Genomic DNA, 144,179 nt, shown 5'->3' on the forward strand with positions numbered 1-144,179 from the left:
TTGGCCTCATATTCCATATTCTCAACTTCCATTGCAATATATTTCTCTCACTGCAACAAGAAAGCTTTAATTGCACCTGCAATTAAACGTAAGCCAATATCTCTGAACAAAATCCTCTTTAGTTGGTATAATACAGGTATCTTAATGCCTGTATAGAGGAGGAGGAGGTGGAGAAAAGTAGGATTTAATGAGGCAGAGATGATTAGAGTTATTTCTCATGAAAAAACCTCATAGATTTAACACTTGTCTCTTTGTCCGTCTCTCCAAGTCTCCCTTTTCATGGCTTCTTTTGTCTGTATTTCTATTGCTGATTTTTTTTCTCCCCATATAATTGTATCTTTGCTTTCTGCATTGTCTAACTGCTACACAAATCCTTATATTTGGTATATAATAATGAACATTTATTGGAACAACAGACACTACCATTCTTGGGCAGGAGACAAAATGTGTAGTCTTCCTGTTCCATATTTTATTACCCTGAGAAGTTAATGCACTAACATACATGTGCCCTCCATAATAATGTTAAGTGTTCAGTTAATTCTACAAGACTAAGAAGAAGAAGAGTTCTGGCTAAGAAGGCTAGACAGCAATTTCCAATTCTGTAACTCTCATTATTCAGGCTTAATAGAAATATATATATATTTTTCCCATTTTCATATCAGCACCAAGCTAAATTACACCACAGATTAAACCCAGAACAGAGTATGAGGTCATAAGAAATAGGTCAGCTCTGTTTACCCTATTAAACCAATAGGCAATTGCATCATTGATTTTAGATTTTTAACTTCTGCTGGGGGGGATGTGACTGTCACAGGGCAATAAACTACTGTACTCAAAAAGGGACTAAATTAAATATTAGACAAAAATAACGCAAGTAAACACACAAAAAAAAAACAGTTTCTAAGTGAAGGTGTTTTTCTTATTAAGGGGGAAAAATCCAACCCTACATGTCCCTGTGTGAAAAAGCAATTGCCCTCTGGACCAACTGACTGGTTGGACCACCCTTAGCAGCAACAACTGCAATCAAGTATTTGCAATAACTGGCAATGATAAAAAATAAAAATAAAAAAAAAAAAAATTAAAAAACAGCAGTACTGGAAGAGATTCAGGGTCCAGTAAAGCAGAAATTGGTGAAATGTAAATTAGTTACATGTAGTTACAATATGGGTGTCTAAAGGAGTCTATGCATTCAAAATCAATACAACTAAGTCTTACTAACAGCACGTATCCTCTAAGGTACACTTGTACTTGCACATATTTTTTCAAGTCATTAGCAGTTAGGTTTTTCAGAAATCTAAGAGAAGTTGCCTCTTTCTCTTTTTTTCTACAGGACTGAATTTGTCTCAGTCTTAATGTAAATCCACATCAATTTAGGTGAAGTCAAGTCTTTTTTTTTATCTCTTTCTAGACTAGTAATTCTCTTTTTCTCTGAAGATAGTTCTTCGAGTCCCTAGTTATATGTTTTGGGTCGGTGACTTTTTTTGGGAATGACTGGACATCATCTGCTTGTCAAACGATGCCATGTTGATAAGCTCCTATAGTGTGCATTAATCCTGTTGTATTTTTAAAGTGTCGCATTGCTGTGTATCTTGTTTTATTTCATATAAACAATCCCCTAAAATCCCCTAAAACTGATCATTATTGTATTCTCTATCTTTTTATTACCACTATTCCTCTGCAGCACACCTTTAAGCTTAGTTCTTAAATTCTTACAGTGTAGCTACAGCCCATGGGTTCATGGTTTGCCAGAAACCAAATATTTGAAAGGTTTAGAAAAGAGTCACTCCAAGGCTAACTAAGATCTCAATGGTAACATGAAGCTTGGGATCTGGAATTTCTTAAATTGAGTCATCCAAACCACAAAGCAGCATATTAATGACTAACCTTGTGTTTTGGATGAATCATCTCAGATTTCTCTTGATTGATGTTAAGTCCGTTGTCAGTGTCCTTTCCCTGCCATATGACTACATTTGTTTCTGCCCAGTCTCGTGTTGACTTTTATTAAGAGGAAAAAAGTTTATCCTTATCCTCCATCTTCGCTCTGCTAAAGTCTTTATATTAACCTAACCATAGCTCTGTAGGTAGCCATGGGGTTCCACACCATTATATGCCTACTGATCGTCTTTACCATGTTTCATTATTGTCCACAGACCACTTATTGTTGTTAAGTCCTTCAGCTAATACATTACCTTCCTTAAAGGGCAACCTGGATTTTATTCTGTTTTTTTTTTATTCATATATAATATATATATAATATTTCTTGGAAATGAATGTTTGAAAAGCTGATGGATGATTTATGTTTAAGAGAAGAAGGCTAAAATTCAGATGACAAATTGAATTGCGGCTCTCTTAAAAACACAATACACATCACACTGTGTTAAGTAACTGAGAAGACTCTATGCTCTCTGTCTCTGTCCAGTAGTAGATGGTAGTGAGTTTGAGTCCTGTTTTCTTTTTTTTTCAAGTATCTGTAAGTAATTGTGAGTAATAATTCATCACAATGAATTACTGTGTGTCCCAGTAGCACAAACTTGGGCCTTACAGAGCATTAAGTCTACAGCTTTTCATGACAGGAAGAAGAAGTTTTTTTTTTCATGCCCGGGTGAATTTTGTGCATGTGAGGTGATGGGAAACTGCTGCATCTGCCACAAACAAAACATGCGTGGTGCTCATTTTAGAAAGAAGGATTATGTTAGAGATATGATTGAGTTCTGGATGGGATCTCGGAGCAAGGACTGTGCAGCATTGATAGCTGGTGCTGTTTCTTCTCCTTCACTCATAATTGTAAAGCTGTGTGTCGTATGCATACTGATTTTTCAATCATCTTCAAGGTCAAAGCTACTGTTTGCCTCTATATTTCTACTATGTAACATTGACCTTGCACAGTTTCACTTTCTTTATGTAACCAGGTTCTAGGTTTTTGAGCAGGGGCTTTAACTTTGTCAGAAATACAGCTTTTATCTTGTTTAGATTAGATTAAAAAGAAAAACTTAATTGAGGAAAATTCACTTAGGATCTAACTAACTAAGATCTAAATAACTCCAGATTTTGAATTTTCAGTCCAAAGCAGCTGGTCCCATTTTCCACAACACGATTTGTGTGTGTTTCTTGGTTTTGCTGCCGTTGGTTATTAGGCTGCACAAAAGTCCTTTGTTAACCTCACTTCTCCAGACTTTATATAGTCCTAAACTGGATTTCCACAATTTACCCAACTCCAAGGACCGCTATCTAGCAAGTGGCCTGTTATCTTGCTGCTTCTTCAACAACAGAGCATATTTCACGATTTGCAAACAACAGTGCAATCCAAAATATTTTTGCTTACTGACAGAAAAGGTATGCAAATAACACACATATAGCAACAAATTTAAATACATCTACACAGCCATGATGCACAGTACGAATGTGGGTGTAACAACATGGAGAGTGGCAGGAAACTAAGTTCCCTACTGAGAGAAATAATGAACAGGTGTCCAATGTACAAGCTTCAATTAGTGTGTGTGCATGCGTGTTGGCATGTCTGCTTGTGTCTCTTCATATGGATGTTTTTTTAGTGTCCCAGCATTTGCTAACAAATTCTCCTCTCAAGTCTGAGGGAGTGCAGGCCTGTTGTATTGTTCTTGACAATGAGGCAGGATGACCTAAACTTCCCATTCACATTCCAAACATGATTAGTATGCAGTCAAAACAAAGGCAAATAGACTATAAAGACTGTCACAGAGTCAGAATTAACAACCAGTATGACAGAGCAGTCACCTAACAGTGGAAAGATTGACAGCCTTTGATTGCATTATTATGCATCAATCACATATTCATCTCCATACACAACTTATTCCAATGAAAAAGAGAGATATACATTCATACAAACACAAATGCTACACAACCTGGCACATGCACATACAATAAAAAGGACACTAAGCATCCACGTAACGTCAAATGCAAACACAATTATGCAGACTCAGTTGCTTTCATACTTCTGTGTCTCTGCCTTCTGCCTCTTGTACCTCCACCTATATTCTGTGATCAGCTAAGTTCTGATGCCAGAGTACTAGTAGTGGATTGGCAAAGTTCCCCAGTGCATCAGGCTAGAATTTAGCCAAATACTGACACCTGACAAATTGTTGTTGGCACTGGTACCAAGAGACTAAAAGAGAAAACTAATAGTGTCTGTAAATCAGTTTTTTGTGGGCCATTTTTGTGTATACACTTCAGTTTCTGTTAAATCTGCCAATATATGGTCTTTGAGTTTATATCTAAAGGTAAAAAACATGGAGGTGTATTTATGTAAGCCGTATAGGATGCAGGCATCATTATTACTGCTTCAGTCTGTATCTCTATAGCAATACATTTTTAATACCTATCCAGCTCTCAACAGGGATAAGATATGTAGGAAAGAGGATTATGAAATGGTGGTAAATTATAAATCAGGGATGTTCAAAGTCATCACATTACATTTTGTAATTACCTCTTTAATTATTTATTAAATCCAAGATTGTCCACACACACATGGACGAAACTGAACATGGGGGCGTTTTTGAAGTACTTAGCAAAGGGACAAATTGAGGTGACACGTTTTAAAAACACACTCAAACAGGCACATGGAGGCTCCTCTGGTCAAATTGAGATGTTGAACTATCTTGACAGAGAAAATAAATTGAAGAAGACTCAGAAATTATTTTGGAAAAAGTTTGTTGCAGGTCTCCATTTAATTACTCTCCCTTGGGATAATCTTGATAACCCATAACAAAATTAAATTACTTTTTCCAATTGACTTTGCCAGTTTGGATCTGGGGACTGATGTCCAGCAGTGAAAATGCATATTTAGTACAGAGTCTATTCAGTACCAGCTTAGGGGACTTCCTTGGTCTTGCTAAACTCCTGCAGTCGGCAGGTCTTCTTATATTAAAGGAAAGTTAATGTATGACTCTTTGCAACTGTGTGAACAGCTGTTCAGAGAGATTGCTTTTTTTGGCCTATATTGGACCTCGTGAAAAAATTCACTGAATTCCGATATAAAATGTATTGTGATCCAAGTTACCGTGTACTCTGTGTCTGCTTCCCATTAAACCCACAAGTTTTATTCTTTTAACCACCAGGATCCGACATTTTACACATTTCACTGGTTTACTCCTCTCATTAAGTTTTATAGCAATCATTTCAGTTAATAAGCTGTAAATCATGAAGCAATTTTCTGCTCCAATAGAAGAAAAAACAGAAAAAGGAGTGTGTTCCTCTCGTATCACAATGACGTTATGGGTGATGTCAAATTATCCGCATTATGTAGGTGTGTTGGAACAGACTTGATGGACTTTCATGAACTTTTGATTAAGAGCTTGAAAGTTCAGGTTACTGTATCTCCTTTTCTGAGCTATAGAGCATATCACTAATTCAGATTTTCCAGATACATATAAGGCATGGAATAAATTAAGACATGGGTCGTTAAAGAGGTGGATGTACTGTAGTTGGAAAGAGTCAAAGGTTTAATGGGTAAAGCGCTTAAGAAATGATAAAGTAAACCCAGGCTGGCTTTAATACATCCCAAAATGGAAGGCATCAAAAATGATAAAAATGTCACTTAATCAAGGTTTTCAGATGTTGCTCACCTTTAAGTTTTTCTTAAATCTTACTCCATTTATGGGGAATTAAAGAGTAAAAGTAACTGAGTATGTTAAAAGAGAAAAAAAAACTGTATGAAACCATTTGGATTTCTAAAGGAAGCTGCACAAATTCCAACAAATTGCCGGCCCCTAGGGAGTCACGGTTGGTTGAGACTGAAGAATACAAGTTGAAAAATGAATGAGAAATTTGGATGTGGAGTGAGAAAGAGGTGAGCTTACAAGCACACTACAGCCTACTCCTCATCTCTGCTTGAGGCCAACAGCTTCAGGCAACATTAGCCGCTACAAGCAGAAAAGCCCCAAATCTCTGACTCAAGTAGGATTGTGGGTAATGTACGTGGGATGTTTAGACAAGAAAAAATAATTAATGGTATGAAAAGATTTTTTATTTTATTTTGTCAGTCAGTTTTGATTTTTTATGCACAGTGTCACTGCTTCTTACACTACATCTGGCACTGATATAGAGCAATGCAAAATATTTTGTAATACACTGAATGAAATAGTTACAAAAGCACAATACAAAAACAATTCTGATTTCCAGTCTACTTAGTAAAGGTCTATATCTCCTATTTATTGATAACAACAGCATCACTAGTAGATGTACATTTACGTTTAAATAAAAAACAGGCATTACTTCTGCACACACAAAATAGTACTTTTGTTATTGGAGGGCAAATAGAGAAAAAACCCTAATAAGGAAAAAATACTATATGTTTTGCTATTGCAGCTAAAGTAGAATTACTAAAACAAGTCCAGAAGGACTTGAACAGCACTTTTCTTTTTTGTTGTTTTTAATACCAATTCCTAATGCAGTGCAGTACATTATTAGTTGGGCTATCATATTATCATGTTATGGGCGATCTGGCAGCATCCAAAATCCCATTTAATTTAATGAATTATGAGACAGATAACAACGTAACCAGTAGCTTCAAAACATCGTTAAAAATACCCTCAAATTACTTATTATTCAAAACAGTCTCTAACATATTTATTCATCTTCCTCTCTTGCCTCCTTTTTTACTGTCAATTTCTAGGAGTGAAATTATCTTTCCCATGTTGCTGTCTGTGTTTATTGTGCTATGGTGTGTTGATATCTGTGCATTCCCGTATTATCCTTCTGTGTTACACATTTCGATGTTTGTTTTTTTTCCTCGCTAGCCTGACCTGTCTCCCCAATGTGATGTTTGTGTATTGTATGTACGGTCGGCAAGGTCTGTCATCTCGGTTGTGGGTAAAAGACCTGCAACTGACAAATAAAGGCTATCTCATCTCATCTCATCATCCATTAACACATTCAATAATATACTCTACAGAAATACTGTACTTTGAAATGGCATCAGGTAAGCAGAAGTGTAGCACATGTTGGCACATGAAACCTAAACAAGAGCGTGAAGAATCTGCAACCGATGTCTCGAAGCATTCACTTCCAGAGAATAGACCCAGTTATTACTATCTTACAGTCTGAGGCTCATTTTCACCTCATTTTGTTTCAGCTTGTCACTCCACATGAACAGTCAAAACATAGGGTTTTCGGAGCTCATAATTTGTGGCAGATAACAGCTAGTGGCAGGTGGCTATTAGTCCTAATAAATTATGAATCAGCTTTATCACACTTACTGTCTGTCTCCCGCAGGAAATATTTCATTCTTGGGTGGCTGCGCCTTTAGACTGTACACATTTGTGTATGTAAAAGGTAATTTTTTATTCACTGAGTGATGGTATAATTGTGCATGTTTTTCCTGTCTGTTTGAATTCCTTTAAATCTTAAAGTGTGTTTGAAAAGTTGTCATTGTGAATGTTGGTGTTACACGTGTCATGAATCTAAACTGAAGGTTGCAGCTCGACCCGGCTGAAATTGCACGTGTATATCTGCATGCCTTTGTTAGGCTGAGAACCTAGACGGCAATGGCTGTCTCCTTGAGGGAAATTCTGATTGTGTATGATAAAGACAAATGAGCTGACAGCAAAGAGCTTTTCTCAAACCACTAGACAATATACACGCCTCCATCTATTCTCTAATACACACACACACATTATATATACACAAACACACACAAATGACACATTTACCTTGTGCTAACCAGAGTCCATGAGAGAAGAGCAAGGTGGGCTCATATAAAGGTCTAATTAGAAGACACAGTTAAAAGCACGGGGGGAAAGTACTACCACTGAATGTTAAACTTGTTTTCCACTGAGACCTTACTCCGTTTACTTTGTTTTTTTCCCTCAATGCCATTTTCATTTTTAATCAAAGTCAAAACAATATTTGTGGCATTGTAAATGCAGTGAAATGGTCTGTACAGATGTTTGTGCCTGCTGCATTTAATCTCAGAGACCTGACTTTGATATGTTCCATCAAATTTCATTTCGATGATCTGATACTTGCTCACATTCAGAAAACCACAGATGAACAAACAGGACAAGAAATATAATAACCAAAATGGGCATCAGCATGTTGGCATACACAGTGGAATTGCTGTATTATTAGAACAAAGTCAAAAGCATTAGTCAGATTCAAACACTGGCATAGGTGCCTCTACCTTTTTCTCCTCGATTCTACAATTTAATTTTTGAATAGATGTATTTTTTTCACCATCAAAGGTATTCTGGGGGTCCACAGGCCCACAGCTGTATTTTCACAGCTACAGTAGTTGGATAGAGGCTATTATGAGCTGAGAAAGAGGCAAATGGGAATTATGGAGATACATAAGAGTTCCCTCATGTAGGATGGAGCACATATGATGGCAGCAACAAAAAAAAGGCAATAGTGAAAGAGAGACAATGGCATCCCAGTCTTCTAAATATGCAGTCAGATTTTCTCTGGTACTGACTACGCTCAGCAGCGCTCAAACCTATGTCCATCACTCCTCTGTCCATTTGCCCGTTTGCCATTCTGTTTATTTTCTGATACACTGTGGGGAAAAATGTAGGTATCGAGTGGCATCAGATGATAATTCTACAGTTCAATGGCAAATGCTATCTGTCGGCTAAATTGATATCATCACTGGGGGGAAATTGCTATGGGAAGGTAGATACAGCTGCACAAAAATCGTCTCACAGAAATACGCACACACACATGGATTGAAGTGATTGCTCACTCAGCTCAACCCTGACCTCCGCAGTAATATCTGGTCCTCCTGCCGCCCACTTTCTCACCATGGAGACGTCAATCACAGGGTTGCATGGCGAGAAGGTTAGAGACTGTCTGTCAGTTCCACAACTTTAACTGCCTACAGGCACCAAGCGTGTACAGACATGCAATGTCGCTCACACCACCCAGCATGCTCACGTTGGCTTTTCCAGGGCCCAAATGCAAAATGTGCAGATTCCCAACCAAGACAGTGTATACAGTGCATGATTTTAACTCGCTACACCACCGTAGTGGCTTTCACATTAAACATTTATTGTATGGTTGAGTGCAGATTTTCAGCTTTAATTCAAGGGCTTTAACAAAAACATTTTATTTTGCTGTTTAGGAGTTAAAGCAGCAGGTTCAAAATTAATAAAACTAATAATATAATTTTATTGTATGGTTAAGTATGGTTTTTAATACATGGATGAAAATCCTTTGCAGTCAACGATTGCCTGAATATCACATTTCTTTATCTTGAGAAATTCTTGGGTTGCTTTTGCTGTATCCTTTGGGTCATTAACCCAATTGTGCAGCATTTGCCTGAATCTGAAAAGAGAGTATAGCCCTGTGTACATCAGATTTCTATCTGGAGCCACGTCATGAGTAAACACTAATGATTCAGTTCCTCAGGCTATTCATGCCACAACATTGTCTCCATTTTTGACAGATAATGTTTTGTCTGTCATGAGCTGTTCCTTTCTATCTCCCTATTTTGTTTCCCTCACCAATCTGTTAATCTTGTTACAGTTACTCTTTTCATCTATCCAAAAATTTTATTTTAAACTGGACACACTCCTTAGATGTTTTCTGACTTTTGGTAATGATATGCCTTCCTTCTTGAGAGTTTTCTTGACTTGGCTTTGTGTTGCGGAGGGTTTTTATTAAATACTTCTCAGTTATCCGTGCTAATTGTCTTGTATGGTCTTTGGTGCATTTTGGTGCTGCTGAGCTGCACAATGCATTGTTTCTTCTGACTTAAAAGAACTATATGTATACTTAGAACTAAGGATAATTAGTCTACCCGAGTATGAGCATTCTCATATTGCACGCTCTTCTGGTATAAATACCAGTTTATGTGTATAATGAATTCAGGCTTTTTGAGTGCACACATTATTTTTCTGTCTGGTGCTTGGTGTCCATGGTATGATTTTTCTGTCAGAAACAATTACAGAACTTCATAAAAAACTACATTACATACAAATAGCACTGAAACTACAAAACACTAAACTAAAGCTAAACATTTTCAAACTAAAAAAAAAAGCTAAATTGAAACACGAAACTCCACTCTGGAAACCAACTGAAACTAAACTAAATTAACAACGTGCAAAAAAAGTCCAAAATAAAAAAAAAAAAAAAAATTACAAAATACAAAACTCTAAATACCCATACAAACAAATGGAGATATTTCCTAATGTACAGAAAACGTTTGGGGCATTAAAAACAATTTTTAACTTTGAGTAATAAAGATTTTTTGTTTTTGCTTATTAAAAAGACATTGCAGTAACAATAAATATCTCATATCACACTTTGGAGACAGTATGGGTTCTTCTAGGTACACTTGAGGTACTCTTGCACACAGGTTTTCAACTTAGTTTGGTAGGTGCTATAACTCCCCCCCCCCCCCCCCCCCCCCCCCCCCTTTCTGGTATTAGGCCCTTGAGTTTACCTCTTTCCCTTCATAGAATCCCACACTGACTTCACAATGTTGAAATCAAGGCTTTTTGGAGACAGTATTTTACTTGTTTTGTTATGTTTTTTGCTGAACTCACTGACATGAGCTATATGACTCACCTCCCTCACTGTATTGCTGACTGATAAGAATTTAAACACCGACAAGGACAAATTCAACACAGCTGCATAAATACTTGAAATCATGCACACAGAGTTTCTTTAACCATTTTTTTTTAAAAAACTATTAGCATTTCTCTCAACCCCTCTGATATTTGCATGACTAACTAGTTATCCTCCCTCCACTTGTTCATTGTATCATGAGGATAATGGTGTTGTTATTATCTGCATCTTCACATCCTCTCATTTACTATGGACAGTCTTCTCTGTAGTTTGCACAGGAAAGTACTAAAATGGAAGAGAGCTTGCCAGAGGCAGTGTAGCTTTTGCAATTAACCCCCAGAACTGCAAAGTAAGTGAAATGAGACTTTACTTCAGCTTTAATTACAAAACAGCAGGAACTTCTGCATGCACGTGCTGATAATACACACATATTATACAAACAATGTGCACACATGGACAGGAAACACAAACGCTAATGCATTTATGCTGTGTTCATGTTGGCAAAAAAATAGTATGGCAAATATCCTATAAATAATTAAGCAGCTTTAATGCACAACATAGAAACACATTCCACCAAATCACTGTAATGTTTAATTTAAAATAATTTCTAATTTTTTTTTTCAACAAATTACTCAAAAATGGTGCTTCGGTGTAAGTCATAAGTCCCAGATAAATTTGCACAGATACATAATATATTCATTCTGAAATATTTCAGCTCCAAATGAGACACTGCAGTTTTAACAAATATTGGTATGCATATTTCATGTTTTGATTAAGGTCTTGGCAAGCTATATCTCAGCATCTTTCAAAGTCCTAAAATGCATAAATATTAATAAATGTAAGCCCACTGTCTTCGCTTTGCTCTTTTTGCATTGTGAATGACATCACATAACATTAGGTTGCTGGGTAATGATAAGAGAACAGCGGTGCTGGTTTGATGAGTTATGCATGAAAGGACTTCTTTCAACCCTCCCTAGTTTCAGTCTCAGCAAAGCTCGTTTGCTTAAAGCTATTTTGATGTGGGCCTTTGTGAGACCTTTGTGTGGGCCTTTTTGACTTTCCAAACTTCAATCTCACAAATTTGGAATGCATTTACTTAGAGCTTATTTTTGCTTGTGCCACGTCACTTCTGCTTAAGGATGCCATTCAGTGGTTTTGCATAGTACAGTGTTTTGCTTTGTTTGTTCGTTTGTTATGAATCTGTGAATTGGCACTCACTATCTTACTACTTTATATACGAATACATTCATATGGTAATGCTGAAGATGCTGAACACAAAGAATAGGACAATGTGGCTGTTTATACTAAAAGCACGTGGTGATGTGTGTGGTTGTTTGCCGACAGTTTTATTTTTGGCAGTGTGAAAAAGAAAGGGTCTGAGGAAGCATTCAGTTCACCACATAAACACTACAATTAAAGCCTTATGCCTAAATGCATTGGCATAAGGCCATAAATGCATCATATTATCAATCAATAAAACTAATTCTGATATAATGCCATGTTCTCTACATGACAGTGCAATGATTCAAATTTTCAAATATGAATATTTGTGCCAAGAAACTATGAATGCTAAAATCTTAGCACAGAAGGTCTATTACAGTCCCCGCATTTGCAAGGCTGGCATCAGTGATTACTACTACTAAATTAGTATCTAAACTCATGTGGAATCCATTCACAAGATATTTCTGAATAAAGGTCCAAATTACATTATAAAACATTATGATAGTGCAGTAAAGATCATTTTTAACCTTTTAAATATAATCATGAATTTATTCTGTTAGACATTTCCATGATTATAAGGGCCTAGCATGCCTGTAACATGTTTTTCTTACAGAGAAAACAGCTACCTCGACGCTTGACTGCATGTTTGAATCCATAGGTGAATGTTGGTTTCAGCTGTATTACAGTATATTACCTTCAATTACGAGGGTAATTGTACTGTCAAAGTGTCAGGAATACACAGTAAATTGCAAAGCAAATGCAATATCTATAATGGAAGAATAAGCAGAAATAAAATATTCATTCAATTTTAGTAATATTTTAGTCATTTAATCTGTTCTCTGATTTGCTTCCCCCTGCTGTGTGCCATGTCTGAATTTGTTCTTCTTCACTCCAAGTTAGTTAACTTCCTTTCAATACCCTAATTGATTTGATATACGCCACCATGAGTCATGAGGTAGTGATTCTGGATAAATGATATTCGTGGGGGAATCCATTTAAAGTGCCTGCATGTTTAGATAAATATTCTATCAATAACTGGTGCCAGTTTACCAATAATGTGTTACAAAAGGAAGCTCGCATGATATATTGTTGTGTTGATATTTCACACCACCTGTAATCACAAAGAGTCGTTTCTCCAATTTCTTCATCAACAGAGGCCTTAATTCACATCCTTTTGACTAATTATTATGATAAAATTACTCTCCTGCGTTTATTAATTGAGTCACAAATTAGAAAACTGATGGCAGAGAAAAAAAGTGCCTGATCACAATGTAACAAAATGAACATGCAAACAAAGAACATCTAATAGTGTGTTAGAATGTTTTTGTCTTTTATATATTGACAAGGATTTGACAAAGTTCATTATTCTGAGACAAAAATGCCATATCCTGAATTTGACATATCCTTCTTTAACCCTGTTTTAATTAAATTTGTATTATTATTATAGCAGTAGTAGCAGTCGTAGTAATACCAGTAGTGGTATCCTAGTAAAATAGTAATAATAATGGAAAGGTGGACTTTCTTGTGTCTATGAAATGCTGGTCCTCAGTCTCATGACCTTTAGATCACAATTTATTTCTGCCACCACAATAAGGGTCAACGTAGAGATTCTCTGTCTTCTCTAATTCACTCCTCTCTGTCTTCCTTCCTTCATTTACTACGACCTCAAATCCCAGACAGCTTATTCTATCCCTTTCTCTCTGTGTGCATCCGTCTGTCCTTCTCTTCTTCAGCCTTTCTTTCTGACCTCTGACCCTGACTTCTCAAAAGTTGTTAGAAGTTTCAACTCTCCACTTCCCTTGTCTTGTCAAAGAGAAGGACTCGGTGTAATTTTCTCTTAATCTCTTCATCCCATCCTCTCCGGAAAAGAGCTCTGTTACCTGCAGACGAAGAAGGAGAGGGGATGGAGGGAGTAGGAGGGGTGGGGGACGCGGAGAAGAAGGCAGGTAGAGGGACAGGAGGGTGGCCTGTGACTGCCCCTAATCAGGTTTCCCTTTCCGTTCTGTCTTTATGTTCTTTTTTCCATCCTTTGCTCTTTTGCTCCATCTTTCTCTTTTTATCTTGTTCACTGGATTTGGAGACTTTGCTTGGTCTTTGATTTGAAGTGCAGGGAAGATGCATTAGACATAAGAAACAGAAATTAAATGACATAAAACAGCCGCGGTTCATTAACGAGAGTCCTAGAAAGATTGATCTTCACCTTTTTAACTACATGTCAAATTAACTCCACTCTTTTCTTCTTCTTTTAACTTCAGATTAGCAACACTACCAAGTCTGACGAGGAGAAAATGAATATATATATAAGAACTGAGAGAGAAGAGAGAGTCAATATGATGGACATTAGCTGAAAAGTCTGGCCTTTCAGTAATTGTGCCTGCTGCGGAGCAGAGGTTAGAGGTAAATGCCACACATGAGTATGTCCTACTATAATGAGTGGAAGAGGGTATGACACATTCACAAACACATTACAGACACACACTCACACACGTGTCATTTTGTAGAGGTATTAGCATGCAAATGTATTCAACTACAAGCGCACAAACATGTTTTGCAACACACAGGACTGCCGAGGTTATTTTAGAGGTGCACACTATCACGGATACTAGTTACCTTATCAGGGCTGTAATCATTAATTTCCTCCAACACTGATAATATATTTTGATATCTGCCAGATATATATTGTGTATATTTGACTTTCTCTAATAAGTTCAAGTTATTGACTTACCTGAGCAATATGAAAGAGCAGTTTGTTATTAAAGACGGGATTTTTCTCAAATAGAGTAAACATGAAAAAAGCAGGAATAGTTGTTCGTCTATGCGTATATGTTCTCATAAATTATCAGCACAGGTTCAAAAATGGAAAAAGAAAACAAAAAGTCGCAGGAATTATATCACTGGTTTACACAGAGCATTCATTTCTGCCAGATTTTCTAAATTGATCAGCTCATAAGCTTAAAGAATGAGTAATTCTTGGTTTTGTCTTTGTCTATCATTTTACTATGTTACTCCAGTCATTCTTAGTTGACCTTTATGTTGCAGAAATACATTGTACAGAAATAAAAGTCAATTTCTCTTCAAAATAAAGTATATATTGTGACTGTGCAGGTCTAGGATATGATAAAGCTCAAAATCAACATGTTGTATTGGATTTTTAAGTATGGGACCAACAGCATATGCTTTAAATGTTTTCTCTCACACACGTCATGTGTTTACACATGCAGATTTTTTTTTTTACTTCACATGATCACATTCCCAATTTCTCTGTATTTTTGTCTGTAATGATTAGAACAGAACACATTTTTTTTTATTTGTTTGCTTTGCAGAACAAATAAATAAACATATAATGAAAAGCTGCATTCAGAGCACAGCAAGCATTACAGTGATGCAGAGTGATGCCTAATAATCTCTGACTTCCAAATGCAGCTGCACTTACTGCTACAGTATGTATATTATTCCATATTAATGAAGGTCAGATGAAAAAAATAATGCTGCTCACTGTCGATATTCATGCTGCACCACACATTCACCAACAATAAAGCTGGGAAATAACAGCAGACAAAATAAGGAAATTGTGTCTTTGACCACCAGACTGTTTAATAATGCATCCTGTCAATAGTAAGTCATATACATGCACTGATTCTTTATTTATGTGAGGAAGAATAATGTCAAAGAGAGTTAGCAGTGTTTATATACACACACACACACACACACACACACACACACACACACACACACACACACACACACACACTCGAGGGTGAAAAACAACTTTTTTGTATGAAAGTTAATCAAATAGAATATAGCAAGTGTTTATTTATTGTATTAATACCCCTGCCAGTGGAGAAGCAGTGTACATTTGCAGGTAAACATACTTTAAGTGTAAGTATCTAGGCAGCAAAAGGACACATGTTGGGTTATTCAATTCAGCTGAAAGACCCCAGAGACAAAGGCAGGTTTGCAAATTTTATTATCTGCAGCAAGGAACTCGAACACAAGAGCTTTGAGGCAGGCAAGTATTACTGTTGTAAGAGTGTCTTTTCAGGGACTGGGCAGCATTTCACCAGAGGACTGCCAGAGTGGAGAGGACAGGTTAGTAAAGAACTAATGTGATTTGCCGCTGTTATACAATTTGAGAGCAGATTTGTGTTCTTACTTGAATCTCTTCATGTAGCTGCTGATGGGGGAGACACGCAAGGATTTCCAGAGGGTGAGATTGGTGAAGAGTGGACTTGCAAGTAAGTAAAAGATTTCTTTGTTTGCAGGGTCCAACCAGGAATCAAGCCAGAAGAATAACTAGGAGATAGGCTGAGAGAACAGTCAGGGAACTGCAAAAGAGTGATGAGATCATAGTAACTGAGCCTGATTACTCCCACACAGGCGTCAACAATCTGGAGGAGAATGGAGGTTCCAGCCGGTCCTTAAATCCAGAGAAGTAATGAGTAGAGAGGAACAGGTGTACCCACTGGACCCATGAGGCAGGAGCAGCCTCACCCACTGTAAACCAGAGCCAGAGCCTCTCCCAAATGCCAACTGAAAAAAAGATAAAAAGTGAAAGAGACAGAGACAGAAAGATAAAAAAACAAGCGCAAGAGGGAGAGAGAAGCAACATCTGCCAGGACCATGACATGCTGACACGTTTTTTGATGAGGAAAAGCTAAATCACATCAGCAGTCTCTCTAGCCATGACTTTATTTTCAATTCCTCCTAATGCAAAATAACCGTCTTACAGTTCCTGTCGTCAACTCTGGTTGATGTAAACACTACTAGTATACAAACACATAGATGTAAACACAAATACCAGTTTAAACTGCAGCTGCAAAAGTCAGTAAGCTTAATCAGCATTTTGTTAGCTTGTCTGGCAAGCCACTGGCTGTAACAGACATTTATTGATATTTTTAAAAATTTCTTCAGTGCAGCGTAATAAAAAAAAAGAACTCGCACAGCAGTGACATGAACTGTTTGTCCACCCTCCAACTCTGAGTTTTTAGCTGACAGTCAAAAGCCCTCTCACTCTCTTTTCATGCTTTCTGCCTTTTATTGTGAAAATGCCAACTAGACTCAGGAGGTAGAGGTTGATGGGTCGAGTGACCCCAGTGGAAATGGCAGTTTCACAGATGCCAATGTGTTGTGGCAGGTTTAAAAATATGCATATTAGCATGCATGCGTGCCTGTCCACAGCATGTTTAGGGTTGCTTTGCCCCATTTTTGTTGTACCTATATAACTTCATATACAAATTTTAAAATCAGGTGCCAACATGAGCATTCATCTGTGCTTGGACTTTGTGTGTGGTCCAAACCCCCTGTTATTTTGCCAGATGCTACCTCCTCTTTATCCAATATGTTTCCTCCTTGGTGTCTTTTTTGTCACTCAGCTGCTACTTGTCATTTTTGTCTTTATATATATATGAAGACATTTATGAAAGCGATATATATATATATATAGGCAACCGTTCTACCCACTGAACATGATTGACATATAGTATGGTTATTTTCCGGGTTTGTTTTATTTGTGATGCTCCCTGCACATTGTGTAATGTAAAGGATGGATGGGTGTGTGCTATAATCAATCAATCCATGAACCATGGTTTATATTGCAAACCCTCCTGTTTCTGTGTGTTTTCATGTCAGAGCTCAGTGTTGCATATCCCGATGTTAGTAATTTAATTATACCCTGTGCACAGTTCATTCAGCAAATATTTAATTCAGCAGCAAGTATATAGAAGCTGAAAGATTCATTTATGCAGGTCACAGCAAGTATATGTCATCTTTCTTCCGTTTCTTCAAATTAACATTTAATTCCTAAATGTTGGTTCTAGTCTGTATAAAGTAATTATAATTTTGTCACACTTATATCTATAAAATGTAGACTTCTCAGCTTGTAAAATATGGGCACATATGCACACAGACACACCTCCGTTACAGACTTTGGTCAGAACAGCAATTATTGTCTCACCATACCATTTCATAGTTGTAATGATTATGTAGTACCAACTGTTCTCTAGCCCACACGGACTGAATCTTTGTTGCTATCAGACACAAAATGGCTACTCTCATATGGAGGTCAACTGATATGAGGGTAAGCATTCAGGCACAAAATGACCACTGTTGAAATGTGGATAAGTAGGCTGACCTTAGATAAATTTGCTCCCGGGCACTAGCTTTCTTAGAATATTTATCTGAGGATTGTGGAGGACACAAAACCTTGGTACAAAAACTCAGAGGCACCCAGCATAAGTGAAAACATTCAAATACCCATCCTACTAAATGTGTATAGGATGTATTACAACTGCTATTGTTATTCTGCCTGGCTCAGTTGGTATTTTTCAGTCATCCGTGGCAGCAATAGTTGGGGTTGGTACCCCACTGAGGACAACCTCAGTTCTCCAACCTGAATGACAAAATAAGCTGTCATTTCCTTCCAAAATGACCCATATGACCCATAATAACCAGTGCTGTCAAGTTTATTGTGTCCTCACCTGGGGAGTTAAATTGTAACCTTACTAAACAAGTGTCAACAGCTGCAGTTTGACTCAGGGGGATTGCAAATAAGTGCACTGATATACACTGGCAGGGAATTTATCCCCAGAACTAACTTGATCTGAGTCTGCATTTTTGTGCTGGCACACTTTTCCTGAAGTACTTCTTAGATTATGGTCCTGGAAGTCCACTTTTACTGAAATGACCTGAAATATGATGTCTTATTAGATGCCAAACCACTGCGGAATAAAGTTCACGTTACAAATATAACACAAGTGGTAGTTATATTTGATTGACCAACACAGCATGTTGGCAGATTACAGTGAATTTTGCAATGCACTGCTGCATGACAGACCAGATTCTACACAGCCAATGTGTTGGCTAATGAGAGGGCTGTGTCATGCAGTGCTGTTGTGTGAATCTAGCAAAAAACTGTTTTATTTATTTGGGTGTCAAAATAGTTTTTCTTGCCCTGGTGACAACAGTAGCTGGAGACATGTTTTTAGTTGGGTTGAGTCAGTGCTTCGAAGATTTCAGATTTTACTTTGAAAGTTGGGCGCTTGTTCAGTCAGTATTGCTACAGCTACTTTTCTTTTGGTTCACTGATGAAAGGCGGAAGGATACTCAACATGGTTTTGTGAAAGTATGGGAATGTTTTGGTAAGTGACCATGCAGACAGGTGATAAAATTATAATAGTCGGCCATTAATTGTCAGGATATGCTGAAGTTTAAGGGTAAAAGCTAAAATGCTGTGCACCAGTTTTACTGCCAAAGGAAATACAAGCCTGGTTCCTGCAAAGATAAGACTGTGTCTGTCTTTGGTTCGCCTTCATTACTACATAGTGAACCTAAACAGTAAAGGTTACTAATGAGCTAATGAGCAAGGCTAAGGAAGATTATGCAGAATTATGAAGTGTTGAAGAATTTTAGAAAGGTTACTGTAAATGCAAACTCTGTGAAGAAGTAGTAGATTATGATTCAACAACAACAAATAACAAATATTGAAAATTACTGAAAATGTGTAAGTTGAACAAAAAGTTTTTGAGAATTGTACGAATCTCAGCTGATTTTTTAAAATTATTATTTTATTATTTTTTAGCCTTTATCGAGAGAGGACAGTGTAGAAAGGAGAGTGAGAGAGAACAACAGGGGGAAGACATGCAGTAAAAAGCCTCAGGGCTGACTCAAACCCAGAACTTGTAATACAATATCCTACTCAATCCAGTACACTATACCATCACATTAGTGAAACTAACTTTCACATATATCAGCCCACATGCACTAAAGCGAGCCATGCTGTGTAGAGTTTGCATGTTCTCCCCATGTATGCATGGATTGTCTCCAGCTACTCCAGCTTCTTAACCCAGTCCAAATACATGCATGGGGTTAGATTAATAGCTGATTTTAAATTGGGTGTGAATTTGAGCATGAACCATTGTCACTTTGTGTTAGCACAATGATAGACTGGTAACCTGTCCAGGGTGGCCTGTGACTGATGGGATAGGTTCCAGCCCCCCTGCGACCTTGAGTTAGATAAGTGGATGAAGATGGTTGGATGAAAACGTGATATATGTGGTGTATACTACTGTATTGTGATCCACTGTGGAATTCCTACACCAGTTTATGAATTTGTTTCCCCCATGGTCATTAAAGTTGTTACATAAAGTGTAGAAATGAATCCTTGCTTTTTGAAATTTTTTTTAGATCTTACACTGATAATCTGTTAAACCTGTTTTACAACCTTTCATTCAGTTTCATCACTTAGTGAATGAGTCTTTCTGTATTCTCTCTTTTTGTTGGTTGGTTGATTGTTTGGCTGGTTTGCAGGAATGGAAAATAACTGGCATACATGTTGACGAAATGTGAGATAGATAGCATTTAATTTAATCTTCATCCGTTTTCTTCCGGTTAATTTTATCGATGCAATAAAATATCAGTTTCATCTAATTCCTAAGTTATCACTTGCGTCCAAATTAACCATTAAGCCTTATAAGTAAATATTTCATTTTTAGGCACGTGTATCGCCTTTGTTTGCAACATGATCAGATAAACTAACTGTGAAAAGAAGCAGACTTATTGATGTGAAAGAGTAATAAAGACTCTAAATGCCAATCATAGCTACAGATTACATCAACATCTGTTGTCTTTGGTCTGCTCTATAGTTGCACTCAATATAAGAAAAAACCTTCTGTTGCAACACTCTGAATGACCACTTCGTGTCATGTTCATAATCCAGTGAATTAGATTTAGCAAAAAGTATGTAAGATCAACCGGATAAAAGAGAAATATAAAATTAGAGTTTGGCTCAATAAATCAATTAAACAATAATAATAATAAATTGATCACTGATAAATCACAAATTGAATTTATAAATGTTACATGTTTTGTGTCACGTGTCCACAACAGGACCTCACTGTCACTCATGTGTATAGGAAAATAACGTGTACAATATCATCAATCCCATGTGCATTTTTTTCCCCGTTACTTTCAAGAAAAACAAAAGGAAGCACGTCTCTGACTTTCAATCAAATCAACTTTTAATGAAACTGTAAAGTTCAAAAGAAACAAGGGATTTTTTTTAAAGAGCAACTACATATCCATATCGTCTCGGAGCCGACTTAAACTCTATGCATGACTGCTCTTCTAAAATCTCAGAGGAGATATGGGTGAATGGGAACAAGTCTGGCTGACAGAATGGCGCAGTGTAAAGGAAAAGTGAAGTGTGTGTGTGTGTGACAGGGTAATGTAATTTGCTTTTGTTTAACCCTGAGCTGTAGGGTCTCTTGTTTTAATAGAGTAGTAGATTAGTTTTGCAAACTCACATAATTAGGTAAGTGATAAAGCATACTCTGGTATTTCTGTTCTGCCATTATAGTGCTGTCTCCCTCTCTCTGTCTTTCTCTCTCTCCCTCTCTCTGGCAGAAACACACAGATATTCATACTCTCGAAACACGTATATATTATATATATTCAGGAGATTATGGGAATAAATATATATTGTTCTTGCTTTGAGCCAAAATATCATCCTTTATCTCCCCCAGTATCCCATGATAAAGGCTGGGTGTTGTTTCTTGCTCATTAGTTTTCTTTGCTTCTTCCTGTACGTCCTTCTGCTCCATTCCTACATCAGTAAACAGTCTGGGCATAAATCCATCGTCCACAATGTCTACCGTTCACAGGCAGACAAATTCACATCTGCTTTTTTTAAAAGGAAATTGCAATTCTGAGAACATGCAAGTCTATCACACTTAAATTAAATACACATGCTATGCCTTGCATTAAATTCATTGAGGAGTAATGAGATTTGCCAAGTAATCAAATAAATGCTTATGTTGCAAATTTACCATAAGAAATGCACTCAAACAGACACAAATATGCTGTATGAGAGCGTTTAAGCATTTTATTCTACATTATTCATAGTACTGAAAAAGGTAATCACTTTAGAGAGAAAAGAAAATAAAAGAAAATGAAAGAGAGAGAGAAACAGAGATAACATTGCTATGGTTATTGCTGGTATTGCCCACAAGCACCATCTGCTAGAACACAGGGTCACAGCACACCTCCGCTTAGGTAGGCTCCCAAGGTGAAGTGTTTGTGTGTGTTCCCTTATATATTCACCTTGTGCATGTTTGGGCATCAGGGTTTACTTTACAAATCACTATGAAATTCATAAATATTGAGTTATTTAGTGCAGTGTTTCTCCATAATAAACAAAAATTAGCCAATGTAACTCTTCTAAAAAGAAGACAGGTTAAGGTAAGGTTAATTTCCCTAAATAGACCCAGATAGACATTAGTTTGATAACAATCAGGGATAACTTCAGAACTTACATTTACCAGTACCACAGAAGAAATTTCACTTGAATTTGTTTCAGATACCAGTATGGCAAGGTCATTTGCTAGTGTCATTGGCCATGTCATTTCCAGGCTTGCAATGTTGTCTGAAGTCCAACATAGTATTGGTAGTTATGTGGCTGCATCCATGTACGGAGAACGGGTACCGAGTAGGAACAGTTATGAGTAGCACAAACGGTTAATACCATAAGAGGCAGACAGTGAGAAAAGAAGAAAAAACAAAAGAACACAGTTTTGTCTTGTTAATACATAACTGACCTCTTTTCTTCCTGTTTGTGGCTCCATGCAGAACGAGGGTAGAGGGAAAATAACGGAAGAGAAGCAATGTATGATTAAAAATGGAAGATTTTTTTTTTTTTTTTTTAAAAACAGTGAAAAAAAGAACTGAGTGTGAAAAAGGGAGACCAACCAGGCTGGCAATCAGATAAAATGATGCAGGCTGCAAAATGACCGGTTTCAGATATATTCATAGTTCATCCAGTATATGGCATGCTTTCCAAGTTAAGTATAAACACAGCTGCAGAGATACGTATGTGTGCGCTTGTGTCTACATTTTTATGTGTCTGCGTGTCGCGTCGATGTGACAAGGTAAGCTGGGACATGAGAGACATGAGAGTCAGCAAGCTCAGCGGGGGTGTGTCAAGACATCCCTACTCAAAAATCAAATCTGTGTTTTAAAGGCATCAAGTACAAATGAGTTTGATGGAGGGGTCACAGCTGCATGAGCACATATGCATTCCTATACATGCCAGCACACAAAAACTGCACATTGATACAAACACACACATAGAGCTCATCTGCTGAAAGCTCGTGCAGCTGCACTCCAGACAGCAGTTTGCTGGAGAACAAGATCGGAGAAAACTTTATCTTATGTAAGTTGTCTGTGTTACTACACATTCATGGGCACACAAACCCTTGAGCTGAACTTGAAAATCATAAAATGCACTTGAAATGCTGTCAGTGTTAACAAATATCATAAAAAAGTTGGCTTTGGAAATTTGGCTTCAGAAAATCCCTAATCCATACTCTGCTGGCATTCTTTTCAAGTCATTTTAGAAGAGATATGCACCAGTGTGCCATGCCAACACATAGAAACGCAAGGACTTGGGGAAAAAAGCAACAACAAAGGAAAACAACCAATCCTATTTCTCACCTCATTTCTCACTATAATGCACCATGAAGATAACCTTGCAAGTTGCAAGCAATTGATGTTCATGTGAATAAGAGTGCCGTTCAAAGAGCAATTAATTTTCTCATGAGAAAATGGTTCTTAATTAGACTAGCAGTGTGTAGGCTTGGGTTATATAAAATTAACTTCACAAATATATTTCACTTTGCTAAAATAAAGTACTTTTAGCTAAACTATTGCTGAAGTATACTAAAGTAGGCCAGTGTTTCTTAGTCTACTTCTTGTCTCTTTTAGCCTCTAACTAGCTGTCTACCCATTTCTTATAAGGCTGTTATGTAGTTTTTCACTCTGGTTTCATTTCTTTCTCAGTTTGCTGAAGTAGCTAAAAAAAAGCACTTAAAGTTTTCACTGAGTGAAAATAGCCACTTATTGACAATTTCATCCAGCTAGCTGCTGCCTCGTGTCTTTCACATCCTTTTTAACAAATCCATGTTATTTTATTTCTGCTTCTCCTTAATACATAGCCCCCAGTTGTCACTTTTAATTTTGTCTTTTATCCTACTTTTGTCTTTTTCTTTTCTTTCACCGTCCGCATTGAACAGGAAACATGACTGTCCAGTGTTTCCAGAATTTCTTTCACGGTATTACAAGAGCGGCGTACCCTGACTTCAGTGTTAAATCCAGCTGAAAAAGAAGCGTAATCATATCAGTGCTGAGCAGCAAAGTGGGTTATTTGACAGCAGAAAGAGAGACTGAAAGGGACAAGAGCCAGCCTCATTGCTGCTACAGGGAAAAGCTAATTCTGCTCTTTCAAAGGGCATGAAAAGAACGACACAGGAGAAGAGAAGAGAGTCGGTGAACAGATCTGTTCAATTCCATCTTACAGTCTACACCGGACATGTGCAAGAGGGATTAACCAGGATAATAAAGGGTTGTAATGGTGGAAATTTTAGAGAATCAAAGCATGGGGCTGAGTGTGCCACAGAGGACAAATAGACTGAAAGGACAGGGAAGACAGACGGTTAAGAGTTTGACTATCCAGCTCGATCTTCTCTGCAACTCTTATTAAAAAGCTTGAGTAGGAAAGATTCTGGAGAGTAGAGCCCATTCTTCATTTTGCTGCAGTCTCAACTGAACGGCCTTCAGTACAACTGTGCCTCTAAGCCCTGATCCTTTGGTGAATAGACTGAATTTACAACAGCAGACATAATTAATACCCAGTTGAACTGACAGGAAAAAAATATTCTTGAAAGAAAAATAATAAAGGTAAGTAGAACGACATGAAGGATATAAGGTTGAAAAGTTGCATTCCAGTATGTTCTGCTGAGTTGCACACAGTCAGTGCAGTCTATTGATGGAAGGAGGAACGCTAACTAGCTCCATATCATCACTTTTTTAAATTTGAGGTCAGATACCTAGAGTTTGGGAAAATTGAGAAAAAAAAGTTGAACTACTGATTAGTGAGTCATATGTATAATTGAAAAAAAAAAACATGAGAATCCCAGTTCTAATTAATAGCATTAGCTGAAAATGTAAATAGATAGAACTAATCAATGGACAGAAAAATTGTTTAAAACAGCCTTGCATTGCGAATTTGGGAGCACAGATTGTTTATAAAAAATGGATGTTGCCTCAGGGCCTTGGAAGTAAAGCCAATGTGAAAAGTGTTGAATTGTATAAAACCCTATGAGAAAATTACTCTACTATTCAATTGATCTATGGCCCAGGTAACTTTTTGCTGATAAGTTTCAATTTTTTGTTTACTAGTTTGAACACAACTTGATCCTTTGTTCACTTATAAATTATCCCAATTGGAGTAAATTAGATAACAAAGCAGGAAATGATTATGACTGACAACCTTTTGGCATCCTGTTGTAACAGTAAAACAGGTGACACTCCAGACCTGTCACACACAAACACTGTGTCAACAGATTTTTAAAAAATTAATATGCACCTTTTTTTCTGTTTTACTGTAGTAAGAAACACTACAAGAAGATATTTGACACCGTCAAAATTATTTTTTAATCACTTTTAACCTTTGTTTTAACAACATTTCACCAAATTTACCTGTAAAGTAAGCACTCCTTAGATAATATATATCGTGTAATTGGATTCAGCGCTGTTAAATTTTCTGCCCCAACAGAACCCCTGAGCTGGGAAGAACTTGATGGGAAAGGCTGGAAGGGTTTCAGGGTTTGATATAATAAATCTACCACAAATTATCATTAGGGCTGGAAGGTTTTGCTTCAACACATGTTTTATTTACAAACACAGATGATGTAAATGAGCACATCTGCCAATGAATTAATTTGACTGACTGCAGACTGCCAATTAAGTCCTGATGGTGGACTATGTAAAACATTGCACATGTCTGGAAAGCCAAAGACTTCTTGGGATATATATATTTTTTTACTTGTTTTGTGGTTCTGTGTAGCTAAACTGTAAAGAGCATGTTTAATTCTTGCTCTCTGTGGTTTTAGTGTCATAACACTACAGAGGTTTCTTAAATTTCAGTGCCTGAACTCTAACTCTTGCCTTCTCTGTCTTTTTGTCTGATATAATGAAACAGTTATGTATACACAAACAGCTCCCCCCCACCCCCCACTAAAATCTCTTGGATTTCTGTCAGATAGTGTTGGCAACCCTAACTCCACCACACTAACAATGTCTGCTATGAATAGAAATAATTGCCATGCCTACAACAGTGCCACAAATTCTACACCTGCTTCTCCCACACCTTAAATCACAGATGCAATTACCTGTGCTACGGTGGTCGGTCAGCAAAGATATATCACTTTTAGCAGCCATGCATGCAAGTTTTGGTTTTCTTCTTCTATTTTTCACACAGGCACATCTAAAGCTAAAATGTTATGCATCTTTTGTTGGTTGTCTGTCATTTTTGGGTAATGTTTAACTTCACTATTAGGCTGCTATTTAATCAGATTTTATCATTTTATAGCTAGGCCTGAATCTACAGCAAAAAGAGATCAATAGATTTTTTTTTCATCTTCAAAGCAGGCAGGAGAATCTTTACAATGGTGTATCATCAACTTTTCAAAATATGACTATATGAAACTTGCATCATTTCATACTCATTACTGTTGAAAGAAGATATGAGAAGATGGATAGACTAAATTGTACAGGACACAAAGAAGATGTGATTTTTAACTATATTAGAAGTGACTTCAGAATAAATCTGAAACAAAAGGGGGAACTAATGCTATTTCTCAAAGAAGTCAACAGCGGGATGGATATTTCAGTAGTAATTATTTTACACATCTTTGCAGCTGATTCAGACACACAGAACAGAACACCATTACTGCACAAAATCTTTCACAAACCTGGGACAGAAGTTAATGACTTGCTTCTGGAAGAAGAGAGGGTTGGGTCTTTTCCTGAGACGGAGACATAAAGTGAGGAATGAGAATTATTAGGAAGGACATATTGAGCGAAACTGAAATGGCAGCAAGAAGGTGAAGCAGGGACACGAAAAAAGAAGAGGAACAGTGATAAACACATGAATTGTGGGAAAGAGACAGGAGAGACGGTCAAAGAGAATGATTATATATAGATGCAGTGAAGGGGCAGACAGGTTGGCAAAGGAAAAGACAAGAAAAGGAGACACAGTGAATGAGCGGTATGCCTTCTCCATGACAGAAACAAATATGTGGTGAAGAAAGCAGATGAACAGCAGACATCAAAAAGCTAGTTATGCAGGTGAAGATCTCTACTAATCATTAGAGTGCAGTCACTCTCACACACACAAAACAGCATCTCTATAACAAGCCCTGTATATACAAATCATTAGCATGTGTAAAATGGAAGAGAACGGGCGTTTAGGACAGAGAGAAAATACAGACGTGCATGTCAGGTCAGCTGTTTCATCATGCTCAGTGTTTAGTTTGAAAGCAAAAGAAACTAAAACTAAAACATTTGTTTTTATTACAGACAAAAGGACTGTACAGTAGCAGTCCCAATCTCACATGCTAGAACTTACTATTATTTATTTTTCATTTTGTTTTGTAGGCTTATATTTTCTTTGAATGTTGAACATTTAACTCGTAAAAAAATGACAAGGCTAATGCAGTGCTTATGTTATACTTTTGTGAGCTATTTGCAATGTTGTCCTTTCTGTTCTATTAGGTTCTCTGTTAAGCTCACGTGGAAGGTGACCCCTAGTGTTACCAGTCAGTTTTCAGAGAACCATTTTGAGGACGCTCCTCATTTGGTTAAATCAAATAAATGAATAGATGAATAAATAGGGTGTCATGGTCCTGAGTCTGAGGACTCAGTGTTTTGTGTTCCTTATGCTTTTGTTCATTCAGAGTGTGTATTCTGTTGTGATTTTGCCATTTGTTAGGTTTCTGTTCTTTGCCTGCCTGCTTCCACTTCTCTGTGTTCCCTCTGTCTGTCCATGGTGTTATTGTGTCTGCTCATGAGTCTGCCTGTCAAGTTCAGTGTCCGGTCTGGTTCTCTGTGTCTGTTAGTTTCCTGTTTTATTCTGAAAGTTCATGTCTCATGTCAGTGTGTTCAGTTTTACCTCTCCCCTGTCTCGTTAGCCTTATTGCTCCCAGCTGTGTCTCCCTCCTGTGGCCCATTCCCTGATTACTCCCCGTGTATTTAAGCCCTGTGTTTTCCTGTGCTCTCTGTTGCGTCGTCTGTTTAACTCCATGTCAGTCTGCATTATTCTGTTACCTGGTAGTCATTCTGCGTCTCTCTGCCATCTCTCTTTGTGCATTTCGCTCCTCCTCCCGTGAGTGTCTGGTTTAAGTTTTGTTCTTTAGTTTTCCCAGTTTAGGTTTGTTTACTCCCCGCTCTGCTCTTCCTGTTTTGTCACTTTATCACCTCTGCAAATAAATTTTCACTCGCACCCCAGTCAGTGCCTGCATCTTGGATCCTTTTCTCAATTCACCACACGACTGCTGTGCAGCCGTGACAGTACGACGCGACCACAAGATGGATCCAGCGGTCTTGGCCGGGGAGAGCGACCTCACACGTGCCCTACGCCTGGTGGACTGGGTAACCCACACCTCCAATGCACGAGCGAAAGTTGTGGGGATAAATGCCGTTGAGGCAATCCTGGCCGGAAATCCCTATCTCCACCAGGTCCGGGGATTTACAGACTTAATCGCTGAGCTGCATAAAGCCCAGGAAGCGGTGCAAGCTCGGGAAGTAGCCAATTGTGCCCAGCAACAATGGACTACGACCGCCACAAAGCATCAGTCTCAGATTCACCCACCAGAGGTTTCACGGCCCGACCCCCAAGAGGTTTTTCCCTGCCTGTCGGAGCCGTCAGCGGTGGGGAGGAAACATTCGCGCCACCGACGCTTCACCCCACAGCCGGATTCAGGGACTCCTGTGCGACCAGCTGTGGTGAGTTTTAAGGACGCTGGTGCTTCTGGGACTGTGTTTTCTGGGGCCGTTCATGGGGAGGGTAAAGACAGTACACGGCGTTTACCTACCTTCGTGGTAACTGACCTCTCACAAGTTGGCATTTTCAAAACATCCATAACAGTAGCTGACTGTGTTTCATCCACTCCACCACCAACTCCAGTCTCACTTCAACCAGTACATCAGCCTTTAGCCAGTTCATTAGCCCAGCCTGCATCTATGCCATTAGCCCGATCACCCGTTCCCTCCATACTGGAGGCTGTGTCTGTGCCACCCATTTTGAATCTCGTTCCTAGCACCCATTTTGAGCGGAGAGACAAATGCATTAAAACCACTCTAGTTTCTCAGAAACTGGCTAATTTAGAGACTGTTACTCGCCCCAGGGCCTCCCCAGAGGCTGGGTCTCAGCCCCCAGCAGACTCAGGACCCCTGGCGGTTAAGAAGCCAGCTGAGGACCACACCCGGCCGTCGCTGCCTGAGCAGACCCAATGCTCTGTGCAGCTGCAGTCTGCCATGTGTTTGCCAGAGGCCCGTGCGCCTGCTGGTTCTGTTGCGTCCCTGCCAGAGGCCCGTGCGCCTGCTGGTTCTTTTCTGTCTCTGCCAGAGGTCTCCGCACCTGCTGGTTCTGTCCTGTGTGTGCCAGGGGCTTTAGTGCCCACTGGTTCTGAGACTGTTTTTGCTGGGGGGCCCGAGGAGCCCGTCCAGCCTTCTGCCTCGTCAGCTGGGGGGCCCGAGGAGCCCGTCCAGCCATCTGCCTCGTCAGCTGGGGGGCCCGAGGAGCCCGTCCAGCCATCTGCCTCGTCAGCTGGGGGGCCCGAGGAGCCCGTCCAGCCCTCAGCTGCAGTCTCATCACCAGCTGCAGTCTCATCACCCTCGCCTGGTCCAGCTTCCGCTTCCTCATCAGCATCGCCTGGTCCAGCTTCCGCTTCCTCATCAGCATCGCCTGGTCCAGCATCCGCTTCAGCATCGCCTGGTCCAGCATCCGCTTCAGCATCGCCTGGTCCAGCATCCGCTTCAGCATCGCCTGGTCCAGCCACTGCTTCATCCTCATCAGCTGCTTCGTCTGGTCCAGCCACTGCTTCATCCTCATCAGCTGCTTCGTCTGGTCCAGCCACTGCTTCATCCTCATCAGCTGCTTCGTCTGGTCCAACCACTGCTTCATCCTCATCAGCTGCTTCGTCTGGTCCAGCCTCCGCCTCCGCCTCGTCTGGTCCAGCCTCCGCTTCGCCTGGGGCTGCAGGGGCCACGCAGCCTTCAGGTCCCCTACTACCACCTCCACATCGTCGGTCATCTGCCAGGCCGCTTGTTGGGCATCTCCGCCACTGTGGACGCCCTCCTGAACGCCCTCCTGAACGCCGCCACTACCTTCCACGTGGCCGGCCTCCGGACTTGTTTCCACACCGCTGTTGCCGTCCGCACGGTCGGCCCCCAGAGCTGTTTCCACGCCGCTGTTGCCGTCTGCACGGTCGGCCCCCAGAACTGTTTCCACACCACTGCCTACTGCGTGGCCGGCCTCCGGACCTGCCCCACTGCTGCTGCCTTTCACGCGGTCGGCCCCCGGAACTGAACTGTTTTGGCCTCCGGGTCGGCCCCCTGACCTTGTCCGTCTGGGCCTTTTCGGACTATGTCCCTCCGTCCTGGACCCCCACCGCCCGCCCTGGTCGGGTCGTTTTCTGTTTTTTGGTTCGTGGGGGGTTTTTTTGGCTTTGGTCCGTTTTTGTGTTTCTGTTGGGCTGTCTGGTGCCAGCCCTTGAGGGGGGGGGTACTGTCATGGTCCTGAGTCTGAGGACTCAGTGTTTTGTGTTCCTTATGCTTTTGTTCATTCAGAGTGTGTATTCTGTTGTGATTTTGCCATTTGTTAGGTTTCTGTTCTTTGCCTGCCTGCTTCCACTTCTCTGTGTTCCCTCTGTCTGTCCATGGTGTTATTGTGTCTGCTCATGAGTCTGCCTGTCAAGTTCAGTGTCCGGTCTGGTTCTCTGTGTCTGTTAGTTTCCTGTTTTATTCTGAAAGTTCATGTCTCATGTCAGTGTGTTCAGTTTTACCTCTCCCCTGTCTCGTTAGCCTTATTGCTCCCAGCTGTGTCTCCCTCCTGTGGCCCATTCCCTGATTACTCCCCGTGTATTTAAGCCCTGTGTTTTCCTGTGCTCTCTGTCGCGTCGTCTGTTTAACTCCATGTCAGTCTGCATTATTCTGTTACCTGGTAGTCATTCTGCGTCTCTCTGCCATCTCTCTTTGTGCATTTCGCTCCTCCTCCCGTGAGTGTCTGGTTTAAGTTTTGTTCTTTAGTTTTCCCAGTTTAGGTTTGTTTACTCCCCGCTCTGCTCTTCCTGTTTTGTCACTTTATCACCTCTGCAAATAAATTTTCACTCGCACCCCAGTCAGTGCCTGCATCTTGGATCCTTTTCTCAATTCACCACACGACTGCTGTGCAGCCGTGACATAGGGTCTATAGAACAAACTATTTTATCTTTCCTATGGGATTGTTAAAAAAGAGTGGGACATAACTTTAATTTTAAGGAATGGAGGCAGTATGTTTTCATATTTATATCCTGTATATGATAGTTGATTAGCATTCTGCAGTTTAATTATCCATTATCATTTATGTAATACATCAGACATCAATTCAATTCAGTTCAGTTCAATTTTATTTATATAGCACCAAGTCACAACAACAGTTGCCAAAAAGTGCACATCAATACACACAGACATATTTGCCACAAGACAAATGAGTACAGCATGTCTCAAAGCCATATGAATCTTGCCTTTTGACCATGAGACAAGGCCTTGGCACTTGTTCACAAAAGTTAATGAGCTTTAACCCACACTTCGTCAGGGCTTCATCAGCTAAATTTGTCTGTATTTTCAGGCTGTTTTTCTTCTCTAGCACCAAGGCTGACCTGTTCAAATAATTACTTAAGTGGTCATAGCACACCGACAGTCCAAAGACAATTCCCTTTTCAATTGTAAGAACAAAAGCTACAGGGACACACCAGAAAAAGTGTACAGTCTGGAATAGCCAAATCAAATCAAATCACTTTTTATTGTCACATCACATGTGCAGGCACACTGGCACAGCACATGCGAGTGAAATTCTTGTGTGCGAGCCCCACAAGCAACAGAGATGTGCAAACACAACAACACAAACGAGCAAAATACAAGAATGGCCAACCTGAAACTAATAAATATATGTACAATATATAATAGTGTATGCATTTCTGGATGTGTATACTAAATATTTTCCTGTGTGTGTGTGTGTGTGTGTGTATACACATTTTTACAAATTAAATAGTAAAAAAATAAAATAAAATAATAATAATAATAATAAAATATATAAAATATACAGAGTTGAATATGTGCAAAACAAGTGGCATTTATATACAGTGTGGAGTGCATAATGTTGAAGTTCCAGTAGTGAAGCTGAGGTGTCTATGACGTGTTCAGCAGTCTGATGGCCTGATGGAAAAAGCTGTCTCTCAGTCTGCTGGTTCGGGACCGGATGCTGCAGAACCTCCTTCCTGATGGAAGCAGTCTGAACAGTTTATGGCTGGGGTGACTGGAGTCCTTGATGATCCTCCCCGCTTTCCTCAGGCACCGCTTCCTGTAGATGTCTTGGAGGGAGGGAAGCTCACCTCCAATTATCTGTTCAGAGCACCGCACTACTCGCTGGAGAGCTTTGCAGTTGTAGGCGGTGCTGTTGCCATACCAGGTGGTGATGCATCCAGTGAGGATGCTCTCAATGGCACAGCGATAGAAGGTCCTGAGGATGTGGGGGCTCATGCCGAATCTTTTCAGTCTCCTGAGAAAGAAGAGGCGCTGCTGCGCCTTCTTCACTGTTTTGTTTGTGTGTACTGACCACGTAAGATCCTCAGCCAGGTGTACGCCAAGGAACCGGAAGCTGCTCACTCTCTCCACAGCAGCGCCGTTGATGGTGATGGGGGTGTGTACTTCTCTGCACCTCCGGAAGTCCACTATCAACTCCTTTGTCTTTGCGACGTTGAGGGTGAGATGGTTGTCTTGACACCAGTGGGTCAGGGCGCTGACCTCCTCCCTGTAAGCCGTCTCATCACCGTTGGTGATAAGACCCACCACTGTAGTGTCGTCCGCAAACTTCACAATGATGTTGGAGCTGTTAGTGGCTGTGCAGTCGTAGGTGTAGAGTGAGTACAGGAGAGGGCTCAGTACACACCCCTGTGGAGCACCAGTGTTCAGTGTGATGGGGGATGAGGTGATGCTGCCCAGTCTGACCACCTGGCGTCTGTCAGACAGGAAGCTAAGGATCCAGCTGCAGAGGGAGCTGCTCAGTCCTAGATCCTGCAGTTTCCTGTCCAGCTTCGAGGGAACGATGGTATTGAATGCTGAGCTGTAATCTACAAACAGCATCCTCACATACGTGTCTCTCTTCTCCAGGTGTGACAGGGCAGTGTGTAGTGTCAGGGCTATGGCATCATCAGTGGACCTGTTGTGGCGGTATGCAAACTGTAGAGGGTCCAGTGAGTCGGGTAGTGCAGAGCAGATGAAGTCCCTGACCAGCTTCTCGAAGCATTTGCTTACGATGGGGGTCAGGGCTACAGGTCGCCAAGCAATATAATCTTGTGATTAGTTTGATAATGTACTGTAGATGAATGAATTTTAAACTTTCCTAACAGTCCAATTCTGCAACAGAAACATATGTGAAATAGAAATAATTTCATTTTATATTAAAAAACAAATGATTAAAATTTAACTAAAACAGTTCGCATGAAATTCTCTCCAGTACTTGTCAGAGTTAGTACATGCACTACTCTTGTGGATGTTTGCATCAGACTGTATATGACTGTTTAATCAACATATTCCTACTGGTTTGCTTTCTAGACATGAATCATAATGTTTTTAAGTGACCTGGATTAAGGATTTTAGTTAGAAGGAATGATTTTAATTAATGCTAGTAAGAACTTCTGAACTTCTATAACAAGTGATAAGATTGATGAAGATCCTAAAAGAGTATGAATGTTGAAAATCCGGTTGCAACTACAACTAAGGAGAAACAAATATACAAATAGCTCAAACTGAGTGTTCATTCCAGTACCACTATTTCAGCCTCACTGTCTTGCCTGATTGTAACTCCATGCTCTACTTACCCATACAATTAAATCAGGATCAGTTCTCACCATTAAAAGCAAATAAACCTAAACCTAATTTAGTTTTTCCTGCACAGACAGTCTCCAGCAATTTAAATGTAACTGTACTGGACTGAAGCAGTGTGCAGGTTTAAAAATGTCACTGTAAAATATATCTACATTGTTAAGGCTCAAGGTCATTGCACAGACTCCCACGTGTCTATTTTGCAATCTAATTATTCTGTGTAGCCTGTTGCCTCAATTGACGCCTGTACTTGTCCTTCACCCTGAATTTCACCCCTGGATTGCTCCTCCTTTGCCCCACCGTTAGATACAATCAGTTGGACACATCTCCAGTTGTTTGCACCAACCAGCGTGCAACATTTTTTACCACAGCTGTTATGGTGATGAATGTCAATTTGTTATTTTTAGAATGACCAGCTCCCTGCTGTTTCTCTTCCTTGTGTTTTTCTGCCTAAAAGAAATAGCATTAATTGTGTTTGGCCTGTGACCTGGCTGGTTCACTCATGTTCATTTATTTAGACTTTGGTATTCTAATCGTGTAACAAACCTGTGACAAACAAGAGGTGCTTGTCTAAGTCTGGAGGCAAGTATAACTCACTGCACACACCGACTTTTGCAAAAACTTTAGGCTGTGACTAGATTTAGTAGCGCTACTCTTCTTTTCTTTGTTTTCTTTTTTTCTTATTTTCATGAAACATCAAAAAGTAATATTTCTAACTCTAATGGCATGTTTTATGTAATGTGTTTACTGGCTATGACTTCCAAAAAATAATCAGCATCCGCCCTTGACATGTGAAGTAAAAGTTCTTGTATTTATAACATATTTATTAATGTGGTGTAGCTACAAATCCCCTGGGGGTTGCTTTAGGATGGACATTCATTGAAAAAAGCTACCAAATCAAACATACAGAGCTACCCACTGTGGGGACGCTTTTGGAATAAGTGACCAGCTAAAAGCACCTTACTTTTTTCATTTAAGTTTTGTTAAGTTTTACAATTGTTCAGTTTCTGTTATTTTACATGATTACTAACTAAATGCTTGCACGATCTATACTGTTTCAAAATAGTCAATTTACATGAAGTCAAAACGAGTGAGCTCTCCCATCTACTTTACATTTGTACAAACTACACATTAATTAGTATGAGGAACCAAACCCTTTAAATGCTTTTAGATTCTACATACAGGGGCTACATTCATTAAGTTTCATAAGAAACAGTAAATCATAATTAATGTCAGGCTTATTTTGACTGCTTTATAACATATTCCTTAGTTCTGTTGGCAATATGCTGCACTAGGGATGGCACAAACGGTAGTAACCAGACCGAAAAGCAGCGCACATTTCGGTGCTTTATTTCGGTGCTTTTTTTCTCTGAGCTGTGATACACTTTAGATTCTAGCCAATCATTTTACGTTTCCGAGGATAGTAGGCGGGTCCAGGTACGTACGTTCTTTTAGAGCAGAGCTACAGATTAAAATGCCCCAGGCGAAGCGGTCAAAAGTCTGGCTGTACTTCACAGCAAAATATGCAAACTCAGCAGCCTGCAACAAGTGCTTTAAGCTGATACTGTGATTGTCACGGTTTGCCGGGGCAAGCCGTGTGGAGGTGGAGAAAGGACCCAAAAGGCGGCAGCTCTGGTGCAGGTGAGTATTTATTTACAGGAGTGGGTACAAACAGCAACGGGGTGTGAACATGAAACCGAAAACCTAAACTGGGTAAACTAACAACACAAACCAGGAATGACGGTGCAGGGAGATCTGGGGAAATACACATGAAGAGACGCAGGGAGACCGAGGGGAAACAACACAGACGAACCAGCAACTACCATGACAGAAGACAAACTTAAATACACTCAGAGAACACAGGGAGATTACACACAGGTGAGGAACACAGCTGAGAGTGATCACGTGACGAGAGTAGGGAGACAAACTGAAAACACTCACATAAGACGCAGACCTTCACAATAAAACAGGAAACACATACTAGCAATGACATAACACACCAACTTAACACAGACTGGGGGACACAGAACATATGAACATGAACTATGAAACAGAAGAGTATAAACACCCAAGGTGACCAAAACCACAGAATACTAATAAACTAAACATAAACACGGAGTCGCAGACTCCGGATCATGACAGTGATACTGTCAAAGGAGGTAACACCTCAAATCCGATGAAACACCTGGCGACGTATAGCATTTTTTTTAAAAGCCAAGAAATGCGCCGTATTTGATAGCTTGCTGTGAGACCTCACACCGAGCGCATCTACTGCGGGTGGGTTGCCTGTTATCGGACCCGGAGTTAGCAACATCCCCAAAAACCCGAAGAGTAGAGTCCTGGCCCCTAGCCCTGCCAGTGTAGCAGAAATGATGACGGATGATGATGGCAGCAGCAGCTGTTCTTCTCTGTGTGAGTAGCTTAATGTTGTTCGTGTGTAATTTACGTTGAGTAGGCTAACCACGTTATTACATTAATGCATGTAAGGTGAACTAGCAAACATCATCATAGCTACATGCGGCTGTCTTCTTGTTTGATGACAGATACTCCCTTCACTCTGGCCAAAGAGGCTAAAATGACCAAAGAAAAAGTGGAAAACAGTTAAACATGAGAGGTTTTTGGACAAAGTTTGTGTTTTTTCCATTGTTTAAGCACTGCTTCCAGCCAAGAGTGATACCATATATGCCCCATAGCGGCAGAAAAGGCTAACATTGTTATCTTTTTACAAAAAAACAGCTGAACATGAGAGGTTTTTGGACCAATTTTGTGTTCTCCATTCTTTAATCACCGGTTTGAGCACCGTTTAAGCACCGGCACCGTTTCAAAAGTACCGGTTTGGCACCGGTATCGGATAAAACCTAAACGATACCCATCCCTATGCTGCACTGATTACAATGAGAGAAAAACTGAAACAGTATCCCAGTACTGTGCTTTAATCAGTGCTAACTGCTCCAAATCTGACCCTGTTGACACCAAAACAATTCATCAACTTATTAACAGATGTATTTATAACCAGTAAGAAGGAAAATACAGTTTTCTCACATGACCTTAAAAACATACCATTATACAATATATGCTACCTCTAGTCCTCCTTTAAAACTGATTGTCAGTTGATCCGTGATGGACTGGCGACCTGCTTAGTGTGTCCTCTGCCTTTGGCCCGCTGTCAGTCCCCATGTAACTTTAACTGGATAAGCAGAAAATCCAGTTAAGAAAAGAAATTGATGGATGGGCGACTACTACTCTCAATATATGTATAGTATGTGTGGGTGTGTGAAGGTTCATGTGCATACGGACGATTCTAGAAGTATTTTATGGGCTTCATCCAACACAGCGAGTTCACTGTATAGGTTACTGAGGTTCAAGCTTATATCCTTGTTAAATGTTTTATGAGAAAGGCCGAGAAGTCACGCGTATCACCTTCACAATTCTGTGAGTAAGAAAGACTGAGCCATCTATTCAGCTGAAGATGGGTTCCAGTTTCTCTGGCTGCTTCTTCATTAGCCAGAATAACCTAAAAGACTATGCATTATTTGACTTTGCTTGTATCCATATTTTTTCATGTTTCAATTAATTGATAGGTTTGATAAAAAAAACAAAACAATCTTTTTATACCATTTTATCTACAGTTTCTACCGTAACAGAAAATACTGCACAAATGCATCAGCTGTAATGTTGGTAGTCCATCCATCCAGCCATCGTCCAGTATTCTGAATGCATAAATATAATGAATGTACTTGTTACTTTTTTAATTTTTTTAATTTAAATTTTTGTAAAACTTTTTTTGGGTTAGGGTGCTTTCTGTTCCATTAGCCCTGTGGGAGCCTAAGAGTTCAAATGCTTCTTTTATGTCCTGAAGAGTATAAATTTATTTTATTTCAAATTAAGGAAAAGTTGGAAAAAAGAAATTTTATTTTGATATTTTATTTAAAATGTATGAATTTTACTTTATTGTTTACAGAGACCCCAAGGTCCAGCAGGAGTTATACTGATCATGCCTCAAGTCTGCTGCAATTAAAATACCACCAAACCATTTACACAGTGAACATCACATGACTGCCCGTGCGCTTCTGCTAGTGACTCTGCTTACTCTTAAAGCACAGTGAGTGTTTTAGTATGCCAGATGCAGCCTATAGTCAGGCCACAGCCCTACAAACCTTTAAAACAAGTGAATGGCAAAAGAGCAAAAAGGAAATGGTTTTGTGAACAGTGAAATAGACCCGTATGAACAGAGTACTTGTCCCTCTCCCTGAAAGCTAACAAACACTGGTGTTGCTGTGTACCCAAACAGAGTCGAGTATACAGACATCAGTGCTCTTTTCCAAATCAGAAGAAATGTGATGCATCTCTTTGTGCAATTTTGACAGAAACTTAGTGAATCCTGATGAAGTTGGATTAAATAGATATCAAACAGCATTTACTGACTGTAACTAAAATTACTGCCTTGCATGAAACTGAAAAAAGCATTCAGAACCAACTAAGTCTAAACAGAGAAAATGTACACAAAAAATTAAAGACTTGTACATATTATACTTCGTTTAGAAAAGAAATCAAGAATCAATATCCCTTGGATATATTGATTTGTGTGTTTTCACTGCATTCTGCTACCAAGCTGGCCATTTACACTTGTTGTGGTCTACAGTGCACCATTTAGTAACACTCCTGGAGAGGTGCACGTCAGGCTAATTTGATTGGCACAGAATCAAATACATCTGAGACTGATTGATCTGCCACCGGTCATGGCCAATCACCTGAAAGCTGTCGGAGTGCAGTCACAAGCCAATTGATCTATATATGTCAATTTTATTTATTTATTTATTAGCATGGCTTCAATCCAGCTAACCCCGCAAAACATAAGCTAAACGATTATAAACACAAAGTAACATTATATAAAATAAGAATAAAATGATGACAATAAAAGTTAATGTATATGGATACATCCACAATGAAATGGAGAAAATGATGTGAAACATTTAAAGCGGAACATAAGAGAGAGTGAGACGGCTAGATTTTTTTTTTTTTTTTTGCAATAAGACCCATATGAGAAATTTCTTTTCTTGCCCTGTGTCCTTGGCTCATTAAAACATATCACTACTCTTGTCGTGGCGACCCAGTAGGAACACGTCTGTGGCCTATTCAGGTTAGTGACCATTAAAAATATTAAGCTAGAAGAAACGGGGGGATAAAGATTAGATGGATCAGAAAGGACAGAAGAGGCAGAAGGGATGTTGAGGCAGACATGCATTGGATGAGAAAGAAGTCTGCATTTTATTGCCGAGCCTCATCTATCTGCCTCCTTCAGTCTCCTCGATTCTTCTCCTCGTTTGCTGCCATAGGGGGTAATGTAGCATGAAATATGTACTTAAAGCCAAGCTCAGGTGCTGCCATAAAAAGAATAAGAGACTGTCTGGGTCCACGTGTCTGTGTCTGTGTGCGTGTGTGTGTGTGTAAGCAACTCTACTGTGTGTGTATATGCATATGTGTAAGCACTGTAGCATGTATCTAATTTCCTCACATGATTTGCATAAAGCCTGTGTGAACGTACTGCAGAGGATTCAGATGTAAGAAACAGCAGCAGTAGTTTTGCGTCTGTGTTTGCATATGCGCATGTATGTGTCCGAAAGCATATGAGAAAAAGACTCCCCCACCATTTCTCATCCACACGTTACTCCTCTGTGTTAACGAAAGATGTGAAGGCATTAACATAAACTGAAACACACATACTCGGGTGTGAAATTACCTGTTTTTATTGCAATTCAGTGAGGAAGGTGAAGACAAGCATTGGCACAAATTTATGTTCTGTCACCTTCTGTGAATAAATTGAATAAAGGTTTTTGCACTGCAATTGCAGCAAGTGTCAACCTTCTAAAATTAAGCCAAAATGGGTGTGCCAAAAACTGTAGTTCCTCAAACGGCCACTTGAGGCTGAGTGTAAAAGTGAGCAATCTACAAAGACACCAGTGTTAAAATGTAGTCATTATTTGGTACAAAAAGGTCTCTACATCTATTTTTTTTCTATTGTTAACTCTACTACCTTATTTTGTTTTTCTTTCTGAATACTTCTTCTTTCAGCGACTCCCTTTAGGGGATGCCACAGAGGATCAACTGTCTCCATCTTTCTATCCTTAGCATCCTCATCTGTCACACCGCCCCTGTACATGTGTTCTCTGTGGTCTTCATGTTTTCCTCCTGCTTGGTAGCTCCATATTCAACACCTTTTGTCCAATATATCCTCTGCAAGTGTTCAAATAATCTAAGCCTTTCCTTTCCAACTTTGTCTCCAAGCTGCTCAACCTGAGCTATCTCGCTGATGAACTTTTTTCTAATGCTGTCCCTCTTGGTCACTCCCGATGAAATTCTTACCGTCTTCACCTCTTCCTACTCTTTTTGTTAGTGCCACTTTCTCTAAACCATGTATAAACGTTCCTTTTCACTCTTGATGCTATCCTTCAGTCTACAATAACTCCTAACACTTGTCTCCACCTGCTTCACCTGTCCTCTCTTTGTCACTGCACTGCACTGTCCGCTGTCTTGGATGATCCCAGGTATTTAAATTTATTTGTTTTTAACTAACTCACCTATTTAAGGTTTGCATTATTATATTCATTGACACTTTGACTGACAAACAGATGCTGACATAGGCAGTTATAGCCAGGATATCTCTGTTAAGGGGCGTCCACAGAGGAAGTGATTCCCTCAGATGTATTTATTTACACCACTGTAATGTATCAGCACCTTTCACTCTCATTGATCACATTCCTTCCTGTTGAGAATAGTGTAACTCGGGACCTACCCACTTTGCATCGCCAGTCTGTCGTCACTTGAAATTGCTGAATGTTATTGACTTTCTAGACTTTGCCTCAAGCTTACTGGAGCCACTAAACTGAACCTTTTAACTTTTGGAGAATCCATCCATCTAGGGAGTTTAGAAACCATTGAATCTTACAACACGCCTTTGAAGTGCAGGAAAAAGTCAGATTACCTGAAGGAAGGAGACACGGAGAGAACAAATTCTACACAGAAAGGCCTTTGGTATGAGGTGACAGCACTCTATTTTTGGTACATTCATCTTTATATTTGAACAAATATTTGCAGCTATCTGTGTCTGCCCATGCACACATAGAGTCTATATATCTGCCTTGTTAACCAAGCATGCTAACGTTAGCTGATAATTTGACAATCCACCCCTTTGTCCAGATTCAGTTATTTCTACTGTACATTACAAAAAAAGATGGCGGTGGTTAAAATGATGATGGTTTGAGGCTTCAAAAACACACCATTACAAACGTGTGGGTGATGTCACGGCGACACACTAAACCTGAATGATCACTTTTAGCATCTTAACATTCACTCTGGATTGTGTTCCAATTTATATTTGACTTAAACAGATTTGTGAAAACAAAATTTTACCTTTTGTGGGGGGTTACATGTAACTATTATTGCTTGGCAACTACACTGTAATGACAAGATTTCCTAGTATTTCTGTTGGTTGCCTGGCAACTTCATAGAGGTAACTAGCTCCAGGATGTCAGTAGACATAGAGTGAAGAAAATATAGCACATAACTCCAGATAAAACCACAACATGTCATTTTCAGAGGTTTAGAGCTGCTTGCAGGCATATTTTTTTAGCTCTGCTGTGAGCCAGACTAGTTGTTTGTAACTGCTTTAAGACTGAAGCAAACTTAAGCTAATGATCTGCTAGTTCCACAAACATAACAGCGGTAAGCTTATTTATGTTCTCGTCTGTCTGGGCCAAAGCAAGAAAGACTTATTGCCAAAAAAATATCAAAGTTTACTTCACAAAAGAGTGTTCAGATACCTATACATAATCTAAAGTAATCTTAGACGTCACAAATGTTGTTTTTTTTTAATGTCCTCCTTTGGAAAGGCAAACAACCCATTCTTATGTAGAAATAACAGCACCTGTTGCAGCAAAACCATGCTCTGTGAAACTTTCTGTGAGAAAGTAAAGACTGACTCAGAATGACCCTAATTGAAGGTCAAATTCTCCAAGACATAGGTACACCTCCAATTCGCCCATCACCTTCCCACACCGCCACCCTACTTTGTCCTCCTCCCACATCCAGTTCCAGGAACTTCCTTTTAATAAACTGCTGCTGTCATTTATCTTTTCAGTTATCCATCCATCTATCCACTAATTTATCCAGTCCTCTTCTCCATCCTTGCCTCGTCTTCTCCATCCTTGCTATCTGATTTCCAGATAGCCTACCTCTTAGATTGCTCAGACTTGACTCATTCCAGCTACAAAGAGAAAAATCCAAATCACTATTGATTCTACTCTCATGAAAAATACATTTTGCGCATTAGGATTCAGTCTCGGCCCCCTCTTTCTGTATGCCCACTGCGTCTGGTCATATCCTAATCTCCACCCTCTATTCCTCTGCCCCTCCTATGCCCTCTTCACAGTAGGTGAGAGGTATATTTTCCTTCCATACATCTGCCGAGACTTCTGTCTTCTGATCGATCTCTAGCTTCAGCTCTCCAGGTCCATTAGGACAAGTGTTTATGCTGGAAATATCAATACTTTTACTCCTCTGTCTCCGTCTCTGTCTATCCCCCTATCCTTTTTATACTCAACTCTTTCCCTCCCACTTCTAAGTTCCCTACCCTCCCTGGTTATACCCCTCACCATCATGATTTAATTTTCCCACTTTGACACTCAGAATTTTATTTCGTCAAAATAGCTTTGCCTCTATTTCCCTATTTTTTCTTAATATTACTGTCTGTTTGTTTTCTCTGCTCTCATTCAGCCTAAATTGTCTAAAACTGTTAGTACTGAAATTGCTTTTCCCCACAAGGGGCTGAAAAAATAGATAGTGTAGCTTTTGTCACAAACTTTAACTCTTTCTATTGTAATCGAAGACTGACCAAACATTCATAAAAACACAAGCACAATACATATGCAGTTTTCTGTATCCCAGCAGCTGTTTAGGATGTATTTAGCCTGTCATTTCCATTGGATAAGCTTGTTTCTGTTTGCTAGCCAATTTGTCCTGGCTTTTGGTAGCTACATCCTGTCTCTATATCTTTATGACACTTCAATTTGCAGTGTTTTTCCAATTCCTGCATGACTCCTTCCAGAATACAGTCATACTGACTATTGCCTTTATAAATTCCACCTGCAAGCTCACCTATGACGAAGTAAAATCACATATTAAACATGAGAAGGAAGAGCAGTATAAGGAAAGAATACATATGAGCTCATATTAGAAATCTGCACATCCACACACAAAATTGCTGTCCACCAGTTTTTAATCGTCAGCATGTTCTTCCTCTAACATTCAGCTACTATTGCAGTCTTCAGGGTATAAAAAAGCAGTTTGTTAAGATAAAGATAGCTCCAAAAAAGACACAGAAAAAGAGCTACCAAAAAATTACAATAAATAAATAAAAATGGATGAATAGTACCTGAAAGTAATTTTGTAAAACTGTTCACTGAAGCCTCATCAGATATGGTCTCAGTGGTAGGATGGCTGTCAAGAAGCCATTCTTAAGGAAGGATAACAGAAAAGGCTGAGATGTGCGTAAAAACTGGACTGTCTTGGTTGGGGCTGCATTTCAGCCAGTTATATTGGAGATCTTGTTATAATTGATGGAATTATAAACTCAGAAAACTACTGTCAGATTTTGATCCACCATGCAGTACCATCTAAAAAACATCTGACTGGCAACAGCTTCATTTTTCAGCATGACAATAATTAGAAACACACTCCCAGTGCAGTAAAAGCGTGCCATATACAAACACACGATGGACTAGGCTCCCCAGAGCCCGGACCTCAACATTACTGAAGCAGCGTGGCATCATCTTGTGAAATTGTTCCTTTATACGCTTTGTAGATTTATCCAAATTCTGTTTGCACATTTTCAATAAATCACTGCATCCATTTCCCATTTTCCAAGAAAAACATAAAGACATGGGGATGGCTCAAAACTTTTGCACAGTGCTATAAATTGCAGTATGAAAACAATGATTAGTACAGTTTGCTCTAAATGTGGTTTAGGTAATAAATGTGACTTTTATGAAGCGACTATAATATCGCGTAAGAGCCAAGACGGAAAACATTAACAGAAACGTTCCTCAGTGTGTAAAGAGGTTCTTGTGGGATGTACTTGAAAGAAACTTTTGTTTGTTTGTTTGCTTGATTGTTTGTATATTTGTTTCTTTAGTTTGAGCCCTTGTAGCCTGCAATTTAAGGATAAGTGATAAGTGCCACAGATGGTTTAGACATGCACGTATTCTCCCAAACATACAATGGCCAACAACATTTATCTCTGTCAGAGTTTCTAATTGCAGTATTTATCATCTAATCACAGCAGGACATCAGGAAGTGACAGGGCTAGAAGCACAACAAAAAGCCCTCTTCTTTTGGCTCTATGTGTTTGCAGTCACACGTGATTTTGTTTGTACCGAGTGAGCAAATGCCGTAACAGCGCCTTCATTAAATATAATCGAAATGATCAGAGAACAGATTGAAAAAATTTACATGCAACCATAGGTGCCAAATATCATCTGAATGTAGATCATCTGGAGCTGTGGTGATGGAAAGGTTAAGAAGCCTGCTGGAATATCTAATCCAGCCCTTCCATTTTCTACCTATAAGTTTATGTTTCCAGTGCTTATCATGACATACATAAGGCTCCCCAATCCATCTATCGCTGCTGATATCGGCACACCATTTTACTATACAGAGATAGGATCAAGTCTTTTCTTTATATGTGTCCACATGTGCACAGACATGTGTTTTTGTGTTTTCCTGTTTACAACACATTTGGCTCCTCCAGTGTCAGACCTGTCCTTATCACTGACTGGAAAAACAACTCTACAATCCTTACAGTGTAATAGAAAGACAGACATCAGGCAATGCACAGGGAATAGTAAAGGGAAAAGACAAAGACTGAGAAGTAAAGAGACAAAATGAAGTTATTTCATTATGTCTCTGAAAGATTGCAGGGTATTTTTTTTTCTTGTTTCTTTTCTGTTTTTGTTTTGTTTGCCATTATCCTTTTCCTATCTAGCTCGCTGTGGATATTAAGGGCGGCTCTAAACCCCTGGACATGAATAAGGACATAATGTAACCCTGCTGTGGAAAATACATATTCTGTTGTAAATTGGCTATATATGAACATTTTCGTGGAAACATAGCTGCACAGGGAGCAAGTAAGAGAATGTGTGTTCTGCTGGCTGTGTGTGTGTGTGTGTGTGTGTGTGTGTGTGTGTGTGTGTGTGTGTGTGTGTGTGTGTGTGTGTGTGTGACTTCAGAAAAAGAGCGAGAGAGAAAAAGAGAGAGATAGAGTAGCTTTGTGACAAGGACAAATGCATCTACGTGGACTGACTTTTTTCACCTTTTTCTCGTTCCATTTATGACAATACAATACAATTTTATTTATATAGCACATTTAAAAAAACACAGGTATGCCAAAGTGCTTCACAGAACGCTGTGCATTGCCTGATGTCTGTCTGGTTTATATTGTTGATTGTCATTTATGCTTAGAAATATCTACTCATATATGCTTAGAAGTATATAATCATTTGTAGATTGAAAGAATGTCTCATCCTAGGAGGTCTGTAACAACCCTGTGTAGCATGAAGAGGGGGGTGCGTTCACTCCTCTCCAGAGTGTTCTGGCATAGATCACACACCTCTTGGGATCATGAGCAAGGTTGTATCTTTTCTTGCTGATATATGGTAAAGCAAACACATCTATATCTATTTTACGCTAAGTGCCATTTGTTTAGATGAACTGCTGGACTCCCCCCCCCCCCCCCCCCCCCCCCCACACACACACACACACACACACACACATACTTACACAACGCACAGGCAAGGTACTCTTTGTGTGTATGTATACGTCATATGTTAATGAACCTATGTATATTCATGTAACCTCAATAAAAGAGCAGTGTTACGGGGGAGCGGACGAGAGCAACTGGGGTCAAGCGAAGGAACGGCGTTTGTCCAGTTCTCTCCCGTGCACGAGAAACATAAAGAACTTTGCCTACTCGTGTCTTGCTTTGCTGTGTTGTTAAATTGTCTTGAACGTTCCAACAAATAGGTTTATGATACAAACCTATCAATAATATTCAATATCTATAAATTTAATGGGAAACGTCATTTTTGTCTCTATTTCCTAAGATCTCACAATCCTCCCCCCAGCTCCCTCCAAGGTTCTCTATCAAAATTCATCACCGACTACCGTCTACCTTTTCTACCTTCTCCCTGTAGATCTCCTTCTCCCTCCCCACAATCTGTTCTTGTGCTCTGTATCCACTCCCCCTCCCCTTCTGTTCTCCCAGTCTATAAGGCATAACCAGCCTCTTGTGTCAGGGTTGGCTTGGCTTTGGTGTTCTGCTACTTGTTTCTCCTCTTCCTTCTCCCACCGCCTGGGTTTTGTTCCCTCAGCCTCTAATCGGCTTTTCTGGGTTTGGGTTTGTCTCTTCCTAACTTTACCCTCTCTCGTTGCCACAGGATTATCCCTGTCAAAGTGGCTGGAGTTCCTGGCTTGACGAGTGAGTCTATCTGCGTGTGAGGGATATTCCTGCATGTGTATGTCCACACGCATATGCATCTTTGTTCTTCTTTTTTGTTGTTCTTGTTTGTGGGGGGATTTCCCCCCCCCCTTTTGCAACCCTGATCCTCTGTAATCACTGTGAGACAATCCTGTAATACCCCATAGGTTCAAAGGCTCATCTGTAAGTGTGTGAGAAATAGACTATGTGTGACAGAGATGTTTACTCTTTTAACTCTTTTGACTTTGAAGCACCCTTCAAACATATATTCCATTAAAAAGAAAGTATGCAGCCATGCTAGTGGCATCATGTCATAACCATCCTCATGTGGCGATGCTTTGAGATAAACACTAACGTAAACACCACTAAACTCTGGCAAACTCAGTTTACTAAGTTGGCTTACTATTTCCAAATTAGCACTGAACATAAAGTAAAGCTGGAGAGATAGAATGTCTACAGCCTTGCCGTCATTTAGGCATAAAACACAGCTTTAATTAAAACACTGACTTAGTGATGGCTGTAGATGAGAAGTTGGAGGATCATCAAATTTATTCCAATTAATCATCCAGGGAACAAGGCAACCATGATGCCCCTGCACTGTTGACACCATAATCAAAAGGTAATGCTTAAACTGAACAGACAAAGGGGTGGTCAAATAATTGTAGCAGTTTGATCTATGCAGCTGATCAACCACATGGCACTACAACTCTGAGCCGGAAGAAAACAGAAGGGTTGGCAGCCATTTGGGGACTGGCATTTAGTCTCCGCGTCTCCCTTCTTCTTTTGTTCCTCTCTTTCAGCTCATTTCCATCCCTCCATCCCCTCTTTATTTAACTGGCTGTCTGTAAAGGTCCTGCTGTCAGCCTCCACCTGTCCCTGTCACCATAAACAAAGACAACCAAGAGACACAGCACTCTCCCTGTTCTCTCTGGTGTCTGCTACCTTTTCTTCCCTGTCTTCTTCTCTAACTTTTATTTTCTCCTCTCTTGATTTTCTCTTCCCCTTCTCCCCTTCTTTGCCTTGCACCGCCCCTTACTCTTTATTACTGTCCCCTTGTTTCTCACTCATAAAAATATCATTTTTGGTTTTTCCTTCATCTTGGCCTTATGACAAATATATATATATATATATATATATATACACACACACACCCTGTCAACTGGCTGCTTTCAATATATAGGAAAAGCCGTTTCTGTTCACCTCCTTCTGTCCTGTTTATCTGTCTCTATTTGCAGTTACCAGACCCCCTGAATAATTCAACAAGTCCTTTTCTGTCCTTATAAGTTGTGAAACTGACCAAAAATATAATGAGCTTATATGTGCATAAAAGAAGACAACAGTGCATTCATCTCAGTCGTGCCCTTTTTCTGCTGTTAAGTCCAGATTTTTATATTCTGGCCTCCTTTACCACGTACAGAGCCTCAGCAGACTGCAAATGTCTGCATTATGCAAATCACTTCCTGCCCGCACAAACAAGCCGGGACCAATCAATGTCAATCCCCATTCCCTCGGCCAATCAATGTCATTCCCTCTCCTACAAAACTGGGTCTAATCGAAAGGCATTGTTCCTCAGGTCCTGCATGCTAAATTAGGAGGGCCAGCGTGTCTAAAATTCTCACATTCCACACTGTACCACATAACTTCAAGAGCCATCAGTGTATAACAGGAGCAGATGAGGGAGAACATGATGCCTTAAGACTCTGAGACAAGAGACAGCAATCCAGTTTTGGAACCTTTTTCAAATACTGGCAAGTAGGAAATTATACAAGGACATCCAGGGGACAACCTTTTTCCCTAGGGTGTTAATGACACTAGCACTGGTGTCAATCAAATCTATACTCCCAGCTCTATTGCATATATCACACAACTTTTGTAGTCAGGTGTTGATTTTGTGTATCAAAGTGCATTACGATTCATTACAGGCAATTCGTGTCTTACTCATCATTGCATCTTCTGTTTAAAGGTGTATCCTTCCAATTGAATCAAAGAGAGAAGACATATATGGTGTCTATTTACAAAACTCTACCACAAAGATTGCTTACTAACTTACAGTGTCAGGTCACCGGACATATTAACATTAGCTGTACCTCGTTATTCACACTCGACTTGAAAAAGACTGTATATAAGTACACTGCTGCCAATGAAAGAGAATGAAAGAGAGATCTCAATGTCAGTGAGATTACCTGTTTAGATTATGGATGTAATGTGATAATAAAAACTAATCATAATAACAAAAACAACCAAACATAATTTCTCCTTAAGCACAGATCCAGAAAATGCTGCTCAGACCCAAAGACACTATCAAAGAAGTAGGGAGAAATTATTAAATAAATTATTTTATGTATTATTGTTTCCCCTTGAACGTCCCATTTTTTTGTTTGTTTGCTTGCTTTGTTGTTAATGCCAGAAGGAAAATACGCAAAGGTTATGACAAACAAGGTCCCCTTTGCTAAAAGTCCAGCAAGGACATCCAAATAATGTTCATAATGAATATCCAGACGTTAAGAAAGTTGGAAATACTTTAATCTTTACTTTTATTTATCATCCGTATCTGTAACCGGAAGGTCGCCGGTTCGATTCCCGGGCTCTCTGTCCTGGTCGTTGTGTCCTTGGGCAAGACACTTTACCCTGCCGCCTACTGGTGTGGGCCAGAGGGGCCGATGGCGCGATATGGCAGCCTCGCTTCTGTCAGTCTGCCCCAGGGCAGCTGTGGCTACAACCGTAGCTGCCTCCACCAGTGTGTGAATGTGAGAGTGAATGAATAGTGGTGCTGTAAAGCGCTTTGGGTGACTTGAAAAGCGCTATATAAATGCAATCCATTATTATTATTATTATTATTATTATCTTCTTTTCTGCTTTTAATCAAAAAATATAGAACTGGATAAGATGAGTTTTCTTTAGACACTTAACTCTGAGGGTAAGACAGTGTATTAGACCATCCAAAGAGCAGCTACGTATATTAATTTAGAACATCTCTACTGGATTTTTTGACGGGCACAACTTTACTGGGAACGCAAGCCATTGCCATGTCACACACATATGTCTTACTAAGGCACTAATATTCCAACAACGGACAACATGGAAGTGACAAACACCGCAGTTCCTTAAATAGTTAGAAACAATCTTGAGAAATACCCACAGGCCCCTGTGCTAAATTGCCCAAATGTACAGCAGGAACATGTTTACAGCTTGGTACAAGAAACAGCTCTGGGCCCCATAGTTAGTTTCATTTGCAGTGCATTGCTTAAGTTACTGCCTATCTTGTAACAGCATATAATGAAGTATATTGCACAAGAACACTATTATATCCTTTTCCTTTCAATCAACCCAAGCATGGCTTTGCTCTAATTGGCTTCACGTTACGCAGTGTGCACAGACAATACATTATTTTGCAAGAAACATACCACCAAGCATGTACTGTACTCACCCTCAAAGCTCTCTCCCTTCTAAAACCTCATCTCACTTTCCATATTTTCTTTAATAGTCTTGGGGTCCTTTTATCTTGTAAAGTGGTGGAGCTCATGCAGTCTGTGTGGTGTCATTAAAGTCAGTGAAGCTGGTCTTAATTGTTGGCGAATTGGTCTTTTATGACTAATGAAACCTCTAGTATAGGCTGCTTGTACTATTTAATCAGTCATCATGTACTCTGTACCACCTACACACTCTGCACTGAGATAATGGGAGTGAGGGAGAAAGTGTGAACTGAAGTATGGGAAGGGGGATGGAGAGAGAGAAGCAGACAGAAGATAGATAGACAGATGGTCCTTTGGTACCTCTGACACACAGAGCTGCAGATTCACTCTGTTTCAGTGCAACTTACATTTTTAGCTTCAGAGGCTTATAAAAAGCTACTGAGACTCTCTGGCACCATGTTGTACCAGGTGTTGTGAATAAATAAGTTCCTAATACAGAAGAAAATAAAACAGTGTATATTCTTTTAACTGCATTGCATAGATGATCATTAATGACATAAAAATGTGTCGATCTCCTGGCCCACTGGCATAGTTCTTGTCCGAAAGGGGACTTTTTCCACTAAGGCATTTGTTTGTTTGTGTTTTAACTTATAATAATAATTTGAATTATTTCCTACCAAAGCTGTACATAAAATAACTGTTATTTTTTTAAATTTTATTATTAGGTGATGCAAAACTCACATACTGATTTCTTTTAGTGTAAACTCTCCAGCAAAACAACTAGTAACAATTCACTTCTTGCTTACAGTGTGTGTCGCTTTTTTGTCTTTATTTTCCATATTTTCCATCTCCATCTGCTGCATAATATACAGGAAAATGGAAATGTCATAAAAATGATTTTACAGTTTCAAATGAATAAAATTCAAAACTCTTGGGGCAGACGGTCACCTATATGGCAGTTCAGCATTTGCAGATCACTTCAGTGCACTTTATTGTTCTTATGGGAAGATACGATTACAGCAGTAATATAACTTCTGATTTTATAATTGCCTAACAAAAGTCAGGTCTTATTTGTTGAAAGTGTATCTCACATATTTTATAGTGAATGAAAAGTAGTCTGTTTTCACTCCTTGTGCACCCTAATTTGGTTTTGTTAAAGTCAATGGTGTCCTTTAGGCTGAGTTCTGTAATGGCCTGTATGCCACAGTAAGTCACTCCCAGCTCATCATATAAAAGTATGAAGACCTTTTTCAGCCGGCTGCTTTGCCAGCCGTGGACAGCTGGCAAGCTTCTACTGCAGTTTGCCTACAAACATTTGTGTACACACTACATTTTAATGTATTTGAACACTCAACAATAAATAAGGCATAAAAAATTGATATGTGGCTGCTTATTTCGCAGTATTTTACCTTCTTATCACTGAGTCACCTCATCTTCCTAAGTGTAAACTGTCAGTCTGCTGTTTACCTCACCTGTCAAAGTGCCAGATGTGAAGCATCCATGTGTATTTATTCTTGAAGAGGCTGTAAAAATTTGTGAAAGGGGTCTCATAGAGGTTGTTGAGTCAATGAAGCTCACTTCTGCCTGCTGACGGTGATCGTAATGTGACTTGTTGAGGATATCCTGAACTTTTCTGTCAATAAGCAGTGTTGTTTTTACAAGCAGACAATGGTGCACATTAAACCATGTGATAGTTCATGCTGACAAAGTGATGACGATTATTCCGACATAGGAAGTGCTTTGATTAGCTGATTAGGTTGACGAAGCATGTGTCTGGATTATAACGTTTTTGTTGTTGCATGTGCTTTGTACATGACTTCTGCAAACCCTTTACTGAAAGGAAACTGCGGACTGGGACCTGTTCAATACATTATATGCAAGTGGATCTCCTTCTTTGCAAAACTAATTATTGATATAAGTTATTAGGTTGCAATCCTACAGGGATTTAAAAACACAAACTGCAAAGGGACTGCATTCAGGCCTAGTTGGATGAATATTAGAAATATCCTGTCTCAGAGTGACGCTGAAAAACTAGTTCATGCATTTATTACTTCCAGGCTGGACTACTGTAATTCATTATTATCAGGATGTCCAAAAAACTCACTGAAAAGCCTTCAGCTAATCCAAAATGCTGCAGCAAGAGTACTGACAGGGACTAGAAAGAGAGAGCATATTTCTCCTGTTTTGGCTTCCCTTCATTGGCTTCCTGTTAAATCCAGAATTTAATTCAAAATCCTGCTCCTCACATACAAGGTCTTAAATAATCAGGCCCCATCTTATCTCAATGACCTTGTAGTACCATATCACCCTATTAGAGCACTTCGCTCTCGCACTGCATGCCTACTTGTTGTTCCTAGAGTATTTAAAAGTAGAATGGGAGGGAGACCCTTCAGTTTTCAGGCCCCTCTTCTGTGGAACCAGCTTCCAGTTTGGATTCGGGAGACAGACACTATCTCTGCTTTTAAGATTAGGCTTAAAACTTTCCTTTTTGCTAAAGCATATAGTTAGGGCTGGACCAGGTGACCCTGAATCCTCCCTTAGTTATGCTGCAATAGACATAGGCTGCCGGGGGATTCCCATGATGCATTGAGTTTTTCCTTTCCAGTCACCTTTCTCACTCACTATGTATTAACAGACCTCTCTGCATTGAATCATATCTGTTATTAACCTGTCTCTCTTCCACAGCATGTCTTTTATCCTGTCTTCCCAACCGGTCGCAGCAGATGGCCGCCCCTCCCTGAGCCTGGTTCTGCCAGAGGTTTCCTCCTGTTAAAAGGGAGTTTTTCCTTCCCACTGTTGCCAAAGTGCTTGCTCATAGGGGGTCATATGATTGTTGGGTTTTTTTCTCTGTATCTATGAAGCGCCTTGAGGCGACTTATGTTGTGATTTGGCGCTATATAAATAAAATTGAATTGACTATGGACTATTTTGGATTTGGATTCAGAGTCATACAGCACTACCTGTACATCCATCCATTATTCCAGACCTTCCCAAAGTGTGGTGCCCGCCCCCATTGCAGGGGGGCGTGGTATGAAAAAGGGGGGGGGGGGGGGGGGACAAAACGTTTGGACACTGCTAGCACAGGGCGCCCACAGAAATGCAAAGCAGGAGATGAAGCATAGCTGAATATGTTTCCAAACCAACTTCATTCTAAGCCAAAGACTAGAAAATATGGTGAAGCATATCTTCCCTTTGGCTTCACCTGCACAAGTGCCAAGGTAGGTCTCCCCTGCAGAATTGGTTTTCGCTGGGCTCTTCAAATCACGGACAAACAGTATCCCACATTCTTGATTTTTAGTTCAAACACTTGTTTAATGACTAACTACTCCTGACATTTTGGAGATGTTAGCTCTTTATACAGTAAAGTTACAGTGGGATACAAATAACATCAGGCTGATCCTGCCATGATTTGTTCCCCCTGTCTAAATCACGGACTAACAGTATCTCACAGTTGTTTATGTTTTTAAACCTATTTTGCACAGAGAGGCATTTTTTGAAAATGAATTGATAGCAATGCTGAATATTATTACACAGGAAAAAAAAAAACAACTACACGTAAAATAATCGCACCGTGACGCCTCAGCCTTTCTAGAGGGACAGTAGCTGCGTGTGTGTATGTAAGCCTGTAAAAACCGTAGATAGTCAGATTAACAGTATTTTGTCTCTATCTGCCATTCTGCAATTCATCTCATGTAAACAATAATGTGGCAGACAGCGTGACATGGAAAAAGGCACATACCTTTGACGTTGCATGACGAACTCTGTATTCCTCGTCCACACGTAAACGTAAAAAAGGAGTTTTAAAAAATCTTTGTTTTTGGTGATTCGAAACACCGTTTACGTGTGGACGAAACAGCTGCGTTGTCAAAAATACTTGTGTAGATGTGGATGTAGCATAAAAGAGTTAGTAGTTTATTTTATTACTACCTGTAATTTATTGCAGATTACTTGTATTTGCTTAATTGTATTCTAAATGTTTGAGTTGTGAAATAAACAGCAATGGAGCAAAATAAGGGTGTGTGTGGTTGGAGGATGTGTTTGTGCGTGTGCATGTGTGCGTGCACGTGCGGGGGGGGGCATTTTTCTTGTAAAACAAAGGGGGCCTAGCAAAAAAAGTTTGGGAACCACTGCATTAATCCATCTTCTATTGCTTATCCAGGGCCGAGTTGCTGGAGCAGTGGCCTAAACAGAGAAGCCCAGCCCTCCCTCTCCCTAACCAATTACTTCAGCTCATACACGAGAATACAGAGGTATTCCCAGTCAGCTGAGAGACATAATCTCTCTAGCGTGTACAGGGTTTACCCTAGGGCCTCCTCCTAGTAGGATATGCTCAGAACACCTTGCCCAGGAGGCTCCCTAATCAGATTCCTGAACCCTGTCAACTGGCTGCTTTCAATGCAGGAGAGTAGCAGCTCTACTCTGAGTCCCTCTGAATGACTGAACTTCTCATTGTGTATTGAGGCTGTCCTTCTCCCTGGAGTGGGCACTCCACCCTTTTCCTACTAAGAACCATTATCTCAGATTTGGAGGTGCTTATTCTCATTCCTGCTGCTTCACACTCATATATGAACCACTTCAGTTCAAGCTGGTGACCACCACCATGTGTAAAAAGCAGAGACAAGATCCTGAGGACACCTACTTACACCACCTGCCTCTAGTTAGAAATTCTGTCCATAAATATTATAAACAGAATTAATGACAGGGAAACTCTTGCGAAATTCAACACAATAAGCCAGATACCCCATGACATTGTAGAGGTGTGTCAACCAAGACAGCCCTACACTGAAAAAAGTGATATTGTCTCCTTTTAAATATAGCATATTATATTTTGGTATATCTTTTCAATTCAAATGAGTAATTCCTGTCTACATATATAATTCGAGTAACTCCAGAATACATTCCCTGCGTTTTAATCCAATAAATTTTAGTTAATTAAATGTAGCTCAAAATGCTTAAGTATGTTTTTCATAGCCTCCTGCTGGGCCATTTTGCGCATGCGTTAGGACAGGCCACCATTTTGCACGCGGACTGAAGAAGCGGACTCTTTGTGTGCTGCAAGCGGGCTCAAGTTAATCGCACAACTTCATATAAAGGTGGTCTAGCTTCGGTAAGTAAACCTTTTACGGTCGTTTTTGTTTTATTTTTTTACCTCAGTCAAAGCATGTTGACTCTTTAAGACGTGTGCACATGGAGAAAGAAGTCTAAGTAGTTGTACACCTCTGAACTTTGTCATGAATTTGACTTAAGCTAGCTATGTGCTCTATTAGCTACTGCTCTATTAAAAGAGTAATTGTATTGATGCGTTAAAATGTCATATGTTTTTAGCTTAGTTCTTGTGGCATACTTTGTACTAACAAATTATGGAACGAGGCAATTTCTCTGTAGTTAGCTGTAAAGTTCACTGTACAGTCGCCTGCAGTTTTAAGTGGAGAAATCGTCCCTCCCGCCACAACATTGGCATTAAGGAATAGTCGGGCGGGGGAGGGGGCTTCTGAACGCACCTGCACAGTCAGGGGTGCAGTAGGAAATAAGTAGGATTGGCGTTGCACAACGTCTTTTGTGCAGAAAAAAATAATGGTTGTAAACTGTGGAGGAGAATAACTCAGTGGTTGCCAAAAATGTGAGATCAAAAGGCACTGAGAGTGAGGTTTGTCAGAACTGAAATTAACTCAGAAAAGAAGTTGCTTCACTTGATAGAGCTGTTGAGTGCAAGACCTGTCAGCGGTCTGGTTTAGCATTTAAAGCCTCGCTACGTGCTTCCAAACCGCTGCATTTAATCTCAGAGAAAACTAACACAGAGAAGTAAAGCAAGTGTGTAAGTTCATCTCTTTATGTTTGCATAGTATTTCCATGTTGAGCTTAACAACCGATGTATGGAGCCACAGCTGGACTGGCTGTCGGAGTTTTGTATTGAGGGGGAAAGGAAGCGATTTGTTTTATACTTCAGCTAGAATGAAAAAAGACACAAAGCTGGAGTTATTCGGTGTCTTCATGCTGAACAGCTAAAACTTCTTCCCTCATTCTCCCCCCTCCCTCTCCTGTTGCTACTTCAATCATGAAACTGATCGATTATCAGGTGATCGGCTTTTCTGTCGCTAGTCTCTCTCATTTGTTAGTCACCCAGTTTGCGCTAGAAAGAGGAAAACGGCAGATAAACAACAGCAGCACGTTTAAGCTTGATAAGCTGTTACTAGAATTTTTTTAATATTACTTCTAGTATCCGCTTATGTTTTCTGGAGCCACAGCCGTAATAGCTGCTGGTCATGATAGTTTGGATATGTGGTGAGAAGGAAACATGAAGGTGAAACCAGGAGAAGTTTTTACTGAATCATTAGAGCTGAACAGGTAATGAAGAAACAGGTTTACATTTTAGGTCACATGAATGAGTTGAAGGGAAGTTATGAACTGTTTATGAGAGACAAATAACACCAGGATCCTTTTCTATGTAGCTGACATCTGGTAACTGTGCAGGGGCGGATCTAGCAAAGTTTTGCCAGGGGGCCAGGTAGGGCATTAACAGGGAAAGGGAGACACAAAGACATAATTTTCTTTCTTATTCTCATTTAAAATGTCTAGCTTTTAATAAATAATTATTCTAAATCTTACTACCAAAGTGGTGATCTGGTTAAATGTATAGAGATCCATTATTGTATGTAGTAAATATTAAGTCTAATATATGCCCTAGTAATAGTAGTACATATAGCACTTTTTCCTTTGGGAAGGTACGCTGTCTGCGCTGTCTGCAACTGTATTGAAGAAAAATGTTGAATCAAATTATTATAGAAAAATAATTGATTTCTGTGCATTAAAGTAGATTACGTCAATTAAGCATTATCAGGCGAAGGGTGCGGGGTGGTTTCCTAATATTTTTGCTGGGAGTTGGCAGTCCTATTAGTTAGTTTAATATTTCTATGTACTGTTTAGAATACCTGAATAAGGAGGATGGTGTAAGTTTTTTAGGTTGATCAGTATTGCTGAAGTATAAAATATTTTGGGTGCAGTGTATTTTTTGCATACAGGTATAACAGAATAGCTTTAATGTTTTGTTTTTAAAACTGAGTATGAACTTATACAAAATGCAGCAAAATATTTATAAAAACAGTTTTATTTATTATAAAATACACTATATCGGATTCATATCGGCATCGGCAGATAATCAAATTTATGATATCGGTATCGGACATAAAAAAGTGGTATCGTGCCATCTGTAGTTTGCACAGAGGCACAAGTAAGATTTGTTTTGTTACAAGGGAGTATCATGAAGTAATGCACTAATGGCTTGGAAACGGTAATTGTTTGTCTTTCTAAAGTTTTTTTTTTTTTATTTGTCTTCCTTTTCTGGCAGATTTTCTTCCCCTTATGTGTTACTGTTTATTCAAGAAGATGGTGTTATTTTGGTAAGTACATGCAAATTCCTTACATATTTATCACAACAGTATTTGTCACAGTATTGCAGGGACAAGTTTATCTATCTCATCTTAAGGGTTCTTGTGATTATTAATATTGATATTAATTAATATCAATTAATATATATGATTAAATTTCTTTTATCCAGGACAAAAGAAAAAAAAAAACTTGCGAAAGTGAAATGAAAAACAGGAATTTAGTTCTTGTGAGTTAAGAGGATGCAGAGCATAGGGTTAGATGGACGTGGATCATTCACTGTGGTGATCCCTGAAGGAAACAGCCAAGAGAAAAAGGATCAGATTGCAAAAAAAAATGTGGTTTGTTTGCATACATGAGTCTTTACGGTACCCACAGGACTCCTGAAGTATAAGTACTCTGAAGTTTGCAGAGCAATTTCAGAGATGTTTGGGGCTTACATGGCAAGCATGTTTTTAGTTGCACATCTAAATTTTCTCTGCTCTCTGTTGCTGATGGCAGAGTTCTGCCCCGCTGACCTCACAGGTGAGACACTCCCACCAGTGGACAAAGAGCACAGGAAAATGTGTTGCCAACCACCTGAAACAGACAAATATCTGCTTTTTAAAACCCTTTAAACCCGTTAAATGGACTGATGCCATTCATTTCTTCTTTGATTAACAGTAGTAACATCCTTCATGCACTGTATACTAACCCATATGATAATCATGCTTTATGAAGTGATGGCAATTGCATTGTAGCATTTAATGAAGAAGTAACAAAATAATCATACCAATGATTAAGCACCAGTCTTCTTTTTTTCTGTGTGTGTGTGTGTGTGTGTGTGTGTGTGTGTGTGTGTGTGTGTGTGTGAGATACAGGTAAATGCTGAATTCCAGTGTATTACAACACTTCAACTGGAGATGACCTTCGCGGCACAGTTAGACAGAATTACACCTCAGTTGATGACAGTTTTCCAGAAGAAGGGCGGTGTTTCTGGGCAGAAACTTGCCCACCACTTGCAGATCATGCAAGAGGTAAATCTGAATATTGCAAATTCTATTTGGATTTCTTTTGTCTTAAGTGGCAGGTCACTGGTGAGTCCAATAAGCCGTTTTAGGTGACCAGCCAAGCAATCTAAATTTTGAAATTTCATATATAAATTTTATTTACTATGTTTGAACTGACATATGATAAAATTTACTTATTGCGAATGTCAGACATTGTTCTTTTTTCCAAATTGGTTTAATCAGCAACTCTCTTTAAACAGGCTGAAAGTGATGTTAAAGTGAAAAGGGAAGCAGTTCTCAGGGCACTTTGCCTCTACCTTGGTGAAGAGGACGGAAGCCTTATTCGGGAGTTCTTTGTAAGTCATTTAAGTCATTGTAAGCAAGTCATCTATACACACACTTTTTAGATAGATATCTGTGTGTGTGTGTATTACACACACACACACACACACACACACACACAAACGACTAGATTGGAATTTAATTGTAGAGTTAATTGTTTTTTCTTTTACCTTTTTATTAAATGTTTAGGACATTGAAGGAGATGATATCCAGAGAGACCTGAAGAAGCACACCATGGGCATTTATGTCATCAACAGGGAGGATGGACAAAATGGACATTATGATGACATTGGAATATTTGTTGAAGGGGAGATAGTCATGGACAACATTGGATCTCTGGCGCAAGCTTGTGCATTGATGCTTGGAGTAATCTATGCACTAAACCTAGCCTTCCCCAAGGAATTGAAGGACTATTATGAATTCATTTAGAAAGTGTTGATGGGATTCGATGGTGAAAAGCTCTCCCCCAAAGTCTTTGGGCTGAAGAACAAAATTGCTACTGGATAGGAAGATTTCTAAAATAACACATCAAGAGAATGCTGTTATGTAAATTACCAATGACTGGTGCTCTTGTGAATAGGAGTGAAACTCTTGTACAACCATCATTTGTTCTGTGTTATGTTTCGATTGAACATTTTAACTTTCAATAATGAATGTTTCACGTGTGGTACATTTGAGTAGCTTGAAGAGCAACTTTGTAATTATTCAGTTATAGCTGCTGCCCTGCGTATAATCAGTGTTAACTCAACCGGATAAAAAAAACCCATTCATGATTACCACACTGCAGCACACTGGTAACACTTTAAAGACTATTAATTGTTTTGAAGCGAGTATGTTAGGTCAGAAAATATGTAAAACATTCAGAATCTTCAAGGAAGGACTAGAATGGAAAGACAGTGGTCAATAAGCAGTAAGGAAAACACAAGTTTAATTTTAAGTCTAATTACCTTATTAAAATGCAATTTCTAAATATGGATCGCAGAACAGCAAGTCTGAAACTGGTTAGTTTGTGGATGCATCAGTTTCTAATTGTGATACATTATACTGCTGGTAGTGTTTTATTCTTTTATGTAAGGAGTTTGTTTTTTTTTTTCTTTTTTAGAGGAAGAGAAACATTGGTTAACATTTCTCTTGTCTGTTGTTTCTGTTTTGTTTGAATACAGCTTTTTAAAGCTACTAGTTCATAGGCAAAAGTTTTGTAATTTGTATTATACAAATTGCAGCAATTTCCCTTAGAGATGTGGATTCTTATTCTGTTTGCAACAAATTTTGCATTAATAAATGATGTGAAAGAATGTTGTAGTTTTCATTATTGACGTTTTTAAAAACTACAAATCAGGGTAAGCAATATTTTTTAAGTAAACTTAACTTAATTGAAATAGAGAGAAATTAACAATTTGATTGATTTGAATATAAGTTTGGGACATAAGTGTAAAGGAAACAAATTATTCTGGTACATTTAACACGACCTTAGTTGGACTTACTAATAATATTTGACTAAGACGTATCCACAACAGTTAAGTTAAAGTAGCTTAAAAATATATGTTGGTTTTACTCGCTTAAATTAAATTCAGTGTACTTAAAAAATATTTCTGGATTCAAACAAATTTATTTCGTGCAACCACTTGTCATAAAAAAATTGAGTAAATTGAACAAAACATTTTTTTCAGTGTACAACTTCTAAAGCAAATCATCCACCCAAGGGGGCCTGTCACTGAGAAGTTTTAAGTACCTGACCTCATTCCCAGTGATGGCCGAGTTATCCCCTTCATCACCAGACTCTGAAAGGCATATAAGTGGGATTGAAGAGATCCTCAAAGTATTGAAGAGATTCCCAAAGGATGTGAGCTTCCCCTACAGTCCCACAAGCTAACCAAGCCCAATAGGACTCCTTCTTCAGCTACATGGCTCCCTTCATTTCCAGTGTCCATCATTCGGTTCGGTGCAACCACCTTGCAGTTCTGTGCAGCTGGTTCAACAATGACGGTGCATAACATGGTCCATTCATCGTCAGCGTCCTCAGAATGCTGTCAAAGACCTACTGGAGGTGGAAATGGATGATCTCACAGACTGGGGCAGCCCACTATCACTATACGTTTGGATGTTCCAGGCCTGTCCAGTGTCTTTCCCACCACCCAATCTAACTACCAGGTAATAGTCAGTGGACTCTTCTTCACCCAAGTATCCAAAACATATGACCAAAGATTTGATGATACAACTACAAAATGGATCAGCTTGCTACATAGGTTGTCTCAGTGCCAGGAGCCCAAAAGAACTCACTTATGCTTGAAGAAGGTGTTCTTTATGGATAGACTGTGGTTGACACAAAAGTCCAAAAACAGAACACCACTCAGATTAAGATCAGGTAGGCCATTCCTACTGATGACGCCACTCCAGGTCTCACTGCCATTGCCCATGTTGAAGTCTCCGACCAGTGACAATGGAGTCACAAGGTGGGGCACCCTCCAGCACCATAAGTAGTGACTCCAAGAAAGCTTAGTACTCTGAACTTTCATCTGGCACAAAAGTGCAGACAACCCTCTTGCCCAGTGGAAGAAACCCCAACATATAGGCAGTGACTGTGGGAATACAACAATCCACAGAAGGGTGGACCCATGTCACTTCTGGTTTGACCCCAGGCTGGCTCCCTTAAGCTAGAGCTCAGCAAACTGACACTCTCCCTCAAGCACTCTCCTGAAGCCAAGTTCAGTGGCAGGGCATAAGTAACTGTCCTGGGCAGAGTAAAAATGGTCTCTAGATGTTTTTCATTTTCCCATACGTGTAATGTGAATTGCCCTTTGTCTGGCTTATCACCACTTTGCCTTGTGAAACCCTACCTGAGGCATAAGCCCCCAGCAACATAACCCCAGGGATTATTGGGACACACACAAAAAAAACATGACAAGGTGGTGATTCACAGAAGGAAGCTCACAGACAGAAGGTGCCAGTTATTAGTTGCCACTTAAAACATCACAGCAAATAATGATGAACATGAGGTGTATCGAGGGCCATTAATGTCAGTAATGTCAAGGGTACATAGAATGGTGAAATGTATGTCTGGGGATTATGAGATTAAACCAAACCAAAGTGCAGAAATATTGATCCCAGGAGGGAGAGAAGGACTTGTTTGACCAGCTTTGCTTAAATTTATAGTAAAGTCATATGTAGGTGTGCACAAATCAAACTAGAAATTCATCTGGACTTATCATCACACAAAACAGCATGCTGTAAGGAGTTAAACCCATTCTTATTTTAACCAATTAAAACAACAATTAAAATATTTCCTTGGAACATTTTATAAATGTCACATGTACAGAACTGCTTAATGAAAGCAAGACTTATAGGCAAGCCCTTTATACAACATTTTATAATTGTATAATGAATACCCTGTATAAATGGCATTTACTTTGAGCTGGTAAGTTAAAGAAAAAAGAAAAAGTTACCATGTTAGTTATAGAGTTTTTTGGCCACTTGGGGCTCAGCACATTACTCCATTGCAACAACATATGACACGTGTGTCATCATCAGTTGTCATCATGAAATTACAGTAATCTTCAGGGTAACAAATACAGGTGTTTAATTTGCACTGACCTTTTGTGTATGTGCATACACCATCATCGCCTACCTGTGTTCATACTGCTTCAAAGTACACATTGATGGATTCACCTCTTCTCATAGAAAATCAATCAGTTACTGAGTGGAACCTAAACAAATAGAGCTGTTATGACTGAGTTTCCCATTACGGTCCTGTCTACAAATTCTAGCCTTGCTACACCTTGTTACACCTACACACAAAGACACACAGTAAACCATGACTGGTGAACCAACTAGGAAGTGGTTTCTACATTTGATAGAATGGGATAAAAAAGCAGAGCAAGGTCAAAGGGGAAGCTGAACACTAAAGCTGGTTACAGACCAATATAATTTCAGGTTAATTAACAGTAAGGTGTCACACACACACAGACACGCACACACGCATACTCAAACACTATGATGCTGAACATTAAAGGGAAAAAAAAGCCTTAAAAAAGCACAAGTTAATTTTGCTCAGATAGTTAATCTCTTTCTTTCTCCTTCTCTGAGACACACACACACACACACACAGTAGGCTCTCATACAGAAACCGTAAGACACTCTATCACAAGTCTCTCATCTTAGTAGGTACCGCTGTGTCTTTTTTCCATCTTGGTGTCCCTGCCTGTCTCTGTATTGCTCTCTTTGCCTCCCTTTCTGTTTCTCAGCAATTTCTGCTGTATCCTCTTTCACACCTTCATCCTCTCCCACTCACTCTGCACCTCTTTTTTTGCCTCTCATTCCCTCTAAGCAGTCTTTCCTAAAAACCCCTTTCATGCTTTCACCGCTCTCTCTCTCTGCACATTTTCCTCACTCTCTAAAGCCCGTTTTGATTCCCTCTCTCTCTCCCTCTCTCTCTCCCACCCACCCCCCCCTATCTCTGTCATATTCTTTTCTCTGCACCTGGCCATGACTCTTCCCCCATCACTGTGGTTTCCCCTCTCCACCTCTCTGACAGCTTCACATTAATCATTCCTATATCCCCAGGAAGACTCACCTTCTTCAACTCTAGCTCTTTCTCTCCTTTTTCTTCTGCATGTATCTTTGTCTCACTCGCTCTCCCGCTGTCACGTTTTCCCTACAAACTGCTTCTTTCATTCTTTTTTATCACTTCTCATCAAATCCCTATTTATGTACGTGCAACAAAAACGCTAGCACCCATCTCCCAGTTGTATTAACTTATCACATGTGGAATACGCTTCCCAAGTTTTGCATTCGCTGAAGCAGCAGCGGAATGGCAGTGTGTGTGTGGCAGAATGATTTATTCGAAGTAAGAGAATATTATGGGAAAGTCTTCAGACCAAAAATAGCACTGAGTTTAAAAAAAACAAAAAGAGAACACAAGTGGCTGCTTTGGTGTGGGTGTGTTGCCTCAAGTATTGGTGAGACAATGAAATATTATCCTTTTTAACTGGTGTGAGTGAAACATCCACAAGTTTTATGGCTCTTTGAGATGGCAGGACACTACACAGCTCTTTTTAAGACTCTGAAGACATAACAAGAGAACTTGTTACTGCGTTTCAAGATGGCACCTCATTAATTTCCAGTAAAAGTTGCTCAGCCAGCACATGCTGGCTTTCAGGCATTTTAACCCACTTAGCATGTGCAATGTTGTTCCTCTCCACCTGAGACAGTTGAGAACTGGTGTTTGGCATTCATGTGTTTTTAAGAAAAGTGTATCATTTGACTTTGCCAGTACCAAGTTGGGCTACTGTGCAAAAAACATTTGAAACATTTTTTCGTGAATGCATTTTAAAGACTATACTCAATCATTCTTGTTGCAAAGTAATTCACTGGAAATTTTCACTTGCTTGTAGCTGATTGACCGTTGCAGTTGGTTGCTTTACTACAATTTCATGTACACTACTTTTTTGACTTTAAACTGTGCTCTCATAAAAATGGATACAGCAGCCATACTGATAAAACAGCAGATACCATTCTCTGAAGCCAGTTCTCAATGCTGTGAACCCATTTATTGAATCAGTCGCTCCCTTTGGCAAACCTTGACAGCTTTCATCTACTTAGATGCAATTTGCAGATCTAATTTACTCTTTCTGCAAAACTTTAAACAAAGTCTCACTCGCTAAAACACATTTTCACTGTGCCACACTTGTGATGCACATTGGTAACCACAGGTGGCATAAGTTAAACACAATTACAGCACAGCTGTCACTGCTTACACAAAATGATGCAAAAGTGTTCACACCTGTTGGCAATGATGCAATTAAACCAATATATACTAGTTCAGAGTGCACAGGCAGCACCAGAAAGTTGAAGTTTAGTACAAAAATGGATGGAAACCATCTGGGGGACAGGAGGATGATGAGATTAATATAAGCATGTAGGAGTGCATGTGAATTTTGATGAGGAGAAAGAGGGCAACAAGAAGAGCAAGACCAATAATAGTAATTGCAGATAAAATTCAAGCAACTGTGATAGATAACGATCTCATCCATGGAATGGCAATGAGGTAAGAAGGACAAAGAGTACAACCCAGTCACAGCACACTCTCTGCGGCTACCATAATCAGAAGATTGAGAGAGAAAAAAACCTTTCTGTGTTCTTCTAACAGCAAATCAGTTGATGAAATAGTTACTGAGGACAATGTTAGTTTTGGAGGACTCGACAGTTCACTACGCAACAACACTGACTACCCTTGAGGAAGAGTCAAATAAAAGTTTACGTTATCCATTTAAATCAATTGAGGTAAATGCTTTTCATTTGCATTATATCTGTGCAATGCGTTATTTCTTACAATAATTAAAGTGTGCATTGTCTAATTGCCACTGTCAGTTTTTCAAGCAGTCTCTAATAAATGGCAGTATTGTTTTTCTTTAAGTTTCTTTGATCTGATGACATTGTTTGATGTTCATAAACATGTAGTTTAAAAAAAGGTGAGAGTTATCAAAAAAATTCTTTGCTTTACTATTTTCTTTTTCGTTTGTTTCAAAACACTTATGCAACGTTTCTGATGGTCACTGGCTGAAACGAATAGTCAAAATGGAAATGAAACTCGTAATAACTGAGAAATTGCAGGAAATCAAACACTGGCACTATCAAATGCCTAAGACAAAACATCAGACAGCCATTCATTTCCTTTCCTCATAGGCGTTTTCAACAGTCTCTTTCACACACATTTGTTTTATGGTTCTCTCTTATGCTCTTTAACACTGTCTAATCCCTGATTAGTAGAGGAAGAGGGCGTTTAATGCTTGTCTCCACTTGTCTGCTGCTGAACTGTGACACATAAAAATGCTTACAACTGCACAGGCATACACTCGACACACAGACTTGCTCTTGCACAAAAGGAAAACCAGGTTCACACGCACACAAACCTACTCTGCTCCTCACTAATGTTTCACGTCTCTTTCTCTCTTTTTGCCAAAACAGGTACTTGAAAAGAATTTAACAGTATCCAGTGAGTGCAACCCAACATTCAAACAATGCGTTTACCCAAGAGAGAAAACGCATGTTAAAAGAGAAGTCATCCCAACATAATTGTACTAATTCTTCCAGGGATGCTTTTGTCAAAGTTAAAATACGCTATAAACAAGCAGTGTAATTATGTTTAGTAGAATTACTGTGATGTGGAAATTCCCTCACCATGGGAGAAAATGGGATGAAGAAAGGCAGGGAGCAAGGCTATTGCCCAGAGCCTGAATTTGGCAAGGGATCATGCTTATAGAGTAGTGGCGCTTACGTTTTTTTTGCCCAACCTCACAGTCTTGCTTCACTTCCTAAAAATGTTCAAAAATTTGCAGCTGATCTTTCCTGAGAGGAGCGATAGAGTTCTTCCCAACTTGCTGGGGAAGAGCCAAGTCTAAAACAATCTGCTGGTAAATGGTCTACCATCAGGGAAGACAGAACAGAGACAGTGCCAGTTGGACTCAATTAAGGGTTGTTTTCACTGAGGAGGCCAACTATTTAGAGGAAAAGTGGGGGATTAACCCATGAAAAATCACTTCTCTCAGCATTTAGTCTGTTCTGAAACTGCATGACAGGCAGGCAGAACACATTAGCAATAAACGTGGTACATATACAGCAAAAACAGAAAAACGGATTGTTGAGAAGTACCAAACTGACATACAAAAAAAAGTTACACGTATTGAGCAAAGTAAAAACAGCGCTTGAAATGTCACTTGATGAGCAGTGATATTTTTCATTTCCCATATTGAATAAAGTAATTACAGTGGCGTCCAATCAGCAGAAGTGGTGGAGCACTGGAGAGCTGACAGATTGCTATCTGTTTGACAGAGGCAAGTCAACAACACCTCTATCTTCACTCACATTTCCCCTGATGCCACAACACTTTATCTCTTCATTAACAACTGATAGGAGATGGGCCATGACAGTTAATTGCATCACTGGGATATGTGAGTGTGCACGCGTATGTGTGTGAGTGTGTGTGCTTTAACAGGTCATCACCATCAACTGCTGTGGCGTGCAATTTTGTGCTACTGTATACATTTGGGATTTAGGATCAGATGTGCACGTTGCATGTGCAGGGCTTACCTGTGAGGATGAAATGTTTCTACCGGACTGTCTCCTCTCTTTTTCCTTTTATCAGTCCTCTTCCTCCCCTCATTATATCATTTCCACACCTCTCTCCTCCCCTCCAGTCCCTTTCGTCACTGCTATCGTAACCTGAGGGTGTCTACGTCCCACGATGCATTGCAATCCGTCGGCTCGCCTGGTGGGTGATGGAACTGCAGTGACATCTACTGAGAGGAGAGAAGAGGAGAGGAGAAAAGAGGAGAGGTAAAAATGGACAGATGAGCCACTGTATTATTGAAAATCCAAGAGAAGTCACAACTAAGCAACTCCCCCTTGAACCTTTACTGCCAAGTATTCAACTCGGTTATTTAATATCAGCACCTTTCTAAAAAAGGGGGGGAAACCAATTGAAATTTCCCCTCCTTTTTCCAGATTTTTGTTCCTCAGCCTACTTTTGTGTGCAGATAATTGCTTCTCTTTAGTAACAGCAGCTCAGAGATGATTTTTATTCTAGTCAGCACGCTTTGATACAGGCTGTCTGTGTGTTGTGTAATTATTGTCTTAGCCACTGGCTGTCAAACCCCATTACGTGAGGTCAAGCTTAAATGACTATCCTGAGCTGATGACAATAATTTGATGACAGACACACACACATTAGTGAGCAATGTACTTACCAAAGCACGCACAGATATGTTTATGCACAAAAACACACACTGACCAAATTCACGCTGAGCAACACAGACAAATGAACATGTACTCATGTGTGCTCGTTAATACAAATGAATGCACAGTGGGAAATTTACCTTTTGACAGGAACCTATACCATGAATAATTCAAGATGTAGTTTAAATAAACTATTTTATTGTCTACTGAGTCATACGTGAATTTGAAATACATTTGTATGTGCAGGCAGCCATCATGTAATTATAAGGGCAGAGTGCTATCCATACAAAGATACAGCTTGGGTGAAGTCTGTTTTAATTCTCATCCCCTTTTTGCAGATTAAATCCCAAAGGTTTTATGCAGTTTAAAACACGAAGTCAAAGGAGCTTGCAAAGAAAAGCGTCTGGACTTCTTTAAGTTACTTGAAGACGTTTCACCTCTCATTCGAGAAGCTTCTTCAGTTCTAAGGTCAAATGGTGGAGAGTCCCAGATATAAACCTAGTGGGAGTAACCCCCCACAGAGGGACAAAAGGACCCCTGATGATCCTCTAATCGCCTGAGCCAAGGTGTGAAACTGGGTGTGGGTCCCAATCAGCCAGAGTTTCGGGTGTGTTCATTGTGAAACCTGGCCCCACCTTATCATGCGAATTCCTGAGATCAGATGGTCCAGGATGTGAGTGGGCGTTAAGGCGTCTGGGAAGGGATCTCAAAACTGGATTATAGATGGCAGAGAGTTGGTGTCGTAAACCACCGCCTCTGTTCAAAGATGGTCGCTCACAGTGGAGATAGATGGCTTCTTTCACTCCTCTTTCAAACCATCTGTCCTCTCTGTCCAAAATGTGAACATTGGCATCCTCGAAAGAGTGTCCTTTATCCTTAAGATGCAGATGGACTGCTGAGTCTTGTCCTGTGGAGGTGGCTCTTCTGTGTTGTGCCATGCGCTTGTGAAGTGGCTGTTTGGTCTCTCCAATGTAGAGGTCTGGGCATTCCTCGCTGCACTGTACAGGATACACTGTACAGCATACACCACATTGTTAAGTCTGTGTTTTGGCGTTTTGTCTTTCGGGTGAACCAGTTTTTGTCTGAGCGTGTTGCTGGGTCTGAAATGCACTGGGATGTCATGCTTGGAGAAGCTTCTCGGATGAGAGGTGAAACGTCTTCAAGTAACTTAAAGAAGTCCAGACGCTTTTCTTTGCAAGCTCCTTTAACTACGATGACCTGGATGACTGAGAACCTTCACAGACATATTTAAAACACGAAACACTTTCTTGTCACTGTCTTGTCCTTTTGTGTGGCATGTGAGACTCTTAACTCCGTATTCAAGAGCAATCAGAAACATAAATGGTGAGAAGAAAAATGAAACAAAAATGTGTACTAAAAAAAGCAAAAAAAAAAAAGCAAATTGTCGAAGACATCAGCGGGAAGTACTGAATCTTGTGAATTCAACTATTTAAACTAACAGGTTTAGCGTAGTGAGACATATTAAATAAATACAAATCACAGTCAGTATAAAATGATCTGGCAATGAGCACTTAACATCAGAAAACACACACATCCTGAAAGAGACTGAAGTCGCCAGAATAGTCAACAGGTTTTGAAATTTTGATTTTTTTTTTTCCCCAAAACTGCTTTGTTAAAAAATTTCATATGCAAAGCAAAAATTCCATATGAGTCTCACAAATAATTTCTTTGCTGATTAACTGAATGTATAAAGAAGTGTAACATACATCCAGGTCCATTTCTGGACAATGACCATTTTCATATATTGCCTTAGTGGATCCACATGAGTGGATTTTAAATTACCCAAGATGTGATGTCAAGCACAGACTTTAAGATTTAATTCAAGGAGGTTAACAAAAATACTGCATTAAGATTTTAGGAATTAAAGCCATTCTTATTCATAGTCCCACATTTCCAGAGCCTTAATTTTTATTGAAAAATTGACTGAGCAAAAGGTGCAAGGCCAGGTAAGGTCTGTTCATTCACTATTCCACTTGGGAATAAGCAGAGAAAAGATCTGTAGATGTGTTAAACTGGCATTTGGTAGCTGTTTACTGGAACTCTCAATATGAGGTCTAAAGAGAAGTCAGTGCAAGCGAAGGAGGCCATCATTAGGCTGACAAACCAAAATAAACCTATCAGAGGGAGAAAGTGAAAATACAGTACTTTCGGAGGGGCCAAATCAACAATCTGGTAAATTCTTAAAAAAGAGGAATGCACTGGGCAACTCAGCAACACTAAAAGGTCTAAAAGACCACAGAAAACAACCGAAGTGGATCATTACAAATTCATAACAAGAACACTTGAGGAGGTTGTCAGAATGTACAATCAAGAGCCACCTTCATGAAAAAGAGTAAGTAGGCCAGATTACACTTTAGCAGTAAACAATGAATCTGCAGTATTCTTTAAAACATATATTTTGACAAATTTAACCACGATTAATTTGCACTAGATTGATGGGAAGAGAAAAGTATTGAAAGGAGAGAAACAGCTTATGACCTGTATCACAGCACCACATCATCTGTCAAACATTGTGCAGGCAATGGGGATGCATGGTTGTCAGTAGAATCGGGTCAACATATTTATTGATGATGTGACAGCTGATAGAAGCAGCAGGATGGATTTTGGCGTTTACAAGGCTGTTCTCTCTGTTTAGTGAAATACTGCAAAATTGATTAGACAGCAATTCACTGTGCAAATTGATAATTACCCAAAGCCAACTGCGAAAAGCACTCAAGAGTTTCTCAAGGCAAATAAATGCATATTCTTTAATGGGCAACCAATTTACCTGACCTAAACCCGACAGACCATGCTTTTCAGATACTGCAAAAAAAACTGAATGCAGAGAGACCCATAAACAAGCAGCAATAGAAGGAAGCTCCAGTAAAGGGCTTGCAGAGTATCTCAAGGGAGAAAACACAGCATTTGGTGATGGCATTGGTTCTTGACTTCAGGCAGGCATTGACTGCAATCCCTAAACAGTTAATGAAATATTTAAAAAAACAAAACAAAAAACTAAATAACAGCCAAAGAAAAAGGGAAAATTCAAAAGCTTTACTAGGAGGTGAATCTCCAAAATGCTATACTAATCCTCATTAACAATATTAATATGTAAACATTGAAGCAGAAAGAATGCAGTTTTGCCATGATTTTCACGCAGTCTAAGTTATAGCTAGCATGCCTATTCAATCTCGCATTTGCCACCAGGTTAAGATCCATAGAAACCTTAGCTGTGGTGAGTAACATTTCCATAGTACAAATGCTATTCTGAGTGCATCCACACCTATAGTACTCTGTGCATTAGGAGTTTATAGCATGCAATATAACAACAGTCTGATCTATATGTTAATATCTATTTCCGTCCTGAGGGGCCTGTTCATTTTACAAAGTGTCTGTAGCAGGTGTAGCCCTGTCTATCTGTGACCAATGACACCAGGACACATGTCAAATAAAACTATATTACCTTTGATATATTGGCAGGATTATAAGACACGGAGCAGAGATGGACAACCATGTCAGAGGTGGAATAAAAGGTAGGAAAGAGAGAGTCAGAGAGGAACATGTTGGTGTTGCACTGAGAAGGGAACAAAAAGGCATGACAGGAGAGGGGCAAACACAACAGTGGCAGTTGTAAAAGGGGAATGTCTTAATTTAAAAAGAATTCTGATGGATAATAGAGGACAATGTTGAGGTAGAATGAGAAGCAAAAAATTACATAGGAGATGTGAGAGAAAAACAACTTAGAAAGGGAAGAGTGTTTTTCATATAACAGAGAAGAGTGGACAGTAGCTGTTGGACCAGAATAGTCCATCATGTTGCCTTTTTATTCAGATACATACACACACACACACACACACACACACACACACACACACACACACACACACAGGAAAACACCCTGAGTACTTAAGGTCAAAGACTAAGTTAGACTTCTTGCATATACAATTATTTATGATTATGTCTTTAAAGAAAAGAAAAAAAAGGTATTGTCCAGCAATATATTAATTCCAATTTCAGAAAGTCGGAAGGAAAAACTCCTTTTTAACAGGAAGAAACCTACAGCAGAACCAGGCTCAGGGAGGAGCACCCATTTGCATATTATATTCATTATATTCAGCAAAATGAGTGTCAGAAAAAGTAAATCTATTCTCTCAGTGGTCTTCAGTCTTTTTTTCCAAGTAACGAGTAAAGTAAGGGGTTGCAAAAACGGTAATTAGATTACCGTTACTTTCCCGTAAGCACACTGCGTTACCGCGTTACTAAAACCGTGAATTTTTTTGCGAGAATGTCTCACGACAGTGACGTAAGCGAGTGCGATTTTAGTGACAAGAGCTGTGTGCAGATCAACAATGGATCAACAATATCGAGTGCGGGAGAGAGTATGAGCCTGCAGCGTTTAAAGCGTGGAAGTACTGACCTTACTTTGAGTTTGATTCCATAAAAAGTGACAAAAACATTAGTGTCCGTTGTGCGTGGGAAGAAAACTTCTTTTTACAGCAAAAAAACCCCTAAACTTCCAAGCAAGCACCGAGTGCGCTATGACCTAATGGAAAATTCACCTAGAAACTCCCGGATTCTTCCACTGACCATTGCGGCACACCTGCACCAGGGCAAACCTCCTATGGCGTTATTTTTGTGCCACTATTCTGAGCGCACGTAAAGAAAAATTGAGCGCACGTAAAAATAATTTGCAGTTGCAAGTGTTGCATTTTGAGGCGAAATTTATTTTGAGCAAAGAAAAGCTAAATTTGAGTGAACAAACTTCATTGCTGCGTGCAAAAAATGTATTTCAGTGTTTGCTATTATCCATACACACGCACAATAGCAGCCCCACTCGCTCAGTTTTTGCATTTGCGCTTGCTGGCAATGTGTTGCTTGCGCTCTCAACATTTCTGCCCGTGCGCGCTCAACTCTTTCTCTACACCGTTATATTTGTGCCACAAAACCAGCCAATCACAGACTTGGATTCAAAAAAATCTGATTGGCTGTTTTGGTCTCCAATCAGCTCGAAGTGACGAAATGCAATATTGCAGAATCTATTTAGTCCAAAACTCAAATGAGGCAGTGGCAGAGGAACACAGAGTGGCGGAGTTTGAAATATTACTCTTTCTGGGTCACAAAATAAACTTTTAAGATATTTTCATGCGTGAATGTTGCTTTGTAGTGATGGCCAAATGAAGCTTTCTGAAGCATTGAAGCTTGTATTGAAAAACGGTTCATTACTTGAAGCTTTTCAACACAGTCTTCTCTGGTGACATCTGGTGGCCAAAAATAAGAAGAGCAGCTTGAATCCACAATTAAAACCAACTGCTTCGTAATGATTGCCCACTCTACAGAATGGAATTCTGTCTGATATTGGGCCACCGTTGTGTTGCTTTAAACGTGTGTTTTTTGGGGTGACAAAAATGTTATTTATTTCTTTAATAAATAATTTTGACCAGTAAACTTTCCTTGTTTAAACATGCACCATGGTGTGGTCTTTCTTTGCTTGTGACGTCTTGATGTTGGTAAATACAATAAATGAAAAATACCACGTTACATATAATATACATATAATAATGTACAACACATTGGTCGTGTCCAAATTCATGGGCTGCATCCTACTGAGTCCGCATTTGTAGACCGATTACGTCACAGCAACGCGCCAAAGGCTGTCCAAATTTGTAGACTCCTCTGAATGCAGCCGACAAATGCGTCCTCCTTTTCCCCGAATTTGAAGGATGGGTTGGGTGTGTCCTTCGTGGCCTACCATATCCCAGAATTCATAGCGCGGCCCAGCCAAACTTCAGTTTCCAACAATGGCGGCCGCTACTAAGTTTTAAAATTACTCATACTAATTTTTCTGGGTCACAAAATAAACTTTTAACATATTTTCAGGCGAGAAAGTAGTTGTGTAAACATCAAATATCTGCTCGGTTTATCAAGATATCGCATATTTGCAAAAGTGCTTCGACGTTTTCGGAGACGTCTGCTACCCACCAGCTCCATAGCTAGCCGGGAGCTCGAGGATTACTGATGCGGCCAAGAACAGCACAACTCCCGGCACATCATTTTCAGATCACCGCGGACTGAGTTTATTAAACTCCACCGAGACAGCGGTGACGCTAATCAGAAGGCTAGACCGTCCAATTTCACGGTCGTTTACTTCCGGCCTACCCGACCTTCTGAGGTCCCGGCCCACGTAGACCGTGAAGGCCGGGTCCTCAGGAGGATGCAGCTCATGAATTTGGACACAACCATTATGGAGTATGCTTCTGCTGTGAGGTCCCGCCTCCATGTAGTTATGCAGTTAATCGCTAGATGGGTATTTTTATAAATAATATTACATTAGGGAAATTTTCCTATACATATTTTTGACCTGGGGGTAGAATTGATTGTGAACTGGAAAGGGAAAATGTTTATGAACTTGCAAATTAAAAACATGCATTTAAGGTAACCCTTTTCCATTTGTAGATTTTTGACATTTTAAGTTTTTCCCGTTGTCAGATAAAATAAACACGCACAAAACAAAAGCAAACAACAAGAACACAAAGCTGGAAAACCAAGCCGATTGACCAAAATCAACTCAAAATACTTCCACACAGCAGAAACTCCTCTATTCCTCGCTTGCTCCAAATCTCTTAGTAAAAATATCAGTAGTTTGCTATCTGTCACCATCAAACACTCCACAAATCCCGCGAATGATTCGCTTCCTTATAAACCATTGAATCAGATACCAAAGCAGTTAGGTTCTAAATGAAGCTTCGGACGTCACTGATCACCTGACTCTGGCCAAACGAATCAAGCTTCGACACAGTGCTTCTGAAGCAGTGTGTTGATTTTTTTGACACACGCACCAGAGCGTCAGCTTCAAGCAGGCCATCACTATTGCTGTGTAAACTTCAAATATCTGCTTGATTCATCAAGACATCACATGTTTGCACAAGTGCTCTAAACATTTTCAGAGATGCCTGTTACCCACCAGCTGACCGGGTGGTCACTCGGGTTAAACATAATATATAGTATATAATATATATAAGGCTGAACTGACAAAAGATCACCGACTACACCACCAGGTATTATAGGAAAAACCATAAAGCCTTTGAACTAAAACAAACGCTGTTGTGACAGTGACGTACACTGGCTTTATGGTATATATGTATGATTTGTATCACCTTCATGTTTCCTTCTCACCTCATATCCAAACCGATATCATGAGCAGCAGCTTTTACAGCTGTGGCTCCAGCAAACATCAGCTGATACTAGAAATTAATTTTAAATAAATTATAACAACAGCTTATCAAGCTTAAACGTGCTGCTGTTGTTTAGCGCAACATCCACTGGTTTCCTCTTTCTGGCACAAAGTGGGCGATAAACAAACAAGAGAGATGATCAGCTGATCATTGATCAGTTTCATGATTGAAGTAGCAACAGGAGAGAGAGGGAGAGAAAGAGAAGAAGAGGCAGCTGTGCAGCAAAGACAGAATAACTCCAGTTTTGTGTCTTTTTCATTGTAGCTGAAGTACAGGACTAATCGCGTTCCTTTCCCCCTCAATACGGATGTATTGTAATTGGTCCAGCCCACAGTTGATCATGACCAATTGGCTAATCCACCACCTTTCATTGTTTATACCGTTGCAAAATCCAAAACACGTACAAAATTCAAAACACGTACAAAATCCAAAACCCATTCAAACTCCAAAACACGTACGAACTCCAAAACATGTACGAACTCCAAAACACGTACAAACTCCAAAACACGTACAAAATCCAAAACACATGCAAACTCCAAAACACATGAAAAATCCAAAACACGTACAAACTCCAAAACACATGCAAACTCCAAAACACATGCAAATTCCAAAACACATGCAAAATCCAAACACGTACAAAATCCAAAACACATGCAAACTCCAAAACACGTGCAGAATCCAAAACACATGCAAACTCCAAAACACATGCAAAATCCAAAACACATGCAAACTCCAAATCACAACGGAAGTGCTCCAGGACGCTAGGGGCAGTGTTGAGCTCGATTTGCAAAATAAACGGCAAGTTTGTTGCAAACACATGGGCTGTATGGGACAGTCTAGTCTCCATCGCGCTTCCCAGGTTGCCTAGCAACCATGATACTAACCGCTGGAAACGTGTCATACAACTTTGTTTGACAGAAATGAAGAAGAACATATTTTGTTCATTTGTTTGTTTGTTTCTACAAGAGCTTTGTGAGATTTAATAAGTATCTGAGGCTGAGACCACAGGACAGTAAAACATGATTGTTGGGCTTCATTTCTGTACTGAACAGTCATTTAAGATTAGCTAGTAAATAACAATTAGCTAATGTTTTTCATGAGACTAAAGTCATATCACTTTGGTAATGTAATGTAATGTAATGTAATGCTTCTTCCCGCAGGCGATACGGTCTCTCAATCACACCACCACACAGTACTGACCCACACATACAGTTCTTACACACACTGGACATTCTGGACATTGTTTTCACTTCATTACTTAAATCACGCTGCTGTTATTGTGTATATGCTGCTGTTATTGTGTATATATTTATTTATATTTCTTCATACATTCTTATATAGTTCTATATTGTGTATTTTGTTGTACAGTTATTTTATTTTCAACTTTAATTTATATATTTTACCTTATTCTCCCAGTCAAATTTACCCTTCATTCTAATTTGTGTTGTACAGTTATTTCATTTTTAACCTTAATTTATATTTTATTCCTTCCTAGTTAAATTTACCCTTTTTAATTTTTCATATTTATTTCCTATCTTATTCATAGCCTTTTCCTTTTTTTGTTTTCTTTAGGTCACGAGCAGTTGTCCAAGCATTTCACTACATATCGTACTGTGTATGACTGTGTACGTGACAAATAAAATTTGAATTTGAATTTTTAAATATAATATGGCCAATATTATAGTTAATACATGAACATGAACTCTGTGTCAAATACTGAGCCTCAGTACAGATTCAAGTTGCAGTTATTTACATGTCTTCTCACCTAATTAAGTGTGCCTCTTGGCAGAGGCGCACTTAGTTAACTTTTGGCCCCCTAAAAACAGATTTCAAACTTCATTTGTGGTGTGTTGGCTCTCTCTAGTGGTATGTCGGGAGTGGTATGGCCTGTCTACCCGTATTTGGATTACCGTAATGACGAGAATATCAACGGCGCGCACAGCGTCGCTGCTTTAAGGAACCATTGGAATTTTTAAGGTTGCGCGAACCGTTGAATAGTTACGGTAACCGCAAGGGTGTATGCTTGGTGGAACACTCCATATCCCACAAGTCATGGCACGCCTCTACCGACTCAAACAATGGCGGCCACCATTTCGTTTTAATATGTATTTTATTAGTGTTTCTAGGTCGCAAAATAAACTTTTAAGATATTTTCAGGCGAGGATGTAGGTGTGTAAACTTCAAATATCTGCTCGTTTTATCAAGAGATCCCATATTAGCAACAGTTCTCAATTGTGGATCAGGGAAACCGAAGGCAGGAGAAGCAGGCGGCTGCCGGTCAGAGCGTGAGGTGAACTGAATTTCAGGTAAGAAGTTATGAACTGCGCACTCTATTTGTGTCAGATATAAACCGAGTTTAGGTGTAGTTTATTTTCGTTGTGTTGACTTTTTACAATAACTCGTACTGCGTGCTAGCTAGCACGACGGAGTTTCTATACAGCTGTGTGCGCGCTAAGTTACTGATGTTGAACTTTATGACATGCTCCCATGTCATTCTCTCGCCTGTTGAAACTTCAATCATGAAACTGATCAATGATCGGCTTTTCTCTCGTTTGTTTATTGTGCTAAACAACAGCAGCACGTTTAAGCTTGATCAGCTGTTGTTAGAATTCATTTGATTTTAATTTCTAGTATCAGCTGATGTTTGCTGGAGCCACAGCTGTAAAAAAGGGCTGGTCGAAACCAGGAGATGTCCTTACTGAATCATCAGAGCTGAACTGGTGATGGAGAAACAGGTTTACCTTTTAGGTGACATGAATGAGTTGAAGGGAAGTTATGAACTGTTTCTGAGAGACAACTAACACCAAGCTCCTTTTTTTGTGTAGCTGACAGCTGGTAACTGTGCAGGGGCGGATCTAGCAAAGCTTTTGCCAGGGGGCCAGGTAGGGCATTAACAGGGAAAGGGGGACACGAAGATATACTTTTCTTTCTTGCTCTCATATAAAATATTTAGCTTTTATTAAATAGTTATCTGAATCTTACAACCAAAGCTTGTATAATAATACACAAGATTGGCTGTAGACCATTGTTAATCATTCAGAACACTGTGTAAAATAACAAAAAACAAAAAGTGAATATAAAAGTGCATAAATATTTATTTTACCTGTTTGATGTGTGTGGCAGGGCGTGGTCTGCAGTGCTGCTGCAGGGGAGGTGGACCCACGGGCGTAAAGTCTGTGCTCTCTCGGCTGTTTTTTTGGTGTGTGTTGGGCTGTGCGTTGAAAAGCTACAGCTGGCTGTGTGGGTACACCAACCATGTGTGAAAAGTGGTCCATAACGTAATGCTTCAAAGCATGTTCATGCAAACATTGTCGGGTCTGCCGTGGTACAATGCGACTTCTGCTCATGAACCTCTGTGCACAGCGTCTGCAAATCAGGGCTGTACGAAGTCCCCTCATCGTTACACAAAACTGTAAGCTGTCATCTGTGAGGCGCGAGCGGTGTTTGTTTTTACCATAGTTCATGGTGGAGAATGGCTGCTCTGCTGAGTTTTGCTCTCTGTAGCCGTATGAAAGGCAAACTACACTGATTAGCAGCGGCATAGGCACTAGTGATGGGTCGTTCGCGAACGAAATGGCTCTTAGAGCCGACTCTTTGACGTGAACGACGCGAGCCGGCTCCTTATCGCGAGCCGTCACGTGGGGTTTTTTTTCTTTTTCTTTCTCTCACCCTCTCTCTCTCGCCTGCACGTGAGCCTTGTGCTTTACGCTGGGCAGAGGGGGGAGGGGCGGTAGTTACACTCAGTAGCAGGAACAGAGCCAGAGGGAGAGAGAGAGAGAGAGAAAGAGAGCCAGGGACAAAAACGTGACATTAGAAAGGTATAGTAATCATCCACAACTATTTTCGGTTGCAGATGATAAAGGATTCAGAAAGTTTATTCATCCAGGCCCATATGACAGAGAATATGCATGTTCTTTTTGTTTTGATATTTTAATTTATATTTAATTGGGTTGTGGTTTGCAGTGTTTTGTGTTGTTTTCACTTTAAATTTGTAAAAGGAAAAAGCTGAAAATTTAAATAGTTAAAAGTTGAAATGTGAATAGTTGATTTTTGTATTATATGATTTATTTATTACATTTTATGTGGAGTGAATAAATAAAAGTATATTTACGGTGGCCCCTACAGACAAAGCACATACAAACTTCAAATCACGTACGAACTCTCATGCATGTGCAAACTCCAAAACACGTACAAACTCCGAAGCATGTAAAAACTCAGAAGCACATAAAAACTCAAAACACGTACAAAAGACAACAGAAGTGCTCCAGGATGCTGGGCGCAGTGTGGAGCTTTTGGTATCTTGTGGCTACACAAGCCAGCAAGTACCAACAACCGGATTTGGTGTGTGGTAGTAACAGGTAAATGAACTTTTTTTTTTATTATTTGAATATATATGAGTGCCTGTGTATAAATACACAAACAATACACACATGCTTTCAATTGTGTAATTTAAGTGATCTAGTAGCTCTGCTTTGGAAGTTCAGTTCATGCTAGAAATGTTTTTCGGAGTTTGTACGTGTTTTGTCTCTAGGGGCCACCGCATATATTTATATATAAACATACCGGTATATAAATAAAACCACTTTGTTTTACGTTAGTAATTCTTTTTGTGCATAATTTTATATTATTGTTAATAATAAATTAATTAAAGCAACAAAACAACCTGAAGAGCCGGTTCGGAGCCGAAAGAGCCGGCTCTTTTTAGTGAGCCGAACCGAAAGAGCCGGATCTCTAAAAAGAGCCGGAAATCCCATCACTAATAGGCACACTTAAAATTTCTTCTGAAATTTTCGCTTTCTAGTATATATATATACACACACAATTTAACACATATTATACATGATTCTTTAAGAAAGGAAATAAAGGCCGTGTGCCCTGTGCTTCTGTCAGGGCTCTGTGTGCGGGCAGGCGGAGAGGAGGATCCAAACGCAGGACTCAGACACTAACGTGAAACTCAAAAACCTCAGCTTTATTGCTGGTATGAAAACAAAACATGAACTGACCACTGAAATCGGAGAACAGGAACACAGGCATAATCTGAGGGTACGACGCGACACCGAGCATGGGAAAACACAGGGCTTATATACACAGGGTAGTAACGGGGGAATCGGCAATAGCAGTTTCACGTACTTTGATAACGAGTCGGCATGCAAAGTAGAACAGTGCAACCACCCTGCCCCAGTTAAATATTCCATCTGAAAAGATCTCAGAGGCCACTCTCATAAAAACCTTTCTTGTGGGACAAAGCGAAGAGTTATTTATCATTCTAGGGAAAAAGATTGAATAATGGTAAGCAAATAATTTAGTTATTACAGTTATAGTTGAACAAACATGCATATCATAATACTCCACGCCTTTAAAGTTGCCTGAAGAGGCACACAGACAAGTTACCAACCTTTGGAGCTCTACATTTCCATCCAGCTCGTCTCCAATATGCTGCAGGCACTGAGCAAGCTTCTTATGTTTTGGGTCAGTCAGCTGGCTTCCATCAAGCTGTTCTCTCGTCACTGCACTATTGCCATCTCTTTGCCTCTGAACTCGCTCATAGATGAAACTATACAGCACAAATACACAACAGTAAGCCATCTTACACTTTCTCTAGTTCAACAGCAAGAAACCAAAGTGAAGGGGTTAAGATGACCTGGTTACCTAAGCTGGTTGTCATCATTGAACCTTGGCACATTAGCACTTTCAAAATGGACTGTTACTTATATATAGCACTTTACTACTCTCTTTGAGTGTCGAATGTGTTTTCTTACAACAAGCCTCGTTCACATATGATACATATTTTCTCTGTGCCAAAGCACTTTTAACCCAGCATTAGGACACTAGCACTCTGACGGATGTGCCAAGGTCAACATGAGATTCACTATTTATGTTGACATGCAACCTAGAAGATCAAACAAATAGCTTTGCAATTGGTAGGCGATCAGCTCTTCCTTCTGAAACAAGTCAACAAAGGCACTCAAACTCCTTACACCCAACCCCTTATATCAAGTTGATTTCCTTCACAAAAATGATATATTCCACATATAACTGCTACCCAAGAGTGTAGTGTGTACTCACTCCTGTAACAAAATAGTTCCGACTTCCAGTATCTGATCTCCGGAATTCCATGAAAGACAAAGGTAGACACTCATTAGATGACTCAAATGCTGATAAATAAGCATTGCGCCAAATTATTATGAGATCACTTTAGATGACAGAAAAATTATACGTCAATTCTCAGTTTCATCGTACGTATTTTTTTTCGTAACAATTAGTTTAAACACGTTTTTAAAACTATTGTTTTTGTAAATTATTTATATCTCCTGTTGAACTCAACTCTAGACACCTGTTTGTCCGTAACATATACAAAGGCAATACATCAAATTTGGTGTTAGTTATTTAGTTGATAGTATTAATTTAAGTTAATTCACGTTAAAAACTGCCGTAACTGCCCAGTCAACACACATATGTGGGGCCCAAATAGGGAGCAGCAGGGCTAATATTTGGGGCCCACTTGGGAAACCCAACTGGGGTCCAGCTAATTTTGTCCTCAGTTTCCATGGTGGCCCCAAATGTGTTTGCCCACATAGGTTAATGACGGGCCCTGGATGGGCCCCAAATCCGGCCCAGCGAATAAACAAGTGTGGGACCCAGATGGGTAGAAGTGGGTCTGATAGTTGGGGCCCACTTGGGTTACCCACCTGGGACCCAGCTACTTTTTCCTCAGTTTTCATGGTGGCCCCAAGTGTGTTTGCCCAGATGGGTTAATGATGGGCCCCGGATGGGTCCCAAATCAGGCCCAGCCAACAAACGAGTGTGAGGCCCAGATGGGTAGAAGCGGGTCTGATATTTGGGGCCCACCTGGGTTACCCACCTGGGACCCAGCTACTTTTGTCCTCAGTTTCCATGGCGGCCCCAAGTGTGTTTGCCCAGATGGGTTAATGGCGGGCCCTGGATGGGCCCCAAATCAGGCCCAGCCAATAAACAAGTGTGGGACCCAGATTGGTAGAAGCGGGTCTGATATTTGGGGCCCACCTGGGTTACCCACCTGGGACCCAGCTACTTTTTCCTCAGTTTCCATGGTGGCCCCAAATGTGTTTGCCCAGATGGGTTAATGATGGGCCCCAAATCAGATCCAACCAAAAAAAGATGTGTGGGGCCCATATGCATAGAAGCGGGTCTGATATTTGGGGCCCCCCTGGGTTACCCATCTGGGACCCAGCTACTTTTGTCCTCAGTTTCCATGGTGACCCCAAATGTGTTTGCCCAGATGGGTTAATAATGGGCCCCAAACCAGATCCAATCAAAAAAACATGTGTGGGGCCCATATGCATAGAAGCGGGTCTGATATTTGGGGCCCACACGGGTTACCCACCTGGGACCCAGCTATTTTTGTCCTCCATTTCCATGGTGGCCCCAAGTGTGCTTGCCCAGATGGGATTTTGGATAATACAGTAAGCTAAAATTTAAATCACCTGTACAACAAAGTCAGTTTATCTTTTTTATTAATACTGATTAATATGAAATTTTAAAACAGTATGCAGTATAACAGTAATTTTTTATATACTATACAAATATTTTTTTTTGTTTAGAGAACATTTTGACAAAAAAGGTCCCTAGTATACACAAAACAATAACAAATCAATGTTATACAGTTTAAAAGAAAAAGAAATGCACTGAAACACAGCTTCTCACTCATTCACTGATCCATTGGTCCTGAAAAAAAGTGCACTTTTTCACAAATAACATCAGATTTGCAATACTACTGGAGTTGTTTTGAAAGTTGTGCTGAACAAGTTGTTTGACCTCCTACATTGAACTCTTTGAAGACCATGAGTATCCATGGTAACAGAAAAGCTATTTACAAAAGGATTAACCAAGTAGGCACTCAAAAATCAAATTAAAAGACATCTACATAGTTACATTGATAAGTGTTGTGGGGTGTCTCAGTGATGGACAAAGCTTAGAACAGGCACGTGGTTAACCAGTTGCATGGTGCAGAAACAATCACCTCATAGTAAACACAAAACAGAATGGATGATTGTGGATTTCAGGGGGAACAGGAGTAAACAAAGCACGGTTTACATGCTGAGAGACGAGGGAGAAGACTGGAAATGTAACAACGACTACATCTACCAAGGAGAGAACAGATTCTACTTCTTGAGGTGTGTGCTGGATGGGCACCGAAGATTTTCATGTAAAACAAAAATAGGGCCATCAGATAAAGTTTGGGAACTACTACTTTAATGTCTGCACCAAGATGTGGAATATCTTCTACAAGTCTCTTGTGGAAATTCCAATCTGCTTCCCAGCCATTTGTTAGGGCAGCAGTATCAGAGTCTGTGAGTTTGAAGTCACACTGGTGACACACTGGTAAAGAAGGCTGGCGCTGGAGTTCCTGGAGCTGATTGTGCAAAGAAGAATATTGCACAAACTGCTAAACATAACTGGAAATTGTTCACATACCGTAACACAGTGAGGAACCAAAAAATGGTTTAGTGAGAGCCGTCTTCAAGTATGCTGCAAACCAGAGAGAAATATGTGGTCATTCCTGGCAGCAGCCATCACCCTCCAGAACAACCTGAGCTGATGAGCCCCCCCCCCAAAAAAAACAACCCAAACATAATTTCCCTCAATAATAAAGTATTTCTAATTAATTTCATCTCCACAGTCTATCTAAACCGAGTCACTAAGGTATACCTCTCTTGCACGCGACACTGTGCCCTTGCTAGGGCTGCTCGATTATGGCAAAAATGATAATCACGATTATTTTCACTGGAATTGAGATCTCGATTATTTGACGATATTTATTTAACCCTTTAAGACCTACTATAGAACCAAGTCCGCCAGAGCTTATATTATTTTTTTACATGTTGTAGTGCCATTTGTGGGAGCATTTTAATTTGCTATGCAACTGTTATAGCCCATATTTTAATAATATGTATGCATTAAGTCCATAGTAACTACATTAATTGCAAAAAAGTGCAATAAACTACAAAAAAAATTGAAAATCATTTTTGTTTTTTTTACATATATTTCTACTTGGAGAAATTTAAGAGGCTTATCCCTCAAAACTTTAAATACAAAAAAGTTGCAAAAAATAGTTTACAACAACAGGAAATTTATTTTGAGTGTCTTCATAGTTTTATTTTGGAGATACAGCAATTTTTATATACTGCAGGAAAAACGAAAAAACAATCCTATGATGCAAATTTGCAAAGAAAACAGCATGTGCATCAAAATAAACTATTTCCAGCAGTGCAATTCGAGTTCTAAGCATCTCAGAAACTATTCAGAAAAGTCAAACATGACCAGTATAGGCTTTTAAGGCCTACGAGTAAAAAATGACGTCACTTCCGGTTTCGGGCAGGAAATGGCGGATATGCGGTAGTTCGCGCTGACCTCTGTTTCAATGTGGGAAGTGTTACGAATAGCTGATCGGATCGGCAAAGCGTGTTTCTGGAATATTGTGTTTTTGTTGCTGCAAGCGCTTTTTATGCAGTTTTTGCAAAGCTTTATGTGGAAGGAAACCGTGACCGAGGACAAGCTGATGGCATCAGATGTAAGTACAACTCCTCCGGGTTATTGCGCTAGCTTACACGGTTCCGGTCCTACAGGGATTTAAAAATAGTTACACAAAACGGAGCGTGCTGCTCGACCGGCTTTAAAGGGTTAACAATGACTTTAAAAAATAATATAAAATAGTGTGCAACACCACTGAAGTTTTTTTTTTACCTCTCTTTTCAGCCAACGGCAGTCACTCTCTCCTCTCCAAATAACTTCTGCTTAGCTTTCCGAGCTTCCCTCGGGTCCTCTTAATCAGCGGTCTCCAACCTTTTTTGCGCCACGGACCAGTTTATGCCCGACAATATTTTCACGGACCGGCCTTTAAGGTGTCGCGGATAAATGAGGGAGGGGCTAATAATCGGCTCCGTCATTTTTAATGATCGTTGAAAGCCCAGATCGTAATCGTGATTAAAATTCGATTAATTGAGCAGCCCTAGCCCTTGCCATGCGATTTCCTCCTCTATCTCTTGTACCAATAAACCACTTAGATGCTGCCTTTTCTGCCTCTTTTCTGGTAATCTGGCTTGTAAGAGCATTTTTTTTCAAGCTGCCTGTAAAGCACAGATATTGACCACAAGAAAGTGAGACTTTATTACTGAATCTAGACACAGCTGTAATTCTCTTTTTTTTGTTACATACTTATATTTATACTGTGACACAGCATAAGATGTCACATAAATGTTGAACCAAAGTATAAAAACCTTAAGTCAGTGATTAAATTGATTGGAAGACTGACTACAGCTGAAGTGAGCATCTGTTATTCAAACATCAACAAAATATCTTACAAACTAATGAGCTTACCATATAGCACTTCAAAAATTTTAAGCCCTCGAAATTCCCGCTTTCCATGGTGCCCAACGAAGTTATATTGCCTGGATAGAGCATTGTCCATAATGAAAGCCATCATTCTTCTGGTGGCTTCATCAACAGTGCTCCCTCCGATCTCTGCCACAACAGCAACCTTAGGACACACAAGGACAATAATTTTACTGACAGTAGTACCATCAGTCACACCTAAAAGAAAACCTGCATAGCTACACAGTAATTAGGCTTAAATGCAAAGAGCTAAATGACTGATCCACCAAAAGTATTTTCTTAAGGTTTGGCGTGGCACAACTTGTAAAGTACAACTTATTTTATTTTCAAAAACAGCAACTTTTGTGAAGCTCACCTTCCACTACTTCATTGAACTGACCATGTTTGAACAAACACCAACTTTCCTTGATCATGGTAAATGGCCTGTATTTATATAGCGCTTTACTAGTCCCTAAGGACCCCAAAGCGCTTTACATATCCAGTCATCCACCCATTCACACACACATTCACACACTGGTGATGGCAAGCTACATTGTAGCCACAGCCACCCTGGGGCGCACTGACAGAGGCGAGGCTGCCACTGGGCCCTCTGACCACCACCAGTAGGCAACGGGTTAAGTGTCTTACCCAAGGACACAATGACCGAGACTGTCCAAGACGGGGCTCGAACCGGCAACCTTCCGATTACAAGGCGAACTCCCAACTCTTGAGCCACGATCGCCCGTCATAACTGCTAGCATAAAACGCAGATTGAGGCATTAATCAATGACTATTGTTATTACATCATTATTATTTACCACTTCTTTCAGGAAGACAGGGTCTATCAGTTTTTGCTCCACTACTTCCACGTCTGCGACTGTCCGGAGAGGAAAAACAGCACCCTCGGGTAATACTGCAGCAACTGGTCCATCACGTTGTTTGAGGAGAGACTGTAGCATTCGACTTTGGATCCTCTGAGTCTCCTTAATGTCTTCCAGGAGGGTTAGAACACGTACAAACATGCTGGTATTGGTGGCTTGTACAAGTTGTCTTGGAACTGGTTGTGAAACCACAGGTGAAGGAGTTGAGGGTGGTGGTAGCTAAACAAATGGATGAGTGATGTTCTGGTGGGGAGTTTCACTTGAATGTCTATTCTCCATTGCTGATGGTGATGAGGTCTCTGGCTGTTCCGCAGCGTTGTCCCAATCCTCATCCGAGCTTGACTGGATCACTGGCCTTAAAATGAATTTTAAAAAATATTAAAAAACCCCACAAACAATTTAGTTACTGGTTAGTCCTACAAACTAAAAACATTAATGTATAGTCCGGCATCAAAAGGAGTCTAAAACTGATTTTTAAAAGTCAAAAAGTTACAAAGTGCTATTTTAAGATCATATCTAAATCTGGTGAGCAGCAATGGTCTGCTAAAGACACTGTCAATTTTTTTTTGTTTTTCTTATAATCACCACGATAAATTGTTGCTTTTAAGGCGTTTTTAAGAAACATAATTACCTCCTTTTCCGCTTCCCTTTTCCCAATCTGCTTCCAGAATCCGACTCAGTCTGCAGATCAGAGGTTGCTTCAGACCTCCGCAGTTTCACCCTGGCATTTTCATAGTTTTCTGTAAATTTTTGACATACATCAACAAAATGTTGTTAGTGAAATTACAGGGAAATTTTTTGTTCTGTCTTTAATGACAGAATATTTGGTAGCATTAAATAAAAATGCTTCTTACCAGCTTTCCCCACGGTGTGAACTCTGTACTGTGACCAGTTTGTATCTGGAGTAACTCCATCCTTTACAGCCTTATTGATATTGACTCTCCCTGGTGGCCAGAAACAAGAATCTTCCGCTGGTCCTGTAAACCACTTGCAAGGAATTATGGATACACCTCCACCATCCAGAAAATCAACAACTGCAAATGGTAGCATGCTGGTGAGAAAGCAAAAAGAAGCCAACTAGTACAGCAGTGGCAATGCCATATATCCAGACTTCACTGGCAAAAGCACCATTTTCTGTTTTAATTCATCAAGTAATACAAGATGCATTTGTTTAGACAGATTTGAAACAAAGTAAATTCCAAGGCATGTTGAGTCCAATGGATAGCTGAAAAAGGCATTACAGTTTTCAAAGATAGATATTTTTCTTTAGATATTTAGAAGTCAATGTGGGCAAAGATCTACTTCTATATAATAAGCTCTAGTACATCAATCTTTATTATTTTCAGCTCATGATTTATTTCCATTTTTCAGCAAAGCAGCCTTTGAACTATACACAGCACCTGCAAAGGGAGTTTTTCCTTCCCATTGTCACCAAAGTGCTTGCTCATAGGGGGTCATATGATTGTTGGATTTTTCTCTGTATGTATTATTGTAGGGTCTACCTTACAGTATAAAACACCTTGAGGCGACTGATGTTGTGATTTAGTGCCGTATAAATAAAACTGAATTGAATTGAACCATCTCACAAGCTTACTCACAATTAGGGGTAGGTTTCAATAACTGATTTTCCGATTAAAATCGATTTTAGTTTGAATTAAGTGCTATGGATTCATTAAAATCCTGAATTGACTTTTAAATTTAAATGTACTTTGCCAGAAACGCCAGAATCTCAGGCTACGTCCACACGAACATGGGTATTTTTGAAAACGCAGATAGTTTCTATGCGTTTGGGCCTTTCCTCCACATGTAAACGGCGTTTTGGGTCACTGAAAACAGAGATTTTTAAAAACTCCTGCCAGGGTGGAGATTTTCGAAAACTCAGTTTTTGTGTTTAAGTATGGATGAGGAAAACGCAGATTTAGTCACGCAACGTCAAAGATGTGTGCCGTTTTTGACGTCACGCTGTGCGCCACATTATTGTTTACATGAGATTAATTTCTACAATAAATAAATACTGTTGCTGTTAATCTTACCATCTGCAGTGTTCACACGCTTACATATACACATGCAGTTACTGTCCCTGCATTTAGAAAGACAGAGGCGTCAGAGTGAACTTCTACATTGAACACAGACGCTCTCACAACCCAAAATCCCGACATCAGTTTTGAATAAATGTTTTTTTTTTTTTTAATTAAACTACTTATGCTGTATGCATTTTGTTCATTCCTAAGTTGCGAGTCTACATCAGCCAAAATATTGTCTTTAGCTAATAACATTTGAAATGATGAAGGCACTTGAAAAGTAACACAAAATTAGCTGCCTTTTCAGAAAAATACAAAAACTTTTCAGAAGTACTTAAAGTTTTGTGAGGGCACAAAACCCTGTTTACTCTTTCCCTCCTAGGCTTCTAGACTTCTGATTGGCCAACATTTAGTTTTTAGCGTTTACATGTGGACGGAGATATTTGTTCAAAACTGCACGTGTGGACTGGACTTTTTGTTTGTTTGTTTGTTTTTAAACAAAAAGGTAAAATCTCTGTTTTCAAAAAGACCCCTGTACATGTGGACATACAGTGGGGTAAAAAAGTATTTAGTCATCCACCGATTGTGCAAGTTCCCCCACTTAAAATGATGACAGAGGTCAGTAATTTGCACCAGAGGTACACTTCAACTGTGAGAGACAGAATGTGGAAAAAAAAATCCATGAATCCACATGGTAGGATTTGTAAAGAATTTATTCGTAAATCAGGGTGGAAAATAAGTATTTGGTCAATAATAAAAATACAACTCAATACTTTGTAACATAACCTTTGTTGGCAATAACAGAGGTCAAATGTTTACTATAGGTCTTTACCAGGTTTGCACACACAGTAGCTGGTATTTTGGCCCATTCCTCCATGCAGATCTTCCCGAGAGCAGTGATGTTTTGGGGCTGTCGCCGAGCAACACGGACTTTCAACTCCCACCACAGATTTTCTATGGGGTTGAGGTCTGGAGACTGGCTAGGCCACTCCAGGACTTTCAAATGCTTCTTATGGAGCCACTCCTTTGTTGCCTGGGCGGTGTGTTTTGGATCATTGTCATGTTGGAAGACCCAGCCTCGTTTCATCTTCAAAGTTCTCACTGATGGAAGGAGGTTTTGGCTCAAAATCTCACGATACATGGCCCCATTCATTCTGTCCTTAACACGGATCAGTCGTCCTGTCCCCTTGGCAGAAAAACAGCCCCATAGCATGATGTGTCCACCCCCATGCTTCACAGTAGGTATGGTGTTCTTGGGATGCAACTCAGTATTCTTCTTCCTCCAAACACGACGAGTTGAGTTTATACCAAAAAGTTCTACTTTGGTTTCATCTGACCACATGACATTCTCCCAATCCTCTGCTGTATCATCCATGTGCTCTCTGGCAAACTTCAGACGGGCCTGGACATGCACTGGCTTCAGCAGCGGAACACGTCTGGCACTGCGGGATTTGATTCCCTGCCGTTGTAGTGTGTTACTGATGGTGACCTTTGTTACTTTGGTCCCAGCTCTCTGCAGGTCATTCACCAGGTCCCCCCGTGTGGTTCTGGGATCTTTGCTCACCGTTCTCATGATCATTTTGACCCCACGGGATGAGATCTTGCGTGGAGCCCCAGATCGAGGGAGATTATCAGTGGTCTTTCTGATGATTGCTCCCACAGTTGATTTTTTCACACCAAGCTGCTTGCCTATTGTAGATTCACTCTTCCCAGTCTGGAACAAATCAACAACACCTCAAATCAAGAACACCTATATTTTATTTGCTTTTTCTGGAAAAATGAGAACAATGGCAAGAAAAATGATGATGTCTTCTACAGAAATAGAGTGCTCACTGATCTGCCTCTCTGACTGCTGTGCATGCTCCTAACACAGGGACAAAAGCTGAGGAATGAAGCTAATAAAGACAACACCAAAGCAGTTTTGGTTGCTCTGATAGTGAAAATACCCTCCCGTATTCCTCTTAAAAAATTAGAACTTCGTTAATTTGGTCTAATACAGTCCTTTATTAATACTAATCATAGAGAAAAACCAAGATAATGTTTAAGTACAACTTGATGTTAAGTACACGCAGTAATTAATTTTGGTGCTAGTTAAGCAGTATACAGGACACCAGACAATGCTTTCAAACTGTGAAAATTGGCTAAATCCAACATTACGTAAAAATTTCAACTAGCTTAGCCTTGCTTGAGTGCTAGGAAAAAGTTCGCCAGCACTTGTGCCATACATTACTTTGCAGCATCATAACTTTGTAAACATTTCATTTATACTCATTCAAATTAAGTCAAAAAAGTTCTTACCCTTAGTGCAGATAAGTCCGTAGCTCAAAGATTAGTGATGTGCGATACCACTGATTTCCTTTCCGATCCGATACCAAGTAATATTCAGGGTGGTATCGACGATACTGATCCGATACCGAAATTATAGCATCATAATGATTACAGGACATCAGATTACTTGTTCTTATCACTTAATACATTCATAATACATTCATAATCTTCATACATTCTTATATATTTCTATACTGTGTATTTTGTTGTACAGTTATTTTATTTTCAACTTTAATTTATATATTTTATCTTGTTCTTTCCCAGTTAAATTTACCCTTCATTCTAATTTGTTGTTGTACAGTTATTTCATTTTTAACTTTCATTTTTATATTTTATTTTATTCCTTCCTAGTTAAATTGACCCTTTTTAATTTTCATATTTATTTCCTATCTTATTCATAGCCTTTTTTTTTTCTTTAGGTCACGAGCAGTTGTGTAAGCATTTCACTGCATATCATACTGTGTATGACTGTGTATGTGACAAATAAAATTTGAATTTGAATTTAATAATGTAGGGTTCATCATATAGAAATAAAAAAAAAAATGAAGTTGTGTGCTATTTGAAATGTTGCCTGCCTGCAGCACTAAAGGACCCGTGAGAGACGTCTGTCTCGCCCTAGCAGCACCTGTCCCTCTCCTCCTCTTCAGTTCATCTCAACATACTGTAACAGCCGTTATGGTGTGGTGTCCCTTTAAGACACCCAAGTCGAGGGTTGATGGTGTCATCAGTGTGTGCCACTGCTCTCTCGCTCTCTCTCTCTGTGATTATGAGGACACGTGCCTTCACGCTCGTGCTTAACGAGGGACGGACTTATGTTTTCTTTTCGAGACCCTTTTTTTTGTTTTGTTTGCAGCGCTTGGGTTGTATGAACGCTGGGCATTTTGTTGTTGAGCCGCAGCCGTTCAGCCGGGCTTTTATACGGTTGCTGAAGAATGCGTATTAAAGAACCACCGTGGATTACTGATACCAGTGTGGGTGTGTATCCTTCCGCCTAGCCTGCTAGGTGTTTTGCCGCCTCTTCTCAACCACACAACACAACCCAACGTTACAATACGCTCGTCATATTCTGTGATATGGTTTACTCTGAGGTGTTTGACAAGGTTAGTGATTTTGCCACAATTGTGGCATACATGCCAACCCTCCCAATTTTTCCGGGAGAATCCCAAATTTCAGTGCCCCTCCCGAAAATCTCCCTTAGCCACCATTCTCCCGGATTTCTCCCGATTTTCCACCCGGACAACAAAATTGAAAAACCATATCGCAGAATTCATAGCGTGGCCCAGCCAATTCCAGTTTCCAACAACGGCGGCAGCGACTTAGTTTTAATATTACTCTTATTTGTCTTTCTGGGTCGCAAAAAAACTTTTAACATGTTTTCAGGTGAGAATGTAGCTGTGTAAACTTCAAATATCTAAGCTGACTCACACATTGTTTTCAAACCCCCGCGGTCTTTCACTACTCGGGTTAAACATAAGTCACTTTGATAACTTAAAAATGTTATTGTTTGGCTTTTTCAGTGTTTTATTTGTTCGTGAGTAAATCGGTTTGGATGAGATTAAAGTTATTAGATTAGATTAAATAAAATTTAACTTTATTAATCCCTCGGGAGGGTTCCTCCGGGGTTTTCACACAGCTGAATAAACGCCAAACAGAAAACTAATTAAACAAAGTGAAACGGTCGAGAGTTTACGTCAGTGCCCAGTTATATTTTAGATAGCAAGGAGCAGACGGCAGAGTTTCACTCCACCGAGGGAGCTCGTGACGTACTACCCAGCTTTCTTTAGACCGCGAAGGCCGGGTCCTCAGGTAGAAGCAGCCTCTGAATTTGGACACCCCGCTGTTTCCGGACATTTAACGTATTTTATCCGATAAATAAACACTGTAAAATGTATTTATCCCCCCCCAACAGCCCTTTTGAATATCTCCATAGTGTGGCCACAACACCTCATGTTTTTGCCACATGTATCGCAAACCACGTCTCAGCTTTTGTGGAGGTAAAATACGTTCGCACATGACTCCAATTATGCTCAGCCATTGTTGTGAGTGCGCGCGCCAAGGGGCTGCGAGACATTTATACAGCCGTATTACGCACATGACTATGAAAGGCGGAAGAGAAAGTAGTTCTTTTGAATGTAGACAATCCGAATGTTATAGTTTCTTTCCACTGTGTTCCTGTTAATGATAAACTACAAATTTACTCTAAATTACTAAAATATCGATATTCTAATGTGAGAATCGATTCTAGAACATAAATGATTGGTATCGGAGGAATCGATATTTCAGGATCGATCCGCACATCACTATCAAAGATGCACTTAATCCAAAAATTGCCAGCTTAACTGTCAGCTTTGTCCAAGGGCGCGAAATGAAGAATGTTCCAGAATGGGGGTGACGGGTTTAAGAAAACCTCGTGATATTTCATTAAATAACGCGAGATTTCGAAAAGCACTCCTACATAGAGTGAATTTTTTTTCCCATTTAAATGTAAAACCATTTATTTTATTTTATTAAGCGTCTTTATTAAGTCACATCTGTTCTTTGTGTTTCACTTATATTAATATGTTTTATATGTATATTTTGTTATTAATTAAATATACATATGCTGCCTCTGGCATAATTTATTATCAGTTATTTCATCTTAATTCATGTTTATATTTACACATGACTAATAATTATACTTACCTAAGGTCGTTAAACTCAGTTGCCTGTTCATGCAACTTCCCATATATTACCCATATGGTGCCCATAGAACATAGCCCATCTGGGCTGTCTCAGATGGGTCCTACTTGGTTAACCCAGGTGGGTCCCAGATGGATGCCCATTGTAAGCCCATCCCCACTTGGAACCCCCATAGCCCATGTGGGGCCCACATACTGGTGTTTACTGGGTGAGGCAATTTGCCATTTTTTTAATGTCAAACGAATGCTGTTTCCAAATGTGTACCTTTCGCTTTTGGTCAAACGCGTTTGCTTACTCTTTGTAACGCGAACATCTACACAACGCAGTGCTAACGCAAAGCTAACGTTTAGCTACTTTTGCTAAGCTAAGCCCTATCCATGTTAACGATACACTTAGCAAGCAATAAAGCAGCAAACTGAATGTTAACTGTTAAAGCGCCACATTATCTGTGTCTATTGGACTCCCACCGACTCTGTCAGAGTCGAAATATATATATTTTATTTGTTGACGATAGCTGCTACTACCTTGATCACATCCTCCTGGGTGTGATGCCATCTTGTTTTCTGTTTGGGTCGTTTCTGGTTCCCGTGCAATCACGTGATAACAGTTATTTGTTCGTACCAGTGGGCGGCACTTGTCACCCTCACTTTTTCACCCTCTAGTTTAATTTACAAATATACAAATAGAACTATAGGCAACAGAAATAGGGAAAAACTATAATGTCCCCTACCGAACGTAAAGTGGTACGATAACTCTGTAATTTTAGTCCAAAAAAAGTCTGTTATATCTTTTTTTAGCCTCGCCTAAATGAACGTCATTTCCCGTACCTCGGTGTCTTCCGTCCGTCGCGCGCATACACAGGCCTCTTTACGACTCGGCTGGCAAAGATGGCGGATGCACAAGTATGTTCAGCAAAACGGCGTGGTGACTTTAAATCGACATATTTACACTTTAATAAACCTTTTACTCATCTAGAATTAAGTATATGTCATTATAGTGTTCTTATATTTGTTCCTGAGTCACTTCAAACTACATTTACGTGCTTATAGTCAACATTTTTTGCTCCTCTGTACTCCCTCGTGCAGCACTCAAGTAGCCGGAATGGTAGCTTGGTTAGCTTAGCGTGCTATTACTTACCATTCCCTGTTGATACGGCTTCCACTCTTTGCATGTTGTGCGTGTTAAGTCTTAGCGTGTAGGCACGTCTTCTGTAACTTGTTAGGCTGCATGTCATATTAACCACATATATTTATATATAAACATATATAAATAAAACCACTTTTTTTTTACGTTAGTAATTCCTTTTGTGCATAATTTTATATTACTGTTAATAATAAATTAATTAAAGCAACAAAACAACCTGAAGAGCCGGTTCGGAGCAGAAAGAGCCGGCTCTTTTTAGTGAGCCGAACCGAAAGAGCCGGATCTCTAAAAAGAGCCGGAAATCCCATCACTAGTCCTAAGCATCCCAGAAACAATACAGAAAGTCATAAAGTCAAACATAACTTTTATAAACACCAGTGTAGGCTCATGAGGCCCTGATGGTAAAAAACTACATTTCCACGAAAATGACGTCACTTCCGGTTTCAGGCAGGTCATGGTGGACATGCGAGAGTTCGCGCTGACGTCTATTCCAACGTAGGAAGTGTTATGAACAGCTGATCGGATCGGCAAAGCGTGTTTCTGGAATATTATGTTTTTGTTATTTTTGAAATACACCAATTTTTATATACTGCAGGAAAAACGAAAATAAATATTATAATGCAAATTTGCACAAAAAACAACATATGCATCAAAATAAACTATTTCCAGCAGTGCAATATGAGTCCTAAGCATCCCAGAAACGACACAGAAAGTCATAAACTCAAACATAACTTTTAAAAACACCACTATAGGCTCATAAGGCCCTGATGGTAAAATACTATATTTCCGCAAAATGACGTCACTTCCGGTTTCGGGCAGGACATGGAGGACATGCGATAGTTCGCGCTGATGGACGTAGGAAGTGTTACAAACAGCTGATCGGATCGGCAAAGCGCGTTTCTGGAATATTATGTTTTTGTTGCTGCAAGTGCTTTTTATCCAGTTTTTGCAAAGCTATATGTGGAAGGAAACTGTGACTTAGGACAAGCTGATGGCATAAGATGTAAGTACAACTCCTCTGGTTTCATATGCAAAAAAAATTATTGCGCTAGCTTACGTGGTTGCAGTGCTACCGGGATTTAAAAATAGTTGCGCAAAACAGAGCGTGCCTGCTCCCACCGGCTTTAAAGGGTTAAAGTCCGTTTGGCTCGACACCACCGAACAGAGGCAGCAATATAACATATCTAACATTAACAGTGCAGTGAATCCTGCTTGTGCCGTGATATTCAGGACTGCAAACCGAGCAGCATCACTGACTTTCAGTTTGTTGTGTTTGTGAAATATATGACTGACTTTAATTATTCACAAAATCATCACATTCTCTGTAAGATTAAAGTCAACTATTGAACGGGCGTATATTTTGAAGTAAAGGCCTTAAAACCAAGTTAGTACAAACATCACTAATGTCACATAACTTTCCCGACATGTGGCCAACAGTAATGTTTTAATATTCTTCATTATAAAAACATTTGCGCATAAATAAGTGACATAATATTCAGTACTTACTTCTGAAAGTTTACTCTTCGTCCGCTCCACTTCCGCCGTTTTTTTTTGGGTTTTTTCGACAAAATTATCCACACCACTGCCGCGCTATGAAGTCTGGGATATGTCGGGCCATGAAGGCTACACCGACCCATCCTTAAAATTCAGGGAAATTAAGGACGCATTTGAGGGACGCATTTTCAGCAGCCTTTGAATTGGGACAGCCTTTGTTGTATCACTGTGACGTAATCGGCTTAAAATGAAGACCCCAAATCCGGTCATTGGTACTTCCTGGCTTGTGTAGTTACTGGGTAACAAAAGCTCAACACTGCCCCTAATGTCCTGGAGCACTTCTGTTGTGTTTTGGAATTTGCATGTGTTTCGGATTTTGCACGTGTTTTGGAGTTTGCATGTGTTTTGGAATTTGCACGTGTTTTGGGGTTTGCACGTGTTTTGGATTTTGCACGTGTTTTGGATTTTGCATGTGTTTTGGAGTTTGTACGTGCTTTGTCTCTAGGGGCCACCGTAAATATGTGACGTCTTGATGAATCGAGCAGATATTTGAAGTTTACACAGCACCATTCACGCATGAAAATATCTTAAAAGTTTATTTTGTGACCCAGAAAGAGTAATATTTCAAACTCCACCACTCTGTGTTCCTCCACCACTGCCTCCTTTAGTGATGCGCGAATCATGAACGAATCGTTCAATACTCGAGAATCACTTTACTGACTCATGAATCACGATTCACGAGCCCAACTGACTCACTGACTCATCCCTGTTGATAATATATCTAGCTAATAATTAAAATTGTGGAGAAAAACACAACATCCAGTATCTTAACAAAAACATTTCTGCTCTGAACTGGAAGAAAAAACCCTGAGTAGAAGCTCACATCAAGACAATAGCTCCTCAGTTCACAGTAGCATCGATCTGCTAACATGCTAACAGCACATTTCAGACCGCTAGTCTTTGATTTTATTTATTTTCTGCTGTGTTTTACTTGCATCTATTTGAAGGAGTGAGTGTAAACACAAAATATTTTTTTATTTTATGTGCTGGAATGTGCAGGTTTAAATAGGTTTAAATGTTAAACAAATTTCTTCCAGTCAGAGAATGTTGCATATAATTACATTTTTTAAAAGATTAAAACTAATAAAACAAGTTTTATCACCTATTCAGGTTGTAATTCGTGTTTTTAAAAAGTAACTAAGTAATTAATTACTTTTGAAAATAAGTAATCAGTAAAGTAACTGGATTACTTTTTGGGGGAAGTAATTAGTTACTGATTACTTTTTTCAAGTAACTTGACCAACACTGGTGGTCTTAATGCATCATACACAAGTATAGATGAAAGTATACTTTGGAACTGACAGAAGAACAGACGTTGATCTTATAAGCACAAGAACATTTGTGGCTGGAACTTTGTACATGTCTGATGCTAGTTTACAGACATTAAAGAAAATCGTATTTTCACATTTTTATCCAAGTGGATTGATAAGTAAGCATGAAGGAAATAATACATTGAATCCATTTGCTTTGTTTTCAGTTGTGAAAAAATAGCCTGAAGTGCAGCTGCTGAGACACTCCTTCATATCAAAGCCTTGCCAAGTTCACATTTGGCTATTTTGACCCCATTTAGCCTATACATTGATTATTTTCTTCCCAAGGATAGATAATCCCAGAATCAATTCACTGCACCTTCACTAAGAAGAATACTGTATACCTTAAGAGGTCACATGCATTAAAAAATAAACTAAGAATGCATTATCCTTCTAGCATGTAAATGTTATTATTTCCCATAGCCTTGCCCCTTGGAGTGATTGAGGTGTTTACTCCGGTGCATATGTTTTATAAATCAGCAGTGGGTGAGCACCTGCTTAGTGTCCCATTCTTCCTTATTATGCCTGGCAGGGTGATAGAGCACATAGCAATAGATCAATATTCACCCTCACACACGCACACACACACCAAACAGGACACTCAGGCTCAAACAATGTGGATGCCACACCTTCCCACAGCTATGCATGGGGGGATGCACGTGAACATTAATAAACATGCACAAATAAATGCACAAGCACATTTGCATAAGGGGTTGTGCCTATTTGCCCATTTTCCAGGTTATGAGATGATTACCATCCCATTAACAACAGTTTTCCTGCCCTGCACAAACCCTCTTTATGCCATAGGTGCTATGGGGATGATGAAGCATTGTTATCAGGGGCCATGAATCATCCTCTTCTACAAATTAAACATGCAACGTCATAAACACATTATGGCAAACCTGCAGTTCAGGATAGATGTGTAGACAGGATTATGTGTGAAGGTGTCTGGGTGTATGTGTGAGTGTGGGTGTGTTTGACTGAGTGCCTAGTGTCCCAGTTAAGTGTAATAAAGCACAGGGCTAAAATAATGTGATGAGTTAAATGAGCAGACCATCCATGCATTCAAATCCCTCAATTCCCCACCCGCCATCCACCGTCTCCCTCTGTCTCTGGCTCACGGACCCTCTCTCTCGCTCTCACTTTCTCTCACACATGTATGTGTGTGTTGGGCGGGGAGTTTGGAGTTGGGCTTGGAGGTAATGTGATTCGACTGGAACGATTAATCTTGCTCAGGTGAGAGTGCGTTGGGAGAAACAGGGAGGGCAATAGGGAAAAGAGAGATGGGCAGCGATGGTAGTTTAAATATAAGTGGGGAAAGAAAAGAGAAGAGAGGGAAGCAGATGACGTATGGCTGGTGATTTCTTGTCTCCCACTCCCTTTCTGCCTCTATCTTTCTTCATAAGTTTACTACTCTTTTTTTACTCAGATCTAATCATTTCCTCCATCCTTTGATTCCATGTTACCTTTTTTCATATGCTTTTGTACAAAGGCCTGCAGTAATCAGTAGACCAACCAAATGGCAGCAACAAAATCATTTCACCTGGTAGACCTGCATACAATGCGCAGGCTTGTGCAAATACTGTAAAAGCACATTCAGGTGCACTTTATTCAAACTTTGAAGAATTTATGTGTTCAAATGCACAAAGACGCGCCATACATAGGTTTGTAAAGGCCACACTAATGTAGGGAAAGTAGAGATGTTTCAATAGGTTTAACAATGAAATCAAAAAGAGGCATTTTTATTGCTTTTCTGATTTTATTCAAGGGCAGTTTCAGTCTGTGATTTTAATTCATTTTCAGTCAAACAAGAACTTTAATTATGGCTGCTGCAAGCATTGCAAGTCCATCACTATGCATTCACCCTTTATTATTAAAGCAGGACTTCCAAAACAATTAGTATTTGAGGTTGAATAGAGAGGGGGGGAAATTAGAACACAAAAGGGAAGAGGCACTGACACACTGACCAGTTTAACAAGATTCTTTAGGTAAAAGTTCTTTTTTTTTTTTTATTTAATCAAAACTTAAGAGTTTACTTACATTTGGCAAAGTTAAGGTAATCCATAAGTATTAGAATCCCTGAGTTTAGTGGATGGAATGAAGATGAAATCTAAACTAAGAGCTAATGGTATTACTGGCTAGGGTACAGTGTTGGATCTGTGCTAATTTCTTAATTTGATTTCCCTCCTCAAATAGAGCGAGTAATTTGTTTAGGCGACCAGAATTTGCCTAATTTAGCTGGTAAGCTCCTTGGCAGCAGTAATGGGGATAAACAGCTAGAAGAAACTGCAGCCTAATCATAGTGCGTCTGTCTAAATCTTTCATTTGCACACACACATACACACACCGACACACACAAATAAACTCATGTATATTTTTTTTAGTTCCTCCCCTGTCTCTACATTCCACCATAATTATCTAGTTTAAAAATTACAGCTTCATAAGGCTCAATAGCTTGCCAACTAACCTGTTAGCCAAGTCAATTTGTACAGACAAACTCACACTATGGAATTATTGGCTTTTCAAGTTTTGCAACCCATACCAATACGATATCAGTTTGATATAATGAAATCATGTAGTAGTGCTCAATCAGCCAGATAGAGTTCTTCTAGAAAAGTACAGAAAAAAAAATCTCTTTCCTCACATAAGACAATGGCCGTTATCCAACAGCTATAATAACTTTGGTGTGTCAAGAGATAATCTCTATTAATACTGTAGCCGATGCTTTCTAAGAGGGCAAGTACACAGAGTGCACGGCATCCAATTTCGGAGCAAAGCCAGGCGATTTGAAATTGAAAGAGAAGCGGTATGTACTTTATAATGGAATACAAATGAAGGCGAATGGAAACAAGCTACAGATATAGTCCTCATAGTGATTTTATAGTTGGGATAGTACAAACACACACACACCTATACGCCCACATCACTTACTCGTGTGTGGATTGATTATACACTTACAATGGGTGAAAACATATGTAGCTATATGATGAGGCAGTTTAATGTGAGTGCAGAAACATTTAATGCATTCCAGCCTCATAAACACACAAGGGTTTCTAACTGGTTGCTTGGACTCTACACACAAACACACACAGACACACAAACTCTCTCCTGTACTGCACCAGAATGTTTCTGAGCATGTTTCCCAAGATAGAGATGTGTTATATAAATACAGGCATGCTGCTAAAATCAACATTCAATAGCGCACACACGCATGCACACACTCCAACCTGCTCTCCACATTTGTGTACACATTTGCACAAACAATCAATCCCTGTATCCAGGGAGAGGAAATGCGTGTATTAAATTTAGAGATCTCCCATATGGAAAAGAAATAGTAAAAACTTATATGTGATTATTCATGAAAGTGGCCACTTTCGCATTACTTTCATACATTGTTTTAGTAAGTATCCAAAACATACAAGTTTCATTATATAATTTTTCAAGGGATCTTATATCTGTTTTCACTCTTATATGCTTTTCATACAAGTTTCACACAAGACAGATACAAACTTTATAATATTTATATATATCTTTTCCATATGGGCTGCATCAAGGCAGTATATGGTTAATAAGCTAGTTCCCCATTACAATGTGTAAGTAAAGCACTTTGAGGCATCTCTTGTTGTAATTTGGTACTGTATAAAATAAAACTTGATTGAATTGCATTGAACTGATTGTCTAAATGTGTGTTTATACTCGCTCTGCTCTGTGCTCAGGTGCTTATGTTTTCTTAGGGGAATGCCGAGCTTTCTCTCAATTACCATCCTATATCTTTCTCATCCCTCTGCTCTTCTCTGCTTCCTACCCCAATGGATTCTCCCTTTTCCTGAAGCTCCTCCATCCTTCTCTCTAGCTCCTAATACTTTTCAATAAGTGCGCTATTTTAGCTGTTAGCACGCTGATTCACCTTCATCTATACAAGCAACATGCCCAGCAGGATGTTCACACACGTATGTGGCACTTCGTGTTTTGCATCTCACAGACAAAAAGTGTGGGCGGGATGACTGACATCTAAGTTTGATTGACATATACTGTAGCCCCAAGACAGAGCAAGCCAAAGAATCCTTTCATCCTTGGTAGGCCATTCTCAGAGTTTCTGCTTTTTATCTCCATGTTCACTCTGTGCTTTCATCAAATAATGAACTCTTTCACGTTCCCTTCACTTCTCTCTCAACTGCCTGTTATTTATAGCCTTTTGTTATCTGACTTGGTGCTCTCATTTACTCTCACATATGATTTTGCTCTACACAAACTTTTCCGTCACTGTTTTAGCCTCAACACCCCCCCACACACACACTCACACACACTTTCCCTCCTACGCCAGGTTCACGACCATACTGTTCCTCTCGAACGTTCCCTCTGTCATCTATTCATCATTATCACAAGTGATGGGTAAGCTGCAGCGGTACAATTCATAGTTGCAGAGCTGAGTGACAGCGTGTTGGCACTATTTGTGACATTCACGCGTGCAAGCGGTTGATAACACGTTGCCTACCCCTTTATTTAACTGGCCACGGTTGAATGAGAAGTGGGGTTTCATTTTCACAGCGGTAACACTAAGTGGAGTTGTGGAGGAGGGAGGGCGTGTACACAAACACACACACATTACACACACGTGCGCAAACATAAATGCATGCATGAGCGAAAACTCACACATTCAATTAAACTTACATGTGCACATTTCTGGGGAGCTGTGACGCACCTGTCTTCTAGTGAGTGTATTAGTGCACACTACCTCAAAGTTAAAGGAGAGATTGCTGCTGAAAAGAATGAAACTGAACAAAGCTGGGATTTTAACAGCATTGTTCTTGTCTGAACCCCCCTAAAGAAACCTCTGGCTCTTCCTGACATGGGTTTTGCTTAAAGCAAAAAGTCAAATGTTTTTGAACTCCGGTTGAACTTTGGAACTGAGTTTCCCTTAGCTTCCGTAACCCCAAAGGTAAGGAAAATAGCTCTGTGTTGCTTTAATGTCATAAATATTCAATGAGTCTTTTTTTTCCTTCATCTGCAGATCTCTGACTTTCATGTGACTTTTTCCTTTGTGTATTTCACAGGGGAGAGTTTTCAATTCTCAGCCAAAACCCGTTTGCTAAGGACATTTCTAGTGTAGAGGAAGATCAGCACCATGGATAGTTCCACACTCGCAAACAACTACAAATACTCGATTTGCTTCATGGTTTGCGACTCGTTTCTGGCACCTGACATATTGGGAATGAAAGAATTTTGCATCACATGGATTTCATTTTTTTAGACCTCTTACAGGTGATTATTTGAAGTGAGTTTGTCTGCATACTTTGTTTTATTGGTCATATATTTTCTCCTGCTGTCTTTTGTTTTCATGCCCCTTTTTCAGACCTCTCCTGCCTATTAATTTACCTTCCAGCATTTGAGCTCAATGTTGCCCCTGTGTTTCATCACTGATTTGATTAAAGTTTTTAGGCAGGTATAAAGAAGAGCTTATGCTTCAGTCACACTGAGTAAAAACAGGACGGCACCTCTTTGCAGCTAGGAAAAACCAGCGGTTGCTCCGTGATTACACTGATTTTTTTCATGCTTGATGACAAATTGCAAGTAGCTGCGACATCCAGTTCGTCACCCAGAGGTTGAGCATGCAAACACTATCTACCTCTGGGTGAACATTTTCAGTCGCAAGGGAACTGCACAGGTTGCCTGGTGGGAGGCAACGTGTCTCCAACAATCTCCTACTTGGACTGACTGAAGTCACTCTCAGACAGAACCTGCCCACGGTGTGTCCCTTTGCAGCTCAGCTGTTTGGTATCTGGCTGTGTTCTGGTTATATTCCTGCATAAAAGCAGAGCTGGCGAGCCCCTATGTTATGTTAAACTGTCATCCTACAGCAATTACGTGACTGTTTATGGGGGTCAGAATTTCTAATTCAAACCTATGAGGTTCTGACTGGAGTCTGGTCCCCATCTTCGAAGCAATAAAGGGAATGAGATCGCAAATTCAGTGCACACGGTTGCTGTCTCCAACCACTGTTTTCCCTAGTGAGACTGTAGCTTTATACAAACCTTTGTGCATGTGCATGACTAGCACAGCTGTGTGTGTTCGTGTGTAAATGTGACACCAGAAGAGTTTTTATGGCTTCAAATGATTAATTTGAAAAGCCCCCACCCACCCCCACCCTCCATCAATTCAGAGCCCATGTCACAAGTGAAAATGATACAAATTAACGGATGAAAAGGACCTTGACAAAAGCGCTACAGTTGGTGGCCATATTTTTCTATGCGTGATGTAGACTGATTGAGGTGAAAAAGAGCAACAGCGATTGATGAGGGATGACAAGAAATGACAGATGTTGAGCTACTTGTTTATTTTTGTCATTTTATTTTGGGGCTTAATTTAAAGGTCTGTGTCAATGCAGCATTATAATATTTGGGGGGGGTTTTTCTTTTCAAAAGACGAAGTTTTACCCAACTCCTAAAACATCACACGATGTGTTTTAGGACTAATGTTACTTGGGTGCACAAACTCACTGCCATCTGATTCACTGAGCACCCGACGGATATGTTTATGTGTGTAAGAGTAAGAAGCTAAGCAGTTTCAGTATGATTTATGATAAGGCAGGGACTTGAGTTTCCCCTGATTTGTTTACTTTCTAACATGCCCGATCTGCCAAAACACACACACACGGTCGGACACACATGCAAATTAACACTGTCACTTTCAGAAATGAGATTGATGCGCAAGTAAACTTATTCTGAGTTGCCAACTAAATACTCTCACTGAGGATTTCAGTTAGTCTGTGGAGAAACGGAATTTATGGCTTCTTGTTAAATGCTACATGTATGAACACATGCACACTATGACTAGGCACCCTCTAACTGTAATCTTTCACCCTTTAACCTTTGAACTCAGCCAAAGTTCTCATTAGACTCAGGCAATGTTACTTTTATTAGCTCCTCTTTTCCACATATCCTCGTGAGTCATGGTGAATGCACATGAATTCTAAGAGTGAAAAAAGATCAGCGGCGAGGAAACACACACACACACAGCGAGACATCATGTTTAAAGCCATCTGGTTGCGCCAGCAGGACACAGAAGCCGCTCCTGTGTTTTCTCTCAAAGACAGACTATCTGTTTACAAGATAATATCTCTGTGTGTCCCCGTGCTATACATGCAATTCATGTACAATGGTTTAGTCTGTTTTTAAACCAGGCAATTGCCGGTCATTCTTGACAACTGCGTTATATCTTTCTAGTGTGTCTCAAATTCTCAGTAGGCATCCTTGTCTTCAATGACTTGCGTTAACCCTTTAAAACATATATGTAAAAAATATTTTAAAAAAATACAGAAAAGACTAACAACAGGAACTAGTAGAATGAGATTTCACTGATGTTTATTCACACTTTTCAAGGTATTTCTGCTTTATTCATTTCTATAGCTTGAAAGATAGTAAAAACCAGAGGAGAGATGATGGATTGCACAATATTAATTATCGACTGCAACAATAATAGGAGTAATAAACATAAAATGTGGCTACTAAAGTCACAGGTCTTCCTGTAAAATGAAAGATATTGACTTAATTTTTATTGCTTTTCATGCGTGTGCACTATTTTGTTACTAAGCACCACGTATAAGACAGGTTTTAGTTATTCAGCTGCATCTGTATTGGGCCCTAACACTCCTCCTTTACCACCTGCTCGCCTTAATCCAAACTGCTGCTACTCTGCTGCTGAACTGCTCCACATATTGTAAATCATTCTGGATCTGAGCACCTGCTAAATTTCCCCTGTGTTATTGTTAAACAGGTTGTGAAAGACAATGCCAAGTCTTATTTTTGTGCATCTCATATACTTGAAGTTGTGCAGTCGGTGAAAAACTTTGGAGAGTCACTCTGACAGATCTTCTAAAGAAATGATTACATTCGACACCAGAGCCCCTGTAAGATTATTATCATGAATAAATCATTTGAAAATATAAAATATTACACTATGTTAATCATTTTTTGGGGGATAGAAAAGACAGAAAATCCAGAGTACATGGAACACAAAGGATTTAATGTTACAATCCTTTGTGCAATCATCCAGACACTGCATTCACATACTGAATCCTAATTCAGATTTTCAGGGAATGATGTACTTACTCCCAGATGGTGACTATAGAGGACATCACACAGCCACTATAAATCCACAAGACCATCAGGAAGCCCTATTCACCAGACGTCTTATCTGAATGTTACAGCACTGAGTGTGTTAAGTCCCACACTTAAGCTCCTACACACCAGGGTTATAGGGCTGGCACTTCCCGTCACATGTTGTGTTAAATTAGACCCATGACACCTGCAGGAGGTTCTGCAGTGGCTTCTGGCATCCCAGACCGAAACTTACAGTTAAAGGGTAAAAACTGGTCAGGGTATTTCAGGAAGATTAAATTTTATTTTAAGCCTTAAAATGTTTTGTGCTTTATTTTAGGTCTGAATCTACAGTACTAATAATTATAATAAAGAGGTTTATGGATTATATTGCGTGGGTGTGTAAAAATATGAAGATGATTATGACAGGGTAATACTGCTTCAAAGTTAACCTCTTCTGTTAACTCTTTTATATTCCTGTCCCTGTAGATACATCTTGATTTAGATAGCATATATACCAGTGAATAAAAGGTGTCAGAAGATATATAGTGAAAGAGAATGATGAGAAGCAACAGCGGAGCTTTTTATTTCTGGCTTAAATGTTATGTTTATAGTTCTGTCAGGACCACTTTATTCAAAACAGGAGCGTGAGTTCATCTACAGTAATTTTATATTTGACTGTTTAGCTCTGATTTGGGATCTACCAATGCACTAAAAGGCAGCAAGACCCCTTGTACAGAGCAGAGCAGGCCTCAATACAAACTGTGGTAGAGGTAGTTTTGCAGAGGGGCTTGCAGAGTCAGCTGTAGCTGTTCTGAGGCTAGACTGTGCCCCATGCAGCATTTGTCAATAGGATGTGCACAAGGTTATCAGCTGATGTGGCACTGAGATGAGCTTGGATCGACTTTATGGACTGCTTTAACAGTGTGCTCAATTCGTTTAGAGAAATCATACAGTCATGGTCATTGTTTTATGATGTTATGTTAATTCCTCCTTCAAACTTTGCTCTTAAAAGCTAACTTTAAGGTCATGATATCGTCCAGTTGTCTAACAGTATTGGTTCCAAGAAATGCCCCTCTTACCTAAAGGATAATGACAGACAACATAAACATAAGGGAAGCACCCGTCACAATATAACCTTGGAGATATCACCTCTCATCTGGGCATGCTCCATCAGATCCAATTACAGAGACCAGGGATTAGACAGTCGGTGTGTCCTAGCTTAACATATGACGCCGAAAAGGACGCGTACAACCTGTGGCAAAGAAAAAAGGGGCAGAGGGTGAAATGTAAGGAAACAACTATTAGAAGAAGAACAAGCAGTAGCTCGGCTGAGCAAAGAGCCTCTAAAAGTCGAGTGGGTCACAAAAATAAAGAATAATTTATTTCAAGACATTTAGAGGACATTTGTGTTTAAAAAAAAAACAGTTTTACAAGTTGGATTCAGGTGGGAATGAGAAGCTGAGTGAGTTTTTCTTCAGGTAAGAAATCATAATTAATGGATCTACTCATTGTTGAATTATTCTTAAAATGCTTTATTAATTGTCCTCTCTGCTAAAGACAAAAATAATTTAAAATAAATCAACTATGGTTTTATTTAAGTTCCATTTTTTATGAATCATTCTTCGTCAGGAGTTAGCTTCTTTGATGTCCCCAGATGGCCCGACTGTATTAATATTACACTGGTCTCAACTAAAAATCTGAGGACAGGCTGTGCAGCTTGTTTCCACTCTCATTCCACTCCAGTCACAGTTACGTTCATACTCGAGTGTGATTGTGGCAACTGAGATTGTGACAAATAGCAGGCCCACACTCTCTGAACCAGTTTTCCTTTCTGTGTTTACTTCTCCTTCATGCCATCTTTTTCAACCTCTTTTCATTCACTAAACATCCCTATATTTCTTCAATCTGTCCTCATTCCCTTGCCTCCTTCTTTCCTGCTTTCACATTACCCCCCTTTCTACCATCTAGCCATCCATCTTCCCTCTGCCTTTGCACCTACCTCTATACTTTACACCCCACCCCCCAAAATGTCCTCGGTCTAGCTGTTTACCAAGCATCCACTCTGTCATCTGCACTGTGACTGATGCTGTTCCAGTGCAATCTCTCTGCACAGTGTCACCACTCTGCTTTCAAAATTCAATCATTTAGTGAAACTGCAGTCGTGAACCATCTCTCATCTCCACCATTCTGGCTCTGACTGAGAGGCACCATTGGCAGTGCCCACTGATGCCCTGCCTAGATATTAAACTCTTTGGACACTTCAAGCATTTTAACTCTGATGTGTTTTGATGGCTTCCACTGGTCTCTTGGGGATGATAGCAGTCACAGTCCTATTTTGGGATATGGTGGGGGGAAGTTTTCCGTTGGGCCAAACTCAAGCAGATCTAGGCCAAGCTGTGACACCTGCGACTAGACATTTACTACTTCCTGAGCTGTTGAATGGATAATGGTATGAACAGATCGCAGTATATTTAAAGGGGATTTGGCCAGTGGCAGATACACATAACACACAAACTCAAGGTCTAGAATTGACAGCAAAGACATGGTAAAGTCTGGGAGGTCTGGGCCTCTTTGCTTAGGCTGCTGCCCCCGCGACCCGGCCCCGGACAAAGCGGATGAAGATGGATGGATGGACATGGTAAAGTCTTCACTGTCTAAAATGTACATGTTGGCATTTATGATTACTTTATGAATACTGGTCAATTATTTATCTAAGGTAAACTCATTTATAGTTAACAGATTTCTTTCTTTCGTGCTGCATGAGGATTCACGCTCCAGATCCTGCATGCCTATTTTCCTACTAAACTTACCTGCTGGTGTTTCTTCCCCTCCTGGTGATCGGTCAGTCCTCACATTCCTTCCTAATTTTTATCATTTTCTCTCTGAATTTTTCAAACCCACCTGCCAACCAGATTCTCTCATTTTCCTTTCCTCAACTTTTGCCATCGGCATTGGGTAACACTTCAGTTGTCTTCTTTTTCTTTTTTTAGGATGATTGTGTTTTATGCCAGAGCACATTAGCAAATCCCTGGACTCAAGCAAGCCAGCCCACATGCGAGATGATCCACCCTGGCTAATACTGGGCTCAGATGTTCATTTGGGCGTAGTGCAGACAAACCGCTTGTTTCATCGGCAAAGCCCCACTCCAGAGTTTAATCCAGACTTTTTTGCATCAACAGTGTCAGATGCAGATTGCTTTTTTAAATGATAAGAGACACCATAAAAACATAGTTTTTCTTTTCTGTAGTGGTTGACAAGCTTTTCTGAAACCTCTCTCTCCCTTTCTTTCTTTGCCTTATTCTAGACATCTTAGATCCAGATCACAAGAGACCAGACAGGAACAGTTCGTCTGTGTTTGTATAGTCTGGCCTCCTGCTATCTCTGTGCTTTATATTGATATTCTAATTTGAGACTTTCCTCTTTCGGGATGTGTGCTAACCTTTAGTTACATTTTAAAGCTAAGGGACCTCAGCACCACAGTAAAGCAGTTTTTAAAGCGGCTTTCATGGGTAATTTTAGATGGTAGAAACAAATTTCCAATGTGATCATTTCCTTAGAGCACTTCTTGTTGTGACTCTTCCCTAATTTGGACAGCCTTCCTGAACTGTACATCAGACCTGCTTGGAGATGGATGAAGCTCAGGGGCACAGTTAGAAGGGTAAGGATTTTAGAAGTCATTTTACTCTCAATCCATCCAGTAGATTTCATGTAAACCTCTTACAGTCAGTTTAACAAAGAGAATGCATTATAGCCAAAAGTTCAAGCACAACTGAGTTAACTGAGCTGTATTTGTAAAAGCCGTCAGATATACCAGTTTATCAGTTTACAAGTTACTTAAAGTCAATCTCATTCTGTCTTTCGCACATCAGATTTTTTTATCATGCTCTGATTAAATCCATCCATCCTCATCTATCGTCTTTGCCCCTTTAGCCCTACCTCTCTGCATGCCTATGTCAAGACTGCACAGTACAACAACCTGACATTGCTTATACACTGCTATCCAAGCAAAGCAAAGCAAATCATATTGCCTCCTCGAGCATTTGTCCCATAGCTCTCTCTAATGTAGATAGCGGCAAACACAGATAGCAGCAATCTGCAGAAAGCACTGGGTTCCCCCCCTCCACTTCTCTAATCCACAATCTGTCAATAATAGGCTGATGCCTGACAAGATGTGGCGGAAAGAAATAGGAAGCCCATTGAAATGTTACAAAGGTTTGATGTGTGATGTCAGGTAGTCCCCCCCCTTAAACATGACACCCTCTTCAAGCTCGGACTGCCGAGCGGGGAAATGCAATCTCTTATCTTGTCACTCTTATTGCGGGTGAGGTGGGGGCCGTGGGAGCCTAGTAAAACGAGAGAGAAGGGGAGCAGACACAGGAGGACAGAATGCATGAAGATGGAGTTTTATAAGATAAGTGTATTGTGGAAGCAGAAATAAAGGCAAGAAGGATGGCAAAACTAGGAGAGATGAAGTCAAGAAAGGTGGAAGGTGAAGGAAGTGAAGAGCGATTTTTTTAGTAAATCTGACAGGAGCAAAAATCCTATTCTACACAGTTCAGTGTGAACATCTAGAGCACGGGAGCAGGACGAGAAGGAAGGCGGTCGAGATGATGCATAATATAGAAGGATGGGGAGGAGAAGGGATGTAGGTTTAGGAGAGGGATGAAAGCAGTGAATAGGAGCCCATACAGACTGAGGTGGAAATAAATGAAGAGGGGGGGAAAAAAACACAAGCGCTTGACATACACAAGTTTTGCTTCCTGGCCAGAAAGGCTTCTTGTCACAGACAAGAAAAAATGAGAGAGAAAGAGAGAGAGAGGGAGATAATATAGGGAATTTAATCCTAAACCCGCACCGTGCCGCATCTCATAACTCATAATGTGCTACACATTCAATGCTGGCCTGGCTGACGCTGCTCCAGGTCTAGATCCAAATTGGGAAACAGGCAAGAAAAGCAATATGTTTTAATGAGCTTGGGAAACTACAGGGAGAGACTACATTTCAGTCCCCAGCTGAAAATATTTACAAACCCCTGCTAACAGCCCTCGTCTGACACTTGAATTACATGGAGCCCTCAGAAATTAATGCGCTAAGCAAACAGACACCGTGTTACCTATTGCTCAGTATTTCCATGGTGGGAAGCTGCGGCGCGAACATAAAGCCTTTGGCAGGCAGCTCCGAATGATGCACTGCCTTGTAATGAATTTGATTTCATCCTGCCATTTCAGGCAATAAACATACAAGCTTAAGATGCACGGGGTTGTAAATTTTAGCTGGAACACTCTTTTTTCGTTTGGGGTGTGAAGATTGGTTAGCGAGCAGTCTGACAGGGTTGGACAAGAGGTTTGCTGTATATTAACATAAGGCAATGCATATTTGAAATTATAAAATGGGAGAGGATCTCTTAAAAACCTAAAGGCTAACTTACAGACTTGAGGTGAAGGGCTTATATTATGACGCTAAACTGAATTTCTTTAATGAACAGGCGTTTGGTATAGTAGAGATGTTAGCAAATTGAAAAGGAGGAAGGAAGATGACAAAATAGAGAAGAAGACGAAGGTGTAGCGCGGAGAGAAGTGGATTAACGATGTCACTCACTGGAACAGGTTCTGAAGAAAGGCAAATGTGCACGTGAGCGTGTGTGGAGGTTCGTTACGTAGGGCGCAGCAACAGAGGCTAACCTGTCCTGTCAATTCCGAAATTAGCAGCACTCTTCTTGGGTCTCAAAGAGTCGGCGGGAAGATTTTCCAATCAAATTCAATAATTTCTACGTCAAATAATAAAATCCTTTTTCATGCAGCATTTTATAACTTTGGTGGATTTTCCAGCATCTATAAATTATTCACACACAGCAGTTGCACTAAGCCAGACTTTTACGACTCCAATTCAAAAGAAATCCATATTAGTCTCACTGCACTGCACACATTTTTTTCTATTTTAGTGAATAACCATAAAACAAAGGCGCAAACTAAATTGCTGCTGATCCCTGGTCTTGTTTCACTGTTTCAGAATTTAAAAATCACTTAGCAGACCTGTTACGGCAGATGATACATAAAAGCCCAAAAGCTGGCTGTAGATCTTCTACTGATGCAGATGAGAGTGAACATGAACAAGAGACAACATCATAAATTAGCGGGATAGATTATAGATCAGTATAAATGTGATGCCTATTTGTGTTGTTTTATTTTTTTTAACATAGCTATATAGAGGAAACAACAACACAGCTTTAAGCGATGCCGTGTGCCAGTTGTCCACATATACTGCAGCTACAACACTGCTAGGGGTGTGTATGTATCTGTTCAACAGAAGACTAAATCTGCTCTCTTTTTGTACTTGCTTGCCAGCTGAAGGTGTTATGAGTTGATAAGATTAGGATTTCACTCAAGGATTCTTACTTTAACTCTCTAGCCAAGGTTAACATGTGCACCTGAATGTGTGTTTCCCACAGACAAGTGTATTAGTGTGTGTTTAGCTCCTTGTAATTGCCAGTAAGTTGAAACGTGCATGTGAATTTTGAGCATCTCTGCACAACTGTGTGTATTTTCTACAGTGTCTACTACAATTTTCTAGTAGATGTGTTTTAAATTTTCATAGCCTCGGGGTCCTTGCTCTCTGATTAAATGTCTGTCCTTCGTATCCGTTAATGCTTTGCTCTGTGTTCACTTAAACACATACAGGGAGTGCAGAATCATTAGGCAAGTTGTATTTTTGAGGAATAATTTTATTATTGAACAAAAACCATGTTCTCAATGAACCCAAAAAACTCATTAATATCAAAGCTGAATGTTTTTGGAAGTAGTTTTTAGTTTGTTTTTAGTTTTAGCTATTTTAGGGGGATATCTGTGTGTGCAGGTGACTATTACTGTGCATAATTATTAGGCAACTTAACAAAAAGCAAATATATACCCATTTCAATTATTTATTTTCACCAGTGAAACCAATATAACATCTCCACATTCACAAATATACATTTCTGACATTCAAAAACAAAACAAAAACAAATCAGCGACCAATATAGCCACCTTTCTTTGCAAGGACACTCAAAAGCCTGCCATCCATGGATTCTGTCAGTGTTTTGATCTGTTCACCATCAACATTGCATGCAGCAGCAACCACAGCCTCCCAGACACTGTTCAGAGAGGTGTACTGTTTTCCCTCCTTGTAAATCTCACATTTGATGATGGACCACAGGTTCTCAATGGGGTTCAGATCAGGTGAACAAGGAGGCCATGTCATTAGTTTTTCTTCTTTTTTACCCTTTCTTGCCAGCCACGCTGTGGAGTACTTGGACGCGTGTGATGGAGCATTGTCCTGCATGAAAATCATGTTTTTCTTGAAGGATGCAGACTTCTTCCTGTACCACTGCTTGAAGAAGGTGTCTTCCAGAAACTGGCAGTAGGACTGGGAGTTGAGCTTGACTCCATCCTCAACCCGAAAAGGCCCCACAAGCTCATCTTTGATGATACCAGCCCAAACCAGTACTCCACCTCCACCTTGCTGGCGTCTGAGTCGGACTGGAGCTCTCTGCCCTTTACCAATCCAGCCACGGGCCCATCCATCTGGCCCATCAAGACTCACTCTCATTTCATCAGTCCATAAAACCTTAGAAAAATCAGTCTTGAGATATTTCTTGGCCCAGTCTTGACGTTTCAGCTTGTGTGTCTTGTTCAGTGGTGGTCGTCTTTCAGCCTTTCTTACCTTGGCCATGTTTTTCCACACGCTTCTTGCGACCCTGTTGACTATTTTGAATGAAACGCTTGATTGTTCAATGATCACGCTTCAGAAGCTTTGCAATTTTGAGACTGCTGCATCCCTCTGCAAGATATCTCACTATTTTTGACTTTTCTGAGCCTGTCAAGTCCTTCTTTTGACCCATTTTGCCAAAGGAAAGGATGTTGCCTAATAATTATGCACACCTGATATAGGGTGTTGATGTCATTAGACCACACCCCTTCTCATTACAGAGATGCGCATCAGCTAATATGCTTAATTGGTAGTAGGCTTTCGAGCCTATACAGCTTGGAGTAAGACAACATGCATGAAGAGGATGATGTGGGCAAAATACTCATTTGCCTAATAATTCTGCACTCCCTGTACTGTATTACAGGAGCAGCCATAATCAAATCTGCATGAAGGCACTAGAATATATACAAATGTGCTATCACACACCAGCATCTGAGCTCACTGATGCACATCCCTATGTGCAAATGCATCTCCACTCAGAGAGACACATACAAACATGTTCAAAATTAAAAAAAACAAACAAACAAAAAATTACCCATCCAGACCGAGTGAGCTAAATCCAAAAGGAACTTTACTATGTAATTTTGGTTGAATAGCAGCAAGCCTCTGTGGTATAATGGCCACAATTCGGCTGAAGGCTGCTTCATTTCAGTATCAAAGTGGCTGTAATGAAGGCTGAATGACACTGGGGAAGGGCACAATAGCTCAGATATTGCTTCCAATTAATGTAGCTGATGTTAGAAGAAACATGAATTAGATCTTTCTAAGCTGAGCAATAGATGTAATTAAGTCCAATGACTGCTACATACTCTGTTTCTTTCCTTTTTAACCTGTCTTTCTTTGCACATTTCTGTTTTATGCCATCTGTTATTATATATCTCTGTGTCATCTACCCTCATCTTGCCATCTCCCCATACAGATAATACCACAGTATCTGTCTTGTTATGAGGATTTTAATATTCTGCTCATTTTCCTCTCCCTAGTTCAATCCGTGCCTTTGCCCATCACTTGGCATGCCTCTCTAACGATGAGCATAATGATCTACCTGTCTATCTTTGCTTCTTGTGAGGAAGTCTGTCCATCTGACTCGCTCCTTCTTGTCTCCTCTTGACTTCAGAAAATAAAAGCTTAGCCTGTTTGACACCAACAGGATTACCTAAGCAGACATGATCCTCTCACCTTTGTTCTCTGCAGCACCAACACTCCATATTAACATTCCAAGGGAAGTGGAGGAAGGCCTCTGATTTATGAACTAGGCTGTGTGTAAAAAAAGAAGGAAAGAAAAACAGTGGAACAGCAGGCACATATTAATTCTGCCTGCCAGAAGCAAAACCTACCACTGTCCAAAGGTACCCGCAGCTTTGTTCTTAATATGCTCTTCTGCATGTGCCATTTGTTTAAAAATGAAAGAATCAAAAGTCTAAAATAAACACACATTTTATGGACGGCTACATGCCTGGGAGCAATGACTTCCTGTGGTCTCTTTTTGTTGCTTGGCAACCTCATGACGACAAAGGTCAAGAAGTTACAGTAAAACGACCTGTACTTCATTCTGGGTGAGAGAAATTCTAATATTTTCATTTCTGTGTTAACTCTAAGTATCTGTGTGTGAGTGTTACACCCAAGCAGTGTGTGGATGCACCTTGCTGACCTTGCTTACTATGATTAGCTGTGTTTATTTTATTTTAATGGTTAGCCACAGTTCTGTGTTCTCGAATAGTCCAGAACACAACACCTTTTTTGTATTTGCTTTTGTTGCAATTAGAAACAAGAAATACAATACAATAAAATATAACTTTATTTATATAGCACATTTAAAAACCAACAGTATACCAAAGTGCTTCACAATAAAACAGCAGGTTAAAACATGAATAATATAAGACCATTAACAAACTACTGAATATGCTAACAGGTCAATGGCACTAATTACACAAAAATAAAAGTGAATATCAAATCAAGCTTGCTAAAAACAAAGGTTTTAAGTAGAAGATATATAATAAAGGCGTTAACTAACCGGGAAAGAAAGATTAAATAAGTGAGTTTTTAATCGTGATTTAAATAATTGGATGGAGTCACGCGAATAGTAATGGGAAGGTTGTTCCACGGGTTGGGTGCAACCAGGTCAAACGCACAGTCACCTCTGGTCTTAAGCCGAGATCTAGGCTGCACCAAGAGTAACTGGTCAGAAAAAACAGAGAATAATCCTTCTGACTTAAATACATAAAACAAATTCCTATTTCTCCCGAAGAAAGTCATTTTTATAGTGTAGCATCTATGTGCCAACACAGAGGGTTGTAGCTGAAGTGCAGACTTTAATTTAAGGGATTTAGCTGCTGAAAATCGATTACCAGCAGGGGGAGATAATATATTTAAAGCCACAAAGTCAGTAGTGAGCAAAAACCGCATTGAGTACATTCCAGGGTCCTTAATCGCCGGAAACGATTAAGTTGGCGGATAATATTTATATACATGTAAATGAGTTAATAATGTCTGTTTAAACACTTTCCCGTGATTATTTTCATGTTAGCTTGAAATAAAATATCTGCTCCCTCTGTTGTTAATGCAGCTTACTGCAACTTCGGTGTACATTTTTTTTTGGAGAAGCAAAGTGTGAAATGGACACGGTGCACCGGCGTGTTCATTACAAGCTTTGCCGTGATATTGGGTTGCTAGAAACTATAGGCATTCCTATATAGTGCATTTTCTTTGAGGCTTTTGGACAAATCTTTCAGAAGAAGCTTCAAACTGATCAGGAGTCTGAGGGACTATTGGGATATTGATTGGATTGAACTCAGTTACTCTGCCATCTATTTTTATCTTCGTTGCTTGTGGGCATGCTCCATGGTCACGGTCAAGAACATACAGGCTCATTTTTGTACTAAAAACTTGGCCTTCTCAAATGAACATAAACAGATGGTATTTGCTGTTGCAAATGTAATATATCTTTGATACGAATTGATGGCCATAATGTGTAGTTTGTAAGCTCCTGTGAGAACCTCCCTGGAAAAATTGCCTTAAATATTTAAAATTTCGCCAAAGTAATGTTTTACTTTCAGAAGCAGTCTAAATTATTGAACATATATGATACACAAACTGAAATGTGATGGAGTACCAGTTTATCAGTTCCTGGAACCAGGAGCTCAGAAAAATCACTTTTTATTGTTTTAACACATTCACATTATATTTATTTGAATGAAGTTTTGGATCAGTTTTTACCTAATGTATGATACTATATTAACAGTTTCAAAAAATACACATCCAGTATTTGGTCAGACAATGTTAAACGTTTTCAGTTGACTTTGCTGTGCTTCAACAGTTTTATAAGCATCTTCTTTAATAAGTCAGTTAGCCTGCACTCCCTCCCCCCTTTAACTAACTAGGTGGTATATTGCCAGCACATACGCTGCAACAAATCTAGATAAATTGCTGTGTTCAGTAACATTATTTACATATTTGTTGGGTAATGAGAATTTCTATCATCGTGGACATCATGGTGTGTTCCAGTAAACAATATAGTGCAGAGAAACAAACGAAGGAAGCCATTTGGAGCTCTTGAATTTCATCATATCATCTGATAATTAGATTTCTTAATATAGTTTTTACCTTTAATTACTTGTTTACTGCCATGGGTGGTAGTTTCTACATATAGTGTATGGCAATAGGGCGAGTAATAGTCATAGAAGCCTGTTAAAACTAATTTAATATTTTATGATGCAATTTGGTGTGTGCTTGTATTTTATGCATGGGAAGAGTGCTTGTTCCAAGCCACATTGTTCTTTTTAAAATAAAAGTGTACTTTGAACAAAGGTAAAGGAGTACTTTTCAAAAAACACAAAAGTCTGGGTTACTGTATTTGGTACCCCAAAAAGTTGATTCTGTTCACTTGGACGTAGCATTTTCAGTGGTAGAAACATTTTGTCGCTCAGCTGAGTGACTTCTACAGAATTCATGACATACAGCTGTGATCCCCCACTACTCCCACACCAACATTCACAACACTGAAACTAAGAATCTGAAGTTGATTAAATGTTAATATTATACAGATGAACACAACATTTGAACACCCCATTCACTATTGCAAGTGATGATAAGCCAATTTATGCATTCAATTTGTTAATAAGCCATAGTCAAGTTTGTCTGACTATGGCTTATTAACAACATCTGTTTTGCTCTTAATAACACATAATGCTGCTCAGTAGTGCGTGGTCCAGTGAGTTGTGATCCAGAGAGAAAAGCTAGAAATGAAGAAATACGTGTGACAGGTCAAACAGAAAAGCTTCCAACATGAGATAGGACATCAAAAACAAGCCATGTGAATTGAATGAGGGGATTAAAGTTGTTTACCAGGGATGCATACATGTCATGGTGCTAAATGCAATGCTGAAGGTCAACAGTGACCCCTGATGCATGCCCCCTCGCCAGATAGTCTTATCATGGCCAGCACCATGTTTTCACAGCCATCTTTGTGGACGACTTCTTCACTAGCCCGGAGACGGTAACTGCAAGGTACATGGGAATAGCCAGGCACGTGAGAATACGCCAACTTCTACTCAGAAGTCACAAATGATGATTGGACAAAATACTAATTCTACCAGTTCTGCTATGAAACCAAGAGGAAGGTTCAAGTGAGCTGCCCTCTTGTCATCAGGTTGTTTCTCCTACAGTCTAATTTACTTTATGTTTATTAATGATGTCACAGTGGGATTTAATGATGTACTAAACTGCATTAAAGTTGTTCCTATTTTGTCAGACCACTGAAATTCACGAGGGAGCAGAGTATTAGAAGTTTTCAGATATTTAAATGTACAAAGCACAATGACCTCAGGGTTAAAGATAAGTAGCACTGTCATCATTTTGACAATGCCAAAAACAACAGAAAATGTAGCAGCTTTGTAAAGCAAAAATCGACAAGAAAGCTCTATTAGGTTTCACAAGTACTGGATTAGATTTAACACAGCACATCAAGCGGTATATACTGATTTTAATACATGAGACAAAATGGGAAATCTGCCCTCATTTTCTTGTTCTTACATCACAACTGTCTGCATAGTTTCCGTACAAAAATACAGACTTTATTAGCAGAAAGTATCATTTGTTTCAGTGTTTTCTTCAAAGCATCCACCCACTTGTTGTTCTGTAGTCATGTCTAGTTCTGTTTGAAATCTTTTAATCAGCAGGCAGCACATGTACCCGTGCTTGACTATTTAGAGGACAAATTGAAAGGACACAGCTCTGCAAAGGCAAATCTGAATATCATGAGCTCATCGTGCCATTTTGGTATTAAAAATGAATCATGAAAGCATTTTTAAAATGATCAATAGATACCGATTTGGGTGTGCATGGTTAAGATTTAATGGAAATAAGTTTGCCGTGGCAAACGTAGGCAAAGTTTTTAGAATATTTCAGTTTATTGTGAAATAAAACACTTTATACATTGATTCAGATACCAGCTAAGGGAAGGTGCAAAGACAATAACACTGTTAATATAACTCATCACAAAACTTAATATTGAATATTGAGGTTTTGCCATATTTTCCATTCTTGTTTATAGTCATAGACATGTGACATATGATTTTACCAGGTTTCTGGTCTCATACTCAAGTTAGAAAGAGAAAAATATATACGCAACGTAAATCGACTTAGGCTCTCTGTGGACCTCTGGGGTCAAATTTCTATTTATGGAGCCATCAACCGCCTATACAAATCACCTGCACATATACTGAAACGTAGCTTGTGTTTTGTCCAAAGGTAAAAGCACTGCTTAATGGATGATTGCATGAATGTCGTGGTACGCACTTCTTTCACATACACTGATGTTTAAATAAAGGAAGGATCAGACAGGTCACTTACAGAAACCACTCCATCCATTAGTGCTATTGTTTATGCTCTTAAGGGGTTTAGGCAGCTGCAATTGAATCCACTGGGGAAGAGATCTACACCCTGAAACAGTCAAATACACGGTGGACACAGAGAGCGATAACCATTAATGCTGACATTCATAATTAGGAAAGTTAACCTCTCCTGCATGTCTTCAGATGGTGCAAAGAAACCTGATATAGCATAACAAAACAAGGTCTGCTCCATTGCAGGAGGGGGGTGTGGCGCCATTGCTGTTCCTGGCTGCTGCAATGTTTAATATCCAGTTCATTATCTTAATCGGGTGTGTTGGAGCAGGGATTTAAGTCCCCAGGAGAACCTGTATAGATTAACATTTCAAGACCACTGACTGCTGGGGTATTAGATAAACAGAAAAGGATGGATGGAATATATAAATAATCAAACCTTCCACTCACGTGAACTTGTACTAACTTCCAGGAAATGGACAAAAAACTTTTAGGAAGAAAGAACATGATTGGACCATAAGGATGTTCTGTTTTTGCCCAGAATCTGGTCCGAGGAACATTTAGGAGTCAAGAGGTCAGTTCAGAGTCAAAAATATTGGATATGTGTTTATGTAAGTGTTCATATCTGTCCACGTGCATGCTTGTGTGCATGTATCTCGGGAGCATGGAGAGTACTTTGAGACATTCTAATGGAGTAACCGGATGAAATAGCAGTCCAAATTTGAATGCCAGAAATGTGATGTCCTCCTCTGTTTCACATTCATGTTAGAACTGTACACACCTTGTTTCTACCTTGCATATTGTATTTCCATGTATGTTTGCACATGCTTCAATAAATCACTGCATTTCGCATTTTCTGAGCAAAACATGCAGCAGGGCAGTGGTTCATAACATTTTCACAGAAAATCATGTAATTTTGGTATTCTTGTAGCACATTGTTGACTTGAGGCAACAATCCCATTTCTGGTGGTGATGTTGGTGTTGGTGAGGGTTCACTGCTGACAGGGAGGCCCAAACTCCAACGCTGCCGGGTGATTTTTTTTTTTTTTTCAAAAACTAAAAATTCATGTCCCTGAGGACTCTCAGTAAGAAATGAAACAGTCATCAGAGGCTTCCAGCAAAGAATATGGGACAAAGGGAAAATACTAATACTAGCCCTAAAAGAGGTACATTAGGTGGGTTGAGAGAAAGTGAGACAAAAGACAAACAAACCGGTGGAATAAAAGTGTAAAACAAAAACAGCTGGTGAAAAAGGTGGACCTAGTGAAGTTTAGTCGGCACTGCTGAAATAGAAAGGGTATCATAAAGAAGTACAGTGAGATGAGGAAATATGAGAGGAGACAAAGTGACAAAGTGAAAGAGAATTGTGGCCGTAAAAATGTTTTTATATCTGTCTTCACTAGTATAGGAAGATGAATAAAATACCTTAAAAACATTTTTCCAAGGTTGATTGATTTAAAAGACAGTGGTTGGGCTGGAGCATGAGATCAAATGAGGCTTAGGAAAGAATAGGATGTATTGGTTCTACACATAGGTGACCTGCAAGAAGATGCCGATTGCCTCTTTCATCATATTAGTTAATTTTCAGTATATGTCTATGTGGCGGGCAGTGTTGGGGAGTAACGGAATACATGGACCGCCGTTACGTATTTAAAATACAAAATATGAATAACTGTATTCCGTTACAGTTACCGTTTAAAAAGGTGGTGTTCAGAATACAGTTACTTTGTTGAAATAAACGGATTACACGGCGGTCTTTTCCCAAGGTTCAAGGTTCTTTATTTGTCACATGCATAGTTATACAAGTATAACATACAGTGAAATGTAGCCGTTTCATATGTTAGGCTATGCCCTCTCTATTTTTGGTAATTCCACGCCGATGGAAACCCAAACAAAACATGCATTAAGAGGCTAAATGCCCGTGTCTCAATCTCATGTCTCATAATGACGTGAAGAAATATGTTTAAAAATGATTTCATATGAAGGCAATAGGCAGAGTGTTACAGGTATCGCCCTAAAGAATGTAGCCTCATGGGCAGTGTAGTCTGTGCTGCAGAGAGAATGGACTGCCATACCCGTTATGTGTCTGTGAGCGACAGGGAGGGAGAAAAAGGAGAGTCAAAGTACAAAGCAAAGTATGAGCTGTCACCGAGCAGAAACGGGAGCTGGAAGCATGTAAATATAATAATAACCACTGCAGCCAAAAAGAGTGCCTGACGAGCCCAGTTGTAAGTAAGCTATTAAGACTCGACTGTACACCGTGTTCGTGTTTTCCTCTGAAACAATATGTTCCGTTGGAGCAGCCTTTCAACGCCTCTCTCTGTCTCTCGCTAGCAAAGTTGACCCAGACAACAAAGTAAAGCTAGTTTTCGGCTACCAGCCCGACACAGAACATAACATATTGGCCAGAGGTCCCTTTACTACGGTTCGGAGCCGCGGACCTGTTTTATATACGCGCGGAATAGTTTTCTATATGAGATCGCTGCAAAAAGTGCAGCCTAATGTCTACCCTACCTACTGTTACTCATTTTATATTAAGATGTAAACATCTAGTTGGTATTGGCATGGCGAGTAGCCTTCAGTAATACTAATAAATCACACAGCAATAGTACATTCATGTAGTTGTAAAAAGCATGATAATATATTAAGTAATCCAAAGTATTCAGAATACGTTACTGTCACTGAGTAACGTAACGGAATACGTTCCAAAATACATTTTGGGGCATGTATTCTGTAATCTGTAGTGGAATACATTTTAAAAGTAACCTTCCCAACGCTGGTGGCGGGTGTGGTTGGTGACCCGGGGCTCACTGGTGGCTGGACAGGCGCCTGCCGTCCAGGACCACGCAGCACTTCAACGCTCTGTTACAAGGCTGGTTGGAGGCCGGTTTGGCCAGCACGCCGACCTCCGGCTTCACAGTACTGTCGCACGCCTCCTCCTCCCCCTCCGATTGGCGAGGTGCCTCGCACCCCATAGCCTACAGCTCCACCTCCGGGTGGCGAATTCCCTCAGGCGCCTCCACACCCACCTCCGGCTGGTGAGTTCTGTTGCGCGCCTAAATCTCCAGCAATGGCATGGCAGGTTCCTCCCACGTACTCTGCGCACTGACCTCCGGCTCGAGCTGAGCAGGTGAGTGGGCTGGTGGTGGGCCTGGCATTTGCTCCGCAGCCCTCCTTTGGGGAGCAGCACAGTCAGCACAGACAGACTTTTGATTGCGGTTGCCGCTCAGGTGCGTCGGCCTTCTCTGCAGTGGCACCGCAAACCATGCCCCTCTGCAGTGTCTCTACATGGATATTTAAGGGTTAGCACAGCAACAGCGCCTGAAATTTTAATCACTGCCATAGTTTCATTTTTTACATGAATCAGTTTGACTTTAAGTGAAGCTTTTCAGTTTGGTTTAATTCATAGTTCCAGTCATTCATTAATGTGACAGCTTTACAAGCTAAATTTATACCTGCTTGATAAGACATACATGATGATAAATCAGTGACGAGTACTCACATGTGAAATATAAGTTACTGTCCTTCTAGTAAATGGGGGGTAAAAGGAACACTTTCCACTTTCATTATACTGGCAGGGGTCTAAGCCATCAGACGTACGACAGGACTGTTGAAAGAAAGAATGAAATGAACTGAGTGGAGAGATAAGTGCAGAGAGATAGAGGTTAACCTTTTTAAATCTTCTCTTGCTCATTTCATGGTCTCGGCTCGCCGAATCTGCCTCATCCTTAAAATAAGGTTTCGGTTCTTGCTGATTTTCTTTTTGGCTGTCTTTTCCAAAAGCATTCTAAGAAAAAAAGTAGACAGAGCTTTGACCTTTACATTTTCAAAATGTTTATTAGTGAAAACAAAATAGATGAGTTTTCTGCAGCATCTGCAAAGCTAGAGCACACAAAAAAACATACTTGCAGCCTCACTGTAAGCTTCACTTATTATTTTAGGAAATTATTATTGTTCATAATGATTTTTCATTTATTGCCCAGTGATTTGGACCCAACAGTAAAAGCTGTCACCCTTAAATCTACAGAAAGCTAATGTATAAAAACTTTGCACATATAAAGAGAGCTGTAGGAAATTGTTTAAGTCCTGCTCTAAACAGAAATTAGAACATTTCCTCGTTGTGTGTGTTTGCATGTGTGCCAGTGTTTAGTGGATGCCTTTTTGACAGCTCGAACAGCTTTTGGCCTTTTGGCTGACCACTGCAATCTGACCTCAGTGGCAGTTAATCAAAGCCTCATGCATGCTACCATTCATCATACTAACACACACAAATTATCTGGATTACATCTGCAGTGACATGTTTGCAACAGCCTACACACATATAAAAAAATAAAAAATAAAACCAGATCGACTGTGCCTTTGGGTGTGCCTAACAGCAAAGCCCAGCCTCAGTGTACTAGGAGATTTATTAGAGGCTCCAAAACTACAGTATGTGGGGGTTACAGATATACATGAGTCAGCATATCTGTCTGTGTGTGTGTGTGTGTGTGTGTGTGTGTGTGTGTGTGTGTGTGTGTGTGTGTGTGTGTTTTTTAATGGCTCAGTCACACAAGAGTGAAAATAGGATGGCAACCTGCTTGCAAGTAGGAAGGATCAGTGTTTCAATGTTTTGTTGTTGTTGTTGTCAGAGCAACTGCAAGTAGTTGTAGTAGTTGTGATACTCAACTGTTCAGCCAGAGGCTGAGTATACAACATCCTCAACCTCTGGGCATCCAACTTCATTTGTGGGGCACTCGCAACATGCAGTTTCCACAGATTTATCACAGTTAATCACTGTATTGTCACAAACAGATTGCATGTTATGGCCAACTCAGTTATGAATGCACAAATTGCTGATTATTTTCAGCGTGGTTTCACAAATGATGAAATCCTTGTGTTATTAGCTGAATCACATGGCCCTACTATCAGCAAACGTACTCTCGAAAGCGCCAATTGCTTAATGCCGTTTTGATGCATCAAAGTTGCTTTGAAAGTGACAGTCACAGACCTGGACCCCATCTTTGAAGCAATGATTACAAAGGCAGCAAGATCACAAGCTCATTGCATATGGTCATAGTATTTTTTTTTCTGTGGTCTCCAGCTAGTAGTTCCGGTAGACAGTTTATTTAGTATGCATATATAGCTTGGAGTTTAAAACTTTAAAGTTTGAGAGGTGAAACGATAGAAGCAGGATGCACACTAGAGCATGGTCATATGTGTTCTGTGCAAGAATTTTGCTGTATTTTTGAAATGAACAGTAAATCAATTTGAAACATATTTTACTAACAGGTAAATCCATACCCCGCTTTCATTTACTCCTTTGTGCCATAAGGCTTCACTGGTGAAAAAACATATATACATCAATGAACCACACTGTTGCACAGGTTATACAGCTATACAGACTAATAGAGGATATCACTTGTAACAGTCTCTGGAGAGACTTTCCTGCGAGGGCCAGGTTTATGGTCCCTCAGAAGTAGTTCCTAAGATGTTGTGCAGACATCAAAAATCAAACGTGTTTATAGTTGTTTCAAAGAGCCACACAGGAAGGGAGCCACAGAGGAAAAGGGGACGATAAGTTCTTTAAAAAAAAAAAAAGGGATAACTGCACACATTTTCAGTAATTTCTTTAGGGAGTCACTGATAGTTTCACTTTGGATTATACACATGAAAAGTGTAGTTGAAGAACTATTGCAAGAAAGATATAGAAAGAGGACTAGAATTTCTTACAACCACCTTAACTCTGTAGAGCCAGCCAATCACAGCATGGAGTCTGTGCAAATGCCAGATCATATGTCTTTAAAAAAAAGTTAATACTCCTTAGCAGCACCATAACATTGTAGATCTGTATCTGTAACTGTTACACATTATTTTATCTCAAATTATTTTTATCTCAGATTGTGGTTTAAAAATATGATATCCGTGACATTTTTGTACACACTTTGTTTAATTCCCTGATGTAACAGATTCAGACCTCCTCGGGGAGAATAACCTTTGAAAATGGTCACGTTTTTAGATGCATATTATGCTGTCATAGATAATAGTGGAACACTACTTAATATATTTAGATTATTAAAAGAGATCAAAATTATTGATAGTTATAAGTTATATTTGAATAATATTACAGGGCACAATGCAGAACCTTGCAGACTATGCAGCACTATGGGAGACACTATTTTATACTGAAAACAGTCTTATAGTCTATTTATCAACCTGGCATTATATCTTACTGTAAAAACAAGTAAAATAGATTTTCTTATAGTAATTCTGCACCATGTTGGCCTAACTGGAAAAGGTGTGGTTAAAAATACAAAGTGTATCACCACAAATGAATCTTTGGCAATTAAGATTAACAGCAAGCATGAAAGTCACCAAAAGTCACTGGCACTGGGATGATAACAAGCAGGAATCATGACAGAGGTGTTTGTATACATGTTAATCCTTTCTTCATCATGGTGTGGTTCGCTGATATTTTACTAATACTTTTGGGACAACAGCAAATATTCTAAACTGGTCTTTGGATACTCCAATTGTGACAGCGTGAGAATCACAGTGCTGTTATTTGAATTTAGGACAGGTGTTTGTTAGTTTACTCGTCTGTGGACAGATTTAGTCCAAATGATAGAATCACAACCACGAAGTAACAAAATTCAAAGAGAAGCAACTGACATCAAAGTGAAAAGATTAAAGGCAGTTGTGCTCTCTACAACTGCTCATCTGTTGAGTGTGCACTGAAATGTCTTTGGACAGCTTTAGCCCCTCTGTCGCTTGAAGGCAAAATCTCACCTGCACCATCGAAAAGCATCATGAACATTATTTATTTTTATTCAGTCAAATTTATTTCTTCCATTCATTAATTTTGGATTTCATTTTCATTCATTTGCTGTTGTATTTTATTATTGTTATCAAGTGATAACCAAAACCCAAGGATCTGGTAACAGGAAGAGACCTCTGGTAGAATCAAGCTTAGGGAAGGCCATGGATCTATTGTGATAATCTGGGGGAGGGGAAAGAGAAGAATTAAAAGGAATAAAAGGCGTAGAAAGATAAAAATAAAACACAAAATGTGGAGGAAAGAAGAACCACAGGTTAGCTTTCACTCTCAGAGCAAAATATGACAATATGATTGCAAAAATTTGTCGAAATTGGAGGTCCTAAATTTGTTATAACATAGTAGAGAGGCTCCTTTGCTGTCCACATTTAAAACACATCTTAAAACTCATGTTTATTCTTTGGCTTTTGGCCTAAATGAGACTCAGTTTTCTTTTAGTATTTCTCTTAGTTTTTATAAAAACATACTTTTTTGTTTTATTTGGTTTTTATTTATATTTTATGTGTTTTTATTATTTAATTCCAATGCACAGCACTTTGTGTCAGCTGTGGTTGTTTTAAAGTGCTTTATAAATAAAGATGATGATGATGATGATGATAGTTGGGAACTTAAGAGCCTAGAAAAACACTAATTTTCAAGGGGATAGGAGGGGGGCAATATTATTGTATTTTTTAAATGTTGCTGCAATTTAAAATGCAGTGTAAAAAATGACTAAACCCTTGTAGAGTTAATTTGCATTTTGCAGTGTGGGAAGTCACTTAATGATTCAACTCATGCACCTTGCATGAGTTGAAAATAAAGATTTGAAAATAAAGACACCAATAAAGAAAAAGTTTATCATTAAAGTGAAATTGTATTGGAACATGCTGGGAGCTCATAGTGGCAATCACTGAGGCAGAGAGATGATCATGGGTTCCAATGCAATTTCCTGTGTACCACACAGTTCTAAGAAATGATGCTGAGCAGCAACAAAGTACACAGGAAAATGCTATGTCTCCAAGGAGGGTTACTAACATAACTTTACTCTTACAGTGCAACATGCCTTCTTTCAGAAATATTGAATCATGACAGTGGATATCTGTGATGATCAAGAAAATTATTGACCTATTAAACCTATGTAAAAAGATACATAATGTACCTACATGCAAAATGTGGCCCTTGTATTCAATACAGGTATTACAATTAATTCATTAAATAAAATAACAACATAACTAACAATGTCAACTGCCACTGCAATTTCAATACATCTTTATCAAAGAACACATCTAAAAGTTACGTTGGAATATTAACCATTCTACAGTGTCAGCAATAAGGGGTGATTACGTCACAATTAATGAAATTTGAGCAAGGACAAAAAAGAACATAAATACAGTGGGGCAAAAAAGTATTTAGTCAGCCACCGATTGTGCAAGTTCCCCCACTTAAAATGATGACAGAGGTCAGTAATTTGCACCAGAGGTACACTTCAACTGTGAGAGACAGAATGTGAAAAAAAAATCCATGAATCCACATGGTAGGATTTGTAAAGAATTTATTCGTAAATTAGGGTGTATGGTATGGTATGAGTTGTCTACTTAAGGTTTTTTTTGGTTTATTTGTTAATATGGTCAGTTTTCACCAGTAGAGCTTTGGTATTTTTAAATATAAACATATTCCTGTTTGTCAGTTGTATTTTCATAAACTTATCAAACAGAGTCGTCAATACTGCAGACCGATCAACACACATCCCATTATCACTTGAACTGCAGTCTGAAAAATAATGTGTTTGCATTAAAAGCAAATAAACAGACATGCATCCCCACATCTTTAGTCTGAGAATGGTGTGCTACACTTCACTATAATTTCCAGGCTGAATGAGTTTAAGTGAAATGGGTGTGAAATGGTGGTTAATGGGCTATATTTTGTATTTGGTGAGTGTGTCAGTAGTTTTAAGACGTTAAATTATACATTAGAACCCCATAAAGTGGTCAAATTAAGGTGCATACATTTTTCTCTTTTCAATGTTAAACGATATTAGAAAATTACATAGCAGACTAAATCAGGGCTGTATAAAAAGCACTTTTAAATGAATTTGTTTAGACACCTGTTAGCTGTGCTAACACATGTACCTGATACAGAAACATTAATTAACTCAGTCCATCAACACTAATGCGCTTCAGTTTGCAGTTGCACTGTTTAATGTATTATACTTCTATTTATGTGTACGACTTCCTCTTCATGTTTACAAGTTTCAGTAGCCAATTTAAGCCATTTGCCTGACATTTTCAATAATATTTAATGCTACAGTGTGAATGCTTCATCAAATGCATGTAGCCTGTGCCTATTTAAGATAATGCAATTAGGTCAAAAACTTTTTTGTAGTTGCAAATCAGAAAACCAATCAATATGTGAGTAAAAGGTAACTGGACAAACTAATATAACTTTAAATTTATGATTGTTTTTAATACTTGAATAAAACTGCTTTGCAGTAAGTATACAAACCTTCGACATCACCAGATGCTGTGTTTGTTCCCTTGAGAAGCTCTGCTTGGCAGGCCTTTGACAGGGCAGTGACCCCCTGGAAACAACCTGTGGCTAGAGAAAAATATGTATTACTGGCTAGCTAGCAAGTGTTTGCTTTTGATGGTAGCATATTGCTGTGGTGATCATTGAAGTAGTAGTGATGGATGGATTTGTCAACAAACACTGGCCCACTATTCTCTGAGGTCTAGTGAAAACGTCAAAAGGTGTGGTGAAAACTGAAAAATGGAAACCATTTGCCTTCAAAGTAAAAGTTATGCCATTAGAAATGTGTTAGATGCAATTTTTATTTTGAAGGCAAACCTTTTCCATTTCTGCTTTGTGTCACACCTTTTCAGGTCTCACAACCACTTGGTTATTGTAGTTAGCGAGTATTTGCCAATAACCATGAAAAACTACAGCCAATCTCCTAGCAACCAAAGCAATCACAGGAAGGATTTTGTCATTCAACAGCCAGAAACCTCCACGAACCAATGCCAACCAGTCAGGGAAGACACACTTTCCCCTAGCAACTGGTGATTGTGTCGCACCCAATACAATGTTAAGCAATGTGCGCGCAATGTCACATTTGAAACAGAAGTACAAAACAAGCTGACACACATTGCTTTAAAAGGAATGAGGCGATTGAGGAACCAGCAGCTACTAATAATTTCTTAGGTTGGGATTTCAGAGCGCATACAAAGTGTTTCTGCACAGCAGAAAGAAAGCACAATGTAAAAATTGAACAGCATTCTGTAGTAGTGCTGCAACGTTAATGTAGAGATAAAATGACTGAACCTGCTTACAGTGAGCTCAGGCAGTGCTGGGCTGAACGAACAGAGTAGTTTCCCACAGACTGTAAAACAGTTACTGTCTTGACAGCAGGGTTTTCACATTTGTATGCTTCATATTTCCCCCTTTAGTTCCTGCCTCTTTATTCTTTCATCAGGCTTTTCACAGTTTTTATCCTCCCCTTTATGTGTGCATCCTCCCCTGACTCTCTTTTTCTTTCCATCCTTTCTCTCTCTTTGTCCAAATGTTTTGGAGAGTTGTTGTTCGCTGATGAATGTATTAGATTTTTACTATCCCCATCTCTCCCACTCTCTGTTTCCATTTCTCTCTCTCAGCAGGAGAAGAGGGGTACTCTTCTTAATCAAAGCATCTGCCCCTGAGCTAACCCGGCAAGCTACAAAGTCTCATCATCATCATCATCATCATCATCCATGGGAACCGATCAATAATTCAGCATGCTGTCCAATGCATCACTATGCATGGAGATTTCAGCTCAGTCCTGGACAGTCAGAGCATTCTCATACATAGGAAATGGAGCTATTCACCGAAGACCAATAACAAGGAGTAAATGGCAAATGCAAGCCTATAATCCCCAGTTAGTATGGCAATAGTTCTAGCCCTAAGGCTTTAGGGCTTGCAGAAGTAGTGTACTTTGTAGAGCAGCATTTGAAATGCACACACAGTAATGGAGGGGATTTAAAAGAGCAATGAAGCAATCACAAAGGTTTTCCCCCAAGGGGCACAAAGTATATTATAGGGGCATATCAAAATAGCGTTAGGTGATTTCTTCCTCTTCTTGTTTTTCCTTCCCTTAGTCGCTGTATTTTATTCCCCTCTGGCCAATTGAAAATATACAGCATTTTTGCTGCTGCTGGGTACGTTAACTGTTTTACTCCCTTCCAAAGCTGTCAAATCATTAGGACTCAATTTTTGAATCTCCAAAAAATAATAAAATGGTTTTCATAGTCCCTAAATCATAAGGCCTTTAGGTATATATCCTGCATGCACTGTTCTAATCCTATATGTCATTCACATTTCTTCAGCAGACAAGCAACACAAAACTTTACCTAACGATTTCAAGACTGTGGACAGTCACAGTCTGCTGCCTCTCACTTCCTCTAATGCTGACAATCATGAGGAGGAGAACCAGGAGAAAGACATGCTGCTGGGCAGCATCTAGGCTGTAATTTATTTACCACCATCTGCTGTCTTTGAAATGCTGTACTAGACCTACAGAAGTAGGTATGGGATTCCTTGACATAATATGGCATTCACTCATGACAAATGTCTGTGCGTGCAAAATATATGATACAGATTCCAAGTCTTGGAAACACAGTGGCCAACATCATATCCAGAGGGAAGCTTCCAGTGAACATGAGGTATCCAGCCAGGGTGAGTCCAATCTGTACACTGTTCAGAAAACATGGTCTGTTTGCCTCAAGGCAGAACAGCTACTGTTGCTCTCTCCATCACCCAGTAAGATTCACTATTTAGAGTTGATGCATTCATGTGCATTCTCAAGCTATGAGGAGCTGTACAAGAGCACAACGGGATTATGACCCAACCTGGAGCAGGTTCATGGTTGAAAGTAAAAGCATAAAAACATTTTCACTTGTGATATAAAGTATATATATAAAGTAGATGAAGAGGACCACTTCTATAAGTTGTAAAAAAAGATTGAAAAGAAAAGTAGGTTGTTTTTTTTTTGTTTGGTTTTTTTGTTTGGTTTTTTTGTTTTGTTTTGTTTTTTTTGGGGGGGGGGTTGGAGTTCACATACTACAGTAACCTGTGCATCACAGATACATATATATATATATATATATATATACTTTGTCAACTGCAAAAGCACAGCTGAAGCTAGAGGACATGACACTTCTGTGAATAAGAAGCACTTGATTCTTAAGTTGAACAACTCTGCAGAGTCTGCTTGTATGGCTTCTGACATGTGGCACTGATGAAATGCAGTGGCAATATTTCACACATCTATTAAACAACTTCTCATGGTAGGTTTTTTTTTTTCTTCAGAGGAACACAAGAGGATAAGATCAACATGGGGCTTGAAAGAGTATCTTCAGCTGGAAAAATAAAATACCCAGGAAAATATCTGTTACTTTACCAGTGCGTCTTTTGAGCTGTCCTAGGTGGCCAAATGCTTTACTATACTATGTTTTGAATCAGATAATAGTTTTGTGTAGTATGTCCCTTGTACCATAATTACACTTTAAAGTGCAAGTTGCCAACCTTGAGCTAAGGAGCATTTAAGAAAATGGCAACAGCAAAACCTGCTACTACTTGTGAGAAGCATTAGAAAGCTAGCAGTAAAAGGGTATTTCTCTACCATATAGTTTGATTTTATTCTATAATTCTCGGGTGTCATCAGAATTATTGGGGTCACACTGCCCTCCACAGGCTAGGGATGAAGCCACATGTGGAGCCACACACGGAGGAGAAAAAGAAACTACTTTTTGAACCTTTTAGTTACTGACGTATTTTTTCAAGAACACATACTGTCCTTCAACTCTCCTGCTGCTTCATCTCTCACTGCGTGCATCACATGCACAGACACCAAACTGCTGTACACACAGCCCTGCTTGAAAAATGCTGCTCGCACATTCACGTCCGAACACACACATTGAAGCACACACTTGGAAGAAGGGACATTTTAACTCTCAATTCATCGGGGACTCATACCTGTGATATGATAAATGGAGTATGTTCCTTATCAGCGTCACAAGCACAAGGATACAAGCACACCCTTACAGCTGGACAGTGAGGAAAGTGTCAGGGGACCTAATTATGAACAGGAGTATGAGTTGTAACATTAGGATGAGGGAAGAGACAAGAGCTGAGAAGTCCATAAAGTGAAAGGATGAATAACGGGGAGATGCTTAGTAGGGGAGATGTAATGTGAAATTTCTGCTTATCTCTCCGGTTTTCCATTTTTGGTGGGCTTGCACACATCACCACCTATCAGGCAGGTTAATCTGTGAGCGTATCAACTGATATTAAGATATATGTACTCCCGAAAAAAAAGCTCCTGACTCCTCAATGTACAGAACTGTGCAAAAGTCTTGAGCTACCCCTTATTTCTATATATTTTGCTTCCAATGAACCAGATTTTATGGGCATTTTTTGAAAGTGGTCTTAAGCGGTAGTTCTCCAGGCTTTCTAAAGGTCTTCCAAAGTTTTTCTTTAGCTGTCTTTTCACTCATTTTCAGTCCAATCCTTGTACCGGAACATTTTCAGAGTGAGTCAACTTAACAAAGAAGCAATTTTAAAGATTGAATCTTTAAGCAGTTTCTTAATAGACATCTATCAAACACATACTTGGCTGCCATTTCTTTTGTTGATTTTATAAAAATTGCCAAAGATGACACGGTTTGACAGACGGAAAACAGTACTTTTATACAAACAAGGTGATTTACAAAGAGCTATTTGCTGAAAACTTACCATATATTGACATTGTGTGCAGTGTGTAGCTAGATGCATCTCTCAAGCTGCATCTACTGTTCACTGAAGCCTAAACAGAAATGATGTCAGCGAAAGTGTGGTTTTCAAAGAGGAATTCTTATGACATTTTAAACTGGGAGAAAAGGCTGAGGTATGCTAAATTACTCAAGAATCAGACTGAGAATCAGCAGTAACAGGTCTTATGGAGTGATAAATACGGTTTCACATTTTTTGTTTCATATCATTGTCAAGTTGAGGAGGTCAGGAGAGAGTTGCCACGCCATCTGTAAAACACGGTGGATGCTCTGTCATGGTTTGGTGTTGTATTTTAACCAGTGGTGTTCTTCTTGTCAGAAAGTGTCATTATGATCAACCATGCAGTACTATCTGGAAAGCATGTGATTAGCAACAGCTTAATTTTTCACCATGACAATGATCCCAAACACACTGTGAATGCAGTAAAATGGAAGACTATTAGTCATGGATTGGCCTCACCAGAGCCCAGAACATTTCATAGAGAAAAGAAAAAAAGGCAGCAAATGTCTGAAGAAGAGAAACCTGAGGAACTATTGACCCTGTGCACGAGAAAATGCTAACTTCCTGGTTTGAGACCGGATGTGGGGTTGTACATTTCTGGTAGCTTTACTTTGCGGTCAATCAAAGATATACTCCAAAATCATGTCCAAAACTCGAAAACGGAAAGATCGCGTTAAGTTACAAAGAGCAGAAGGTGGGAACACTCACCACTGTTGTGTCATAAAAAATCTAATGATCAATTTTGACATTTAAAGAGTTTAGATCGATCAGTTGTTTACATCACTCAACACAAGCAGAACTGCATCACTGCAGCAGAAGACACATCGTCCACATTCAGAAGCACATCTCTGTATAGTGACTGGTCTTATGATTTAAACAGGCAAATGTTCAGCATTCAAACTACAGGTGAAGAATAGTCAAAACAGATGTTTCCCCCATTATGTTGATATCAGCTAGTCAAGTACACACCTACACAGCATGTTAACAAACTGTGAAAAAAGCCACACAAAAAATGAATGATTGCTGGTAACGGTTTCTATACATTAGTATGTACGAAGGGTATGTTGTGACTTACCTTAAAAATTACAGTGGTCCCTTGCTATAAATGGCCTGTATTTATATAGCGCTTTACTAGTCCCTAAGGACCCCAAAGCGCTTTACATATCCAGTCATCCACCCATTCACACACACATTCACACGCGGTTCACCTTTCACCTCGCTGTTTCGCGGATTTTTTAGTGCAAGTTTGCATGCTTATTTATTTTTTTTACGTCACATTGTGTCCTGCGTCCTCATCGCTAGCAGTGTGACTTTGAAGTGCAGTACTGTATGTCCACGATGTCCACGAAACATTTTGCACCGTCAAAAAATAAAATTGGCTACTTGATTTCACCTATCGCTGGTTATTTTTAGAACATAACACCCGCGATAAACGAGGGACAGCTGAGAAATATAAAGTCGATAAACATCATTTACAGACATATTGGGTAAATGCCCAAGACATCTATAGAAATGTTAATCGCCGCTTGATTCATTCATTTGCTTAACTTGTTTTGGACCGTAAACAGGGCGCGAATAGGACACCGGAAACAAAGCTCCCCACAGGAGTTTCCGCACCGGAAGTAGCATATCCTAACGTGCACACAGTCAATTCCTGAAGACTGATGAAGTCTACTTACTTCTGTTTTTGCCCTATACAGTGTATTTCCATTTCCATGTTTCAGTAAATCTTTTAGTAACTCATTGCAAATTCCTAGAAAAACAGAAAGTTATGAGTGGTGCTTCAAAACATTTCCAAGGTAATGTTGAATTAACCAAGGTTGACCTTAGCAACCCTGGTAAGAACATTTAGCATTTATGTAACAGAATGTTAGAGCTAAGTTTTGCTCTTCCTCTTTAGACTCAGCAAAAGTATGAGGATAACACTGATACCTAAAAAACAGTATGTCCAGAAGGTAGCAGATAGATACGGATAGAGCAGTGACTATGGGTAAAAAAGATCAAAGTCATCATTTATAACATGACCACTGGAAAGTCTTGCGGCTGTGGGAGTTCAGTTCAAACTCACACAATGATCTTTTCTTCTTTTGTAGTTTTCTCCCTTTAACTTCCGGTAGGGCTGCTCAATTAATCGAATTTTAATCACGATTACGATCTGGGCTTTCAACGATCATTAAAAATGACTGAGCCGATTATTAGCCCCTCCCTCATGCTTTACTCTCGCGCTGCTCCATGTGGCAAATCAAGCGCACTGCTCTGCATTTCGAACACGCGTCACAACAATTAAGAGGACCCGAGGGAAGCTCGGAAAGCTAAGCAGAAGTTATTTGGAGAGGAGTGGACTGCCGTTGGTTGAAAAGAGAGGTAAAAAAAAAAAACTTAAGTGGTGTGGAAACATTATGGCTTCGCGGAGTCAGACGTGGATCAAGTAGACACAGTGTGTAAACTTTGCTATGGTGTCGTAGCTGCACCACAGAGCAACACTGCAAAGTTCACATTTTTCATTTATTTCTTATATTGCAAACATTTGCACTGTTATCAGTATTTGCACACTATTTTATATTATTTTTTAAAGTCATTATTCAATACATTGTTATTGTTAAACCTTTAAAGCCGGTCAGAGCAGCATGCTCGTTCTGTGTAACTATTTTTAAATCCCTGTAGAACCTGAACGCTAAGCTAGCACAATAAATTTTTTTCCATATGAAACCAGAGGAGTTGTACTTACATCTTATGCCATCAGCTTGTCCTCTGTCACGGTTTCCTTCCACATATAGCTTTGCAAAAATTGCATAAAAAGAGCTTGCAGGAACAAAAACATAATATTCCAGAAACACGCTTTGCCGATCCGATCAGCTGTTCTTAACACTTCCCACATTGAAAAAGACGTCAACGTGAACTATCGCAAGTGACGTCATTTTTGCGGAAAATGTAGTTTTTTACTTGTAGGCCTTAGAACTCGAATTGCACTGCTGGAAATAGTTTATTTTGATGCACATGCACATTCTTTGCAAATTTGCATCATAGGATTGTTTTTTTGTTTTTCCTGCAGTATATACAAATTGCTGTATCTCCAAAAATAAAACTATGAAGACACTCAAAATAAATTTCCTGTTGTTGTAAACTATTTTTTGCAACTTTTTTGTATTTAAAGTTTTGAGGGATAAACCTCTTCAATTTCTCCAAGTAGAAATATATGTAAAAACAAAAACGATTTTCAATTTTTTTGTAGTTTATTGCACTTTTTTGCAATTAATGTAGTTACTATGGACTTAATGCATACATATTATTAAAATATGGGCTATAACAGTTGTATTGATGTATAGCAACTTGAAATGCTCCCACAAATGGCACTACAGCATGTAAAAAAATAATATAAGCTCTGGCGGACGAAATAAATATCGTCAAATAATCGTGATCTCAATTTCAGTGAAAATAATCGTGATTATCATTTTTGCCATAATCGAGCAGCCCTAACTTCCGGTATCCAAAACACTCGCCTAGCTTGGGAGTCACCGCACCTAGTGCTCCGATTACCACTGGGACCACCGTTACCTTCACCCTCCACATCCTCTTGAGCTCTTCGTTGAGCCCTTGGTATTTCTCCAGCTTCTCGTAGACAAACATGAGAAGACGGCCATAGTGATCGATGTAGCGGTTCCGAATGACAGCAACATCAGGAAGAAGGAACACGAGAAGCTGGAGAAATACCAAGGGCTCAGAGAAGAGCTCGAGAAGATGTGGAGGGTGAAGGTGACAGTGGTCCCAGTGGTAATCGGAGCACTAGGTGCGGTGACTCCCAAGCTAGGCGAGTGGCTCCAGCAGATCCCGGGAACAACATCGGAGATCTCTGTCCAGAAGAGCGCAGTCCTGGGAACAGCTAAGATACTGCGCAGGACCCTCAAGCTCTCAGGCCTCTGGTAGAGGACCCGAGCTTGAAGGATAAACTGCACACAGGGGCGAGTGGGGAATTTTTTTTAAATATATATATATATATATATATATATATATATATATATATATATACATATATGTGTGTGTGTGTGTGTGTGTGTGTATGTATTCATGTATTTTATACTTAACTCATAGCACACCGTGACACACTTAAATAAGACTATCCCATATTAGTGCTATCTCAGCAGTCAGTGTTGATGCATTTACATGCTAGCAGGACAGAGAATACCCTGTCAGCACAAGTCTAGGTACAGTGATAGCTCACCCCTTTGAACTGCAGTTAATTACCTCAAAGCTTAAATGTCTTCACTCATCTCCTCCACTTCATCTACACCACACTTTTTGGAAAGCATGTTCCATAATTGCAAAGCTGTCAACTGAATTTATTGGAAAACTGTGGACAGCAGATGTTCCTACAATGTCTATTTTTGCCACATACACTTTTTCGGCATCTGATATCTTGCATGCGGGCTTATTATTCCAAAGGAAAATACAGCTCAGGTGAGGTTGGATCCCACAACACCATAGGCTCTGGCAGTGCTGATACACACATACACAGCCTCGCTGCCTCAAACAAATAGACTGTAATGCTGTTACTGCAGGCCCAAATATTGCCAGCTCACACAGCTGATGAAATATTCGCTGTTTACTCTCCTCGAAATGTCCTGCTAAACCGCGTGTGTGTATGTGTGTAATGAGTGGATCCTGAAATAACACAACACAACGAAAGCACACACAAACACAGACAAACATGCACGCAGAGGGGAAACTATGACATGATTAATACGATCATCCAGGCTATTGGCTATTTCCTGTAAATATAAAACCAAGGGCACATAGCCTCATTGGAAGCCAGGCTAAACCCATATTTCATGTTAGTTCAAAATAATGCATCAAGGACACAGTTTCCTATAAGTTTGGCTTTATTGCCAAGACCTAGCCCAATCCAAATCAGAAACTTATTTTTAAAATATATGCACATATGTAATTCTCTTTGGACAGCCTCAAAGGTGTCAACCCTGCCAAAAAGTCTGAAAAACTAAGAAACACGGTGCTTTTAATACATTATGCCAACTGAAATTCACCTGTGAAACACAAAAGAAAGCTACAGTAGCTGTTATGTAAAGAACACCACTGTGAAAAAAAAATCACAGAGATAAGTTTTCTGGGAGCAATTAATCATGTCTGGCACAATGGAACCAAACTCAAGAGAGACACTGATTTACATCCAGCCTTTTTAACACAGTCTCAGGATTCAGCAGTCCTAAAGGAGAGCCCTGTCTTGAATGATATCACGTAAGTACTTGCTGAAAGGATCTGTCAGTTGGCAAACAAAGTCCTCTGACTTCAGGTGGGAGGGTGATGCATACCAGTGCTTTGGGCAAAACGCTAACGTCAGCAAGCTATAGTGCTCAAAATGTCAAGGTTAACATGCTGGTATCTATAGTGTAACGCTTACTTTTTGCCCTATCCTGTTTAGCATGTTAGCATGGTAACATCATTAGTTTTTCAGGTACTTGATCATTGTGCAATGCTTGAATATAAAAAGTAGCAATTATCAACCAAAAACCGCAGATGACTTCCAACCTAAAAAGCTCAGAACTAATGGGTTACAGTACTGTGAAGGCTATTAGCTGAGAAATACTGGACGCCTCTGGGGAAAAAGCTGACATTAAAGCTTGCTCTCATAATGAAAGGCACAGCACTCAAGTGTAAGAGAAACACAGTTAGTGGACATAAATTTCTCTCCTTTTTCTTATTAATTTCCTTTTCAATTTACCTGTTTTTATTGCACCTACCGTTTGCATTATCTGATTGCCCTGCTGTGTGATTTTTGAAATGATTATTTGAAATGCTTCTAATACACAGACTCATTACCAATTACCCAAGTTATTGCAGTGTTGTGAGTTTCCTGAATGGGATTCCTCAAGCAAAGCAGGAAATGTGAGTGAAAACATCAAATTGGACTTTAATGAGTTCAATTCTGCTGTGCTTTCTGTTTATGAATTGTATCCCACATGGAATACATTTATTGTGCAGTTTTATGGGAAGTTTTGAAAGAACGTCATACTTTAATCTCTGCTCATTTGCATTTATGTTGAACTAACATACCTGAAGTTGAAAGCTGATATAGACTAGGCCTCAGCAAATAGTTAACTGCCTGGGAAAGCACCAGGTGTTAAAAGTGAGAAGTCATTGAATGGTTCACGAATCGGGCAGGGTGCCGATAGCAATGTGATATTCCCACTCGTTTGTCTGCGCAACCATGAGAGTCTCCTCGGATGAGAAGCAACCAGAGAAAACAAGTATTAGGAATCGATTGGAGGATCTCTACACTTCTACTCTTCATCATACACAGTGGAGCCCAACAGATACTAGATTTTTGAAGGTAGTATCAGATTCAGGAGGTTTAAAAAAAGATATTCTGTGTAAGTGCGTGTGTTAACATACAAACTAATTGACTTTCCATCAGCATGTTTCACACGATAGTTAGCAATTTACTGTGCACCACCACCACCACCTGCTCAGCAGTGATGCTACTCCTCTGCATGTACTCTAGGCAACTGTAGGCAGATTGTAAACAACAGAGTTGAGACCAAAGTGCCAAAAAATAAATAAAAGTTCTCACATTGGACCATATCAAGCCTATGGTATACGAAATCTATACTCAGATACAAATATATTTGCAAAAGGTCAATACAGGCTGATCAGATAACAAACCTATCCATCAGGCTCTGACACACATTCCGTTTCACATGAACATATCCAGACTTTGAACCTCCTGCACAATCTGTGGCTTTCTCACACTTTCCGGAAATCAGTCAGCAAAGCCCATTGCTTTGACAGCAGACATATGAGCTGCAGACGCCGAGTGTGCCAGCTTATCAACCATTTAGCAGCCGATGACCTGTAGCACAAATGGTCCTGTCATGATAAAGTGTCTGAACCCTGCAAATTCAATTGCAGGTCAGAGGGCAGCGCGTGCATCAGAATGCAGCATCCATCACCACTGCTATTGATCACCCTGCGATTAGTGTGTATGTTGCAGGCGTGTGCATAGATCTGTCTTGTGTATAAATGTGTCTGATGAGGCGTGCATGCTGTTGGAGGCAATAAGGGGCTGTGCTTCTATGGGGAGAAACATAATTCAACTTGAAAGGCACAAATTTGTTCTGTCCAAACTTAAGTAAAATGGGGTAAAAAAATGAAAACGTAAAATCATAAAACTAAATATGACATAAATGTCTCCCTGTGTTTTTACTACTATGATCCAATTCACTCAAGTCTGCAGATGTCACGTTGATTTTATGTTACGATTGAATTGCACCGGTACCCTTTGTTACGTACAAAAAAGACATTACATGGCTTATAGAATATGAAGCTTTAAAATTCACGACTCTCAATTATTCACCAGGATCCTCCGTGAGATATGAAAATCAGCCAAAAGCTAAGCATAGTGATAGACTGCCCTTTCTGCATGCCTACTAATCCCCTCTCACTCATCAGTCTGCCATTAGAGGGACCAATAATCACTAAAAATAACACCACTGCAATCTATTAATCACAGCGCCCTGCATATTATTATATGTGATAGATTTCATATTGTCAGCCAAATTACAGGCGGCAGCTCATTTACTGGTTATTGATCACCTATTGTTATGAAGGTTGGAGATCCAAATTTCCTGGCACTAATGAAGAAACTCCTAAACTGCCTGGCGTATCTTCTTTATACAACAATAATTTAACAAACCTTGCCTCAGAACATTCAGTTGAGTCTTAATAATGTTTTCAAATGCTCTTAGCAATTCTACACATTGTCAAAATACAGCTTTTCATTAACTGAGTGAATATGTAATCGAGTGAAGTTACTATTTTAGTTGAATAAGTAGGATTAGGAGTACTTTGGTGTGACAAACATGCAAAAAACTAATAAATAAGGAAGGGCACAAATACTTTTTCACAGCACTGTAACTACTGTGACATCATTCACTGCTTTCTAAAGTCCCATTTTGAAGCCTCAAGATAAGCATTGGTTTAAAAAAAAATGGATGTGACAAGGAGGGGCGGATCTGACTGTGAAACTGCTTGCTCATTGACTAATGACTCAAGATTTACAAAACAGCCTTAACGTTTTTTCCATATGAGTTACGGTGAATACCTGAGCCAATAAATACAATCAGGCAAGTGTTTACCGAGTTTGAGTCAGAATGCCAGTTTCTCATAGACCCAAAACTTTTGTCATCGTCAAACTATCCTTGAAATAGAATGCAGGTTTAAGTTGGCGTCAGTACAGACGACTCATGCTCTAATTTTAGTCTCAGTTCTGTTTGAAAGAAATGACTAAGAATTAAAAAAGATGAATATTTAAATATCCATCCATTCTCTTATCCAATTCAGGATCGCAGAGGACAGACTGGCAACCTGTCCATGGTGTACTCCGCCTCTCTTCCTATGACAGTTGGAATAAATAAACAGGTATAAACTGGGAAAGAAAGAAAAAAAGGTTGCACTCAAGCAAAAAAAAGTATAGAGTTTGTGACATGTCAGCAGTTTTCCACATGGGCAAATGTATATACGTCACTTTTAGCTACACATGGACACAGACATTCACAGCCTCATTGGCCTCTCCCTCTCTATCTCTTTCATTAAAAAGTACTTTCACTCAGCATGTTAGCATAAATAAATAAACTCATGGCTTACCAGATGAAAGAATCCTAAACATGCAAGCCTATATGTGCTTAGACATCTTAAAGGTTTATTCTCAGGCTTTTTCTTCCAAGTCTAACTTCTCTGTATGCGCTCCTGTTTTCTCACTGTAAAACCTGACTGTCGGCACAGTCTCTAACAATCATTTCCAAAATAATGGCTGAGAAATTACACATGAAGATGTGCTTTTTGGTAATGCAAAGCCAATCAATATGCCAATAAATACCCAGACCTAGAAATACGAGTTTTGATGGAAAGAAGAAAAACATAAAAAAGAAGGGAATCTATTGTATTTCCAAATGTGCTTGTGTCAATATGGAATGTAAGAAATACAAGAAAAACAAGTATGTGTGTTTGGTGTGTGCTCATGTGCATGTGTGTGTATCTATGACTATTGCACAGCAGTACTGCCTGAGCTCAGTAGCAGTGGAGCATATATTGGAATCAATAGCACTTCAGCCAGAGAGCAAATCAATGGAAGCTGCGCTGTAATGGAATGCACGGTCAAGGGAGAAGTCGAGGGGACGGTTGAGTGGAGAGACAGAGAAGAAATACAAAAAGATGTGAATATAGGCCAAGAGAGAGGAAAGAGGGGTGGGAATATGCGAAAGCCAGAATTATTGGATTAAAGATACATTACCTGAATTAAAGAGGAAAATCTGGAGCCGGAAATAAAGTAATACGAGTTCATGGCGGTAGGTAAACAGCGGAGTGTAAATTTAGGTGCAATGTAGGGAAAAATACTAAGCCATTTATCAGCGTAGGCAAATTTCTGCATAATTGTGCTTCCTTAGTGAGCTTACTTAAACCCCCTGTGAGGCTCAAGAAAAGCAACACAGGGAAATTGGCTCCAATGAGAGGAAAATTAACAATAAAGAGGCAAATACAGACAAAAGAAAAAGAGAGGGAACACCCTTTGAAGCAACTATATTCTGGTGTGGGTTTCTTTGCTAAAAGATTTTAGGGGATGTTTAAAAAAAATTAAAGATCTCAAGATTTTATGTATTAGATTGTGTGTGTGTGTGTGTGTGTGTGTGTGTGTGTGTGTGTGTGTGTGTGTGTGTACAATCTCCATTTCAGGCAGTTCTTATCTTCCTTCTTTCCTCACCTGACCTGTGAATGCAGCTCACAGCAATATGGTGCAGACATGACTCCCGCTCTCTCAATTATTGGAGTATATTTGGGGTCTGGTGAACTTCAGTAGAGCCTGCTTTTATTTCCACGGGGACTGTAAGGGCAGCTTCGCTATTACAACAACATGTAATGTGGTACAGCAGCATGTTATTTAACTGCAGGGCTTCATATGGAGAGATATTAAGGGCTGGGATGGCCACAACTTGACAGGTGTCATCATTTTTTGAAAAGCTTAGTCTGCATGCAAATTTCTGCATAAATCAATACGTAAAGATCGGGTTAATACATGATTGTGACGCTTCAGTGCTGGTGGAACTCTTCAGGCATCTTGCCTTTCGGTGTATTTGGTGTATCACTCTTCCACTTTAATATCGAAATGATCAGGCTCAGAATAACATCAAACTGGAGGGGGAAGGAGAAAAACACAAAGCTGACTAGCAAAATATGTGAACTGTGGGGCAATATTAAATTGGGTAAAAGTCTTTTACCCAAGTATAACTATTATGTAAGCTGCCAGTGTGAGCCATTCAAAATGTTGAGCTCACCCGAAACCCTGGCTGATTGGGACCCACACCCAGTTTCACACCTTGGCTCAGGCAATTAGAGGATCATCAGGGGGTCCTTTTGTCCCTCTCTGGGGGGATACTCCCACTAGGTTTAAATCTGGGACTCTCCACCATTTGACCTTTGAACTGGTCAAATATATATATATATATATATGTATATATATATATATATATATATGTACATACATATATGCTCCAGCTTTCCCGCGACCCTGATAAGCAGAACAGAATGAATGGATGGTTGTATAGATGGATGTTTGGATGGATGGATATAATGTTAGTAACAGTAGTCACTCTATCAATCAGCAGCATACTCTGCGGCAACCAGTTCAGAGAATATCGGGAAACATTTTAAAACCGTGACAGTGATTATCTGTACACTGATGACTTACTACTTAATGTATTTTTACACCAACAAGGAGGATCCCAAAGACGTAAAAACTATAAAGTATATCTCAGCAGGGTAGGTAGTGAGTCGTTCAAAATCTTGAGGAAATTTAATTATGTTGAAAAAAACGATTGATTTATTGCATTTAAAGCAAGAGTTCTAAAATGCCTTTTGTGGACTGAATAAAGTTCTTCTTATTGTTCAAAATGGAAAGTGATGGATTGATTTTACAGCAACAGATGGGACAAACGCACGAAGACTGCAGGTGGAGCAAAGGGCTGGTGTGACTGTGAGGCAATGGATAGTAGGGCTTGTATTTGTAATAATTGCTTTACTACTTTTACTAAACACTCAAAACACTTCTACTCTACAAGATTCACACACATTCATATAGTACTTTATTCTATTAACTTTATCTATCAGGCACACACCCAGTAGCTTTGGAGTGCTGTTATTTGTTTAAGGACACTTTGACATTAGGACAGAAAGAGCTGAGAGATCAAACTAAATCGAACTGCATAGAAAGAAGCTAATTTTCTTGAACTAAATTGGTATGGTACACAGAAACATAAAAGAGCACCTGAAGTATTAGCCTAGCCATGATTTCAAGTTTCATTAGCCGTAGCCTTTGTTCATACTGTGTAAGTAGAAAGAAATAGGTATGTGTTATGGTGATATGTTGTTGTGTTTAAAGAATTTTTCCAGTATGTTAAAAGCACAGGCAAAAAAAGAGAAAAAAAAAAGGTTTAAAAGTAGTTATTGTTAACAATAAAATCAAAGTGCTGATTTTAGTTCCAAATGCAGCTGGTAATTCTCACATGCATGTCTCTTAGTTTCAAAGCTGACATTTAATTTTGTGCTTTGTGAGGGAAAAAAGGTTTCTTTAGGGATTAGTAAATATAGCAGTGAAAAATAATAAGTGTCATAAAATGGAAAAAACTAAAGCAAGTTGAGCTAAAATACGAGACTTAAATTAAAGTATGTTCTACCTTGTGTGTGTGTGTGTGTGTGTGTGTGTGTGTGTGTGTGTGTGTGTGTGTGTGTGTGTGTGTGTGTGTGTGTGTGTCCGTGTCCTGGGCCATATAAAACCCAGATAGTCGGTAAGCGCCAAACATTCAGAAATAAAACACAGCAGTAACAAGTCAGCAAAGTGAAAGGGCTTTCCCTTTATGGAAAAAGAACTAAAGCGTCTAATACTGCACTTATTACCTGTTTGCTGATGTTCTGTGTGTGTGTGCGCATGTGTGTGTGTGTGTGTGGCAGCTTAATAGGGATTGATAATAACGCATTTGTGAGTGTTTTTTGATGAGCTGGGAGATGTGAGGGTATCTCTCTCAGCTGCATACATATTAATAACACTTGGTGTTTGGAGGGAATACCACTGTTGCCTGTGTGAATGCACGTGCAAACATACGGGCAGACACACACACAAACTTGCACAAGACCGTGCACAGACTTCATTTCTTTTCCCTCTCTATGTCTGCTGCACATGTTAAGCCACGTACAGTGGAAATGCATAAACACAGGCAAGTATTTTCTCT

At 39.6% G+C, this 144,179-nt stretch overlaps 2 protein-coding genes and 1 long non-coding RNA gene across 9 annotated transcripts; 2 read left to right on the plus strand and 1 right to left on the minus strand.

Annotated features, from left to right (window-relative positions):
- The first annotated feature begins 14,909 nt into the window (after positions 1–14,909).
- On the plus strand, positions 14,910–19,149 carry LOC147314282 (uncharacterized). The gene is made up of 3 exons (XR_015124632.1): positions 14,910–15,849; positions 15,932–15,995; positions 16,138–19,149. It is a non-coding gene; the product is annotated as an uncharacterized LOC147314282 (long non-coding RNA).
- On the minus strand, positions 15,254–104,820 carry LOC147314283 (uncharacterized). 5 transcript variants are annotated; one of them, XR_015124629.1, is made up of 6 exons: positions 82,805–82,850; positions 80,417–80,448; positions 79,746–79,904; positions 66,474–66,682; positions 26,562–26,615; positions 15,254–16,290 (listed from the first exon to the last, which is right to left on the minus strand). XR_015124629.1 is itself a non-coding variant. In XM_086261101.1 (4 exons), the coding sequence occupies exons 1-4, from the start codon at positions 104,778–104,780 to the stop codon at positions 85,801–85,803; spliced, it is 498 nt and encodes a 165-aa protein (XP_086117227.1). In that variant the 5' UTR covers positions 104,781–104,820; the 3' UTR covers positions 85,375–85,800. The 5 variants fall into 5 exon arrangements, 1 of the variants encoding a protein (XP_086117227.1); XR_015124628.1 differs by lacking the exon at positions 82,805–82,850 and having other exon boundaries at positions 80,417–80,594; XR_015124630.1 differs by lacking the exons at positions 26,562–26,615; positions 82,805–82,850 and having other exon boundaries at positions 80,417–80,594.
- LOC147314284 (uncharacterized) lies at positions 54,654–59,683 on the plus strand. 3 transcript variants are annotated; one of them, XM_086261100.1, is made up of 5 exons: positions 54,654–54,781; positions 57,020–57,071; positions 57,912–58,073; positions 58,307–58,402; positions 58,578–59,683. In XM_086261100.1, the coding sequence occupies exons 3-5, from the start codon at positions 57,960–57,962 to the stop codon at positions 58,815–58,817; spliced, it is 450 nt and encodes a 149-aa protein (XP_086117226.1). In that variant the 5' UTR covers positions 54,654–54,781; positions 57,020–57,071; positions 57,912–57,959; the 3' UTR covers positions 58,818–59,683. The 3 variants fall into 3 exon arrangements, with proteins under 3 accessions (XP_086117226.1, XP_086117225.1, XP_086117224.1); XM_086261099.1 differs by having other exon boundaries at positions 57,918–58,073; XM_086261098.1 differs by having other exon boundaries at positions 57,020–58,073.
- Positions 104,821–144,179: the final 39,359 nt, after the last annotated feature.

The sequence above is a fragment of the Aulonocara sp. 'chitande type north' Nkhata Bay genome, linkage group LG14 (assembly GCF_057382095.1).
Source record: "Aulonocara sp. 'chitande type north' Nkhata Bay isolate Kocher_YH1m ecotype deep benthic linkage group LG14, A_spYH_male_GT1.1, whole genome shotgun sequence".
Taxonomy (NCBI): Eukaryota; Metazoa; Chordata; class Actinopteri; order Cichliformes; family Cichlidae; genus Aulonocara; species Aulonocara sp. 'chitande type north' Nkhata Bay.

Excerpts from the sequence above, each read along its gene's own strand:
- LOC147314284 (XM_086261098.1), top strand. The coding sequence starts at position 57,960 with ATGACCTTCGCGGCACAGTTAGACAGAATTACACCTCAGTTGATGACA. Across the intron at positions 58,074-58,306 it reads ACTTGCAGATCATGCAAGAG|GCTGAAAGTGATGTTAAAGT; the intron begins GTAAATCTGAAT and ends CTCTTTAAACAG. Across the intron at positions 58,403-58,577 it reads GCCTTATTCGGGAGTTCTTT|GACATTGAAGGAGATGATAT; the intron begins GTAAGTCATTTA and ends TTAAATGTTTAG.
- LOC147314283 (XM_086261101.1), bottom strand. The coding sequence starts at position 104,780 with ATGGTCTTGTGGATTTATAGTGGCTGTGTGATGTCCTCTATAGTCACC. Across the intron at positions 86,633-104,724 it reads TCTATAGTCACCATCTGGGA|CATGCTACCATTTGCAGTTG; the intron begins GTAAGTACATCA and ends CTTTCTCACCAG. Across the intron at positions 86,322-86,435 it reads TCACACCGTGGGGAAAGCTG|AAAACTATGAAAATGCCAGG; the intron begins GTAAGAAGCATT and ends AAAAATTTACAG.